The sequence below is a fragment of the Sparus aurata genome, chromosome 11, assembly GCF_900880675.1.
Source record: "Sparus aurata chromosome 11, fSpaAur1.1, whole genome shotgun sequence".
NCBI lineage: Eukaryota > Metazoa > Chordata > Actinopteri > Spariformes > Sparidae > Sparus > Sparus aurata.
Window position 1 is genome coordinate 18,142,187 of NC_044197.1, and position 144,179 is coordinate 18,286,365.

The 144,179-nt window shown below is 40.6% G+C and overlaps 4 protein-coding genes and 1 long non-coding RNA gene across 11 annotated transcripts; 2 read left to right on the forward strand and 3 right to left on the reverse strand.

The window, feature by feature from the left end:
• Positions 1–3,315: 3,315 nt before the first annotated feature.
• Positions 3,316–15,577, reverse strand: LOC115590953 (uncharacterized). Of its 2 annotated transcripts, XR_003985865.1 has the most exons (3): positions 15,287–15,577; positions 12,715–12,780; positions 3,316–3,649 (listed from the first exon to the last, which is right to left on the reverse strand). It is a non-coding gene; the product is annotated as an uncharacterized LOC115590953 (long non-coding RNA). The 2 variants fall into 2 exon arrangements; XR_003985864.1 differs by lacking the exon at positions 12,715–12,780 and having other exon boundaries at positions 15,287–15,573.
• Positions 15,578–29,432: 13,855 nt separating this feature from the next.
• Positions 29,433–40,030, reverse strand: cth (cystathionase (cystathionine gamma-lyase)). The gene is made up of 12 exons (XM_030433820.1): positions 39,726–40,030; positions 37,161–37,242; positions 36,784–36,879; positions 36,561–36,670; positions 36,144–36,278; positions 35,946–36,003; positions 35,229–35,306; positions 34,705–34,857; positions 34,100–34,221; positions 33,617–33,669; positions 32,998–33,136; positions 29,433–30,584 (listed from the first exon to the last, which is right to left on the reverse strand). Exons 1-12 carry the CDS (start codon positions 39,909–39,911, stop codon positions 30,570–30,572), a joined length of 1,227 nt encoding a protein of 408 aa, XP_030289680.1. The 5' UTR covers positions 39,912–40,030; the 3' UTR covers positions 29,433–30,569.
• A 2,662-nt stretch (positions 40,031–42,692) lies between these two features.
• On the forward strand, positions 42,693–70,914 carry LOC115591802 (ankyrin repeat domain-containing protein 13C). The gene is made up of 13 exons (XM_030434123.1): positions 42,693–43,377; positions 45,219–45,260; positions 51,633–51,737; positions 57,691–57,776; positions 59,468–59,513; positions 60,487–60,553; positions 61,788–61,932; positions 62,887–63,018; positions 63,750–63,911; positions 67,614–67,693; positions 68,103–68,201; positions 68,546–68,646; positions 68,828–70,914. The coding sequence occupies exons 1-13, from the start codon at positions 43,002–43,004 to the stop codon at positions 68,956–68,958; spliced, it is 1,572 nt and encodes a 523-aa protein (XP_030289983.1). The 5' UTR covers positions 42,693–43,001; the 3' UTR covers positions 68,959–70,914.
• Positions 70,915–72,070: 1,156 nt separating this feature from the next.
• Positions 72,071–80,341, reverse strand: LOC115591804 (serine/arginine-rich splicing factor 11). 6 transcript variants are annotated; one of them, XM_030434130.1, is made up of 13 exons: positions 79,680–79,945; positions 78,141–78,274; positions 75,387–75,506; positions 75,028–75,137; positions 74,679–74,768; positions 74,543–74,589; positions 74,315–74,448; positions 74,082–74,163; positions 73,850–73,981; positions 73,482–73,571; positions 73,261–73,332; positions 73,002–73,179; positions 72,071–72,874 (listed from the first exon to the last, which is right to left on the reverse strand). In XM_030434130.1, the coding sequence occupies exons 4-13, from the start codon at positions 75,109–75,111 to the stop codon at positions 72,668–72,670; spliced, it is 1,116 nt and encodes a 371-aa protein (XP_030289990.1). In that variant the 5' UTR covers positions 75,112–75,137; positions 75,387–75,506; positions 78,141–78,274; positions 79,680–79,945; the 3' UTR covers positions 72,071–72,667. The 6 variants fall into 6 exon arrangements, with proteins under 6 accessions (XP_030289990.1, XP_030289985.1, XP_030289984.1 ...); XM_030434125.1 differs by lacking the exons at positions 75,387–75,506; positions 79,680–79,945 and adding an exon at positions 79,976–80,341 and having other exon boundaries at positions 73,850–73,963; XM_030434124.1 differs by lacking the exons at positions 75,387–75,506; positions 79,680–79,945 and adding an exon at positions 79,976–80,341.
• Positions 80,342–82,593: 2,252 nt separating this feature from the next.
• xxylt1 (xyloside xylosyltransferase 1) lies at positions 82,594–113,127 on the forward strand. The gene is made up of 5 exons (XM_030434434.1): positions 82,594–83,069; positions 84,680–85,310; positions 91,552–91,699; positions 99,889–100,021; positions 109,768–113,127. Exons 2-5 carry the CDS (start codon positions 84,771–84,773, stop codon positions 110,162–110,164), a joined length of 1,218 nt encoding a protein of 405 aa, XP_030290294.1. The 5' UTR covers positions 82,594–83,069; positions 84,680–84,770; the 3' UTR covers positions 110,165–113,127.
• Positions 113,128–144,179: the final 31,052 nt, after the last annotated feature.

Here is a 144,179-nt window from a genome sequence, read left to right on the forward strand (position 1 = left end):
AATGATCATTGAATAGATGACATTGAATTTTGGTTTGACAGTCCGATGTGAAGTTGACCTTTTTGACTATCTATTAATCTGTGCCTCCTCCTAACGTAGACTTTGTTGACCTTAAAGTGTTGTCCTTGTCATTAAAGGTGGGATGACCTGGGAATAATCCACTATTTTACTCACTCATTCCTCCTGTAATTAAAAGGGAAATTTAAGTGCCTCAGACAGACTACTTAAATGGGTTTTCTTAATGGATTTCCAATATTCAATTAGATGCATTTGCCTTCCCTCACTTTAATTCACCTGAAATGGTTTTTTGGGAATTTATAAGTAAACTTTTCCTTCAGTGGTTTTCAGATATTTTTCAGTGTTTCTGTTCAGTTTCTTATTTCCAGATGCTCTGTAATCAGTCTTTTTATCTCGATGATTGTATAGTTATTTATAGAACTAGTTGTTTACAGCATCGGTCATTCATGTAGTTCATAAAACCTGAATTATACGGTTTAATTCTGCCAAAACACGACAATCAAGCTGTAGCTGAAGAGCCCTATTATGTGAAGATTACTGTTTTGTAGTAGTGAAATCAAGCAACACAGACTAAATCACACTGTCAAGAGCTGTTAGTACAGATTTAGTAGAGTGTGTGGCAGAGGTGATGCCTTGTCTTCTGTAGCACTGGAGTGGAGCTAATGGAGATGAGAAACTGGTATATAACTGTATATTTTGTATTTTTCATCCAGTAAGCTGAGTTTTTATCCATGCTAAAATGGTTTATTTCAGTTTAAACTCACCTCAGTTGATATAATGGAATCATTAGAAGACAAAAATGATTGTTTGATTGCACACTCCAATGGGCTGTGCTGAATAATTCATACTCTGAAGTTTTATTCACATTGTTGACAGAAAGCTTTGTATTTGATGACCGATGAATGACACCCAACAATAAACTATCATTCTTCAGAATTTCTCACAGTTATCTAAGGATCGATATAACCACAATAACAAATAACATTTGTTTTCCACTTTCATATTATTATGATACATTTCTAAAGTTTTTACAAAAAACTACATATACTGTATATTATTTATTTGCTTGGGGTTCAAGATTCCTGACAAATTTGATTGATGGTTGATGAATTTATTTTTTATCATTTGTATTCAAATTGAGGATTTTTCTATTTTTCTAGGTTGATAACCTCATATGATACGGCAAGAGGTATCCTCGGCTTCATTATAAAGCCTCAGTAGAAGCTTTGAATGTAAGAACAATCATATTCCCTCCTATCTCAATTCCTATTAGATCTATTGTCAATGCACAGTACAAGCACCAAACAAAGCAGTGACAGACACTGAAGCTCGACATACAGAAACACAAATTTCTTCAATTCCACTTCAGATTTAAAAATAGCACTGTACTGCCATCAGTGTTTGACTTATAACAGCAATGAGTAGTTTGCCTCAAAGATGTAATGTACCAAAATCTGTTAAACAAAAACATCTCCAACATTACCCCAACAGGCCTGTTCTAATCTTTTCTATTTTCCTTTTATACATCCCCTCCCTTGTCCTCTTTTTCCTGTTAACAAAAAATGTCACACTTTATCATCGCCACATCGTCAGTTCAATAGATATAAAAGTCACATATCAAAACCTTTATTTCCTTTTAGTTCAAGGATCTGATGCAGTGTCCTGATAAAAACAGAGGAAGTCAGGGAGCTTCTCACAGCTGAACGAAAATAATTGTGCGCCTCATAATTTTAGGTTGTGGCATTTTGAGCCTGGCGGAGATGCATTACTGCTGGGGAAAATTGATTAATCAACGGAGAGAATAATAAACCTTTACTGGCTTGCTCCTTCTTTTGTCTTGTTGCAGATGGAAGACTCAAGTGAAGTAGTGTTAATTTATTGTTTTCGCCTTATTTAAAGAGCTTCTATCCTTTGATGCACCACCAGTTCTCACCATATCTGCTGGAGCATGTGAAGCAATAATCAGGATACAGTGAGATACTTTTATAGTCCTGTGCTGCAGGTTTGTTGTTCCCCGTCTAAAGGAATATAAATGTACAGTAGATTTCCAGCCATTAACCAGTTTACAGTGATTGATGTAGTCAGGCCATACGGACAAAATATAGCATTCAGGACATGCAGCTCAAGGTTATATAGGCCAGGCTTTTGAAAGGATGCAGCTGCTGCTTAGCATGGTACTGTGAAATAAAGAGAGCAACCTGGCTCTGCTCGTGACTGGACTTCTAAACTTCAGTGTGTTTTTCTGTGTCCTCTGAAGGAATATTGCCTTTGTTGAAGGGTCTGAACAAGGAGTAAAGTCAAGAAAGTTTGTGAAAATAAAAGAAACAGAACAAAGTGTGGCCATCTCATCCAAATTTCACAGCCATATATTGTTTTATTTTCCTCTATCATAAAAGATTCACAGCTAGTCTACACCATGTCTCAGTGAAAGAACCCCTAATCCAATTACTCCCTCTGAATTTAAAGCTCTAAAGCACAGTTTGAATAGTGTCTGGACATCCCTGTGGGGCCCTTGGTGATCTGAAGGCTTGGAATCCATTAGCTAGATATTATAGTGAAATAGATGAGAATGCATTTTCAGACTGCAATAACTCTTTGAGGATGATAGCCAAATGGCACAGAGCCATTTTGTCTGCCACAGTCACCTTGAAGTCTTCCCTTATTTAAAACCATCAGGATGTGCCCTGATTATCAGTACATAAAACATAATTGTCGTGGGATGAGCTTGATGGACAGATGTAGGGCCAAGGAGAAATAACACATTATTTTGTTCCTCTTACCTGTCATGATTTCAACTAATGGCATAATTGGCTTCACACAGAGTATTTTTTAGTCTGGCCTGTAGATGTCTTGTAAAAGTTATTTTACTACTTTTTATCTTTTACTGTTACTTAATTGTTTTAGCTATGCCATACAATTTAACAAGTGTTCAGATTATATATCCTATGAATTTGTGACTTTTAATGATCCCTCAACTTTCCCTCAATGTATCTGTATTTGTACAAGCATTAGATGACTGCCGTGACATTCTGTAGCTTCATTCAGTGTCCCCAGAGGATGAATTGGTAAAAAGTTTGATCCCTGTTCTACAACCCTCAGTTGTACTTTGTTGGCGTACTTGAACAATACGCTAAGTTGAAGAAGAAAGTTAGCTAAGCTTAAGGAGCATTTTAACCAAAAACTCAGTATGGCTGATTTTATTGTCGACCTATTTTTTTTCAGCAGCTGCAACAACAATGAATAAGGCATCTGGTTCAGAGGCTGCTCAGAGGGTTCAAGAATTGAAGAGGGCTGGCAGGGGTTTTACCAAGAGCCTTTTTATTTTTGATTTACCACTTTTTCATGTCTGACAGACTATAAAAGGAAAGGAAAAAATTCTCCCGCTTCACTCGTCAGCAGGGGCGGCTGGCTGCGTAAATTCCTTTAATCCTTTCCCAAAGCAGGTGAGATACTCAGGAGAGAAATGGAGTAGAAAAGCTTCTGGTACAGCCCACCATGTTGTCAGGTCAATGGCCCTTTGAAAAGGCCAGGTGACTGAAGTTCCATGCAGCTTGTTATCTCTTCATGCTCAGTGAGCGCTGGTGGTCATTGAGTGAAGCCAAAGAGCCAAGAAGCTGTCAGCGAGGGTCAGCTGTGACACAAAACAGACACATAAGTCATTCCTGTGGTTCAGCTCCAAAGCAGCTTTTTAAGCCAGTGTCACACACTGGACACAGTGTTTAAAATCTGTTTCAGTGCAACATTACGGCAAATATCACTCATAACTGTTACAACATGTATGACTCTATAGGGGGAAGAAAGGATGATTACACAACTACCTAAGTTACAAAAGATATTGAAACAGGACTTCCTTGAAATAATTTGTACCATATTAATTGAAAGATATACAGAAACACAAATAGAAGGTAGGGGGCGTATCAAAGAACAAAACACCACAGAAGCTGAACTACTTAGAGAGAACAATTCAAGACTAGAATAAAACATTTAGAGCAAAGGAAACTTAATGACTCTGACTCAGCCCCCAAACACAGAGGAGGTCACTCACCTCTAATTTATTGTATTTGACTTAAATGAAACTGTGAAGCAAAAAGCAGTACCACAGTCTTACCCAGAGAACACAGGTGGGGCATGTTTGTATCATAACCACTTGGTACCTGGACATCTGTTTTCTCTCACAGCTAGTTCTCAGAAAGGAACATCACAAATAGACAGAAACAAGAGTAAAGTGTATTTGGTATAATTACACAAAGAGGGTAATTTCAAAGAACAGGCGGGTTCAGTTATTGTCCTGAAACTTTCAAGTAAACATGACTGCTTGAATGAACCAGGGTCAGGACCTTGGACAGCTCCCTCTTTGCTGACGGTAGCAGGATCAGATGCAAAGAAAAGATGAAAAAGAGATTCAGATTTTTCTAGAGGCATTTCGCGTGATCTGGACATAATTTTAGTTTCATACATTCTCTCTGAGATTGTTGCCTAATTTATGGCCAGATGGTTCTGTTACAATTGGTAGTAATAGTTGAACCCAGAAGCGGAAAACAAGGCAGGGAGTCGTGTAGCAAGGAAATGTATTGAAGCTTCACAGGGAGTATGCAGGTGTGAGGAGTGACAGGCTCTGGCCAGAGAATCCGCTGGAGAAGAAGAGGTGGAGAAGTAGCTCACAGTGGCGCTGGTGGAAAGCGTGGCGTGTGGAGCTCAGGGGAACTCAGGGAAAAGTTGTTAGCTGCAGAGGTGCTGAAAGCTGGGTAATTGGAAACGTAGCGGCTGGTAGAAGAAACAAGAGCGCTGAAGGCAAAAGAGTGAAAAGTATGTTAGAATCCACAGGGCAAAATACGAGAAAACAATCAAAGAGATTAGCACAAGCAGGGGCCATGCACCACAATGTACTGAAGAAATCAGCTGGCAGCATGTAGAGTGAAGACAAGGGCTTTTCAGCAACCTGCTTCAACAAGCACAGAAACAAAAACACCACAATAAATGGCGATTGTATGGACCCAGTAGTAACCTGAATATTGTCATTCAATTCATTATATTGTAACGACTTGGCATTACAGTTATGAGACTGCTATGTAACTTCGCATATCAATCATTTTTGTACATTGTACATTTTGGAGGATATTACAAGGTCTATTATGTGTCTCTCACTGTAGCAGTGATGCTGATAGATATTGTGTACAGTTAGTAAAGTACTAACTTCTTGCTCCAGGAAAGAACAAGGAGCAGCTCTGGCTTCTACCCTCATGAAGAAATGACTAGGCCTGCAGAGCTGTAAGATCCTACGGTATAAAGCATTGAACCGAGTGACGGTCACAAGTACGTCTAAAGTGGCTGAAGATCTCAGTTAGTTGTACTTTGTAAACCGTGTGTCCTGTTAAAACTACATGGCTGGCTGATGAACATGTTTTTCCCTGCAGTCCATGTTTCTGCTATATGACAATACAAAATCATTAGTTTTGTACCCAATTCAAGTTGGCGGGGCACTTAACCTGAAGTTAGCCAGCTCGGTTGGCAATCCAGGTATTTTCATAGCCAGGAAGACGAGCATCACTGGCTTCTAAACACACACTGAGCTGCTTTCATAGGAATGCACTGGGCTCTGCCTCCGACACCTTCCTTCTTTACATGCCGCCACTAGATGTTGGTAACACGGCATTGCTTCGTGCAGTGGAATTTAGCCTGTTTGACATTAACTTGTCGATGGTCATTCCTACCTGATTTACATCAGTGGGTTAGGATTAACAGTGATGACAACTACTCCCACTCCCTACACTATTTACATCCTCCAAGAGTCATAAATTGCATGTGTGTTTAACTGCCATTTAATTTTTTAAGTAACCATTAATTAGATTCTTTACTGTGCAGCTTTTGTTTATGTTCGTCAGCAGCTGTGATCGTTCACTGCAGATGTTTAACTTTAGCCGTGATTGACTTATTAATTCTCCGTGCCTCCCACAGACTTGCATAATAACTCTAATTAAGATAATTATACTGACAACATTTTCCTAGAACTCAAAGCTCAATTCGAGTCATTTCGAGACAATCACTTCAACACGTTGTTTGACATTTGAGTAGTTACCTTCTTGTCCGCCTCATCGGGTCACGCCTCGTGTTGCCACTTAACAGCACATTTTAGAAAGGATTATACATCAACAATAATTAAAAGAACAGTTATTACTAACATTCACTCACAGAATAAAACCTCTGAAAGAACAAATATCTTGTTGAATATTTAATGATCACAGTTGACGCTTAGACGGTATTATTATGCTGTAGTCTACTGAGTTGGACAATGTTATTAAAAAGTACAATTAGGCATCTTAAGTCAAACCTGAAGAACATCTTGGCAGCCAGTGTAGTTTAAATAAAATGCTGTGATAGCTAACTGTGCTTATTTTCTGGAGCCAGTAGGAGTTTTAGTGTATTGCTTTAAGAGCTCAATTCAAGAAGGCGGATGTTTGCCAACATGGGGGCTCGAACCCTGCTCCTCTTGTTGAAGGATTGTTAAATTACTTTCCTCCCCTCCCTGCTGTCACGGAGGAATGTTGGCAATTGTTCAAACAGTGAATTACTATACTGCACAGCTTCTGAGAGCAACTTGGAGCTTGCATGAAATGTGGAAAGGAAAAAATCTGAAATCTAATGCTGTCTGCATTTACTGTAAGAGCCTCAGCCACGAGGAGGAGAAACACGAGGACGTGCTGTCTAAATTGAAATGTAACGAGATAGGCCGATGTGTGTGACAGCGCAGATGGAGAGTGACAGGTCAGAGAAAACAGCTGTGTAAACATGATAACTCATCACTCTTTCAGAGGAACAAATGGTTTGTCATCATTTTGCTGAGAGCACCATTTTTGGTTCTAACCTTCATACAGCAGAGGAGGATGCTTGTTATTTAAAACATCCTAGTTCAATTCCCAGTGTAGTGCATCAGCTGTTCATAGGCTTCACAGTCGCTGGCTAATTTCCTGTTCAACTGGATTGCTGTTGAAGCTCCCTCCACCACCCTACCCTCCTCCTTATGTGGTGTTTTTGGCTTTGTTGAGTTAACTAAGATTTATGTTCATGTATGTTATTACAGGCTTTTATCTCAGATTCTTTGACAACTCCCCAAAACAAGAGTGCCTTTCTGCCAAACTGTAAAACAGTTTCCGTACACCAATTTCAATGTTTGTTTACGAAAACTTCCAGGTAAAAGACCCCTGCACCATGCACTAGTTTACACACAATATAATTATCTTTTCTCATGATTGTATATATATATATATATATATATATATATATATATATATATATATATATATATATTCAGCTACATCTAATCTCTATGTTAGAATTAAGTTGGGTGGAGCAATCCATTTTAATTCAGTGATGTGTAATCTTTCTCTTAGTAAACACTCAACATTATAACAAGGTTACATTCAAACAACCTGCCCCTTTTTTAGTTCCCTGACAGACACACTGATATCAGATGTGTCTGATATCTGAGGGGAGGAATAAAGAGAATATCTTTTGTAGGTATCAACAAAGGATCATGTAATCATTATTCTCCCATGAGACAACGTGTGCAGACCTTGTATCTCCTTTCTCAGAATAGCAGTTATTTATATTTAAACAGCTACAAACCAGTCAGAGCTGCCAAGAACACGTTGGCTTCGGTCTGACATAAATCTCCGCCTGAAGACGGTAAATGAGCAGAAGTTGTTTAGCAGAGAGGAAGTGTTACTCATTCACTTCTCAAGCCAGCATGGGGATAGAAATCATCAATCATCTGAAAGCTGACACACTACTGTGACCCTTGAGTACACATGTGGGACTGGACAAAAACGTTAAAACTTAACAGCTGTTCAATCTGTGTATTTCATTCTCAGTCACAGAAGAATTTTGATCTTTGTGGGTAGATGGTTCAATAAAGTAATCAAACAATTTTACTGCATAGATTTTATGAGTCCAAACCTTTCAGTGGACACAAAAATACCTGCATGCCGCTAATGCCCTGATGTCACAAAATGACAGGCTGCTTTCTAATTACCACACAGGGAGAGAAGTCATGGTTCACAGCCAGCAGCATCCTGGCTTAGACTCACTGCTTGTTAGCTAATCGGTTTGGGTAAGCAACTGAAAGAGAAGTACTCTGTCGTGCTGTGGTTTCTATGGAAATCCTCCCAGAGAATTATCTTCTATGCACACCCGTGGTGCTTCTGACAAAAACAGCTGCAACCCGCAGTTAATGCTATTTCCCCTCATTTGCAGCATGTTCTTTTTGTGATTACCCTGAATGGATCATTGTTGCTGAAAATGGATTCCTTATCTTCAGATCAAGCTGCAGCATCTGCAGCTCTTTCAGCAGTCTGGAAAAGTCTGTCAACAGGGAATGTTAGACAGTTTCAAGTTGGGGCTGATATTCCCCAGAGCAGGAAAATTACACAGTGAATGTTCCCTTTTTACTGCAGTAAGATAAGCACTATCGTTGTAGCGCCATTTACTGACATTCATCTACACAGTCACTCGATACTATCCTACAGTCAGCTTACCTGACTTGGGCTTTAATTGAGTATGTTTGTACTTTGTTGGACTTGAGCCCTGCGTAGCAACTCTGTTTGCCCTGGCAACAAATGTTATGAAGACGCTGTTCAGCCTGCGAGATGCTGAACGCTTTGCAGCTCATCCAAGCACACAGATGTGTGCTGGCTTTTCACATGGAGTTGGGATTTAATGGAGCAGCTACAGTGATAAATCAATAAAGGTTGGTATAGAAACTATGCAGCCAAGTTGTAATAAAAGGGCCGTTGCACATCAAAGTTAACCGCCGTGCTGAACAGAGGCCAAGCTTGGTTTTTGATTACAGCCGTTAGGTATAAGGCTGTTAGTGACTCATGTGTTTCAGTAAATCATAAACCAATTACATTAAAACAGACGGCCGGTTCGGTGCATGGAGGCCGTTGGCTTTGATTATTGTGTTACCATTTGTGGTGGACCGCTGTTGCTCCAGCCTCAACAATCTCATCATGTCAGAGCCTGTCACTGTAGTTGCATGAAAGCTAAGATCAATACTAAGCGAGTCTTTACTAAATAAATAAATAAGTAAATAAATAAATAAATAAATAAGAAACACTGTAATTACCCCTTGTACAATAGATTTTATATAATGGGGTTTTAATGGCATTTGAGAACAGACGACTTGACAATCAACCACGCAAAACAATTTCGAATTACACATTGTACACTCATAGAACCACAAAAAATCAAAAATGGACCGTAAAGAACCGTCTCTTCCCTGATTGTCTGTAGATGTCAACATTTGGAGGTATCACATTTTCTATCTCAGTTTACAGTGACTCAGTAAAAGGTCTCATGCTCCTGACCCGAGACCGGACTGAATTGCAATGAGGCTATACTGGACTGAATGGAAGCTAATTTGCTTAGCTTGCACATGCCAACTAGATAATTGCAGAATGTGCTGTATGATAAAAGGCTGCTTTGATTGGTGAATATGGATCGGATCACCTCCAATACAAGTGAAGTGTCCACGGGTGTGTTTGTGTACAGCTTCTCCAGGCTCACTGATGCATCTAGAATTCTGTTTAATACCATTAACAAAGCTGTTTATTCTCCATTCCTGCTCCCGATTATTCTCTCGGAGACTGTGATAAAGTCCTTTAATTTTCTACATTAATGATGTTTGGGACCTAGGGGCCACAAGGCCTGGCTTTCTGCAATTTAATTTCAATGCATTTGCATCATTAACTTCGTTTCCTGTTTCTTAGTTATCATCGCCACAAAACAACTGAAAGAGGTCAGGCCCTTCTGGACTTACATCAGACATCACAACGGACTTCACAGTGAAGAAATAAAACTAGAGTGATGACTTTTGCACGCCCCTCAAAAGTAAACCTGTTTCCACCTTTGTCTTCAATTCAGTTTATCACAATGACTTATTTCATGTAGAGAACATGGTTATATATGCAAATATACAATGTTACATTTCTCTCCATTTCGCCTGCACCCTTTTTTGTAAGGGCCATCTTTTCATCAGTGAAATTCTTCTTTAGGTAGCTTTTCTTCTTTTCTCTGTTTTATATCGCCACCTCTGACATGGTCGTCTTTGTCCCCATCACTTCTTAAAAGTATCATTTGTGAACATTTTTGAAAATAGCTTACACCAAGCAATGTTAACTGACGAATGAGAACAGACGCTTTGCTCTCCATCAGTGCTACAGTAACTGGCTGCTGAACTGTTATCACTGATTAGATAATAGATGTGATCAGCATATACTGGAATATCCACATCCATAATCCCACATATGCATACCATAATTAATCTATTGTGTCCATTACATTGCCTGAAATTGCAGATGCTGAAGTTAAAAAAGGTTGCCTCTGTTAGTTTTGCTTTACACTGTTACCTGTTCTTCCCCTCTTGCTGCTTACATTATACACATACCAGGTTCTTGCTTCCTTCTTTTAGATTACTTGCATTTCAAAAACATTTGATTGAGTTGTAAGGGGTTAACTCCATTGATTGTAGACATCAAAGTCTGCTAACAGTTCTTGAGGTAGTACTACATATTGTATGACGTTTGATGTTTCCTGGCTCCAGAGGGAGCTTTAATTACCTCGACAAATTACTAAGCACTTATGATAACAATCTCTCTGGTTCTAATGAAACGATCCTGGTCCTATTAAAAAAATTCATTGTGAGGATGACGCTGTTAGTGAAGAGTGACGGTTAAACAGTGTCAGCTCTGCTTCTGAGAAGTGTGAAACTGATTTCCCAAACAGCTGAGTGTTCCGTTCATCAGGCCATTTTGACAGTTTCACTCTTTGCCTTTAAGTTTGTGAACCTTCATTGGTTTCCTCTCTATGTTAACTGTATACTGTACTAACACAAAACCCCATGTCACAACGTTCACTAACTGCTTAGTTAAAGATGTGCTGGGCTCGAGCACATGCTGCAGATCCATAATCAATCCTGCCTCTAATGACTGTGAATGTTGTGGTGATTAGAGCTTTTTCCCCAGAAACAAAGCTGCACCCCCAGCATATGGAGTTACTGCAGCCCAGAGAAGCTTGAGCTCCTGTTTAAACAAATTAGCCAAAGGCAAAACCTTGAATATTTTACAGCTCGCTGCACAGACGTGTTCATAAAATCATCCATATCAATGTTCCTGAGCCTGAGCTGGTCTGCACTTTCTACCAGATGGCTACAATCAGTCAAAGCCACACCAGATGAATTTAGAGACTGTTTTATTGGCTTAACTGATGGGGATAATGGCTGTTTTTGCTTAGTAATAGGTCCCTGCTAATGCTGCAGTTATTTATAGAGGAAGGATTTCTATAAACTGGAAGTCTGTGAGCAAACATGTTTTTATACTGTTTCGCTTTTATTGATCTTAACAGTGTACATTACAGTTGCTTGAACAAACTGAGTAGATGGTGCGTTTACACTGGCTGTGGATCAGCTTTTCATTTCATTTGGCTTCAGGATGTTTTACAGCATGCTTTTGACATAAAGACAACCGCTGGCCGGAGAAGGCTTCAACATCTGCACGCATTTCTATTTTTACATAATTTGCACTTTTGAAAATTAACTGCACCAATCTTCAAAACCTGTGTAAATGTAGCATCAAAAATATTGGAGGAGATGCAGAATTTCTGATGCAGCATATCTTACTCATAATCTGATTCAAACAATCACTGACACTGTTTACCTTTCTTCACGGACATTGCAACCTGATGTATTTCACATTTAGGATCATGTTATGGCCTTTTGCTTGTTTGATTCCATTAAGGGTTAGTAGTGTAAATTAATAATTGATGATGAGCAAGTACTTGGCTGAAACAAATATAGTACAGATCAGATTAAGGATACCCAACCTGAACCCGTCAGGAGCCGATGGGACCCCGGCTGTGCCAGGTTTGGTAAAATGACATCCGGGTTCAAATTTGGTTCCATTATGTCAATTGACATGGTGCATTCAAGTTCTCTGACTGAAAATAAAGTGAATTAGTGATTTGAAGTGATAACTGATAATAAGTGATGGACCTACTTACTTTCAAGGCTTAAGTAGAGTTTGGAAGGGAAATGTGGCCCGAGTCCCACTCTGCTAGACAATGCATTCTTAAAGAGTATCATCAGAATGAAATGTGTCAATATTAGGCATGTGCATCTATCCCCTACATAAAGAGCCTTGATACAATTCAGGGTCGATACATTTTTAATAAGGAACGATTTGGTGCAATCCGATCCGCAATCCAGCTCTTACCATTTGTTTAATGTAGTCATTCATTTTTCCATTAGAAATTAAAATGAGCCATTTCCATAAAACTGGTGAGAGTCTTGCTTTGACCTTTGACCTTAAAAGAGATTGGAGACACTGTGCAGACTAAGCAGCCACGCTTCAGTCAACTGATTATTTATTTAAGATCGGGCCATCGACCGGTTCGTAGTACAGATTTAGATCGATCCAGGGCCTACACATTCATAACTTGCATCTTCAATGACAAAAGATGATTTTTTAAATGCATCATCTGTCAACATGCATGTAACAATGGTCAACATCAGCCTTGACACAAAAAATACTGTAGACGGTAGAGCATGTGTCAGTATGATGACTGATGGTGATAATGACTGCAACGCCTTCTTGTGCCTTCAGAGTCATCAGTTTTATGGTTCAGAGGTCACAGTGTCAGTGTTACCTGCGAGCAGAGGCTGACAGTACAACAGGTCATGGCTGACAGAAAGGAATTAATGGTAATGAGATCCTGCCAGAGAAAAACAGATAATTAGGTGTCATGTTATCCTTGTGAATAAGTGACTGGCTAATTGAGACGAGGAACATTGAAAGTAAAGTAGTAAGTAAAGCCTGCTCAGTCACAGCAATATGCAAAATGGAATCCAAACAGGAACCTTATTACACAAGACATTTATTTATTAAAGAATAGAGGGAATTACTTACTTTAATGCAACAAATTAATTACTTTATAAGCACTACTGAAGTCCAGCAATCAAATATCATATCAGCAGTTTCACCACTTCAGAAGCAAACAGATCTAAATTTCCATTAAACAAAATGTAGACACTTCTTTATCAATTTCTGATTGTTGGCTTCAGTTTGTCAAGGCCAATCAGCTAAATTTAGATGACTAAGCGACAAATCATGAGAGTAATGGCACTACTTTGTGTGTTTTTGTGCCAAAATATCGTTTTGTTCTAAAGTCGGGGACAATGACAGATGTGCTGATTGATTTTGTCACTGAGATTTTGCATCAGCAAAGATGGCGAAACAAATTTGCTGACTGATGGGTATCATTTACCCACTCACCGCACCGCTGGTCAATAAAAACACAAGACATGAGTATCTGAGTGTTCCAAAATAGTGATCTTAAAAGTGACTTTTATATTCTCAGAAATCATTGTTTTAAATTAAGACTGTGGAGATTTTTTATGACTAAAGCTTTTGTGAGATCATAAACTAGTTGAAGATAAATCTCACTGACTGACTGAATACAGAGAACAGTTATATTTATTTTTTAATTCGCAGAGTTAATTTTCAACCTAGCCAGCTTTAATGGATCTGATGTATTTGGCATGGAGCATAAGGACATCGTTAATCATCCCAACACTTTAATCTTTAGCTGAAAAGAGTTTCACTGACTTAAACATGAAAAATTTGATCTTCATAAGTGGATAATCATAAACAGAGTTTATGGTTTTTGGGCGATGATGTGTCTCCAGAGGATAACAGACTGGCGTTTCAGTTAAACAAACATTTCTAAAAGGCAAAGCTGCTTCGCCTGATGTAATCATGGAGTTAGACCTGAATAAACTGAGACAAACTACTGCAGAAAAGTCCATCCCAATTCTTGGCCATGGCTTTAATTGGAAGCTAAGTTAACTTGTGAAATGGCATCAGCATCAACCCTAAACCTGATCATCATGTGGTGGTGTTGGTGAGGATGTCTTCCTGAGGAGTAGGGACTGTTTTGCAGGTGCAGGTAATTGACCTGAAAGCACGTTGGTTAGCAGTTGGTTCGTGGATGAGTCAGACAAGAAGGAGTGGTACCTCATGGCTCACTTAATCTGTTTGTGTGAAAGTTCTCTAGACACCAGGAGGAGGCTATATTCTGTGATATTACCCTGCAATATGAGAGAATAGTCAAATATAATAGCTTAGAGCAGACCTATTCTGCTGACAGTCCATGGGCCAAATGCAGCCATGTAGCACCCTCATTTCAGCCCCTTGATCATTTTGTTAGTAGGCTTAATTAGTCCATTCATTAGTTATGTCTGCTGCTAAACACAAAAGAAAACTTTTCAGGAATCAAACTGGCAACCTTCTTCCATTATTAAAAGGTGCATTGTTTTTTTCTTTGAAAACTAGTAACATAACAAAAGTTGATATTGTTTTAGCACATGTAAATCCTGAGTTTTACAGATCAGACAGGAAATGTAAAAGTTCAGCCCCTTGGTACCTCACTTCTAAAACAGTATTGAACAGGCCTGGCTTAGAGGAAGAAATGGATGGAAAGGAGTAAAAGATCCATAATGCATTTTTCCGTTGATAGCTACAGTACGAAGCTTTATTGAAAAAGCTTTTCCTTTTTATTTGTTAGCTTTTATTCAGGGCTTCAGTTTGATTTAATGTATTCATTAAAACACACACCTGACTTCTCTAATTAAATTAGGAAACATTTGAGATATAAAAAGAAGAGTGAGATCTACTCTTGGGAATGTTCCCTGCTGCCACAACAGTATTTTTTTTTTTTTAATTAATGGGAATAACATTTAACAAGACTTTAAAGTGTGCCGCCACACTATTAGCTCTGTGAGACCATCTGTTTTGGTGTCTACCAACTCATGAGGGAATTATTTGGCTCTATATGGTGTCTATATCCACCAGTTAATCCTTAAAGGCTAACGCCACCAATTTTACCCATTTAAAGCGAAACTCTCGCGAAACTCTCGCAACTGAGGCTTTATTTGGGATTGAATATGAGTCAAACCTTCGTGTGAAAGCATAATTACGACGAAAGAGGCACTTTTAAGATTTACCGTAGTTTCGGTTTTGGGCACGTTAATTTTGAACGGGAGTGCATGGGGCAAGACATGCTAGCATCAAAATCGCTATTTTTAGAACACTAAAAAGGCTTGACACAACATGAAACTTTGCTCGTAGCATCACTAGGGTTTCTACTTATGAACAAGAGCATTGAGAACATTGTTTGTGTACACAGAATTTATGAAAAAGAAGGTTTTTGAACTACTCACGTTAGCTGCTTCACCTCCTGCCCGTCGCTGTCATGGCAGGCAAAACGTGTCGATCCCCGAGTGCGTCCTGACAGGCACATTTGAGGAGCGGTTCACCATTACTCTCCTGCCTGTCAGGGCGAGAGTTTCGCTTTAAGTGTGCTTCAGGTATTTGGGAGTACTACTGTGAACAAGTAGCATGAAGTACTGTTGTGGCTCCAGAGGAAGCTGCTTTTAATCTGATAATTTTCCTCCAGTGATGTCACTCAGTAGCTCATTTACATAGCGACTAGTGTATGCACCAAGCTCCAAGGTATATCTCGCTCAGCAGCTCAACAGAGACACAGCCAGTAACCAATTTCAACCCAGAGGATAAAAGAAAAACTAATATAGCAGGTGTAGAAATTAGACACGTGAGGCATGTTAACACAAGCATGTGAGAAAATATCATCATTCAGTTCACGCATGAACAGCAGCATAAATGGAACAGGTGGAACGGGGGCGTCTGCTGGTGCCCCGGGTACATTCAGCCTTTCAACTCAGGCCAAACCGTGAGTAATTGATTATCATAGGAGCTCCTTCAAACGGAAGCAAGAAACTCAAAGGGATGGTTCTGTTTTCTGATGTCTTTATGGCCTGCACATCATACTTCAGTATTTTTCATCACGAGTCAAATTCGAAGGCAACTCCAAATTAATCACCTCAGTGTCTTTGAAGTGCTGCTATATTCCCTGCACATCAAGTGCTCTTCAACATCCGCCTGTGAAACACCATAGCAGCTTGTAAAATGTCAGGCTATTAAATGTAGGAAATAATTGTCCATCAGATGCGCAAAGGGAATATAAATCAACAAATATTTGTAATTTTTCCATGAAAAACATACAAAGACAGACAATAGTTAAAATAATGCTCATATATACATACATTCACACATACTTATATGTGCACACACAGTTAGACACCCCTGGCTCACCTTTATTTCAAGTTGCAGATTACTGTAACCCAGTCCAGGTGTTGTTTTCACCCTGTCTGATGGGACAGGATTTTGTCCCCGCGATTACAACTGTGTAAGGTGCAGTCATGAAACCTTACAGGTGTGTACTGATTTTGAAAATGGTTGTGGTCTCATAATGATGAGGAATCATTGCTGAGTACTCGTGATTCAGAACATGAACATCAGCAGCAGCTGGTGTGATCTCACCATAAGATAGTCTCTATTAGATGTGTAAATGAGTAAACCTCGCATTAGATAATGCGAGGTTTACTCATTGCCACTGAAATATTAACAGACCATCAATAAAAAAAAGTCGACAGATCAATCAATACTGTAGATAATTATTAGTTGCAGCCATAATCAATTCCACATGCAACCAGCTCCAGCTTCCATTATACATATTATTACGTGTGGAGAAAATGGAAACTGTGGTGTGTTGTAATGTCAATCAATAAAACAGTACTGTAGTGACAAACCTGTGTTGATGCATGACTGATGTCACATTCGAGTCTGTGATTTGGAGATTGCTGTGATCGACATTTATAAATGTAAATAATGTGGACAAAATATTAGAAATACCTTCCAATAAAATACGAAAAACACCAGTGAAACAAAAATCAACTTTAAAAGTTACCATACAGTTGAGTCAACACACAAACAACTAAAGCTGTTTACACAACAACAACTTGTTCTGTTCAGGCCTGTTTTTATTCTCTCATTTATCATAAGCCCCATTCACACTGCCCTTTGAAGGCGAAATCATGTGCTACAACTCCACCTCGCCGTCTGTGTGAAAGTTACAGAGGTGGAGACGGGGGACAGTTTCCTTCCACCTGTGATCCGTCACTGGAGTTGTTAACACAGCCGCAGCAGAGGCGAGACGGCGTTTGTGTGACAGCGTGGGACAGGTGTGTGTCGGTCTGTCAACTAAACAAATCCTTCAATCATCAAATAAAAGAGAAATGTCCCATATTTCAACACACAAAGCAAAGTTACGAGACTAAACAAAAGTCATGTAATCGTGTCTTCAGCATATTATATGAGGAAAAAAATACAGCATCTGTAGGTGGAAAAGTGTCTCTCACCCCTTCTGTCCTACCGACTCCTTGTCACATTTCTGCCCGAAAAACAGCATCTGTGATATGATAAGGTGATGCAGTTTAGATCAAAAAACTAAACACGCTATTGTGTTGTTGTTGTTTTTGTCTCTGGCAACTTGTCTTGAAACAAATCACCACGACGGTCAGCCCTCCTGAGCAAGACTTCAGTGAACTTTCCACCAGAAAACAGTATCCTTCCTCGCGAGTGAGAGTTAGACAGGGTCGTCTGTTCACTGATGGCGATCATGTAATTATGTAATCTAGAGCAAAAAACATATCCATATGATATATAAACAATCACCGGATACATTTTTAGATTAACAAGTGGAAACTGGGGGAAAAACATTAAAACAAACACCACGCCTCCTTTGGTTCGGTACATCAAATGACACACTGGAGCAGCTTTACACCGGGCGAGCCTTCTTTGCGGCGATAATGCGAGTTTGTTTTTGCCCTCAAGCCATCTGCCTGCAAGCAAGAGCTGACTAACAGAGAATTTATTAGTTCAATTGATTCACCTTAAACATGTCGGGCCAGGCCATTTTTCTAGGAATATCAACATGCTTATTTACAGCCTGCAGTATGTTGTGTCGACTTGTGGCTCGTGAACTCTAAGAGCACTTGAACTTATTTCACCTGGAAAAGGTCTCAGAGTGAAACTTAAAGAGAACAAGTGGGTAGAGGGCCGAATATAAATCTGATTTATTGTGTATTTGGACTTAAAGCATTAGGCTTAGCTAAAGAGAGACCTTAACCAGAATTTACTACACAATTTGACTTAATGCACAATGTGTTTTATGAGCTATGACAATATAAAGGGTATTATTTTGACCTAAAAGAGAAAGGAAAAGGAAAAGGAAAAGCAGTACAAGTCTATAATTTATTGCACCCTTATACAGCAGTAGAACAACTTGTGAAACAAATCATCTACAAATATGCTTCCTCTGGCCCAGACTCTCCTCTCCGCTCCACTTATGCATGGTGCGGGAGAATAGGCAGCACTCTTAATGGCATAGTAAATTGGTGCTGTCAAGAATGTAAATTCAGTATAAATGGGGTGTGTCTTCTATCTTTGTAAAGTGGCTCTTTTTCATCATAATGTCCATCCAGTAAATAGCTTTTTGTGTAACTGAAATCGATCCAGATCTTAAAAGAGTCACCAGGTTAATGTTGAGAGAGCATTATGTTAAACGTTTGTCACTCGAAGAAAAGTCAGTCAGTCAGTAGGGAAAAGTCCAATTACGACTTATTATTGCAAACTACTGAGTTACTCACTCAGTTCTGTGTATGTAAACATGTTATAATCTCAAGCATCACTCTTAACTCTGTGTTTTTGTCTTGACTATTAATCTGAAAAAACATAATTTTGTTTTTGATCATCTCTTGGATTACTGAGGGAGTTTGCATAATAAGATCTGTTTCTGTGTTCATGGCTCTCTAGCGTTGCAGTATATTCATCTCTGCTGTTTATCATGATGCAAATCAGCCGATCACTGCCAACTGATTTTGTGTCCATCGACCTGAGGAGAAGGGAACCACATTAACATAATCGATTATGGCATGTGCGTTCATTATCTTTGGTAGGCTTTTTTTGCCTCAGTAGAAGTAGAACCCGCTTCTGAGCATTTTCATGCAGCCACACCCTTGCGCCACTGCAGATCTGTCCGTTTCAGTAAAGGCCCTTATAAATCAGATGTGCCCTATAGGTCCAAGTATTCAGCCTTATGTTGCTGATTCAATTCTCAGCAGCTCAAGCTAGAGTCTGCCAGCTCCACACCTCTGGCACAATTTCCCAAACTTCAAGTCAAATTTGAGTGGAAAGCACCAGAGGGCAAATTTGCACAACAGAACAACCCTATCACCCGACACTGGACTAATCCCGGAATGAAAACCCTTTTCGTCGAACGAGGCCACCATTTTCAAAGGTCTCTCTCCCTAAAATATTTGTGAAATCCAATCTCCTTCATCCTCACTCCATATCTCAGGGGGTGTGCAGGCTCACAGTAGAGAGAGCAGGCCCTTTAACACTGTTTTGGGCTGCAAAAAGTCCCAGAGAGTTTTAGACTGCCAAGCTGGAAAGTACACCTGTGTTTAAAGAACTACTTATTATAAATGATGCCATTTTCTATGTATGATCTCGAAGGGCAAACCCATCTCCATCGTGGATCTCTTTTTTTAAAGTTTTGTTTTGTAAAATAGTCAGTAGCAATCCATTCCCAAATGATACGCGTTCCCAATACAATAGCCGAAATAACCAATAAGAAACCATCACAGTATTGATGAATAATATACTGTTGTGTCATGGTGTGTGTGTGCTTCATAACTAGTAACAAGCACACACTGGGGCCCAATTCCCTGAAACAGTGTGACCTTTGATGAAATGAAATCAGTAGACCCGACAGAGCAGGCTTATGTTGTTTTTTTCACCTGATCTATGCGATGTGACAACAAAGGTGCATTAGAGGCAAAAGATCAAACATCGACAGATCGCTTCCTCTGAGCAGAGGGCCAGATTTATCCCTGTTTTCCACATACAGATATAACACATTCGGCCCCACATGCTGTATTTATCAGACACGTGGGGAGTCACAATTTGTGCAATTCTTTGAAAGGTGCAACTCTTACCTTATTGGAAATGCATGTTCATATATAACCTTTATTTTATCAGTTAATGTAATTGAGATTGAGATATTTTCTGCATCAGAGACCTCAGTTCAGCAGGTTTCAGGGAGAATCAATCAAAAATCAATAGGAGACATTAATTGGAGGTCGATGATGGATTCTATTGGATCTACTGTCGCAGTAAATCAAATGCTGAATATTATGCAGACAGCAGACCACCACTGTTTTCAAAATCCCCATCGCTCCATGAAGCAACAACCCCCAACCTACACGTTGATAGCATGAACGTAGACTTACTTGCTAACATTTTCTTTTGCAGGGATTTAGCCTTCTTTTGTTAATGCCAAGGCTCATCTCACCACGTCCAAACCTACTTTTCCCCCAACATCATTTTGCAGGGTGTAGCTTCACTGCATCCTAGGTTAAACACCACCCAAGACCATTGTGATTGGTTTAGGGAGATGCGAACAAGCCAGAGCGTTTTTCCCCCTTTACCAGAATTAGAGTTGGCACAGCCAGCGATGACACAGTGCTGTGCAGAGAGGTCTGGCTTTGGGAGACTAGTGTCCACACTTTTCAGTATTTGTCACTTGTGTTGATACGTTCTCACATGTCTGAGGTCTGGTTACTCTCTGACTTATGAAAGGTGTCTCCACATTGTATTGAGATCTGTTTTTCTTCTCAAACACTTCTGGATTCAGTTTGACTTCTGATTTAATTCTATTCTCTTTGATGTTTCCCCTGCCCGACTGCTACTCACTCAAACATGCAGCATATTGATTCACTTGGGCTTAAATCATGTTTATGCCTGTCTTTACACATATAAATGTTATGGAGTAGTAACCCATCAAAGGAGACTGTCGAGGACATAAGGCCATGATAAATCTGCAGCATCACTCACCAGCTGATGGAAATGCGACAGGCCTGAGACACAAACAGCAGGTTTGTGTCTGATGAGAATGAGCACACTTATCGTCTGCCAACAAAGACTTTTGATTGAATAAGAGCCACAATGTGTCTAAGCAAACGTCACTTAGATCCAATTTAAACTGTAATAGATTTGGAACATCACTGGTGAAGAAAATCAATAAAGAGAGACAGAAGATGAATTTTGAAATGTTGCTATAGCCAGAAAAAGCTAAATGACTTTGGCTTTGAGTCAGTTTCATTACTTTGCGAACAAAGTTAGATATTTTTAAGAACGCGCTCTGCTCATAATAGTTAAGGTCAAAAACAGCGTGTGTTTCAATCATTCAATGACATTTTTATTTCTCCTTTTTTTATATTAGTAAAGCTACACGAGGAACATTTATGGACTACAGCCCAACCAATAAATTAGATGGTATCAACTTACCGCAAATATATGTGTCTGTGTGTAAAACGTGAATCTGTGAAATGTCATAAAACAATTATTAGCCCTGGCCTTTTCACATTGAGGCCTTGAAAGTCAATCTCCTGTCTGAAAAATGTACAACTTTTAAAAGTCATCTGAAGCAGAAAGATCAATCAATAACTGCCCTCCACAGGCAGTACGGACTGATGTAGGAGCACAAATATCACGGTATCCAGTGGCCTGGAATACAAGTTAGTCACAGTCCAGTCAGAATAACATGTAGGGACACTGCTGATGGGTGACGAATTACTGGAAAAAAAAAAAACATTCAGCCACTTCTTTCATTCTTCATGAAAGCATCTGCATTCATTATGTTTGTTGGAGCATCTGTTCAAGTTTCATGCCCGGCAAGTGCTGCTGTGAACGTACCTGCTGAGTTGCAGGTGTTAAAGAAGGGAACATTACGACTCATTTCATTTCAATTATCACTTATAATTTCCTCCTGGGGTCCACATCAATATATTTACAGTCATGATACTTTCATCATAGTTAAACTGCACTGTGACATATTCAGTGTTATGAAAAAGATAAAGATTTATGACCGAAGATTTGTAATTACTCAACAGACTCAAACAGCGTCAGTTTATAAGTTTAATGGCTCTAATCATCACACACAGATTCAATAAAGTTTACATGATGCTTCCAGCAGGTATAAAGCAGAAAACAGCAGGGACAGTGATAAATGGCAGAGCAGCGTTTTTGAACAGCAGGAAGCACAACCACACATCACCTGCTTGTTTTTGAGATGCAGATGCTGTGACGGGCTGCCTCAGGAGGATGTCCATTAAAGTACTTGTGTGTCACACGCATCCTCATCCAAAAAATGAAAAGCTTCTGGGATTTTGTTTCTGCTCAGAAACTCAACAAATCACCTCTTCTGGGCATCATTATGTACTGGGTACTGTCAGAGGAAAGTTGTTGTGGCCCTGGCACAGACATGTTTACCTTGGCACATCAGAGAAATGTTGGAAACTGAATAATAACTCCTTTGATGAGCTTGTGCAGAAAGTACGAGGCCACCTGTCTTTGTTTTTGAGCTTGAGAAAACTAGAGAGAGCTGACTGCAAACCTATAAAAGTTTGTTCAATTAAACATACAAATGTTGAGTGAAACCTCCAAAATTGAGTTGTAGCTGTAACTGATTATTACACAGTTCAATATTTACTTTATATATAGAAAATATCATTGTACTTTCATGATTCTGGATTTTCATCAATGGGAATTCGACTGAAGAGACTTTCACATAGTGCTTCCTCTTCACATTTCCACTTATTCACACCCGAGAGAGACCTGATCCAGCAAAAGTCTCCTGTTATCCACTGAGCCAGTGATGGGGCGTTCAGTGCCTTGCTTAAAAGCACATTGACGGAAGTTGTGATGAGAAAAACGAGAAAAAGAGTGTTCTCATGCACCACATTTCTTTCTAGTTTCTGTTGTGTGAAATGCTCTCACCGAGAATACAGAGAAATTCTGAGTGTGGATCAAACCTGTCATATTGCAGTATATTTCTTATAGTTAACGATTTTATTGATTATATTTATATATATAATATTTGTATTTAGTTAGGTGCAAGATAAATCTACTTTTTAATCCAAAAAGTTAAAAAGTATTTTCTGAGCTCTTCTCCTGTCAGTAAAATTCTCGGATCAGAGCAGATTCTGATGTAACTTTGGGTGTTTATTCCTCCAGTCCAGAAGGTGTGGGTCTGCACCTGACTACTGCAGCCGGCTCCGAGCAGCTGCCGCCCGGCCCAGCCCTCCCCACACAAAGCTTGGTATATGTTTTGATTTTTAAAAAAAGAAAAGCTTGGCGGCAGACATGACAACAACCACAATCAGCTGCATACAGAGTGTAGCACACAAAAGTAGTGATAAAATAACAGAGTACAACAATGAAATGCCTGCATCCAGCAGGGAACTGACCTTTTATAGGGGGAAATATGTCATTAACTACATATTTCCATCATTTCACATACACTAACTATATTTAAACTATGTGTATTCATTGCCCATTTTCCAAGTAGTTTCAGCCTGATATGAGAATCTTCTTTTACAAAGCTCTAATTATGGTTTTGGCAAGACTGACCCATGTTTACCAAGTGTCTGTCCCTCACCACATGGAAATACCGCTACTGGCTCGTATTTATATGATTACCTAATACACTTAATATCTCAGTTTTTCTTTGTTATGACAAACAAAACCTAATGAAATGTTCATCCCTTTCCAAGAATGACTGTGTCCACAAGTTTAGAGAGTCACCCCGCGTTTGCAAACCGTCCCTGTTTAAAGACACTGAGCCGAGCTGTCGTCTGGTTTAACAAAACATTAATCACAATATTTGTGTTACTGGTCTCAGTATCTCGCTTTGAGTCATGACAGTTTGAATGACTGAGGATCCGACTCAGAGGGGGCGGGCTGCATTAACTCTTACTGTAGGTCGTAGGGTTGTTTTTTTTTTGTAATACTTACTGGATGATGAATTTAGAGCAGCAAAGACAAGGACTTCTGGGAAACAAAAGAAACATCAGGCTGAGATAGATCCACACTGAGAGAGAGGAATCTGCTGTCTATTCTCTCAACAACACAACACAGCTCAGGAGTGTGAATAATTCATACAATACCTCACCTCGACAGGGTCAGGAGCAGGAGAAATATTCCCTCCAGCTCAACCTGCCATCAAATCCATCTTCTCCATGTTAACACTGACACAATCATTTTCTTACTCGAGGACTTACTTGATGCTCCTCTAACCTGATGGACTCTTGTTGGGTCTCTAAGGGGAGGGTGCAGGAGGTAACACATGGCCTGCTGATGACTCCTTAGAAAAACTGGTTACATCCAATACATCTCAGCAGATGGAGGGTGATAATGAGAAACAAGAGGTAATTTTCTGCTTGATTTATTTCCACACATGTATACAGAAGGTAGCTTGTCATGCTGTGCTGGTACGGATTTTAGCCCCGAGTTAAGAACATGCACATGTATTGACCTTTGCGTGAGATTGGTGAGAGTTGCTGTACATACAGGAACATAAAGCATACAAGCAATACTGTATCTATGGAAACTATGTGTATGTTGCTACACAGGCAGCCGGGAACACAAAAAAGGAAATGTTTCTCTTCGCCTCTCGCTTTTTCTTTTGTTTTGTAAATTTATTTTTAATGGCTGTCGGTGGAAAATTGGCCACATTGGCTGATATTACTGTAATACATTTCTCTGAAAAACAGAATGTCGAGTGTATGGTCGGATGAGTGTGTGTGGTGCCTCCAAGTGGGGTTTTGTTTACTGTGTCCTTGGTGTGAATCCACTTCAACTATCCTCCTCTGACGTATTGAGTAGACATTTTCTGATACCGCTGTTCAGAACATACGCTGATGTCTTTGAAATGCAGGCGCCCATGTGAGCTTGTCTTTTTTTGTTGGTTCTTCCACTAAAATATTTATTCTCGGGCTGCAACTAATTCTTATTTTCATCGTCAATTAATGTGCAGATTATTTTCTCTGTTCAAATCCATTCCACAAATCGACCATGGAGGGACCGTAATTGGCCATTTTTCAGCATGGCTGGCCACGAACAGCCAATCGTTGTCAGAAATATACAATTGTGTGATGGTCAGATGAACACACACATTGAATTTTCCAACAAAAAAGCGTACAAAACTGTAAACTGTTTTAATAGTTCTGAGTTCAGAATTGGCAGGTCACACTCTTAAAGGACTCGGCCAGGGAAATTTTAATAGGTGCATCTCTCGTTTGAAAATGTCAGTCAGTATTTCCTAAAGAACAGAACAACGCCCTCAACAACCCAAAAATATTCGGTTTACTGTCATAGAGGAATAAAGAAGCCAGAAAAGATTAACAGTGAAGAAGCTGGAATTAGAGAATGTAGACTTATTCTAAAAAAATAACTCAAAATTTCACTGGTTGGAAACTAATCGAATATTCGATTAATCATTGTGTCACACTGTGCATCACAATCTTGTATGCATAGTACATAATACGTACAGTATGTGCTGTATTTAATAACTACATTTTAAGGTTTGCTCATCTTTGCTAAGCTTTGTGTCTGTTTTTGTATTCCTCTGTGTTAGTGTTAGGAACTGTTAGTGTATTGACCCCTGAAGCCAAACTTCATCTGTCTGTCATCCTACCTGCCCACTAACATTTACAAAGGAACAAGGCAACTTTGAGTGCTCTGCTGCTGCAGGTAATGCCAAAAATGTATGAACTCTGCACTCATTATGGATAGAAGTAGCCACTAAATGGTGCATTTGTAAGCACAATTTCATTATCCTTGCAGAACTGTCTCCTGCCAGCATCACTCATGACCTTTTAAATTCAAAGCCACTGAGCCAGTGCTGCTGATCAATATCTATTGTAACAAGGATGCAGATACTTTAAAGGCTCATGTCAGCAAAGCAGCTGCTCTGCCTTTATTTACACCTCTGCTCACAATGGTTTATTTTCAGTGTGTTTGTGTTGGAAGTTTGAACCATATCAGTTAAATGTTATCTTGAAGATGAAAAGCTGGCCCATTGCGACGGGAGTTTGACTGGAAGGTGAAGATGCGGTATTTCAACACAATACAGTAACACATCTGAAATTTACTGGAGAGGATGTGGACCTCACACATGTATTCTGGGATTTCCAAAAACTGCTCAATTTCTTTGGATCCTGCATTACTGATTCTGGGTATACCCCCTGAGAATATGACGGATAGAGGCATGATCTCCATATTGAGGATTTTGCTTTTAATACGCAAAAAGACAATAACAGATTCCTGGCTGAAGCTAGAGGCACCGAGAATAGTGCAATGGAAAGACAGGGTACAACATGTCTACATGATGGAAAGAATCACAGCCAGATCCCAGGTGAAAACAAACCGGCATCTGTGATGCAAGCAGTACCAGAATTATTGCAATCTCTTTTTTCTTTTCTTCTTTTTGGTCATTTTATTTTAGTGTTTCCATTTGTATTTGTGCTCTGGACAAACATATGTTCTTTCATCTTTTTTCTGTAATTTGTGCCTAAAGTGGGACTGTCTAACTGTATTGTCAGTACAAGGTTGATAGGAACTGTGAGAACTGTTGGCATTAGGGAATTACCCTTATTGTTATTTGATATGTGTTGTATGTTTTGCTGACCAAACGTGAAATAAAAAGTGAGTTCAAAAAGAAAAGAAAAGCTGGTGAGAGTCAGTATGTTTTTTTATTTAAGATTTGGTATTAATTCAGCCATTTGTTGGGTACATTTGATTAAACCTTTTGCCCTGAGCCATAGTGATTTTTCCTTTCCGGCCAGAACATGATTATATTTAATAGCAGTAGTGATGTGTTTCAGCAGATAACATCCGCCGTGAGTCAGATTACAAAGAAGCATTGGAAAATGTCCTAAAAAGGTCTGTTTTCAGGTGGCTGAGCCCTGTTGCGTGTATGTGTGAAAGTAAGTAACCACTTACAAGATCGACCCCTGCTGCTGTATTCTAGTTTTCCCAGAACAGCAAAATTGACATAATTTAAAATCAATACAGGACTAATTACGTTCTTTCCTTTTTTTTTAATGCAGAGTGGTTGAGAGAAGAATGGGATTGAAACCATTCAGATGTGTAATTGTCGTTTTCTGTCCATCTGACTGTGTTGAATGGAAGACCTAATTATAGATATGCTTTTAGCAAATTGTAGTAGTGATATTCTCTTTTTATAGGCTGTCAAATAATAAAAAGACTAGAAATCTGGGTTTTAAAATGCACTACCAAGAAGAGGACAATATGTTTTGCCACTGAGGAGTAAGCTTATGTCTTTTTTCACTGTCCTAGAAACCACGTCAAGTGTGAGATTAAACACTGTGTCTGTCTCCGTGTGCGAGCTGGCATGGCTGAGGTCCTGAGCTGCAGGACCATTTATAACGACCGAGGCGTGTTTGACGTGCTATAAAAATGAACATAAATGTTGGAGTCCATTACAACTAAGCTATATAACATGACACCATACATGAAGTGTCATACTCTGAAGGTCAGCTTACAGTGGAGTCATTTGTTGTGTGGTTCATTTGGTTGTCTCATTCAATCTGCTGCTATTTCAAGGGCTAATACATCAATTACGCTAACATTAAAATAAAGTCGTCTAAGTTAAAGGGCAATGTGCTCCGTTCAACACGTTTTGTCGTTGGTGACGCGGTGAAAACACAACCAGTTCTGCGCTGGGATCGTGAGCTGCAGCTACTTTCCTCGTAACTCTCCACAAGTCCTTGACACAGATGGGGCTTTATTCACCTACAATCAGGTTTATTTACCTTTTACTTTACACACAGTGATTTACAAGGAAAATAAAAGTCAGTCCACTCACTGACTGTCAAACATACTGTTGCTGTTAAACAGCAGGTCCATACTCCATGCACACAATCTGGTTAATGTGTGAGAGAGTTAATGGGTTCAGTGTTTATTCACCGTCTAATCAGGAATGAATCCAGACCTGCTCCCTGTGTTTGACCAGATACTGATTTACTTCACCAAACCAACGACTCCCACAATCTGAATAATTGTTCTGCATGTTACTTCACTTACATTTGATAAACCATTGTGCTGCCCTCTGTGTCCATTACAGTTTTGAGACAAGACATGGTTGGTCAAAGTTTACAGCCTGCCATGCTGTTGCGATAAAAGTGACAAAATGCGCGACCTTAGCTTCGACTGGAAAAAAATGAGGCCAAAGCCGACCAGCACATCTAAAGTTCACTGATAAATATGTTATATCGTGTTTATTTTTTACAAAACCTGAAATGTTGTGGTACTACATGGGGTTATGCCCTCGGCTACTCCTTGGCTGTGAGCAGTCTGCGCTGGTTGCCTGGCAAGAAATCATCCACGTGTAAATCCACAGCACTTAATTGTCCGCTGTTCATTTTAGTGTAAGGTACATGCAACACTGGCTTGAGGCGAAATGATAACTTCGAAGGAACATGTTACCGGTCCCCTACAGAACAGTACCTAGAGGCAGATCAACGGCCCACTCTTTATCTTTCGCCACATTCATCTCTTTGGCCAAAACAAATGAGCTGTTTGACACAATTTCTGGGATCTCAAGTCATTATTTCAAACTGCTGCCATATTTTCCTTCATGTCACTAACACAGATAGTGGTTCTCTGAGCTCTAAGCCTCTTATCTAACAATTTGCACACATTAACATCATCTCAGACTTCGGATGTGATGGAGTGCAGATGGCCTCTAGTGAATGCAAGTAGCTAGTTTATTTTATTTTCTTTAACGGTGATGCAACATGTTCGATTCAGGCATTAGGCGCCACAACGGCCGCTTCATGTTTATACTGAAGACTTCTGCCTCATACTTTGCTAAATAATGAGTGTTCTCACCAGTTAAACAACAGTGGATGGAAATTCATAGTCACATCTGTAAAAAAAAACAAAACCCACACAGCCACATCATAATCTCCCATGCGTCCCATTTATATCCTTGTCAAGAGACTTTTATTGATGTTAAAGACTCATCTGATGAGTTCTCCAAAAAAAGGCTCTGGCTGACAGATACGGAGAACCTGCACTGAATGATGATGTGTAACAACACACTCAGACTTCACCATATGAGTCAAGGCAGGGAGGGTTGAGAGCTGCATTTTAGACCCTTCAGTAGCACCTCTACTTTCAATGCATAGCTTCAATCCTGTTTCCAATTAGACCACCAGTGGAACGGGTTTCAGTCCTCTGAGGTGGTGTTTGGGGCTGCTAAGGCTTGAATTCAGAAGCTCCTCAGAAGTGTAAAACCCATTACATGGTCGTAGGTTACAAGAAATTAAAAGTTCCAGGGAAAGAAAATCTTCCAGAAAAGGAGAATGGAAACCTGAAGTCTCCCTGTGGAAATGTTATTGATGGCTCGGTCATTAGAACAGCAACTACCTCATTTGATCCATCAGCTAAAACCCCAGTGTGCAGGCCCTTCACTACCAGGGCTAAATTGGTTTTGGCAGATCGACTTGCTACGGTTACTGATGCTGAACTCGCGTTTGTACAGCGGGGCGGTTGAGAGGAAGTGAGAGACGCAGAGACTTATACTGCAAACTGATTTTAATGGATTTGTCGGTTACATAAATGACATTGATCTTGAGTGGTCTCTCCCGAATGAAGAGTGTGCTCGAGCAGCAATGTGATGTGTGACTACAGGAGGAGGAGGAAGAGGAGGAGGAGGAGGGGAGTGCCTGAGTGAAACACAATAAAAAAAAACAATGCTTCCCTAGGAGACATTTTGCTTTTGTCATCAACCCAAATGCTTTGACTCGAGTTCAAGACCACACATTAAATGTTATTCGGATGTTACTATGAAAGAAAAAAAAAAAAAACCTTGATCATTGCTGGGGAATGCTGCTCCAAATAAGGCATGAGTCCCAAACACTTGCTCGGTTACTGGCAAGTATCCTGATTAGTGTGAGGAAAATGAAACCTCCCCTCTTCTTTACATTTAATGAAGCATGACATCAAGTCTGAGCCAAACAAAACTGTTTTTTGTTGTGTTTTCTGTCACGTCCACACATTTCTAGCCATCATTTTTGAAGCGATTCTTAATATAAAAATTATTTGAATGGCAAAGCAGTAGAATGCAGTGAGAAGAAAATATGGCTGATTTTTGGACAGCAGGTGGCAGCATTAGCTTTCCTCTGTGAGTCTGTTAGTCAGAGTAATTAGAATGTATTAATACAAACTATATGAGTTAGAATAAGGAGCTTACAGCTGCAGATAAACTAAAAGGGGAAGTGATATAAAACTTTCCATTTGGAAACCGTTTTGTGCATCACAACTAGAATGCAGCCTGAAGTACACAGTTTTTTTTTTTCTTTTAAGCAAGATCAGACAGAAAATGTTTGGTGTTTTTCCTTCAGAAGCTCAAACAGTTCATATCAGCCTTGACTGAATAAAGTCTGAATTAAAACAAAAACACATACAAACATATAAACAAAGCAAAACCGGCAAAAGATAAATAAGTTTACAACCGATGTTATAGCAAAATAGGCATGAGAACGATTCTCGTGTGTTATTTATAGAAAGCATGTTTTTTTTTCTTAAAGTTGTTCCCTGATAGGTGAATCTCTTCCGTTTGTGCACTGAACAGAGGTATGTCGATCCGCGATGATTTAAGACTTTGGGTACCTCCGGGTCCTCATCTGCCCCGACGACGCTCCTGAGGACACTTCACTTCTTTGGATGCTTTTAACAGACAACAGGCAGAGAAAATTTGATGAGTGAAATCAATACTCATTCGGTCCACATCCAGGAAGCAGCAGACATGAAGCTACAGTTAATAACATGTTGGATGATGAGTGCAATAAAGGCGGGATGAAAAGCTGATGGACACAGAGCCCACTGCAGAAAACAGTTCAATAAAAAAAAAAAAAAAGGCACAGACCACACATTTTACAGCTACAGATGGTAAACTGCTCCAAACCACTCATAACTTCCAAATAATTAACCAAGAGCCCAGTGTGTGAGTCTACACTAACCCTGGGATGAAGACACTCGACTGGAAATTTAACTGCCTGCCCCAATCTGACCTGCTGTCCCAACCAATTAAACGCTTCAACCATCAAGAGGTGCCTCTTCCGGGGCCCACAGACAGTCATTAGAGATATTTGTCTCCATTTAATTTCCATTTGCTTCAGATGGGCAGCAGAGGGACTCAGAGACATTATCTGAACCCTGAGGAGAGGAGGTGCAGGCTGCAGTGCAGGTTTTAGGGAGCCGAAACGTCTCCTCTGATGGTACTGCAGTCAGTAGGTGGGAATTGGTGGCGAATCATCCGAACACTAGAGGCCAGTTAATAGAGTTATAATGTGTTAAAATCTCAACCAGCGTGGGTCTTCATGAGCCAGATTGAGCTGATGCACTCTAGCTTTTTCATTAGATTCTTTCCCCTCTCCATGATGAATATAAAAACACACATCCACAACCTGGAAAGAAAAACAATGATTCGATGAGGAGAATCTGTGTTTGATAAAAAACCTGTGCCGCTGTGCCAGGGCAGAGAGAAATGCAGAGGTGTGATAAAACCTCAGATGTCGACAGCAGCCGTATAAACAGAGAGAAAACGGGATAGATGTGCAGATGTCTGGATGAGAAGAGCCAGATCTGAGAGGCAGCGGTGCACAGAGGTGACGGAAAGTGAAGCTGAGCAATGAATTTTGAAAGAGAGCAGCAAGGATGATGTATTTCTGTAGGTTTACCCGCAAGTTAGTATCACCTTGGTTCCCTGTGGGATCTTTTTTAAATGATGATTTAAAATCACTCTGTGGCAAACAAAAGTTTAAGACACTTAGACTTTTGTTCAGCAGGACAATTCATTTTACCACCATAAATGTGTGGTGAAAATCTGATATCATGACTGTCCTACTTTTTACTACACGTCACTATAAATTGATCAGTCTTCATGTATGACGGGTAGAGAGCTAGAAAAGTTTGTAAAGACAAGTAGATGAGTCCGTGCTCGGCGTGATGCCGTTTAAAGTCCCAGACAACTTCTGTAGCCTTATTTAGCCACTTGTCAGCAACTCTCTTTTTAAAAAGACACGCAATCGTTTTATAATTCATATGTGGAGTATTTAATGAAGCTTTTAGTTTGTAGAACACAACATGAAAACCTCTTAAGCTTGTGCTGACCACAGACATCATTTCACCCATAAAAAAAAAAAAACACTGACTTCCTGATGAGGGAACCAGAACGGCAAAAATGCATTCATTCCTGCAGCATTCTATAGGGTAACACAATAGAGAGTGACCATATCAATAATGTAAACTCTCAGGGATTTGCTGAGCAAGTGCAAATGATGGAGTATCCCCCAGTGTAATGCACTGATAGGGTCTTACCCAAGACTGAAGCAGAGATACAGAAGCCTCACAGTGTGTGATGGATCTGCTCGTGCAGCCTGGGGATTGGGGTTTATGGGATGGGTGGATACGCCGCAGCCCGCTACAAAGAGCACAGCGCTGTGCAACCACTGCATACCTAACTCAATCCTGGTCTGCAATTCTTCCTGGCCTGGCTCTCCCCTAAATATTCCCAAGATAATTGCCACTTCTTGTCCAGGCCAGATTTGTCTTCATTCTGACAGACGGGGCCGCCTTCTGCACCAAGTATAAAGTTGGTTGTGTGCTCGGAACTGTGCTTTAGTAGTAAACAAGAAGCAGCTTGCTTTGGGTTTAGTTTCCTGGTTGTTGTGAATTAGCTCATCAACTCTATTTTTGATGAAGTTCATAAAAATATATTGTGAATGCACGTGTATTTTCGTTTTTTTGATATCAGGTTGTGACTAACTCGATATCCCACACCACTCTGAGATAAGATATAAACCAGTTAAACACACAGAGTCCTTGGTGCTTTTATTAATCATTAGCTTGTCACGCGTCTGCCATCTGGGTCCCCTTCACCTCGAACCTTTAAGTGTAAAGTGAGAGGTGTTGCCTTAGGCAGATGGTTGCGCATTAAATACAAACCGCTTTTTTGTGAGATTCTCCGTATGGCAGGGTTCAAATTCAGTGTCGACAACACTGACAGTTCCATGACCACAAACCTAGATGGCAGTGTTTGGCACACAAATAAAGGACGAGTGTTGTGGATGTTACTTACAGCAGCATCCAGCGCCTGCCCCAGGTCCTCAATGATGTCGGCCTCATCCTCCAGTCCCACGGAGAGTCGGATCAGTGTGTCGCTGATCCCCAGGACGCTCCTCTCTTTCTCTGGCACTGATGCATGAGTCATAATCGCCCTAAATTATGACAGAAGACGAAGCCACTCCGGTATGAGCCAAGCACAGAAAAACATCCTGCTGTTTCAATAAAGATTAGAGCAGAGGCATTGACTTCATAATGGAAATAAATAGTCTCAATTAAAATGTGAGTCTGATAGGGGGTTTGTTTTTTCCTTGACCTCTGCTGCCCCCTTGTGGTGCTATGTGTTACACTACATCTGAGATTACAGTGACTGAGGGTTTTGAGTGTAGTTGAATACCAAAACAATATATTTATAATAATCATTAGTAACTTGTAAAGTTATAGTTAATACAGTTATTCGACTTTTAACAATGACATACTTTGTTCATACTGGTTTATAAAGCATTTAATTGTTTAACAGTCAAATCACTATTCACTTATGTTCAATTAGCTGTCATTTTTCCATTTATATTCTTGGTTCTTATGAAGTGTTACCAAATACACTGTCAAGAGACTAATTCTGCAAGGATACTTACGGATGTTCTGCTAAACTTTCATAACCACCGAGACTCTCAGCTACTGCAAAAATCTGTGATAGGAACAAGACAGAGATCAGGAAGTGACACAAATAGCAGGACATGAATAATGTGTACACCACATTTAAATAGAAGGAGGAATTGAAAAATCAGCCCACGTAAAAAGAACAGACTAAAGCAGCCACTCAAAATGTGGGTTCATTTCTTTTGATTAGGATCATTTTCAAAAACGTACCAACAGTTAGCATGCAGAGGTCTGCCAGAATACAACATGGTGCTCTCGGGACAAATGGAGCAATTTAAAAACAATCTTTGAGAGTCTTTTATGTGCTCATAAAATTTAAACAGTGCATTCCTTAAACATTGCTGTGTAGTACTTTCATTCAGTTGTCCCCTCAGTCTAATGAAAAGCCCCTTCATAGTGACATTACCAACATTACCCACTAACAACCAACACAACATTTCAATTTACTGCCAAATTACTTTGAGGTTACTGAGGAAGGCGGAGGCGTGCTCGAGTTTCCCCTTGATGTAGAAGGTGATCATCCCCGGACATCCGGTGCACTGTCTCTTCATCACCTCATGCTGAGGGTGAGAGGGCAAGCCTAAGTCAAGTGAGAGAAATCATGAAAAAATAAAGTCAGGTGGTGATTACAGGATGTTTCCACTTCACTAAAGCAAGGACAGACTGAGTTGTGTCATTTCATGGACAGTGTGTAGGTTTGATGACACCAAAGTTGATTTAGAATAAAAGTGTGTGTAAGGTTTCCTTGCCCGGCCTGTTTGCATCTTTGGTTAAATGCTATTCAAATACCTGCAGATGTAGACCTACAGTGTGGCTGCATATGTCAACAGAGACAATGAGCATGAGTTAATGTGTTTAAGGAGAGGAGAAGGCCTCTCCTTAAACACATTTTGAAATGTTCTTCATCCACCAGGGAATTACTCGCAGGAACTTGTTTGTTTTGAAATGTGGCTGTGGGCCATAACAGGTCTATCTTAATAATAAGCTGGTATGATATGGAGGTGAATGATCAAGGTTATATAACAGTGGTTATGGTTGTATTGCTACACTGCTGATAGTTCACCTGGGAAGATGACTCGCTCCACTCTCGGATCAGCCTCCAGAAACTTGGCAGCAGCCATGCCGTTTTTGAAGTGCCGCTCCATCCTCAGGTGTAGCGTCTTCAGTCCGCGGTTGCACAGGTAGCAGTCAAAGGGGGAGGGTACACCGCCCAGGGCTGAACCGAGGCGAGAAAACAAAAAGGTCACAAAGCCGCCCAAAACCCAGATCGGGCAAACGCACCAACAAATACTTCTTCTGAGAAGGAACTTTGGCACCAGGAGCATGGTTTGGTTGTTTAATGAGTGAATGTAGGTCAGGTAGAAATAACCAGGCCACCAAATACTGGCAGAGTAAGAACACACGACAGTGGAGCTGTTGGCTTTCTGAGATGAGTGTCCTTAAATGTACTGGTTAAACTGGGGCTAACAAACATTTGGCCTCTCGGATAATGAATGACTCAATCGTCAAGATATTTGGTGTCTTTCTGTCAATGTTCATGCACTAGTCTACGGATTGGTAGACCTAAAGTTTTACTCGTCAACTCACCGTTTTGCAGAAACTTAAGTCGCTCGTGCAGATCTTCCCGGTTCACAGAGACCAGACCCATCACCACATCACTGTGACCTGTCAAATCAAAATGCAGGAATAAAAAGACAGGCTGATTAGTTTGATCTTATATTTAGCCTTTATTTGATGAGGTCATTCCTATTGAGATCACAGATCTCCTTTTTATGTGAGGGGCCTGGCCAAGGTGACAGCAACAAGGGGTAACAGCATTGAAATAACAGAGCATACTAAGACCAGATTCACTTTAAAAAAAATAATACACCATTAACACAAAATCTTTGATCGTGTGCAAATTTTAGAAAGTAAAATTTTTTATAATTTTTAAAATTAGGGCTTGTAATGTTAAGAATAAAGTCAAAATAAAACAGCACAGATTATTTATATTAGTAATGATTAGATTTGTAAGATTAAATAACATGAGCATGTTTCAGCTTTTCGTTTCTACAATTGCTGTTTTTCCTTGCACAATAAATGTTTGATTTAAATGCTGAGGCAGATCAAGCCCTGCTCTCAATGTCCTGAACCCCCTAATTATAACATGCTTGGTGAAAATTACAGACTACAGATCCTCAAAGTTCTTCATTTTCTTCACAAACAGTTCTTACCGGTGGTTTACCCTCCAGCACTCTCACGTGTTCTTGTAAACACTTCAATTACATCTTACTTTTGTAAAATGAGAAAATGTACACAACCTACCGTTCATGTATTTGGTGGCTGAATACATGCAGATGTCAGCTCCCAAAGCCAGGGGGCGCTAAGGAGCGAGAGTACAAGACAAACACAAGAGTTAATCAGTGACCAAGTTTCTACTCAAACGCGGGTTCGAGTGCAGGAAATGATTCAAGCGCCATTTCAAAATCTAAAGGGAGTGAAGTGCCCATCTGTTACTCTGACCTGGAAATAGGCAGACATGAAGGTATTGTCTACGACCACCACTATGTCTTTGTTCTGTTCGTGGACCAACTCAGAGCAGGCCCTGATGTCGACGACCTTCATAGTGGGGTTGGTGGGTGTCTCGATCCACACCAGCTACACCAAGAAAGAGATGTGGATATTTGATTACAACAGAGTAGAGGAGTGATATGGGAAAAGGTGTGGCAAACGACAGTCAACACACAATTTGCTGATTCACAATGACTGTTTCTAGTCTGCCAAAATGATGCATCTGATTATGCAACTATCTAGCATAACCAGCTCTGAAGCTGCAACTTTGAGAAGAATAAGTTACAGAATTAACAAATCTATTGGGATGGAGGCCACACAACACAACAGCACACAAGGAACACCTTATTCTTGGTATCCTTGACTCACTTTAGTGTTGGCCTTCAACGCAGCCTTCAGCTCCTCCAGTTTTGTACAGTCAGCAAAAGACACCTCAAGGCCAAGTTCCCTGGCAATTTTTTGGAAGTAGCGGTTTGTGCCTAGCAATTGAAAAGAGACACGTACTCACAAAGTGCCATTTTGTGCTAGTGAATAAAGTTGTTGAAATATTTTTTTTTCTACACAGTAGTCCAAGTTACAAATGGAGTCGTACCTCCATAAACATCATCCATGCAGACGATTCCATCGCCAGCCTTCAGCATGTGAGTGATGGTCACTGTAGCTGCCAGCCCAGAGGCGAGAGCGAGGCCTACAGGGGAAAAGCAGGGAAGTCACTGAGAGTGTTTTAGAAACTGAAGCTGCATTTTCGCATATCATTTATTCATTGATGATCTAATTTGTTAAATACAATGTCATTAATACGTCTACTGTCTCTCTAGAATATGCCTGCTGTGATTATCTGAGTGTCTGTTAAAACAGTCAAGTATTTTAATTTGTGCGATATGTAAGAGTCGACCACTGTCGAAGTCAACATATCACCAAAGTAACTGCCAACTGTAGCTGTCGTCGGCTGTGAGCAGTGTTACTTACAATACTTTGCTCCATCCAAAGCAGCCACAGCCTTCTCAAGACAGTTTCTTGTAGGGTTCCCACTCCGGCTGTATTCAAACCCCTACATCAAAGACATAGTTATAAGGCTTTTATGAGAATGTACTCTGTTCAAACAACAAGAAGCGGGTTGCCCCAAATAAAAGCGTGCATTAATACATTTGATGTTTTAGCCCCAGCTGCACTAGAGCACAAAATCTTCCTTGAGGGCATCATAACTTCTATATCACCTTAAAAACCCAACTGGATGGCAGCACACAGGGTTCAGCAACAAATCTGTACCTGCATCAGCTTGCCTCTCTCACAAAGAGCAACATGAGTGTCTTTTGTTTGATAATCTGTTAATAAGCATGTTTGTGCACGGGACTTAAAACTGTGAGAACCGGTCATACCACTGAAAACAACAAGTAAAAGGTGAGAGAAGAAGGCCATACTCAGTAACTTCAGACAGTGATTATATGAGCTCATTGTGTTTGCTGCAAGTGTGTACAGTCACACATTGTTTGGCTGTAAATATGAGATAGATCCACTAGTTTAAATGTAAAACAGTTTTTGGATCATATTGAAGTGTTAAGCAAATCAAACGGAGGTTCGTCAGTTTTCCGCACATGCAACATTAATACAAGCCATGTTTGTGTAAGTGAACACCGGAGACTGCTGCCTTTAGTCACACATGGAGCTCAAAGAGCCTTGAGTTTGGGTTTGTGTAGTCTGTCTGCAAACGTGACCATATGTAAATATACATTTCACAACTGAACCAGCAGCTGTTTTAAAAGGTGAAATATCTTAACAAACTTTATTCAAATTGCAATAGAGGCGTTATAAGCTAAGTAGGAATGTTGTGGGAGTTTTGGGTTGACGTACTAAGGATTTACAAGAAAAAAAAGGTCAAAAGAGGTCAGGAGATCAGCGTGAGTGCGATGGTGGGTTGGGGGATTTCTTTTTAGTCTGGTAATTTCATTGAGGATGCATTTTTAGCACTTAATGCTGCACATATGCCTCGAGGTTAGTCTTAAAACAGGGAAACATTAAAGACAATCATTCATTGTGCCTCGGTGACCTGGTCCACCAATCAGTATCACAATTTTATTGGGTGTCTGTGTGAGATTGTGGAAACATGGCAAGACCTGTGATCAGATCATTAACAGAGACAAATGACAGTTGTAAAAGTCAACCTTGCTCGGGGGAAAAACTGCCAACAGCCTTGTTTAAACTACAACTGGAATTTGATAATGATGTGTGGTGAAAAACTGAATATCTATCCCACACAGCGTGGTTGTAGTCTGGGTTCCTCGGTATGGCCTTGGGTGCATTTGCACAACAAGGGAGGTACAATTAAGTGCGCCAATTTCAAATTTGACTGATGACGCAGAGGAGCACCCACATAGGTGGTCATTAGTTTGATAGTTGGTACAGGCTTATGACACATGCACAGGTTACATTTATTACATACTGCCTGTACAGTCTTATATTGTACATATCTGTGAGTATTTGGGTCATTCCAAAACGTCTATTAAATTCAACGGGTCTTACAAAAACACTACAAAAACCCTTTTTAGTTACGAATTTTTGAAGTTCAACCCCTCAGGATTGAATTTCATAACTTTTGTGATTCTTTGTGTCTGTGTAAAGCCTCAACGATTGGCTTTTTTCTCTGAATTGGCTTGAAACAGACAGAGGGCGAAATAGTTAAAAATTCATAACTTTGCAGTGTCACATAAATGTAATCAAACTTTTAACTTTTAACATTTTTCCAAGAAATCCATTACATTCACTGGGAGTACTGGTACGGAATGACCCATTTGTATATACACTACTCAAAGCTAGTAAGGGATATTGGGGGCAATAAAAGTCTAATAAACGTGTCTCATTATTTGTGGGGACCATACATATTCATAAAACACATAATAAAAGTTTATATTTCAACGAAATAAACAGGTGAAGTCAAGTCAAGTCAAGTGAAACAATGAAATATCCCCGAATAATTTTGAATAGAACTCATCTGTGTCTTTCCAATGACAATACAATACAGGAGGACAATATACAGACCTCCATTAACCATTTATACGACCAGGTAATACTGTTCCGCACACATTTAAAATATGATCCTAGTTTCTGCGAGCAGGGATGCCCACTGTCACTGCATGTACTTCTTATGACCACGGAAATATTACATTTAGATCTGAAGGGGATCCAGAGGGACTTGTACTTTGAGATTCGCAAACAAAGACGTCGCTTCATGAAGATTACACAAGTTTACCATAGGTGGCTCCTTCTCTTCATGTTCTTCCGTTATGTCACTTCGCACATCTTTCCACAGAGCACCAGACTAGTTCACATGCATTATATGTTACATCAGATATCGTGACGGTTATCGTTCGCTATCTCCAAACAGAAACCCATCAGCTGAATATTGATCTGCAGCCCATTTTCTTCCTCGCGAATACACTAATATGATTATAACATAGTCTGACTGAGGCACGTGCTCACACTCAACCTCCTCACCCCCTGCTTTAAATAACCAAGGCACGCCGGGAGACTACTTACGGAGTGGTTTCCTGGTGCGTTCTGCTTGAACGTGGTGGACAGAGAAATCGGTGGCACCACAGCCATTGACTTCCACTGCTCCGGCTCCTGGCCGACGTGAATCGCCTCTGTGGCGAACGACTTAAAGGCCGTTTTGAAGCCGGCGAACACGTCGCTCTGCCCGTCTTGTTTGTGATTCTGCTCCATGACAGTGTGCGTCCGCCCCGACCGTGAACTTAACTGACCGGAGAATGAGTATGCATTACCTTTGTATGGTACAGGGGGAAAACCATTTAACGTAGCTGTGAGCTGCGCTCGTCCCCATCAGCCAATCAGCGCTCATCAACAAGCAGTGGAAGGCGCCGATTGGCGGTTGAGCAGGGGCGTCGAACCCACGTGATCCATGCACGTTGGATGCGTTCTGACTGCATGAACTGATGTAACGCTTCCTGTTGTTTGAGTCAGAGAGGCCACATTTTTATGTCATTTCCATGATTTTATTTACTAAATTTGCTTCACCAACTCATTGAAGCTAAATGTAAATGACATTTTTAGAGATAACTTGAGAACTGTGCAAAAAAAGAGTGCCCTATGAAATGTCACAGTCCAAAATCTGTCAAAATCTGAAAATAAGCAATATAAATAGAAGGAACAAAACAAACAAACTCTCTACAATGATCAGCCATAACTGTTGTAGTTGTTGTGGAATGACACAGTGACGTGTGCATTGTTGTTCCTGGTGGGGCACACAACAGGAGGTTCAGCTGTGTTTCCATCCTTGAGCCATAGGGGGAGGACGTGCCTCACTACAAGCCTGTGCTGCTTCACCCTGTTAAAACGTGGACAGGTAGATGCTCCAGCCAAAACGTAGGTGTCACTGAGTTCACCTGCATTGTGCAGTGGTAGAATGAGTGTTCAGATCCTTCACTGATGTAATAGTACTAATATCATGCTGTCAAAATATTCTGTTACAAGTAAAGGTAAAAGTATCGAAGTGTAATCAAGAAATTGAAGTACTCAGTGCAGAAAAATGCCTTCTGTAGATGTTGATATACAAACAATCATTAGATTTTCATTAGTCATGCATTAATGTAAGAGCAGCATAAGAAAATTCCTCTCCAGAAATAAGTTAAAACAATGAACAGAACCCTTTTTTTTGTTTGTAAAAAGTAAAAGAAAGAAAAATGCCAATCTGCACAAGATAAAAAACAGTGTCTGCAAACATCTTGAATTTATCTCACTGAAATGCTAATTTATAGATGATTTTATTTCTTATATTAAGTGAATGAGATGCTATTGCTATATTTTTTGACTTCATTCATCAATTAAACTTTTGGTTTGTAAAGATTCTGAAAATAGTGAGAAATGCCATCACAATTACCAAGAGCCCAAAGTGAAAACGTAACAATGTTTGTTTCATTCAACCAAAAGTCCAGAGTAATACAAGTATCTCAAATTTTTACTTATGTAAAGAGCAAATTTACTTAATTCCGGCCAACCATTGGCAATGGGTCAATAAAATACATTATAGAGCATTGTCCTTTAGTTATGATGGAAACAATTCAATGTGTATACAAAAATGTCAATTGAATTTTTCAATTTATCTGCAAACAAAGATTAATTCAAGCATTGCTGTGGATCTAGAGGTGTTTTATTACATAAAGAAGAACACAATTATCTTTATTTATCTTTTATGACTATACCCTGAAGTCAACCAGAAAACAGGGAATAATTATCCATCAGTGGGTCTGGGTCTGCTGCTGCTGGTGACATCTTTGATACATTTTTTAATCAATATGTAAATGTAACTTTTATTTGTCTTTCATTTATTCTGAAGAACTGATGAAGCCTCTTGGATGAGAGGTGAGACATCTTCAAAAAACTGAAACAAGTCCAGTTGCCTAGGATACAGCACCTAGATTTACTACGACCTGGATGACTGAGAACCTTCATCAACATGACAGTATGTTGATTATCAGGTGCAATATATATAACTTATTTTTTACTACCTTCATTATCACAGCCAATTTTACACTCAATGTCTCTTTCAATTTTCTCTTGCACTTAATTTGTCTTGCTTCTGTTTTTATAGCATGAGGCACTGTTTTTCCAAATAACTCCCAAAACACTTTTATATATTTCAGGTTCAGGTCTTTATTGTCCCTCAAGGAGAAATTTGATTTACAGTTGAGGGCAAGAAATGACACAAAGACAGCATAAAGAGGACATGGGACATTAATCACAGTAACAGCAAACAACCAACCAAAAGATTAAAAGTAAAAGTATCAAACCGTTGAATTAGTAGCCATAGTAAAGTGCTGCTAGTAAAGCGCTGCTAAGCAGTGCAATCAAGGTTTAGTACAAATTAAGTGCATTTTGTATATTTCACTAATATTTAATAATCTGTATTGTCTGTGTGTGACCCTGACTTGAGGAACCCACTGGTTGTTACCGTTTTTCCATTATACTTTACATTTTTATAGCAATCTCTGGCATAACAATTTCCTTTGAGATCAAATAAATTGTATCTGATCAATAGACTGTGTAGAAACAGTCAATGGTGGATTAATGTTCAGATCCTGTATTTAAGTATAAGTATGCAATATCATAATGTAAATGCACTTAAAGTAAAAGTCCTGCAATCCAAATTATATTCATGGAAAAATAAGAAAGTAACATTAAATGAAAGTTAAAGTACCTGTTATGCAGAATGGCTGCTGCCAGTTTTGCACTGAGCTAATTTGAGCTATTTAACTAGTTTTCTTCAGGGTTTGGTGGACTATCCCGTCAATGTAACGAATACTAAATGTTTAAATAGTATGTCAACTCGTGACCAGAAAACCTGTGAAATATAAAAGTTCCTCGACCTTGTACTTATGTACAGTACTTGAGTAAATATACTCAGTTACTTTCCACCGCTGCGTGCTGTATAGAAGTACTGGCCAGTGACCGTTAGTAACCCCTCCTGAACTCTCGCGATGCTACGAGGCGGAAGACATCAGCCGAATCTTCCGTACTAGTCAACTGGAGCCGCTTATGTTGTGCTGCAACCAACGGGAGCTTTGGGCGACAGGAGGAGAGCGAACTGTTTGTTTTCATAGTGAACCGGTGAACAGAAAAGTGTACTTTGTTCAAACGGTTGTTTTTACCTGCCCGGTGGAGAAGTAAGTGTTTTTCATGTTGTGCAATTCACAGTGTTTGCTTGAAGACTTCCAACTGGCGAATCGCATCAGTTCGCCCGGAGGGTCATCGTCAGCGACGACACCCTCTGCTCCGTCAGCGTCGACTGTTTAGAAAATGACCGGAGAGAAGATCCGCTCCCTGCGCAAGGACCACAGGCCGAGCAAGGACGAGGATTTACTGGAGCCGGACGAGGAGGCTGCTACTGGGACGTTCACCGCCTCCAAGACGAACAACAAGAGCAGAGCGAGTAAAATCTTCAGCAATCACAAGTTAATCAAGTCTTCATCCACACAGCAGCAGAACCAGCAGTCGCAGATTAATGCGAACACCAACACACTGTCAACATCGGATGTCATCGATGACAATAACAAGAACCCCATTATCAGAACCGGGCAGGACTTTCCGGTGCATGAATGTGTGTTTAAAGGAGATGTTCGACGCTTGTCTTCGCTCATACGGACGCAGAATATCGCCCAGAAAGACGTCCATGGTGAGTCTGATAACTGCCTTATCTCCTAAAGGCAGGATCCCCCCCAAAAGCCATCATGATCCACCGATGATCTGGGTGTCCATTGCAGCTTAGTTTTAGTTAGCCAATAGGCCATCAGTCTCCAGCAGCACTGGAAGTAGGCGAGGCTTTCCCTACTAAAGCTTGTGCAGCAGATCGCTAATATGAGGAATAGTTTGATTCCACAACCCTAAGGTTTCTGTAATTCCAGTGTTTTCAAGTTAACAGAACACAAACGAATCTGTTGGAATGTCCAGATTAGCCCTATGTCGTTAAGTCAATGTATTTGTGGATTCTTTACAAGACTTTGGGTGGCTGAAAGGACCTATTCTGTGTGGCAAAGTCTGCTCAGATAACACCACAGTCTCCTAAAGAAACAATCCCTGATCTAGCAAAACGTTAAGATTGGTTGGTCCAGCTCACGCGCCGAGACAAAAGATGGCGTGCAGTCCTGCTCAGTGTCAGCACAGGAATGTGGTTTGTCCTCAAACCAAAGCTCTGGTATGGTGTAACCACAGCAAGGTGTCAGACAGGGCACTTGCCTCTGGTTTTGTTTTGGAACAGAATCCTGTATTGTTCAGAGGGTTTTGCCTGTCTTTTTGAGGGTCAGTATGGCTCAGTGGCAGCAGTCTGTGTGTTTACTCACACATTGGTTTTGCTTTCACTTGGATACAGGCTGGCGGTCACATAATGTCATTAGAATCAGTTATTGTGTTTACATTTTAATTGGCAGTCAGAGGAATACAACAACAAAAATAAAGCTTTCTGATTAATTCTATTCTTCCCATTGGCCTAACATGAGCAGTATGGCCTACAGCTAATTGTTATAGTGGTTTCTCAATTTGTGCACCAGTAGTTCTATCAAGTCATTCAAATGATATTGGTATAATGTTCCAGTTTTTTTTTCAGTTGTCTAGTGTAATTGGGCTCATTATTGATTAATGAGATAGTTATACAATCCCAAGACAATAATTGGTGTTAAATTAAATTAAAATTTCAACAGGGAAATGCATTAAGCCCTCAGAAGCTGGAACCATTTACATTTAGTAGTTCTTGTCTAATGAATCGATAATTTCTTATTCAAAAATGATGACTAGTATCATCACTTAGAGACCGATATCTCCAAACTTCAGCAGAAAAACAACCCTTTTCTGCACCATGTACAGTGTTTGAGCCGGTTAAGAATTCAGTGTCTTACCCAAGGACACTTGACTGTTTGGTCAAAGACCTACGATATCTTGGCATGCGCAGAAGATCACTGTATTTGTGCCACTGCCCTACCTATAACGTTTATTATTACACATTCAGAGGGACTGCTAGCTGCTTGATCTCCAGCTTGTATTTTCACTTACACCAGGGTTTTCTACAGGGTGGGTCCTCTTTACTTTGGGTGCTTGTCCACTGCTCTTCCCCTGGAAGATAAGCCTGCAGGAGCTGACTGGGCAGTTTGTCTTCCTCTTGAGGGATTTTCCACTGCTTATGAGGCACAATTTCACTATGCTGGGAAGAAAACCTGTGCTTCTCCGCACCTGACTCAAATGTTATTTTACCAGTCAGTGTTTACTGTTAACAAGCCATGTCCCTGTCAGTTAAATGCAGATTATTTCGGGGGCTTCAGTAGGTTAATAGACTATCTATACTACTATAGATCGCTTGTCATGGTCGAAGAACACACAATAGGCATGTAGTTAGCTTATCACCAGGAATTAAGTGGATTCTGCCTCCCAGTTTAAACATTTAATTCACCCAGAGTGTGAACTCTCACCTCTAACTGTGAATATCAGAGGCTGCCAATAAATTCTGCTTTTTCCCTCCCCCTATAGGAAACACACCGCTGCATCTCGCTGTTATGATGGGGCACAAAGGTGAGTCTAAGGAAGCGCTAGTCCATGTGGTTCATGGTTGTCTCTCTCTGTATGTCTCTGTGGCTTTCTAAATGAATGCTCTCTGCGGGTTTGTATGTCTTCTGTTTGTGTTTGTGTTTATTTGTGTGTGTTTCCGTTTATTTTCCTGTCTTTGTGTGTGTTCATTTGTCTGGCTAAGCACCACCAGACATTTGTCACAGATCACCACACAAATCCCAGACGGCAAGATGCTCATGCATGAATGAAGAGGTTCTGTTTATGGATTTTTGCCTGGTGAAAGCAAATTTAGCAAGGAGACTATTTTCCTCCTTTCTCACGGATGTCTTTTCTTCAATTTAATACATATGTGAGTTGTTTCAATCAAAAAGTGTGCCAAGTCGCGTATTCACACCCTAGAAGGACATCGAGAACAAATAAAAGCAGTTTGGTGTGTAAGATGAATGTCAAGGCTCTGCACAAACCTTTTACATGATTTTGTTTTTAGCCAAATTGCACCAACCAGACTGAAAGCATGTGCATAAAACATTAATGCACTGCACCCCTGTGAGTGGATGCTTACATTGAATTTCACAGGCAGGCTTCAGAACATGCTACTGAAAAATTAATCCCCCTTTTTTCCAGCACACACTTGCAGTGAACAGCTCAGATAGAGTCACTCGTACTGCACATTCCCATTTGTTTAGTGTCCGTCATTTGAGCATGGGTTTCAATTGATTTCACATTTGCAAAGTTCAATTCCTGACGCTGGCGTGAAACCCCTGCCACTGACTATTGGTATTGGAGTGCTGGAGTGAGGTGGCGGATGGGACACTATGGAACTGATTGTGCTAATGAGGTTGCCTATCTCTTGCCTGGGCTGCTAGCCCGTCCTCCGGGGATGCTCTGGCCAGACAGGCTAAAGGAATTAGATCATAGAGTAGTCTGGGTGTGGCTGCTGGTCTGATGGGATGGATAGGACAAGGCTTTCTTTGTGTATGGCTGTCTGTGTGTGTTTATGATTGACCTGACTAGTAATAGGAGTATTGCTCATCTGTAGTTCCTTAAATTTTAGATTTTGTTATAGCAGAGGTCCAAAAATTCCTTGTAGTTGAAGAAGATAGACTGTATTTGTCACTAATAGCCAAATTGGAGCTTGATACAGTCCTGATTTGTGCCAGTTGCCATTGTAAACTAATGAAATAGTGAGAAGGAGAACTGTTTTTATATGTACATAAATACAGATGCAAGGCTAAATTAACATTTGTCCAGAAAGAAACAAAACAATTCAATTCAATTCAATTCAGTTCAATTCAATTTAATTCAAAGGGGCTTTATGGGCATGAAAGTTTGAACAACAATATTGCCAAAGCATCTTGTCGAAACATTCAGACATTAACAATAACTTAACATAAACAATAACTCAACATCAAGTCTCTCAAGATTTACATTAATTTATATTTACACTTACTCTCTCTATACTAGACCAACTAGGCACAGCACATGAAGGCATATTACTTTGTCCACACTTATTATTCCCGTAATGGAAAAATGTATTGTGCTGTTTTTGCCAGTGTTATGCAGACTCTTTTTCTTTCAGAGTTGCCAAAGGTTTTCAGGGGAAATGTTAACAGCTGCTACAGCAGCAAGAAAACATTTTAATCATTGATTAATCTTCCAGCTATTTTTTCCCGTTATTCTCGGATTATAAAATGTGTACTATACTGACAAATACCTATTATACTTTTCAAAGTCCAAGCTCATATCTTCAAATGTTGTTGTTTTTGTCTGACCAGCATTCCACAGCTCAAATCCATAAGGCTTAACATGGAATAAAACAAGCTAAAACAGTATGTTTTTGGAGAAACACGGTTTAGTTATCAAAGTTCAGTCACACAATGTGGAAAAAAAATCATATTGTGATTATTTTGACGGATATTACAGTGACACAATGATTCACAATTACAGGGAATAATCTTTTTTTGCATCACAATATTAATCTTCACTGTAAAAAAAAAAAGGTTAAGATCATGATGACGAAAAACGTACAAAAAAAAGACCAAGATTGCTAGGTCAAGGCATCTCTGCAGCACTAAAGTTCTTCATCACAATGCTGCTTTGTCACACAATTAAATGCCTTAATCAGAAAATCCCATCTTCTGCGATTTGGATATTAAAATTGGCCATATTGTGATTTTGATCACCTAATTGATGAATCAATCAAATGGTTCAGCTATTAAAACATAGGAAAAGCAAACAGGCAAGAAACGTGAATGTGTGTGTGTGTGTAAATATTATAAATCCTGAACACATTCTCTGGAAATTGAAACTAGAAGTACACTAATTACTGTATTCACTCCCGGTTTCAGAGGAGGACAGTTTTCTCCAGAAGCCCGTTTCGTCAAAGGACAGAACATGTTTGCCAGTAGTTGTGTTATCTGTTCCCATGGTCACAGATATAAAATCATATTTCAGAGACAGTAGATATCAAACAAGTGGGTGTTTATAGCCAATGTGCCAGTCTGGCAAGGTTTGCCTTCCTCTGAAACAGCACATCAGGCAACTTTTATCTGATTGTCGCCAAAGGGGGGGGGGAGTAGTTCAATTGAAAGAGGAGATTAGAATCCCACTATGTAGATTAACAACCTAACAAACCAGGTGACGTGAAAGAGCATCATTTTTTTCCCCCAGAGATGGTGACAATGTGTTCCTTTAACTCCTGTTTGATTTGGTGTGCTGAGTATGTGATCAATGGCGAGGAAGTGAGCAAAAAAGCCAATTTATAGATGCACTCATCCTCAATGAGACGGGGTGCTGATGGTGGGGGTTTTAACAGCCCACAGAGCCTCTTAACAAGTGCCCCATCTGTAGCCAGTGCACGTAGTGAAGCATTAGATTAGTACTTTATTTTCTCCATCCCGCTCTGCCTCCCTCATTCCTCTGTTAGAGTTGTGACTCGGGCAGGACCTCCATACAGCTGCTGCACATGCAATCAACCCAGAGACCCACAGGGAGACGTCCTTTTGTCAGTACTTTCATGACCGCGTATTGGATTGAATTGAACGGTACACACCGAGGCTAACGCATTATAGGCTAGTTGCTAATGTGTCCAGGCAGCTCTTTTTGAAATTAATGACCTGCAGTGTTTTGATTATTCGTTCCCAGCTTACTACAAGGAAATCAGAAAGAAATGCATCATTTCTGTTTACCAAATTTGTATGACATTATATCATCACTGAATTGTATTTGTTAATTGTATAGACCTTGAACACATATTTTAAAGCACATAAAGCAGATAGTAGAGATGGTCAGACAAGATAGTAACTCAAATTGCCGTGAGTTAATCCAGTCCACTCCGTGTACCTGAAAGCCTGAAGCCAAACCAGAAGCTAACCTGCAAGTTTGCCGCTGAGGACGCATGGCTCTTCTCTCCATAATCATGTAACGTATATCCGCTAAATGTTGTCTTTATTATTACACAATCATTGGATTTAGCAGGGTGATGTATAGGTCAGAGGCCTACGGGAATGCGAGGCTTACGTCAGAAAGCGAGCGCCGTCTGTGTCTTCTCGACAACCTCTGTGATCAGCTGCTCAGTCCAGGCACACATCGGACTAATGCATGAACACAGAGGCTGGCCTTTCTGTTCGCTGATGTAAAGCTCTTTTTGAGGCACTCTGCAGTTACATCCTTCCTCTCTGGTGCCAGCACAGCTCCTTTATTATATTAAATCATGCAATATGGCCAATATTAGTCAATCTTTCTGAAGCGGTCAGCATTTGGATGCAGATCACGTCGAGCAACGTTTTTTTTTTTATTATAAGAAAGCACAATGACTTCCCATTGGCCTTTCTTTATTCATTTTTATTTTTCTCTGCTTTGCTTCCACCTTAAAGAAAGCTGTGCATTAGAGACATGGTGTTGCCTTTTAATTGCTTTTGTGAAGAGTATAGCCTAAATGCCTTGGGTGCTGTCACAACAGACCTTTTTATTCCTCCTGCCACTATTCCCTTGGGGTGGCCACATTTCTCTTTGTTGTGTGGATAATATGTTTAATTAGGTAGAGTTTCAAAATGTGTTCCTCTCTGTCATAAAGAATGTATGAGACCCTGGCCTCTCTCTCATTAATAAAACATAGTGAGTACGTGGATCAGATGGGTGATGTGGTATATTAAACTATGTGACAATGCAGCTATGTGTTACCTCTGCTTCTGGGCACCGGGTTTGCTCTGTGACTCCGCCCACTTCAGGCAGGTTTTTTTTTTAATAGCTTTTCATACTGATGTTTAACAGAAACAAGTCTGAACATGAAGGCAGAAACCGGTTTGCTTTTGTTCAAATGGCTAATTGCGTTGACTCAAAGGATTCCAATGAAAGAGGCTATACTGAGAACTTCTATGAAGGTTTTACCAGCCTGAATGAACGTTGAAAATAAAAACTCAACTAAAGTTTCGGTCCATCGCGTGAAAGCCCGGCAAAACCACTCGGCAGGAGCCCGTTAGCAGTCAGCCTCTGCTTTGCATTCGAGTGGTTTGTTGCTCACAGGATTGTGACCACTCCGGCCCCAGTGCTGGGACAGAGCTGCACAGACGCCAACATGATAATGAATGATGTCACGACCAAACTGACAGCTGAGCTGGAACAACGGGCTTCATTTTTTGGCGAGCTGTAGTTAGTTGACAGGCTTCCCAGAGAGTGAAGGGATTTTGTGCTGCACTTACTGCTGATCTGGCCATAGAAAGGGGATGAGGCTCTTTGGCTTTTTCCCCCATTGTTGGAATACAAGCAGAACACAGAGGATGAAACCGCACAGTTATTAGAGGATGTCTATATGCAAAGTTTCACAGTTTCTTCCTGTGAATCCTCATTTTAGAGCAGTATGGACTAAAGTACGATGCTTTCTGAGTCTTGTGTAACTGTAGGCCCCATATGTCACTTTTGGTAATGGGTCAGCTGTCATCTCAATCCTACACCCAATCTGGCCCTCTATAAAACCCGGATTATCTTTATATGGTTGAGATGAAGCTACGGCAAACATCTTTAGATTGAATAACCCGTGTTTATAGCGGTCAGTCAACATTCGTATTAAATTTACTGCAAAGTTGGCGGATAGGTTTGTGATAGAAGTGCAATGAAATTAAACAGAAGCCACATGCAGCACTATTTGTGCAGGAGAAGAAAACAAAGTACAGCCAGTTAAATTGTCCACAGTGTTGGCATGGAGTAAAAATTAGTTTATTAGGTTTTTATTTGTCTGTTTGATTTCTTTTCTCTGTATCGTAACATTTTGTCCAGTGTGGCAGATGTGTGGCATCAAAACATCAGGAAGACACACGGTGAAGAGCTTATTCACCCCTTACCATTTGTCCTTTAATAAAAGGTCAATTTTGCTAAATAGCACGTCGAATCTTCTGTCCATCTGTTCCTCTGTGTATATTTTTGTCACTCTTATTAGCAGAAACCAAATTACTTCTTTCTTGTTCAGTCTTTTGCTTTCGACGTTTCCATTCAGTCTTGTTTTCCTCCGGTCAAAAGTAATGGGGCTGCATTTATCATTTTATCAACTCTCTTTTTCTGCTCGTATGAAGTGTGCATCCTTTTTAAACAGAAAGCAGCATTCAGGATTTCAATGTGGACAGAGAAAAGGGGCACTTTAGATGTTGCTTCACTGGTTATCCATTTGTTGCAGATGCACCTTTTACAGGCGTTCTGTTCTTTTTTTTAAAGAAAAAAAATGTTGACTGCATAACTCCAAATGAGCCTGCGTGCAGCCCCTTTATCCCTGTGCTTATTCAAAAAAAACCTGGAGTGAAGACTACAGACAAACGGACCTTTGTTAAGGGTGCACATACTGTTCCTGAGTTGTGTTTGAATGGTATATATTTATGGAAAGCTGTTCCCCTTTCCTCTCTTGGGCTGTGTCTTTTGTGTGCATATATTACATATATATACATTTATCTTTTATTTTGCAGGATGACCTTATGATTTACGATTACTTATTTTATTCTTTGATAGTTTTTCACAACAAAAAAATCTGTGACGCAACAGAAGTTATTATTTTAAAGTTTAAAAAAATATTTTGATGACCATCGGGATAATATTGTGAATCACATTAATACTGGACAGGATAATTCTGACATGACATTGTGTGACAAAATGTGAGTACAAGGAATTTGACTTTTCATTGCCCTAACAGACATACAGGTACAACATTTGAAAAATAGAGTTAAGAATAAAGGACTGTAATGTACACAAGTATGTGAAGAAACAGAGTATGAAAATAAATCACCAGTGACCAACATCATACAAATAGTGCACAGAAATTAATACTGAATGATTACACGCACATGGAGTGGAATTAGATAAAGTTGTTCCATCTTCCCTTCCTTCTTACAGAGTGTGCCCACCTGCTGCTGGCCCACAATGCACCAGTAAAGGTGAAGAACGCTCAGGGATGGAGCCCCCTCGCCGAAGCCATCAGCTACGGAGACAGACAAATGAGTGAGTATCTTTGGCTGACTTAAGTGGCCGTTTGAAGCTCCAGCACCACTGCTACATACAGAGATGTGGGTCAGTCAGCTTATTTACTGGGCCTTCACATGAGAAAACGGAGACGGAGGAGAGAGAAGGTGCATTCAACAGATGTATATCAACAGTTGCTTCTGCACATTCTTCCACGCTGCTGCCTCCAAGTGAGGTCACGACGCCGGCCTGCCCCCTTTGTCCCCCAGAGAGAGGGGACATTCCTCAAGGCCCTCTGGCTTTTGTGCTGCAATGAAAGGCAATTCAATAGATGTTTCGCTCTCTCCTCATAGGACGATTGTGATCAAGCCCCTGCCTCGCCCATTTTCTGCCCACAGCTCATAGTCAAAGTTTGATTTGAAATGCTTTTAATGCATTTTAAGAATTATATTTTCACAGCAGATTTAAATCTCTAACTGTTACTTGTATAAAAACATTACTGACATGTAAGTGAAACCATTCATAGGTACTGGGTGCACCTTTTACAGTTTATTTTATCACTCATGAATATTCAAATTTTGATAATGAGCATTTCCCAGAATTTACCTTTGACCTTTGTTAGGCTGTTGTTGATATCTCAAACTCCATTTTTACCCTAGAGGTACATTTTGTTCACAATCTATTAAAAGCTCCTGATGTGTTGGTGAAGGGAACAGGAACACTTGAGGTTTGGCTCTGTGTGGTGGGGCAGTGGTGAGATAAAAAAACTGAATCGCAACACTTTTATACTGCTAGAAAACCACACCCAGGCTGAGATGGAGCCAGTGTTGTGAGCTGACATTGACATATCACAGGCATGTGGGGTTTTTCTAAAAAAAAAAGTGATTCTTCCAGGGTTTTCTAAGACATTTGCAAACCAGAATCCGTGAAGCTAGCAGGCAAAACAGCGTTACATTTTTCTCAAACATGTGAAGTCCCTCAGAACGATGGATGTTGGAGTTATTAGTGCAGCCACTTGGCACCAACACTCAGCAATCATACAGGGGAGCAGCTTAGAGTGTCTCCATTGACTGCATCCTCTAATTAACTCCCTAACGCCCCTCACAGTACCAGGTTTACAAGTGTGTCTATTGACTGAAGCTTCTTATGAACTCTGCAACACCATTTTTCTTCGTCTTTCTTTTTGCCTTATTGGAAAAACTTGCTGTTTTGCAGTCTCTATTCACCACTGCTCTTACATTTTAAGTGCAGTGAGTGGTGAGTGTGTGAATGTTGTTTGAAGACAACAACTCTGACTGACATGCAGAAGATGAGGCAGGTGGAGGGGAAAACTGTTGTGCCGTTAAAGTAATTCACAGCTCTTGATAACAAAAAAATGATTTAATCTAAAGGATTTCTTTGAAGTAAAAAGTGTAAGCGTTGAAGTTTTACTGTTACCCTACATTGTTTAAGCACAGTGCTGACTGTCAGCCAAATGTTCTCTTTTCACAAAGCAGAAGTCGTTCTTTTCATTGTAAAAGCAGCTTTGGTTCTGGATACTGTGAGGCACAGGTGCACCAGGTGTGGAACCAAATTAAAAGGGATTTAAAGGCCTTTACAGGGCTCCAGGGTGTGACTGCTTTGGTCACACTGGCACCAAAGAAATATTTCATTGACCACACTGGTGCTCCTGAAATTTAGCAGGTCTGACTAAGAAAAAATGTAGCATATGAAAATATTTTACATTGATATACATTATCCTATTTATATATTTTTTCGGTTTATTTTGTCAGCCTATTACTTTATGTCCATCTAACTTATTTTCAGTCCAAGTGCAAGTCCAAGGCATGTACTACTCCCACATTCAGTGTTTGTGAACTAAAGACATTTTAAGACATCGCATCATTTAAACATAGTTTATTATTTTCTCTCTCTTTTTTGGCATGAAAAATGCTGCACTGCTGTTCAACCTGTCCTTGGTCATCAGATGCCTAATCTGCAGTGTTTCCTCTGGCAAAGTTTTGTCATGGCGACAAGTGGGAGGAAACAGAGAGGCACACTAGGGATCGCAATTTCGTGTTGCATTTGCTGTGATTTATATTAGGAAAAACTGCACCATGGTTTACAGACATTGACCTAATGTTTTAAATGGTGTTGTATTATTGGGTGCACCTAAATTATGCACTGGTGCACCTAAATGAAAAATTTATGTTCATCAGTTTTAAAGGTTAAAGCTTTGGAGCCCTGCTTTATGTGATGTTGTTCTGCAAAGGCTTTAATTCACCAGGACTGTTTGCTTCTCCTGGATCCGCGCCAGAGAAGTTTATGGGCCAGAGCTTAGTGGCCAAGCCTGAATCTGTCTGCTGATTCAGGAGATCGCTAGACAGGGAGAGGCTCGACCTGCTGGCAAACAGGTACAGTAGGTCAGTCTGCTAATCAGCTGGCAAGAGTGGACTGCACCTTCTGTTGCGCTGAAGTAAAACTGTTTGTTTTTATAACCCTCTTTGTGCTCTTTCATGTCATTCCAAAGAACAGCCTCTGTTGCGACAGCTGAGTCTGCACACTGTAAAACTGACACATTTGGCCTTCAGTGCATAAAGGTTTACCTGGCTGCCATGGTGACAGTAAAGGAGAAAGGTGCTGAGGGAAACTGTGACTGTTTTTCCTATTCAGGGCAATAAATGTTGAGTCCTTTACAGACTCAGCTGAGCAGAGCCCTGCCCAGCAGTTATTCAGTACAAGCTGAGTCAGCGTCAGTCAGGAGTCTGTGAGGGAAGTACAGACTGAGGAGCTTTGATTGTTTGATTTACAGTAGGGCAAATGTCCTCGCCCAGAAAGTGCTGAAAACAACACAACAAAGACATAACATTTTTATCCAGTTATAGTGGTCTGCAGATTTCCATAGGAATTGTCGGATAAACAATTTCTTGAATGAGATTAAATTCAAGAAACATCCAAACTCTGCACTCCTGCTGAGTTGTTTTTTAGAGTCACATTTGTGTCTAATTTGCACTGATGTTGACCCACATCTGTTGTGATTTGATGTCACCTGATTTTTCTCACTTCTGGTTTTTCATTTGAAGAAAGAGGCAAAATGTAGCTCAGAAATAGATGTTGTCATGTGTTTTGTTCAATAAGAGCTATTTCTGTCCACAGTTGCTTTCCACTCACACAGCCGTAATTTCAGTTTAAGGAGCTTGTTTTAAGGCTGCCACATTCAGTTTGGTGTTTATAAGACGGGAAACGGCTCACTTGCTGTCATTGTTTTAATGCTTTATTTCAAATTAAAAGGCACATTGGACCTTACATTTAATTTGATTAAATTTTGGTCTTTGGTCTGTTATTCTGTTTATCGCATGACTATCGAAAAGTTAAAACTCTGGTTTTGTAAGTATTGTAAGGTCAGAGGAAAGTGTGGCAGTGACACCATTTTCTAAATTCAATTTTCGTATTTATTTCCCCTGAAGAGCAGTGTGGTTAGGCCAGGTAAGATGTTACTCTGTAGGAAATCATCATCACCACCATTGGCCAAGGTCTGATTTTCACCATTTCCAGTCAATTAAGCCAAATTGGTAAGAAAATAGACAATATTTTCAAATGTGTACTATATTGTAAAACAGGAGCCTAGCCTGTACTGGAGTCCTCTACATTTATAGTATTTGACCTTCTATGCTCTAATACTTAATAGGTTTCATAGCAAAGTGAAGTCAAATTTCCATTCCATTTAAAACATACTTAAACAATTTTGAAAAATGAACAAGGTATTGAACACAATAACTAGTTAGATAAAAGATGAGAATCAAACAATAAATCATTCATACTTTTTGAAAGCTGCTTGTGATTGAATTTTTTATCAAACAGTAAGAGCTCTCTTTCCTCAATCTTTTAATGTGGCAGTTTTGAGCCTTTTTAGATGTCTTGTAAAATTAATTGACAACGCCTCTGTAAGTTTAGATATTTTAAAGTATATTCAGACCAACTGTTTGCTGCCCCTGCCTGCCTCCTCAGCTTTATTCCACTCTGCAGCGTACCTGTGTCAATACCGACTGTTCTCACACTCCCGGGGACCGGCCAGCAGGACTCGTCCAGTTAGATCCAAGGCCTAATTGTTAAGTAGTGGCAGTTTGTGGTGATGTGAATGCAAACTTGTCCTGACTCTGTCTCTTTTCATTAATGCGCAGAGGTGAAATTACTGAGATCACTCGCCTAATTAATGCCAGGAAAGTGCCCTAATAGGTATCTGGGTGAATTAGGGCCAGCACGGAGAGTCAGTTTGGGTTAGCGTTAAAGCGGTCAGCCCGTGTTGGCTGGGTGGTCTGTGTGGGCAGATGGTGAGTTTGTAGTCCTTTCCTTGTCCTGCTGAGAGGCGGCTGGGATCAGGAGGAGCCCCATCGAGAGCTTGTCCACACTCATTAGGCAGCCAGGCCACAGAGACACCCTCGTCCTGGTCTTGTGTCTGTACTACTTGTTTTACTGTTGAGCCCTCCTAAATGCCAGTAAGACGATATGAACAACAACATGTGTGTTTGATGTGTGTTGTTTAGTTATGCTAATGATAGTATCATATGCCCAAAGTCCTGTTAAAATCTAGGTCAGTCAACTGTTATTACTGCTTCCATTAGTTCATAAGTGGCACAAACATGTTGTCATCTACTCCCCTCCTGGCTTCATCCAAGCACCACAGTTAGGTCAGTGAACAGCTGATGCTCCAGCTCCTCTTAAAAACAGCAAATAGACGCTCGCTAGTCGGGCGTGGATCCTTTTTCCTCAAGCCCCCTTTCTTTTCGCATAAACAAGCGCGTCTCCTGCAGTCTACAGGCTAAAGAGCTGTGAATGCTCCTTCATCGGACCCGTCATGCTTAAAAGTCTCCTGTGAGTGCGTCTCTCCCCCAGGTCATTAAGGAGGTTAAAGGCGCAGTTCGTTAGCAGGCAGCTCCATATCTGCCAGGCTCGGCCCCTTTGAACTTCCTGGAACGTTTTGATCCCTGCAGGCGGCGTGCAGGGATTGGTGCAGTGCTGTTGAGAGTGTCCCATCTGGCTCCAGGAAGTCAGCATAGTTTATCTGTGAAGCAAAAGTCATCGTTATTGTGAACTGTGTGATCTTTGCCCTCGGCGTGTCTCCTTTTTGATGGGATTTGCATAGTGAGTCTGTTTCTAAGGCAGCGGTGGTGAGTTACGGTACATTCATATGGCAGTTGTGCTGTACCAGCCTTTTATACAATATACAAATAAATCCTACAGTGACACAGGATTACCTTTTGTCATGTTGTAGGGGAAAAAAGTCTGAACGATCACATTGCATTCACTTTTACAATCAATTTTGGCACCTTTCGTATTTGTTTTTGTCTGATGTAAAATTCCAAAATGACATCCTTTAATACCTTAAAATGTATTGTCCATAACCTAAAAGTGTTCAGGTTATTGTCAATGAGGGGTAAAGAAACCATAAGATATTCACATTTAAGTGACTCTTGACTTGTGTTTTTCTTTATTATTAGATTATTATAAAAACAGTTGGCCTGTGATAGCTAATAAGCTCTGCCTCTGTTTGTTTCAGTCACATTTTTGACTTTTCAGGTAGATGAGGGGGCTTTACTCAGAGGGCAGACACTCTCAAAAAAAGCTCCAGATGGAAGAGAAGCTGAGAAAAAGTTCAGTGTTTCCAAAAGGCCCACTTCAAAAGATGTATTTTTCCTTGGCCAATTCATCACGATTAGGGAGAAAATTGCTCAGATGCCACGTAGAGAAGTTTTGCCAAAAACAAGACCAACATGGTGTGAAATTAGTATTTGGTGAAGTGAATAATTTTTTTTTCTTCTTGGAGAAAGTTTAGCGGTGGGATCAGATTCAGCAAAGCAAGAGGTTATTTGGGAAAAATTCACAGCCGTTGTGGGCATGAGACATTCCTCTAATAAAGTTGAAGATTTTTATGTGTGGAAAAAGTGACCTTATTACTGATGCTTTTGGTCCGACTGATGCTTCGCTTCATCTCTCGTTCTTTTGTGTGTTTCAGTCACGGCACTGCTGAGAAAGCTGAAGCAACAGTCCAGAGAGACTGTGGAGGACAAGAGGCCCAAGCTGCTGAAAGCCCTGAAAGAAGTGAGCAGTCCTCTCTCTGATAGTGCTGCACCTGATTTCTTGATGCCTTTTCTCATCAGATCTTTTAACATCTCTTTTTAATCTCTTCCTTTTTTTTTTGATTACCCATCCCTTCAATCATTCAATAAAGTTGTAATTATACAGCACCTTTCAAACAGATCAAAATGCTTTCTAAAGTGCTGTATAAATGTCCTCTAAAAAAAAACTGAAATTGTTGATTAATCTTCCAATCATGTGCACGATTAACTGAGGAAAACATAATGCTTCCGGCCAAAGTTGTTGCAGTTGCAGAGGCATAAAGATTTCAGTTTTTCCATCTGTATGTCCCAGTTATATGAAGACTACCTTAAGGGAATTTCTTCAGATGTCCACTTGGACTCAAGGATAAACTGATTAGATTTTGATGGCCAAAAGTCAGAGGTCAAGGTTACTATGATCTCACAAAACACATTTTTCATTCATAACTCAGAGTGTGAATCATCATGATATGACACACGTTTGATAGGATGAAATGATGAGGCATCCCTAGTTAGCAGCTAGTTTTCTTTCATTTAACTGAGCGACTAAACAAGTGATTGATGCAGCTCTACCACAAATACACAAACATCCCTTTCAGTCATCAGGGAAGTTTGTCATTCACAAATAACTGTCATCGCAACATAAGCAAAGCCTGGAGAAGGACTAACATTATCAACTAGTCAGTCGAAGACCTGTTATGTATGGCTAAATTGCACGTCACGGTGTTTTTGTGGCGGCCTGGTATGGCATCACATGCATACACACACACACACACTCTGTGAACATGTAACTGCTAACAGACGTGCTGTACAGAGCCACAGTTATCCTTCAGGGTTTGTTGTGGCCGTCGGCCTGACATGATGTCACACTTACACGCATTCAGACGTACAGACCAATAAAGAATAACTAAACGGAGCCTTTCTGTATTGTTGAACATTAAGTTATGGAGGCCAAACTTGTGGGCGTCATCATCTGACTATTTTAGCTTCCAGGTCAGCTGTGAAGCAGCGCCACCCCCACAAGAGAGCAACTGAGCAGATGTACAAGTACAAGACCAAAAGAGGCCAACTATGTAAAACCCTGCGTTTCAACTTAATTTAAAGAGGTCACCACAGTATTGGCAGTATAGGCCAGATTTTGTGTAATTTATGTCTGCACGAGTTGGTTTACACTCAACCCAGCCTGCAGTTGAGGTGACAGGATGTGATCCCTTCCTGGATGATGTGGCAGAGAGGAGATTTTTCTGCATCATCATCTCTCAGATTATATAGCTCTGGGAAATGATGACCTCCTCCCAGCTTGACATCATCGCTAAATGCCAGATTGAGACCACCAGTGGTCATGAGATCAGAATGAGTACCTCAAAAGACAATTAGGCTGTATTGAGTTGTGTCAGTCAGGCGTGATTTATTCTGGATGGGGACATAAAGGCTCATGTTTACTCTTGTCCTGGTAACTGGAAGGTATTGGTTCAGCATTTTGATTTCTGTTCTGCAAAGATACCTTGTTTATTGTTTTGTAAAATTGGTTTCTCATTTTTCACTGTTTTTGTTGCACACACATGTGAAAGCCACAAACAAATATTCAGCCTGTGTGTGTCATGAATGAACCCTCCATCTCGTCCGTTCATGTAGTTTTACTTGTGATTGAGATTTCTTTGTCTTCTTTTGCAGCTCGGAGACTTTTACTTGGAGCTTCACTGGGACTTCCAAAGTTGGGGTGAGTCAAGCTACTGTCTTACAGCAGTGAGGTTGACAGAAAACATCATCGTTCGCAGACATTTTCCACTCTGGAATTTAACCCTGTACTACAGAACATGTGATGAAATCTGTCAGTTTTAGCGTTTATCTGTGCCATAATGGACTTTGACTGTTGATGTGGCTACAGGCTGAAACTCACTCCTCTTGCTGAACTGACCTCCTGACTGACATCCTCTAACGTCAGTGTCCCTCCCCATATGACTATGTCAGGAATATCTGCTGATGCAAGAGGCAGCATATGTCCTCCAGTTGCGCTGAATTCACACATATTTTCACCTTGTAAACAGTTTCAGAATACAGATGTAGTCTCCTGTATGACAGTAGTAAATGTTTCTGCTGCTGTAGCAGCTTCTGCTTAGTCTGCACAAGTCTGGCCCCAGAGTGTGTGAGCCAGGGCTGATTCTGTGTACTCGCTGTATCTTTGTGAATTATTGACATGGTGGGAAAGATTACGTAATGGATGCATGATAGTAACTGAATGTTAACTGGTTGCATAACAGTGTGTTTGCAAATTGTAATTGTGTAAAAGTGGATACTTTGATGAAGCGACAGTCAGCTAAAATAAATCTGTAGTTTTTAGAGAGCTAAAGATTTTTGTGCTCTGGTTTGAACCGACACCACCTCATGGACCTCAGGCGTGTTTAGCCTACATGTTGGGTTCTGCTGAGTCGGAGGAGTCACTTTTCAGTCCTTCACAGAACTATTTTGGACTGTTGAAATAGCTCTTGAGATATGTGCAACGATAGAAAAGCAAAGGAAGTTTGTTGCTTTCTGTTACTCAACCTGACTGAGTTATTAAATATTTAGCTGCAGAACTACATGTTGTATAGCGCTCTATCCTAAGGCTTTGAATATATGCTGGTCTTCATTATTAAGTGTGCTTTTCTAAATTTAGCCTTCACATGTCCTCACCGTATCTTTTCATGTTGCAGTGCCTTTGCTCTCCAGAATCCTGCCTTCAGATGCGTGTAAGATCTACAAGCAGGGCCTCAACATCAGGCAAGTCCTGTCAACAACTGTAATGCCTAGAAGTAAAATGTGTGATGTTTAAATACAAAGAAAGGCAACAAGAACTTACTGAATTAAACTCGAATTCCTTTTTTTCATGGAGGCACGTAGTTACTTTCAACGCTCACTAATTCATCCGTCATCTTGTGCCACACAGAACAGCTTCTCCTCTTTCTCCCCTTTATCTTTCCCCCTCATTTTCTCCTCTCTTCAACCTAGTTTGGTTAACTAGAGTGTGAAATCAGTGCCTGGCAGTGAGAGGAAACAGAACGGCGGTGCTTCTCTGCGCAGATCTTTTTACTTCTGTGTTTCAATTTAAATCCGAGCCTCAGAGAAGAAGCTACAGTTGTGTGTAATGTGCCTCCCTTTTAGCTCGCTTTCAAAAGGGCGTCAGCAGAAATTCGTCACACTCTGACGCTCACTGACACACAGTCACAACAATGAATCTGCATCGGGAATACACTTTGCTGTGTTTCTTGGCCTGGAGGGCAAAACGTTAGCACCAGGCAGCCGTGAGTTCAGCTCACACACATGGGGCACACATACTTTTGTTCCGGTGTGCTTTTCTCCAACACGTAAACAGATGCAGCTATATTTGGGCATCATAACATATCAGTGAAATCTATCTGAAGAATGAACTCCGTGCATTAAAGTGTGTGTTTGTGTGTTCCTGTAAGAGAAATCCTTGATGAGGAGCCTGTCATTATTCTGTGAAACTGCTCCTGGCTGCCTCATTTGGTAGTCAAAATGCCCTCTTATTATCCTGGAGTAGCAGGGAGAGAAAGAGAGAGAGGGAGAAAGTGAAAGAGAATAACTGTCACAGCAGGTTCATTGAAATTCTAGTGCTACAGTGTGTCACGGCTGTCATACTTACCCACAGCACCTACCACTTTGTGTCTGGTCTTTGCAGCAGATCACATATTCCCTTTGCTGTCATGGCTCATTCCCGGACAACCCAAAGACTCTTAAAAATTGTTGCTGGTCTCCCATGGCAATGATTACCATACACATTGTCTCTAAACTTTTCCGAGCAGACACGTGACATCCACCACAGTTTTTATTTTTTTCTGTCGAAACAGTTTTGTGTTTGCTTGTGTCATGCATGTGGCCAAGTTAAACTCAGCTCTTTTCCTGCCATCCTCTGTTTCCTTTCCCTGTGTTTGGCTGTCTTCTCCTTTTTATCCGTCTGAAGTTCCCACGCTGAACTCACTGTCTGTATTTATAGATTGGACACTACACTGATAGACTTCACAGACATGAAGTGTCAGCGCGGCGACCTCAGTTTCATCTTCAACGGCAACGCCATCCCCTCCGAGTCTTTTGTCGTGCTGGACAACGAACAGAAGGTCTACCAGCGGATACACCATGAGGTGTGTGAGACACATGCTGATAAATGACTGAGAGACTAAAGCCTCACATGTGCCCCCTGAAGTTTGTAAAGTTCATTACAACCCCACATTTAATTCAGAGCTGTAGCTGACTGAATTATTTTCATCATCAGCTAAACTGACATTGTTTTCAGTTCATCTTTTCTATTTGGTAAACGAAAGCAGAGAAAAGCAGTTTGAGAGGATAGAGCTGACAATGTTTGTTATTTTTGATGATCGGAATAGTTTGTTTCCTGTCAAAGAAATAGTTTTAGCTTTACTGCATTACTGAACTGTTCGTTGAAAAGAACAACATTGAGGCCGTTCACATTTGGTAGCAACAATCATCCTGAGTGATCCGATCACAAGTGTTTATCTCATCAGTTCTCATCTGGCAATAACATGTGTCTCGACATGGGTCTCATTTGATCATTTGTGATTGGATCTTACTTCTTTGCTCTTTATTCAAAGGAACACGTACATCACTGGAACAAATTGATAAGATATTTTTTTTATTTTTTTGTCAGGAAGCCTGGGACTTTCTCACCTGTTGTCAAAGAAGTAGCCTGTATTAGATACCGTTAACTGTATTTGCAAGATTTGACATGTTTACTGTCAACAAACTGTTTTCCTCTGTCATAAATTTCGTGTGGAGGTAAGAGGCGCTTTAGATAAGCAGATTCAGCAAACACACACCTTTTACAAGAAAAAAAGAGCGAAGGATTCAATCTGAAATGCGTCCTCAATGCCTCTTGTACTAAGACCTGTCCACTTCTGATCAGATCACACAGGACGCATGTTCATACCCGTTCTGAACGACCTAATACTGCAATTTTGCTATCCTCAAAGCTTCCTCTCTGCTGTCATGTTTTTCGAACAGCTTGTCATCATTGTTATCATCCCTCCAGCCTGTGTTGATCCCCTTTGTAGTTTCCTAACACTGTGCTGTTTGTCCAGGAGTCAGAGATGGAGACGGAGGAGGAAGTGGACATTCTTATGAGCAGCGACGTGTACTCGGCCACGCTCTCCACAAAGTCCATCACCTTCTCCAGGGCGCAGACCGGCTGGCTGTTCAGAGAAGACAAGACAGTGGGTGTTGTAGTTATTATCATGACATTATTTCTCCCAGCTTTTCCATAGTCAGCTGTGGGTCACAAGGGTTCACCTGGCCGTGGAATTTTCCCCCAGACAGAGAGTTTGGAATTTGAGGAATTCTCTGGGGGAGGCAGGAAATGGAAGGCAAACAATACACAAGGACACAGATGTATATCAGAATGTAGTTTTTTGAGCAACATAACTTCAGTTGCAATATATGTTGGTTTTCAGCCGGTCAAAGGGTATCCAGACGTTTGAACCCTTTACACCTTGTCTGACCTGAAAAAACAGCTTGGTCAAACCAAAGGGATTCTATATTTTAAAGTCCTCAAAATTGCTCTGTAATGAGAAACTCCAAAAGAGAAAGAGATGGATCCCTTTACTCTCCATTTTTACTTTTATTTTACTGTACAAAGAATGATACAATCAAGTATCACAGATAAACAAACTGTAGTTTGACAGACATAGATGGAGGTCATGGAAGTAATACAGAACTCAAGGGAGCATCAGTGAGGGAACCACTGTAACAGCTGACAGGCTCAGAGGTATAAAAAAGTTGTAATAAAAGAACCCAGACAGGACAGGGAGCATGAAGGGCAGTGAAGGAGTTGTGTGGGTATTACTTTCTGTCTTCTTGCTCTTCTGTCTTTTTGTCATGTGTTTAAAAAGGGAAATTGGTGACTGAGCAGGGGGTGCACTTAGCTAACTGTTTGTTCTGCCTCCAGGAGCGCGTGGGAAACTTTCTGGCAGATTTCTACTCCGTGAACGGCCTGGTGCTCGAGTCCAGGAAGAGACGGGAGCATCTGAGTGAGGAGGACATCTTGAGGAACAAAGCCATCATGGAGAGCCTGAGCAAAGGAGGGAATCTCATAGAGCAGAACTTTGAGGTGAGTCATGCAATGGAATAAGGCTGATTCAGCAGTGTGATGGGAGGAGGCAGAGACTCCAGATTACAGCCCCCGCCATCATCACCCATGATGTGAGAACTGGGGTTGTGAGGCCACATTGAGCATCACATCACAAACATCCTGTCATAGTGGGTGCTTGAAACGTGCGCGTTGATACAATTACTTTACATTAAAAATCCCCCTCAAAAGGAAATTGTGAGTCTTTACCGATGCCTACAGTCCTGCTGTTTAAATGACTCTACTCTGTACTTCAAGGCAGTGTACAGTGTCAACTGGTCAGGTTACTGTAAATTTAAGGATGTCCTCCCCTTTTCATTCTAGAAGTTAAAGGAACTGAACTCACTTATTTTTTCACTTTGTGCTTCCAGAGTATATGAAGAAGATAAAGAGGCAAATATGACAGATGACAAGAAATGTCAGTGGCTGTTTATCAGAAGCATGCTTGAAACATTTACAGACAGAGTAAACAAAGGATGGATGGATTCTTTTCTTTGTATCTATTGTTGCATGTCTGTGGTTTGAGCTTAGTTCAGTAAATCAATGAAAATGAGACGCGCAGAGGAGGAAAAGGAGACTTTAGATGGGTTAGACGTGTTTTAGAACGTTACAGCCATAACACTATCAACAGGTCATTTTTCTCTCTTTTTCAATGGTAGCTCACTCACTCGCAGCTTCCTCTTTCCCCTTTCTCTCTCTCACTCACTTCACGCTCTCGCGCACATTGAGATATCTGAGATACAGGTTTGACGCCTTTATTGTGTCACATCTACGTCCCTCAGTTTATTTTATTACAGGTGATGAATACAATTCACCGAGCAATAAAATCCCACAGGGAAGGGCTGGGCAGTATGGCCTTACAGGAACATTGGAATATTTGTTGGCTGTATTGCGATATCTAGATGTTTAGAAATCTCCTCATAACCTCCTCCTATATGCTAGGACTGTGTGATAAGATCAAATATTAAAACATATTTTACCTAATACCTTGATATTGAAATTTCATCAATATTGTAGGGATGATTATTGGTACTTCAACACGTGTTTACACAGATATGATAAATCATCTTCAGTAATGTGAATATAATGAGTAAGTGGATAAAAAACGTATTAGAACATGTAGAAAAACCTGGTAAGTTCAAAAAATGACGTCCCTTTACTGTAATGCAGCCTTTAACACCAGAAAAAGACAACACTTATGCCATAACACAATTAAACAATATCCAAAATCTCCCTGGTCAATGTTTACAGTGACAGTCATCCTCCTGGATCTTTGTCTTCAAAAAGAAACGTGTTCACAGTTTAAAACAGAAAGGATGGCTAATAGAGTGCAGCTGTACATGTCGGTGCGAAGATGCACATGAACAGCTGCTTTGTGACTCATCTCAACTTCCCTGAAAATGAGAACCAGTTGGAGCACTGCGCTGTCGATAAACATCCTGTTTACTTACACCTGCAGCGTAACCACCAGTCCAGTCCTGAATCTGTCCTGTCCCGCTGGAACCTTGGGGTAGGACCCGAGTCTCAAACAAAATAAACCTCACAGTTCTCACTGCTGCATCCGTACAAAGATAAATCCTGTGGAAACAGCATGGACTTCCGGCCAGACTCTGTCCATCAACTTTGCATGGTTTATTGAAAAATTCCTGTCTGACTCCACGCTGTTGTGTCTTTGATGTTTTATTTGCTTCAAACATGAAAACAGACTCAAGCGTAGCCCCTTATCTCACCCCCCTCCTCATCCACTATGCATGGGTTTGTGTCTCAGCACTGCCACCTAGTGGGAAATGCTCTGAAGCTGCATCTTGTTCACAGGGATGACTACCACCCTTCATCCCTTCACTCCAGTATGTTCTAGAGTTTGCTTAGCAAGCCCTTGTCTAAGCACTGAGCATAAAGCCGGTCACACAGTGAAGACAATGCCTCTCAATACTCAATGGATGCCTTTTAACTGCTCGGTTGTTTTCTGTCCACTCCCCCGCGTTCAGTGCTGGGCTTTGTTTCATCACAGTGTCCTCTGTTGTGCATCAGTCTATTTACACTCTTAGAATCAGTGCCCACTCATATTTAAAGTGTAAAAGCAGTGTTGTGTGTGAGCTGTGCGAGTTGGTGCCGACGTGGAAATAGTCTCTACTTCCAGCCCAGCGGAAAATGATCCTTGGGGGTGGGCGAGAGTGAAAATAAGCAGCTGCTGTGACGTAGCTGTGTTTACCACAGCGAGGGAGAGCAGGTCAGCCCGCGCCTGTGGACACAGAGAAGCCAGGGGGGCTTTCAAACAGGGCTCGACACTATTGATCACATGGATGAAGGCTAAAACCCCTGGTGCCATGGAATGACTGAGGGGCAGGACCGGCATACCAGCAGATCAGGGCCTCCGCAGGCTGTGTGTACACTGTCCTCATCACAACAACACAGCAGAGCTGTGTGAGAGAGCGGGCACTTCACCACACTGCTGCCCATCATAAAAACACCAAAACATTTCTGTGACGGCTGCAGCGTTAAATTTTCAGTTCTGTTCACACTACAAACAGCTGACTCTGGGTACAGTCAGGTGTCTCATCATCAACACAAATTCTCCACATTATTCTGCCCTAGTTGTCTTATATAACTACGGCTTACACAGGAATGGTCAGCTGGTTTGAATTGATTCCTTTTTTTGCCCCTTGAACTTTGGCAAGAACAGTGAGTTCATTTTCAGAGAAAGAGGAGATTTGAGGAGAAACAGGAAGGAGCTCATCCCAGTTCTAATTCAGGGTCGGCGAGAGCAGATCTTAAAATACAATGTCACTGAAGGAGAACTCAGAGTTTATTCACAAAGGCAGAGGGAGATCCTTCGCCTCCTCAGGAAACTTTGACAATTTGATATGAGGAGGGAACTGCTCCTTGGTTTTTAGAAAAAAGTTTATTTTCTGCTGCTTTGCTGGTCGGCAAAGTCACGGCAGATAATACATATAATCAGAACGTCAGCTCTGATGTTAGCCTGAGCCTGAAAGCACTACGGAGGAATCTGATTTCAGCTTCATATGGTTTTGCATTATAAAGGCCTCTCTTGGTAGAAAACAATAGTTTCTCCAGCAGTCACATTTGTGAACAAGCGGAAGTCCTTTGGCTTAGAGATCCACCCATGATAGATTATGAGATTGAAACTGATTCTCCTGATGATATTATGTGGGTTATTTTCTCTGCACACTGTAGGGTTGACTATATTCATTGTACATGTTCTTTCTGTTCATCTGTTTGTTAGTCCTTTACGCTAGGAGATGTTTTCAAAATGCAACTCAGTAGTGAAAAAAGTACTTAAAAAATAAATGGTGAATATTGTTCATCCTCAATCAACAAGGCAAACATCCACCTGGAGTTGTGAATTAAACAGACTATCTGTGAGGCCCAGGAGGCCAGAGGTTACTGTAGTTTAGTAATGCACCGGGGCCCTCTAGTGGCTTGTGCTGGGATTTAATTTGTCTGTGGGAGTACCTAAAGAAGGGCAAGATGAACATAATGAGTCAAACTGTTCCTAAAAGAACTCATTCTAAAGTAGTAAAAGGATATGAAAGGTTTTCTTGGCAGCTCACAGATTCTGAGATAATCATTTTGTCACTTTGGACCCTTTGTTTCTATGTGTATTTAATTGTGTGACTCTGCAGAAGTTCAGCATGAGATCTGACTTTTCCTTCTGCCCTTTAGCCGGCGAGGAGGCAATCTCTAACCCCCCCATCACCGAACACTATATCCTGGGAAGAATACATCACAGCTGACAACGGAAAGTAGGTGTCTGAAAAAAACAAAGGCTTCATTCTAAGGATTTTACTGGGAATACAGACCATTAAGGAAACATAATGTTGCTGTAATTCATACATGGATTTGTCAGTTAAATTTGTGATTGCCCCTTTTCTTATGGAACCATTATTTTAGTTACTCTCTACTATAGTTAGAAACGAATTGCAATTCCATGGTCTTCTTCCTCACATGCAAATATCCGAGTTTGAATGACACAGAATGTTTTACCCGCATGTTGCAGAATATGAATGAGAGAAAGCACAGCAAGTTACTTCCATAACAATAACTGAATTTCAAAACTATGACGCATATGGCAGATTTCTGCATAATAACAGGCTGCAAGCCTTCATCATGAGATGACATCCTGACAGACTGTTGTTTCTCCCTTCTCTTCAGAGCACCTCATCTGGGAAGAGAGCTGGTCTGCAAAGAGAGCAAGAAAAACTTCAAAGCCACGATAGCCATGAGTCAAGACTTTCCTCTGGGCATCGAGTCGTGAGTCTTCCCTTTAACTTGGCATCTTAATTTAAAGCAGGCAGCCAAAACTCCCTCCTACTCTTTCTTCCTGGCATGTGCACAGTGGCGATAAAACGGGAAGTTACTGATTTTGCAAATGATAGGAACTGGATAGGATAGGACTGTTGGAATTATTTATTTTCATTACATTTATTAAGAACTCTGGCTTTGTTTTTGTCTTTCTGTATTTACATACACTGTGAGTTCATACAAATATTTTTTTTTATCTGTAACCTTATCTTTATGTATTTCAGCCACAAGTGTTATCTGTCAGTCGTTTTCTCGTCTGTAAACATCTGTTGTTCTTTTGTCTTCTCTTTCAGATTGTTGAATGTTCTGGAGGTGATTGCACCCTTCAAGCACTTTAATAAACTCAGGGAGTTTGTTCAGATGAAGCTCCCCCCTGGCTTTCCTGTCAAACTTGGTAAGCAGAGTCAAAAGAATTATACAGAGTAAATATTAGCAAACTGAAGGATGTGTTAATTGAAGGCTGAAGGCTTTTTTTTCTCCTGTTCAGCAATGAAGAAAGAAAAAAAAAATTGTTCAAGCACGCCTGTTAGATGTCTAAAAACTTAATTTGTCATTCTGCTCATGTCTCTCTACAGACATCCCTGTCTTTCCGACCATAACAGCCACCGTGACTTTTCAGGAGTTTCGTTACGACGAGTTCGATGAGTCCATTTTCACCATTCCTAATGAATATAAAGAAGACCCCAGCCGCTTCCCTGATCTTTAACTTCTCAGCTGGAGCAGGAGACACAACTGCAACAAGGCGACACAGTGCTAAAAGACAAACTTTTTGAATAACAAAAGGAAAAATTGAGGGAAAAAATATCGGTAATCTTTTTTGACAATTTGTGGATTCTATTGAACATCCCGCCCCCGAATACAGATGGCAACAAGACGTGGTTGACATGACGGGACTAAAACGGCGCCGTTAAGAGGTGAAAGAGGCCACAGTGGCACTTTTCCTCATGTTAGTAAAGTGTTTTGAAGCGTAGTGTTGCAGGTTCTTACTTTCACCTTCAGATTGAATCCAGCAGCCAAAGCAGGAAGTAACTTGAAGCTGAGAGTGTGAAACTCTCATCAGTGAAGGCCAGTGAAGTTCAAACAGGTGACAGGAGAGCAGGTGAGTTACTGTAAACGGGGTATAAGTAGAAGACAGACAACCAGTTCAGTTGATGCTATGTATGTAAGTATGTAAGTAATGTTTATAAAGGGAATGTTTTTAACTGACTTGTAGTAAAGCACTGATATTACTAAGTTACACATTTGGGAGGAATTCCGCCAAAAAAAATACTTTTTAGGTCCTTTTTCCTGCTTAAATCAACCGATAATGATGTGCTTTTTTTGTACACTCATTTCTTTAACATGGTCACATTTAGACATTTCTCCCAAAGATGTAAACACTGCTAACAAAACATTCAATTTTAAAATGTTAAATGAAGTGGCTTCTTTCGTAGGTTAAAAACCTAAAAATCAGTTTTTTGCTGAATTCTCCCTAACTCTGCACATTGTAAAAATATGTGTGTGTGTGTGTGTGTGTGCGTGTGTGTGTGTGCGTGTGTGTGTAACATTGATTTTCATGGGCATGGAGTAGCATCACTGAACTTTTGGGCACTATTTAGATCCACTACAGCCACTCACCATTCAGCAGAGTTTATACACACTCATCTTAATTCCTGCATTTGAAATTGCAATTTTTATGGTACCACAGAGTTTTCTCTTTGTTTGTGGCAGCAGAGGGAGCTCTGATGTCTAAGCCTTTTGTTTCTAACTACACCTTTGTAAACTATGTAACTAACTATAAGATCCTGCTAAAAGAAGAAAACTGGAGATTGTAAAGGAAGTAGATATTAGGGAATGAATGAATGATGATGAATTATGCCATTTTTACACATAACGAAGACCAGGCTTTTCCCCTGCACAGTATGTAAATACAGGTTTGTCTTTTATGTTCTTTTACTTATTCTTTGTGCCGATGAGTTTAAGATGTCCTCTGCAAGAGGAAGCGTTGTGTGTTTTTTCTTTAGCATCTTCATGAGTTAATTCGGGAGTTAATTAGTTTGTAACATGGTGGCAGTTGCTATTTTTGTACATACTTGTAATGTTTTAAACAAAGAAAATGAATCTCTTAATTCTCCTGTCATTATTTCACTATATGTAATGAACCTCCTCCAGATGTGTGGAACAATCAATCACTTCCACAGGGTGAAAAGCACAAAGCACTGAGGTTCCTCTGGGAATGTCTTCTGTACAAGCCCATGAGGCGTTCACTGGACGCTGGGAAAGTTCATTTCGTAAAGGGGGGGATATGGTTCATGAGCTTTAAATCATGTTGTTGTGCTCATGTTTGTTAACTTGCAATCTCCTGGAGTTTAAAAATGAAGGTGTGCTAGACGGAGACGGAGGTTCAAACTGTTGTAAGAACAATTTGCTTATTTACGTCCATACAAGTACACTTTTAAACCAAATACGATTTATTTTTCACATAATTATGGGCGAGTGCAGCGACAGACTGTGCCTCCTCACCAACACTACACTTTATTTCATGCTCCTTCCTTTCTTCAGCTGCTTCCATTTTCCATGTTTTATGTAGGAAGTTCATCATTCATCTAAATGTCCGTTGTATAAGTCTGCGACACTATTTTCATAATAAATGTACTCGAATAAAAACGTCACATATCTAACAGTTTGGCTCCATGTTCTTTCACGCTCATGACTCTGGAAACCTTCAAACGGTAGCGTTCGACTTTTTGAGAAATGTGCTCACTCGCTTCTTGCAGAGATTAACATTGTAATATCTGTCCATTATGGAGCTACAGCTGACTGTCATAATTTATGTTTTTTGTTACTCGAGCCTGGTTGCTGTTGTAACTGCCGTTGGTAAAATACATAGTTTGTATCGAGAATAAAAACTACAGTTAACCGCCGGCTAGCTAAACTAGCTCTCTCCAACATTAACAAAGACATTTACATTACGTTTAAAGCTGACTATTTAACCTGTTATATCGCTTGTTTATCTGTAAAAAAAAGTAAAACCATGAATGTGTAAAACCGACAAGTTCACTGTTTTAACTGTTAAAGCAGAGGCTTATGTGTTCAGTGGCTGCTAGGCAACCAGCAAAGACTCCCGGAAGTTGTTGGCGGAAGCGATCGATCATGATAAAATGCTACTTAAAATGTGACTTCTTACCACACTGTCTGGGAAAGCGAACAGTCTTCACAGCTCGATGATTTTATCACAAGCACGCGCATTTTTACTTTTAACTATTACTCCATTTAACCAAAGTTTAATTGTCAACATACGCCGTCATTAATTTGGATGTTTTTCATTTTCTCACAGTTAAACCCTTTTACCTGTTTACTCACAAGAATTTACATGAAGGTGGCATATTTTACACACGATTATCTTCTTAATCGCAGTAATACAGTGTAGCAGCATGAGCCTAAACAACTGAGGTAGATGGGGAGTATCAAAGTCTATGGAAGCCCTGAGATCCCAAATTGTTTAGAATGGACCTTATCCACACATTTTAAATAAAAGAATAACTCTTCTCTCTAGGCGTCATGGAGGCGCATTGGTAAGCCTATCCCCCCTGTAAGCTAGAAGGTACCGGGTAAGACACCCTCCCAGGGCACTCTGTCTTTCTCCCCACAATCCAGACATATGTATTGTGGTTTAGGGTAAGTGGAAATCAGAAAGACAAGCTAATCGATTACTCTAAAAGTGCTGTAAGCAGCTGCCAGGTGACCAGCTAACCAGTTACCTGCAGAAAGGGACTAACCGTGATGGTACTTATCAAAATGTCAAACAATTCAAAGTTTAATTTCAATGACACTTCAAGTTGACAGTTTGACCCAATTTTATTAGTTTCCTTTGGAAAACCTATTGCAGACAAAGTATTTCATTGCAACAACACATTTCAATCTACAGTGTACACTTACAAAGGGGTGTAAATAGATAGGTCAGCTGAAACATGACTGGGTGCATTACAATTAAAGCAAAAAATGGCTCAGCAACCAAAAAATGACATGAGGTTGTTGCCAAGTGGTGACTATAGGTCTGACTTGGGGAAGGACTCGATCCTGACTTGTAAAATATTTACATGCACAGCATTTCAGTGGAAAATGCTGTGCATTCTACTGTCAGGAAGTTTTAACACAAAAGGCAACAAAAGAAAAATCAACAGGATCTTAAAAAAGTACAGTAATGACAATTTAAAACCAGGTCTCATGTTATTCAGGTTTTAGTTTTGTTTTCTCATCTTTACAAAAAACGAATTGACTGCTTTCCTTCTACACCCGGTCACCTCCGCAATGCTTCTACAGTTAAGACAACAAATCTTTTTTACTTTAAGTGATCAGGCACGGACACGTTGTGGCCTATATTAAAAATATAAAAGAGGAGAGTGGAAAGATAACACGGTCGGTTTGGGATGTTCTTAGTCGCTCATCTCCATGTCTTCCTGATGGTGATCATCTCCGTTCAGCTTGGACTTTTTGGGAATTTGGCCCTCAGATCTCTCCATCTCCTCCTGGCCTTTGGGGGATGACGCAGAGTCGGAGTCGCTCTTCCTCTCATCTTCATCCTCCTCGCCTTCTTTTTCACTGTCATAGCCTTGCTCCTCTTCGTCGTAATCCCGCGTCACCTGTCAAGACAATTTGTTTGTTACAAAAGAGTTTAGAGGCTGTCCATGTTTTCGCATTAGCTCAATGATCTCACAAAAATCACAAGGTTGTATCAACCTCACAGAAAAATCAAGCTCCAAGACACACCTTAACGTCTCCTTTCTCACTATCAGACTTGCGGTCTCGATCTCTTTCCTTGTCTTTGCTCTTTTTCTTCTTACTGGTTGAGCGTTCCCTTTCATCCCTGCTGCGGTCCCTGTCCTCCCTCCTTTCTCTGTCCCGGTCCTTCTCACGCTCCTTGTCCTTCTTTTTCTCTTTCTTGTGACTGAATATGACAAAAATAGTTTTTAAGTTGTTGTCGTAAGAAATATGAATTAACCTATGTAAAATGCACATGACAACTCACCGTCTAGGCGATGGAGACCTGGACAGCCTCCTCTTTGGGGACCGAGATGCACTTCGGCTTCGTCTGTGCCTCCTGGGACATAAAGGTAGAGATGTGTTTTTTTTTTTTTAAATGACTGATTTGCTGTTGCAAATACAGCAGAGCCTCAACATTATCTGAAAGAAGATGCAGCTGTTGTGACCACCATATTTCACCATTAAACTGTGCTCAAATCTACTCACCGACTTATGCTTCGAGACCTCCTGGCACTGCTGTAGCTCTTGGGAGGCGTCTTTGACCTTTTCTTAGACTTTTCCTCCTTCCTCCTGTCCCTGATCAAGACAAGCAAGATCACCAATGTTAGCCAACAGCAGTACAGTGCAGGAAACTGGGGAAGCTTTGCTGAGCAGGGCATCTGAGTCAAAGTAGAGCTTTTCAGCATCATTGTTATAAAACTGGATGTACGAGAAGATCTTTCAAGTTTTTGCAAAATATTGTGTTCATTAGAAAGAGCCACATCACTTCATTGCCAGGAACATGTGGTCAAGAATAAAATACAAAAATAAAAAATAGCTATTTTGGTCCCCAGGACAATGAGCGAGTTACTGACCTAGATCTACTACGGCGGCTTCTATCCCGGGAGTGAGACCTCCTCCTCCGTGGACTCTTGGACCTCCTCCTACTCCTTGAATGGGACCTTCGGCGAGACCTGCTCTTCGAACGTCTGCCAAAAGTAGCATGTCTTAAAATCATAACAAGTTATTACCAGAGAATAAATACAGACCAAAGCTCACATCATATATTGCTGATTCAGACTGAACTTCTCATGAACACATCTTTACCTGTGTCTTGAGCGAGAGCTGGATCGCCTGCGCCGTGACCTGGAGCGGGAGCGGGAATGTTTGCGTTTGTCGTCTTTCTTATCTGCAAAAAAATGATGACAAAAGGTAGATATTTACTACCAGGTTGGAGACTTATTGTTCACAAATATTCCACAGCAAACTGAAAGCTGAATCAAAAACAGAACACCAGCGTTTTCACTCATCATAAAATACAATAAAAACGGAGCACTCACTTCCAGGTTCAATAGCTGCAGAAATGAGAGACTGAGCCTCTCGGACTCTCTTCATGGCCTCTTCTATCTCCTTATTTGAAGCATCAGTCTTAAGCCCTGGATTCAAGTTCAGTCCGGCCGCTAATGGATTCAATCTGAAAGAGCCATCAATTATTTAGACCTTTCTCAAAAAGAATATTTAAAATCATTGGACCGCAGAGTTTGAAGAGTGCATATAATATTTCTTACTTGGGGTCCATGGACTGCATGAGCTTCAGAAAGTCTGCAGAGAGAGCCTGAAAAAGATACAAGAAGGATGTCATCATAAACAAAACTTTATGTTTCAGTGTGCGGTAACTAAGAAGGTGACTGACTGAGTTCTCACCTGTGGGTTCATGTTGGGTCCCGGCATTCCCATAGCAGCCATTTGCTCCATGTTGGGAGCTCCAAGACCTCCAAATGGCGTCCCTCCCATCTAAGATAACAGACACAGATACACATGAACTCATTTAACAAATCTTTTCATTTGGCAGCTAGCTGAAGGAACCCAGCACTGATTACTGTGCCGTTTACATCATTGGTGCCAAAGACGCCATTAAAATGAAACTCTAGTTATTTAGACAGTATTGACAGTATTAACACTACTAACAACAACACCATATTTACTTATGGCTGTGAACACATGCAAGACTTGCAAAGATTACAAATATTATGTAAGCTTTAAAAAAACTCACCGATGCTAGAGGATTGGGTGTTGGGAGAAGGCCTCCTCCAGGCATCATTCCTGCCACGGCATTGGCTGGAGCGAGCAGCGACATAGCTTTAGATTCATCAGGAATGACTCCTGGAGAAAAACAGCAACATTTCAGTCCATGCTCCAAGCAAACATCGATAAACACTCAGACAAGACTTGCAGACAAGCCACCTCAGTCTAACTACTCTGTAGTCAAAAAATAATAAAAAAATCCACTGTTTGTCTTGTCTGTAAATCTTGATCCCTCACTTTTTTGTGAAAGTATGATTGTAGGATTAGCAGCTATGAGTTTAAAAGTCACAATACACACTGTGGTCAACACTGCCAAGATTTTATCACCTGTACTTGTTTTTTAAGTCATGAACCAAACGTAAGCAAGCACAGCCAGTTGTCCCGTGGGATGTGCTCTCAACTTTCATTAGATGTTTTATGAACAAGCGACTCGCGCCGGCTGCTTCGCTATAAAGCACACAAAAACATTGAGATACAGAAAACAAAGTTCATGATTTGGTTGTAGACACAAGGGTACATTTCAACATCACTTACCATTACCAATACAAAAACAGAAAAGGTACAGTCATATTACCTTTTCTGGGCTTTTGCTGGTGGTACTACGTACAATCCCACCACAAAAAGAAACTTACTTGGCAACCAGATAACGTGCCGCTTACAAGCTACAGTATTGCTATGTTTTAGCCAACAGTTTGTCACTAAAAACACTAAACAATGTCAAAGATAAACTGCACTAAACAGTCAAATGCTATAGCCAGCAAATCTGTGATAAAATCGTGAAAACTGTGCCCAAAGCTGAAGAAAAAACCAAACAGTAAAATCAAAGGGAAAATCTTATGGAGATGATCGTCCATGTTGTGCAATCTGAAAACAGGCTATGTTTCTTTAAATCTGACACTTTACATTTTAAAAAGGGGGGAGAGAGAGAGGGGGAGAGAGAGAAAGGGAGAGAGAGAGAGAGAGAGAGAGAGAGAGACATACACACATGCGCGCGCACACACACACACACACACACAACAGAAAGGACACTTGAGAAACGGGATAAGGCTGCAGAAGACAAAACTGTTGGTGGCATTTTCAGCAGGGCCTGGTATATAGGGCTGGCTGAACCAGGAAAAAGAACTGTAAAACACAACAACAAAAGAAACACCACTGTTAAACGTGAGAGTCACTCAACTCTTTCAGAGTCATGTGTGGAGAGGGTCAATAAAAAAAAAAAAAAGCATTTTACTGCAACATCAAGCAGAGGCTTAAACTACGTTTATCTCTTGAGTGTTAGTGATAATTTGGAAACAATGCACAGTGTAAAATGACACAAGGCTTTGGCGCATGAAGCAAGTAAATGCCAAAGGCAGTTTGTGTGCTCATCATGATTAATGATCAAATTATGTGCTAATTAATTTCCACCACATCTGATGACAGTAACTGTGTAGATGATGGTACACACCGTCACAGTCTATTCTAGCATGCACAGCTGATTAGTTCATCTATCCTGCATGCTTTGTGCTTGGTGTAGGGATGTCCCGAACATTTTCTCCCCGTCTCAGCCACATAATATGAGGTCTCTGCCATCACCAAGTCCTTCCCCACTATTTGTATTTTCTCTTAAAATGTTAGCCTCATCAGGCCAACATTACATTTGATAAGGCAGTCCTGCTTGGATGCATTTGTTGACCCACTCCGAAGTATACCCATGTCTGTGTTTTCACTTATTTGGCTGATTAGACCTGCTGTGCTTGACTGACATCTCCCTCACTCTTTTGCCAAGTTTTGTTGCACCTGTTAGACCCACCACTGTCCCACCCGACTTGCATCTAATCAGCCAGTAACCAAAAACCATCAGTGGACAAAGGAGTGTCAGTGTGGATCTGTTATGGCAGCAAATCAACTACATGTAAGCTACACAGTGTAAATATTTTAAGGTACAGCATGTAGGATTTAGGAACATCTATTGACATAAATGATTAAATTATGAGTTCATTGGTGTATTATCACCTGAAACTAGTGTTCATTCCCTAAGATGGAACCTTTTATAACTACAAGTATCTTCCACGGAGTCCGCCATGTTTTGGCTGAACCCAGCAGGCACAAAAACTAAACACTGCCTCTAGAGAGCTTTTTGCCTTTTTCATGTTTTTAGTGGCACGGAAGAGGGGGGTGAGGTGAGGGCTATTTTGTTGGTTACAATACGCAACCTCACCACGATGCCATTAAATCCTACACACTGCGCCTTAAAAGGGTACATTTTCTGCAGATCTTTTAGCAGTATACAACACCTCCAAAAAGTGCCATTTAATCTGCATGTTGTCAGTGCAGATGTCATTAACTGAAACTGAATTGTTTGACGTTTATTGGTTCAAGCACAGTGAGACATTCTGACATCTGGTGAAACCAGAGTGCAAAGGTGAAAATATAAACAGTGGATCAGAACTGGTTCCAGCTTCAAGTCCACACCAATCAGCCTCTATAATCTGCTCGGGGCATCCCCAATTTGGTGCATACCTTCTATTCGACATACATTTTATTCAAAAAATCTTAAAATCTTTTTGAACATGTGAGGAATCAAGATGGCCTGCACCCTCTCCCCCACCCCCTCATTTTGCTTAAGAGTTGTGTGGCCAATTTTCTTTCTTTTTTTTCTTCTTCTTTTTTTTTAAAGAAAAGATGCCTTGAACATAGAGAAAAAAATAATGAGTTAATATTTTACTGCAGAACAAGAGAGAGAAGGGGGCTTGCGAGTCTGGTGCCATTATTTTTTCTAATCTCCTGATGGCAGCAGAGGACCACTTTCAGCCAGCAAGGAAGGGGCTCTCTGCAAATGACTTGTCCACTATGAAAACCACAACACAAATAACAGAGAGAGAAGTTTACAGCTAGATTGTAAGACATGGACACAAATGTACATTTCCCTTTCTGATACCTAGAAATGCCAAGCACAGGAAAGCTTAGCTAATTTTGCTTGGTCAGAAAAAACTCACAATGGCTCAGATAGTGTTTGCAATTCTAGATAAACCTACACACATTGTGATGCATGTTCAGAAATAGCCGTGTGAGTGATACAAGAATAAATGAGACACCCACCTTCAGCAAAAGGAACCACGATCAAGGCTCTGTCCACGAAGACGGTGTTCGTCAGGTGTTGGGAAACGCCCACCGATTCAGACTCAAGGAACTTTACAAAACAGACACGTGAAGTCACAGGCAAGGGAGAGTCACTGGAAAAAAATACAGATATGTTGTGCAAAGAATACAAACAAGGACAGCCAACATGCCTTCTTCAAACTGAGTTTTGTGTCCCCAGGGACAGCTAAACTAATAATGGATTAAGGGCTATACAATCTTGTCCTCTGCTGAGACCAACAAGGTGTCTTATTAGACATATTGTGTTGTCACAACTTGCATCGACAATCTGTTGAAGAGCAAATATCACAGTCAAATCACTTTATGTATATTCCCACTGGTTGCCTGCGAGAAACTAAGACTGAATTAAGTTCTTGTTACAGTCCTCGACACGTCCTACCTGCTGAGATGCCAGGGGTTACTCAATAGAGGGGGATACAAAGGAGAGAGTAATCATTTCCTACTATAGTGAGTGTGTTGCAGCCATTAAGTAACACCCCAAGTAGGATGAGGGCATTGACAACAGGAAGTCACTGACAACACAAACATTCAATTAAACTTGGGATATTGGGATATTTAAATGTTTCCCCTGTTTTGTTATACATCTGATTTTTAAAATATTTTTTGTCCCGAAGTATGAGACGCATTTCATTTGACTTTAATTTTCATGCACATGCATATATGAATCCATATCCCAATATCCCTAACTAATTGGGGGAAAAAAAGTAGAGTCATTTGTTTTTCCAATTGGTAGAAATAAGCATTTACACCTAGGACAGCAGTGGTTTATTTACATTACTAATTCATCTAACAATTACTTTTCAAATTAAACCATTTTTAAGTCTACAAGACCTCAGAAAAATGCACAGATGATTTAACTTAAAATCGTGTTAAACAGAAGGGCAAAAGAGCTTTAACAGGCTTATAGCTACCATTTTTCAATTCTGTAATTACCCTAACTGAAAAGTTGACTGCTTTTTTTACATTCAGTTGTCAAAGAAGAATATTTGGCACTTTGTTCAGTTACCTATTATCAGCGATTTTTCTGTCAGAATGTCATTCAACAAACCAATTTAAAAATGGGCTACTTTGGCTCTGATGCAGCATCCTCTCAAACATTTTCCCACCCACAAAAATATCGGACTGCCATCAAATCAGAGTTAGCAGCCTCTATAAAATCTGAATGTAGTTGCTGATTATTTTGACAGAGTTTAATTTTAGCTGCAATATCGGTCCCAAATATCAGTTTTCAGTCTCTTGATTTCTAATAATTGGTATCGACCCTGAAAAAGCCACATCTGTCGACCCCCATTACTTCTATCTGAAGAATTACCACCTTGTTTTCTTACATTTAGAGGCCAAACAATGACCCGTATCAAATACACGTAATACACACAGCACAAGGCAACAACCCCCAATCTTTAGTTCCTAGCAGTTTTCTTGATAACGTTAACAGACTTAATCAATTAAAAGATCGCCGAAGCTGCTGCGATTAATTACCTGCCCACATGTCCGTCGGCTAACAGCTTGGGTTTATTGTACCATGGTTTTAAATGTGTACTAAACGCCTACCATAAACACACAGCAGGCGAATAATCAATAACATTCTACGTCCCTCACGCCAGAACGTCACCGCTGAGGGGAGTGACAGACCTCTGCTGCTGCATTCACTGAAGGCGCGGGCAAACGTTATTAGCATTAGCATGCCGTGCAGTGAGGCCTACTCAACACTAACAGGCCTCAATAAGAACCGGCGAGAGAAAACGGGTTACCCACTAAAAGTTCACAATACTCACTCAGGTGGGAACAGTTTGAGCTCCTCTATGTTTCCGAGGAATCCGAAGAGAGTCCTCATTTGTTCGGATGTTGTGCTCGGGGACACATTTGTCACCTGAATGACGTGCGTGTTGGAATTCATTTTCGCGAGTGCTAATCAAGCTAGCTAGCTTTACGCTAGCAACGTGCCTGAATAAAACAAAAAAAGACGAGCTGGGTAACGTTTACGACCGAAAGAACATCAAGCGAACACAAAAGCTAGCATTGTTAGCTTAGGCGGAAGGTGTTCGACATTTGCTGCGGACGAGAACACAACGGCCGCGAGCGGAGAGCAACAATGCCGCTGCCCAAAATGTCGTGAGGCAGGGATGCTGCGTTCACGTGCAGTTTTGAAGCACGTACTTCTGAAATTTAGCCGCGCAAATATGGAGGATCACAAGTGATGCGGAAATAGTAATAAAGCATTTAACTAATTGCACAATAAATACAGGCATTAATATATGTATAACTGCTGGTGTAGAAACACACTGACTATTTGACACGTCTCTGCAACTCCACCTGTCCTTTGGTTGAGTTGTTAACATGTTTTCCAAAGAATGATATTAGACATCAGAACTTTGACATACAGAAATATTTGTTTTATTCTTAAATGCTGAGTAAGTGTACACATGTAATTCAAACTGTAGAATATTAACCTCTGGCAAAGAAAAAGATCTACAAGGGCTCGTTCACCCAAAATACAATTTATGTTATCAGCCAATTACAGTAAACTTAAATATGAGAAAGTAAGATGAACACTATGGTTATGAATGCACTGAGAGTTGTAAAGTTGAGAGATCTTTGTTTTATTGTTGTGATGTGTTGTTTTTGTTTATAATCCTGTGGACATGTTTGTGTTTGTATTTTCCTGGGTGAGACCAGAGACAATATTCCTGCTCCGACTAGACAATAAAGTTATTCTATTCTTATACTTTATTCTAAATGAACTACGACAAAGAACAGACCAGAAACAAGGAAATCTATGATAAGATTACATTAATTTACTGCCAAGTTTCAGACATTTCTGAATCGTTTTCTGTATATACACTGCTCAAAAAAATTAAAGGAACGTTTTTTTATTGGGTATGGCATGAGGTTAATTGAACCTGTCTGATAATGATCTGGTCGGATAAGTTGCAGAGGGCATTGTTTATCAGTTTCAGCTGTATTGGTGTTGATGGAATTAACAACAGGGGCACTAGAGTGCCAACAATGAGAAAACCCCCATGTGGTTCTGCATGTGGAGGTCATTTCAAGTTTCTCCCTCTTGATCTTTTTTGGCTGGTTTTCCACTAGTGCTGGTTTTGGCCAGAGTCATTATCACATTATCACCCAGCACAATCTCCAGATCATGGAGGAGATTTCAGGAGACAGGATGTTACTCTAGGAGAGCTGGACAGGGCTGTAGAAGGTCCTCAACCCATCAGCAGGACCGATATCTGCTCCTTTGTGCAAGGAGGAACAGGTTGAGCACTGCCCGTGCCCTACAGGATGACCTCCAGCAGGCCACTGGTGTGAATGTCTCTGCCCAAACAATCAGAAACAGACTTCATGAGGGTGACCTGAGGGCACGACGTCCTGTAGTGGGCTCTGTGCTCACCGCCCAGCACCGTGGAGCTCGATTGGCATTTGCTAGAGAACATCAGAATTGTTAAGTCCGCCACTGGTGCCCTGTACTTTTCACAGATGAGAGCAGGTTCACCCTGAGCACCTGTGATGGACGTGAAAGAGTCTGGAGAGGACAAGGAGAACACTATGCTGCCTGCAACATCGTTCGGCATGACAGGTTTGGTGGTGAGTCAGTGGTGGTCTGGGAAGGCATATCCATGGAGGGACGCACAGACCTCTACTGGCTAGAAAATGTCAGTCTGACTGCCATTAGGTATCGGGATAAAATCCTTGAACCCACTGTCAGACCCTACGCTGGTGCAGTAGGTCCTGGGTTCGTCCTGATGTACGACAATGCCCGGCCTCATGTAGCAAGAGTATGCAGGCAGTACCTGGAGGATGAAGGAATAGATACAGTTGAATGGCCCTCACGATCACCTGACTTAAACACGATAGAACACCTCTGGGACTTTACGTTTCTGTCCATCAGGCGCTGCCAGGTTACTCCTCAGTCTTTACAGGAGCTAAGGGAAGCCCTTACACAGATCTGGGAGGACATCCCACAAGACACCATCCACCGTCTCATTAGGAGCATGCCACGACGTTGTCAAGCATGCATACAAGCACGTGGGGGCTATTGAGAAGATATTGAGAAGCATTTTGAGTTGCAGAAATTAAATTTTGGCAAAATGGACTAGCCTGCCACATCATTATGTCACTTTGATCTTCGGGGTGTCTATACAATTAAGCCCTCTGTAGGCTGAAAACTTTTATTTCCATTAAAAGATGTGGCATCCTTTTGTTCCTAAGACATTGCCCTCTCCATATCTGTATAGATATCTAGCATAATTTTTTTTCACATTGAGATGTGTTTTCAAAGTGTTCCTTTAATCTTTTTGTGCAGTGTGTATTCATATATTTATATATATATATATATATATATAAATCGAACTGCCAATTGTCCAACTGTACAAGAAGGCAGCATGGGTCGGAATACGGCTGACATCACAGTGGGTGTGGCTAAGGTTGCGTCACAGTATTTTGTTGCTAGCTAGCGGTTTTCTGCAAAGAGGGTTTTTTGGCATTTTTTCTTCTCGAAATCAAAAAGCCGTGCACATGCAGTCATAAATAAGAGAGGTCAAACAGCTCTGCTGTGTGCTCCGGCTCAACAAACAGCAGCGGAGTACAACTCAACGACACACGTCTCGGCGCAAAGTCGTCGCTTGCTAACTTAGCATCCTCGTTTGCAGCTTGCCATGTCAACAGGTTGCTCCGATGTTTCTCATGCAGAGATTTCAGTTGTAGAGAATTCAAGCAGCGTTAACAGTGTCGGTACATTTCAGTGTGACGTTTGCCAGCGTACTGTTGCATGAAGTGGAGGATTTACTGACGTGAACAACTCAGGGCAGCTTAATCCCCCGAGCAAGCTGTCAAGATGCAACTGCAGAGATCGACAACATGAGACGGGCAAGTTCCTTATTCTGGAAATGAATGATGTTATATGTGCAAGATTGCAATGGGATTTTAGACACAACAAGCGTCAGTGTTTAGGGCTCGACATTGTCATGAAATGTATGAAATCACTGCCTGCAGAGCTCTAGGAAATCCTTATTAAAGGCAATATAATATATGTAGAGGGAGACCAAGTGTTACTGGCCAGTACTACATAAAACATCTAAGGAGCACGTGTTTGTTGTTGTCAGACTGCTGATAACTAATTTAAAATTGTGCTTCTTTGGTTTTGGTGCAATATCCTCTCACCCCCCAATAACACCATCTGATTTGTAACACGCCACAATTAATAGCCTGTAAACACGGATCACTCTGATTGTGCAAAGTGCCTAGTAACTAAATGTATCGGATAAATGTGGTGGAGAGGAAGTATGAGTTTCATTTTTACTGCAAATGAATATCGGGCCCAGTTATCGGTTTTCAGTCTCCTTGATTTGTACTAATCCCTGACCAAGCCATATTGGTCAACCCACATGTGCACACACACGTTAAATAGCGATGACAAATCAGTTGGCAACAATGACGACATAGATGGTCTCAGTGAAACAGAGGTTGCTCCAAAAATATTTCTATAACACCCATCAAAATATATCACATTAGATTATTTTCATTTTTTAAAATCTAGGCTGGAAGGTGTTACCATTGAACATTATCATTCAGATTAAACGTCATTCGTCCACTATGTCCAAATACAACCTACACACAATTTAACATAGCTACAATGCAAATGAAACAGTATGGACGATTAATATGCTATGTATTAAAATAACAAACAAAAAAACAATATAGCATTGCGAGAAGTGAGGTTTGCAACCCTGATTTTTGTTAGCAAACTAATGACAAGAAATCAACATTGTTCCAATCAAAAACATCCCAGAATCAGTATAATGCAGTTATTGTTTGGAGCCAGGGAACCAGGTTTAATTTAACTATGTTAAATTGTTCTGTTTCATTCAAACAAAAACTTTAATTTTAACTTAAATTTTGCAAGACAACTACCAGATTTATTCACTCATTCATTCTATGTCCTTCTGTCAATATTCTGTTTTCCCCTTCTTCCTCCCCTGAGTGTCAGAGTGTTTCTGTTTGGAGCCGTTTGTGTGATGTTATTCATTTCAGCAAATAATTCTGAAGAGCAGATTTATTGCAGCACTAACAAGCAGACTCAACAGGATGCCGCTGCTACATAACAAAAAAAATGTTGACCAAACACGACCAGCAGTGTCGCTGCGTTACCATGGCTATGCACTTGAGTGTTTTTGAAGTGAGGGTGTTGACTGAACACTACACTAACACAGTCACACATTGTGTGGCCCTACATGGCCGGCCCTGTTACCCACAATTAAAACAAGATAGATTAAACTGGCTTTAGTTTTTGATTTTAATCAACGTTATAGAGGGATCCCTGGGATGTCAGACCAAAACAAGCATTTATGGGGATCATTAAAAAACAAAACACAAAAAAAACTATCCGACATATTTTTTGATAAAATTCACTTGCTAAGAAAAACCTGGAGTTGTTTTTTAAGTGGACCATGTCTAAATGAGTGTCCTTTCTCTTACAGGAAAATGCTGGACCAAAAATAACTAGAAAGACACCCAATGGTGAATATTTTCCAATGTTGACCCCCATTCTCATGACACCAGCAGGGAGATATGGGCATCCTCAGACTGGTAGCCAGAATCATGGGTAGGATCAGTACTTTCAGGTCCTATCAGTTTGTGCTTCTCCTGGCTGCTGCACTCGCTGTTGTAGCCTTTTACTACTTTGGCTCAGAGCGGCAGAACTTCTCCAGCACCACAAAGAGGATCAAGCAGAGCCAGGCCAGCCACAACACCAACAGGAATGATGCAGACCTGACCGTGGACACTGGGCTCTCACAGCCCGCTGGATCTGAGGAGCAAGGAGGAGAAGAGCAGCGCAATGTGGGCGGAGAAAGCGAGGGGTTTGGGTCCAAGACAGGGGACGGTGACGACGGTGTCCGTCGCTACCACGCACTCATGATGTTCACCAAGGTGGACAAGAGCCGCAGCCTGCAGGACAAGTTCAGGGTGGCCATGTTGTCTATGGTTAAACACGGACGTTTCCTGGAAAGAGAGGTGTTGGTGCTACATTTTGTGAGCGACCCAGCCAGCAAAGACGTGGGAGAGAGGATGCTGCAGGAGTTTCTCCTTGATGCAACGTTTAGATATGAGGTAGGCAGTCTGTACCCTGTTTGCACATGTGTTGTCACTGTACCATAGCTCGGTTATGTAGAGGCCTCCTCTATGTGATACACTGTAGGTGCTGTTTGAAGTTGAAACTCATGGGGGCAGTGTTGGTCTTCCGTATCAGTTCCTCACAAACGGGGATACCCTCCCTTACTTTGTCCTCGCTGCCAAAACAGAGAATTGTGTCCCCACTTAGTTGCTCTTTCTGTTGAATGCAGTGTCCTGCACCGTCTTTCCTCCTTTGTATCTACACAGACCACAAGATCATAAACGTGTTTACAAATTACTTATCCCTTTCCAAATCCCCATAACCATTCCTCTCAGGAATGTCTCATCATCGACAACATCTGCTGTGGATGTTGCAGCTCTGTATTAGCTCAGGCTGATCCCATGCCTGCTTGGGATTGGTTGGAGGTTAGCTCAGCTTGGCATCTTTGGCAGGTTTTTGAGCCTGTTGGTCGGATTGCTTCGTGTTCATTTCACTCCCTGAACTCCCCGTAAGATCAAAGTCTTGGTAGAGCACAGGTGAAGTGTGTAATATAAAATACTGTCCAAGTTTACTGTTCAGGTCTGACATGTGGTGGTGGTGCTGTGAGACACCAATATGAAATAGATCAGCTGTGTTACCAGGGTGTTCAAGGCAATCAGACAAAATTGGCACGCAGAGATGGTCCCTCCTTCCACCCTTTCTTGTAACAAATGATTGAGTCAATGCTAGTAGTTGCTCTGTGTGTAACTGTTCAAGAAAGCCAAGATACACACTTGTAGGACATTTGTTTGGGTAGAACAAAGTATTGGCAGTACTTATTAGAGCCTGATGACAAATCTGTGAGGTCATTATTGGCTTTTTGCAGATTAAGCTGTACTGATGTGTATCTCAGTTGACAAGTATCTAGGCCCTGTATTCAATTAATAGATGTTTTAAATTGATAAACACTGTATCATCATCAAAAGTCCAGAGGGCCGGTCTATCTGTACTGCTACACTGAAGTGTCTGTTACTCACCAGCTTACATATGCGCTGATGCCAATGTATCTGTGATAAGCTGATAGTTGCTGAAAATATCACTGTTGAAGTATCAGTCAGGCCCTACTTGATACATTGTGGCCCAGGGATGGATTGTACCAACAGGCTGCACACACAGTGTTATTTTCATGGCACCATTCCAGACCAGCTGCTTTTACACATCAGTGGTTGAGATAATGAATCGTGGAATTTCATGTTCTGCCACCACTGACACAAGTGCAGCCACTGTGTCCCCACTGTCTCCGCAAACAGGCACAGAAGTCCTGCCAAAGCTACAGATGGGATGGGGACTCCCGAGGGGCTGACGGAGATGGTGCACAGAGCATGCTGACATCCTTATCTGTTCATCATGAGCCTCATTTCTTTTAATTATTCATCTTAGAGGGGGAATGAGACAGCAGTTACGCAAGATTTTTTTTAGCCTCCATCACTTCTCTGCGCTGGTAAAATTCAGTGACCCACTTGACATTCGCAACAAACAGCCACCAGAGTCGGACCGCCCAGAGGCTGTGCATCTTACCGCTGACCAGCATTAACACAGCAACACACAACAGCTTTCTGCACTTATTGCTCGATGAAATGTTTTCATTCATGTTTCAGTGTCATTTTAGGAGTGCTATAACACCTGAAGTACATTGCCAAGCTCCAGTAAATACAAAAACAACAGTACATGAAAGAGATAGAATCATGTTGTTTAACGATGGCCTTTGAGGGCTTTAGGAGCATGTATGTGGTTCCACAACCACACGTTTCCCTTCTCCTCTAAAGTGAATGTCCTTGCTAAAAGGCACTCTTTGGCGAGCAGCTGTTCTGAATGTATTCTGTAAACTTTTATCTCGTCCCTGTGCCCTTGAATATATTGGAGGGTTTTTATTTAAAAACCTGCCCACACAAATGCAGTAAATGTTGTTAATAGTGAAACCTCAAAATAAAAGGACGCTGTTGTTTGAAGGTTTTGTGCACAAACGGCTTACCCTGGTAGTATTTGTCAGTCTGTATTGGAGCGTAGTTGGGTTTAAGCGAATCAGATTCTCATCCTTTGTCCAGTACAAGTTATGGTTCTCAGGCAAGTCAAAAAAGGACATTTTGCTCAGCACTATTTCAACAAACAGTTCAATGACTGCCAAACATGTCCAGCCGCTGAAGTCAAGTATGTGCAGCTGGTTTTATATGAGGACTAATAATATCACTTCGACAAATACAGTGAATGCCAAAAGCATCAGAAATATGGATAACAGAACATTATTCATATTAGGACTGGAGAAACAATGTTGTGTGGCTACTTGGCACTTGTCAATTTGTCCAAAAATGTGTGATCTTTGAAAAGTTTTTGTTGAAGGAGAACAATGTGAGCTCTTGCACATTTAAATGTTAAGCAGGAGCCTCTACAGAAGATATAATGTTCTTCAAACAATATCAGAAGCTGCGTGGTCAGTCCATCTTTAAGGCCTTAGAAATACTCTCACAGAAGCCTCCCTGTGTCTGTCTTTATCATAGTTATGACGTTACTTGCTGTTGGCTGTGTTTTTCTTTTCTTTTTTAAACTGATCTGAAGAGACACAGTAAGGGTCTTTTGTAAGTATTTCATCAACACATCAATTGTTGAGTAAATTACACTCTGTGTTAGAAGTGTCTAAAGCTAATTTCTAAAGATCCTGTTACATTATTGACTGTGAGCAGCAGGGGAAGTAATAAAGTTACGGTTCAGCTGCTGAGTTCTTACTGTCAATTGTTAATGAAAACATTACAAAACAGTTTATCAAATATACAAGAACCTTCCAGAAATACACACACAATATAAAAGGTGCATCAGGTTTGTCTGTCTCCAACTGATTTTCATTATGTTGAAAATGAGTCGCCCCATGTTGTGTTCAAGGGACAGTCCCCCCACAAAACCAAATCACATATTTGTACTACTACCTGTAGTGATATTTATCCATCCAGATTGTTTTAGTGTTGCCGATTTTTGGAGATGTCATCTGCAGAGACGTCTTTCTTCTCTTAAATGTAATGTAAGAAGATGGCACTCAGCTTGTGCTGCTCAAGATGATGCACATCACTTGTTGTGAGCAATTTCATTGAGTAGCTATTTTCTTTCGTATCACAGTGAGGATGAAGTGTGCATCTGCTCATCGACGACATGCTAGCTAACTGAGCCAAGTAAGCTAGTTAACGTTACAGCTCAGCACAGAAGGACACCGTTAATGTTTACGTCCCACTCCTTCATGAGATGATGCAGGTTTCCTTCTTCGTGGCTATGTAGGTGTAGTTTGCTAGAATGTAAATAGCTGAAATTAAGTTGTTGAGATATCTGTATGGTCAATATCTCCAAAACTCTAACACAGAACAATCTAGATGGATAAATAGCACTACAAGTAAAAGGAAAAACGTCAATGCACCCTTTCATATGAAACGGTGATCGTGGATCCTAATATCATTTCAACCACAGTAATTTATTTTGGATGACTAAGGGAAATCTAATAAATGTGAAAAACCGAACTGCAGTGAGTTAACATTATTTATCAGGCCTTTAGGAATAAAAGTTTGTGCTAAACGGGCTTGTATTTCTACAGTGCTTTTCCAGTCTCCTGACTGCTCAAAGTGCTTTACAACACTTGTCACATTCACACACCGATGGTAAAGGCTGCCTTGCAAGGTGACAACTGCTCATCAGGAAGCAATATGGGGTCCAATATCTTGCTTAAGTATTTAGGATACTTTGAAATGTGGCTGAGGGAGCTGCAGCCACCCACAGCAGTGATTTATGTGCAATTACATCACATTACAGACAGAAGTCCAGGACAGCGCTAATTTCCACAGATGACAAGGGTTTACCTTAACCTGTCAGCGATCATTAAATGATCTTTGCCTATTGTGGCACAAGGGTCTGATTTTAATATGACAGCCATATTGTCCAGGTTTATCTGAAACTTGTAATGTCCAAATGTACTGATGCCAGACTTAACCATGCCAGATTCTCCTCACGATGCACTGTTTTGTCCTAAACCAACACATTTATCTTTCCTGCTGAGGAAAGTGTTATTAATAACCATTGCTTCATATATTTAAAGTAAAGTCCTCTTCCAGTAATCTGTATAGATGTCTCCTGTACATGATCAGAGCATAAATGGCTGCCTCACAGCTGTCGAGGGATTTTAAGCTCAGAGGAGAAACACTGAGAGGTTGGAAACTTGGACAGAACAAGGCGGTGTTTAATGGATACCGGCTTGGAGATCAGCGTGACTGTGTCTGTTCATCATATGAAGCACCATTTATAGTCAAAGTCAAGACACTGCTTCTCTTTACTAATTGTGGACAGTTAAAGGTTTGTTTTAGAGGTTATGTGAGGCTGTTGTAGACTGTAGACTTGATATCCATGTTTATTGTCAAAGCTGTTTTAATTGTGAACTACACAGTCCTTCCCTGTGTGTACAGCTTGTCAGTTTGTTCGGATTTTAAAGGCCACACGAAAAGTAGGTACATTTTAAAGTCATTGACGTTAGTGTTTCATTGAGTGAACATTGCTGTCCGGAAACGCTCCGTTATGAAGTTAGAAATGTCTGTGAGTCATTCAGATTGAAATATTGTAAATTAATTTCAAACTGTGACACATTATAGTGACTAAGACTTGCTCAGTGTGAGTTTGAGTGTCTGAGACACTAACTGCAGCTACAAGCAGTAAAAGGCTGATCAATGCTGGCGCATTCAAATATTCAGATACTTTTGGCTGAACACCGTAATATGATGTAGATGTAATTCAGTTTAATGTAGTCATGTTTTGGGAAAGAATATTTGTGCTTAAAATGATGATTACCCATAGGGAAGGTTGTTGTAGAGGTTGATTTGAGGTGTTCACTGCCTCTCAGAACTAAACCAGTCTAAACAAACAGAAACAAAGGGTTACATTTATAGTGATTATCACTAAGAAATTGTAAATGTATCGTTATTTTTTTTCAGTTAAAGGGATATTCTGGTGTAGGTTTAATCCATGGTCTAACACACCATGAAACTGTGTTAGACTCCCTCTCAAGCAATCAAGTTAGCAGACTGCTAATTTACGGAGTTTTATCAACCTCAGAAACGACCGCACGACAACAATACACTGCAGTAAACGGATCCAAATATAAACCGCCACCAAAAAGCCACAAATAATGCTCAGAACAGCACCAAACTTCAGCAACAGTACAAATAGGGTCTCAGCACATAGTCCGGGGCATTAAAACTCCACTAGCTTAGCTGGATTTCTACTGAAAAGCAGACAAAATTTACCACTCTTGCGCAGCAGCTTCCTGTTGACGGGAAGTCCCGACGACTCGATTACCGAGTGCAGTAGAGTTCCGCGGCTCATGGATGAAAATGTATGATTATGACTCCATGGAAAAGCAATCAAAGTTCATATGGGTCTTACCTGCCAGTTTATAACAGTTATTATCGAGATTGGACAGGGAAAAGAACGGAATTGAGCATTTCTAATTGCACTTGGTAATCGTCCGTCGGGACTTTCCCGACCCGGAAGCTGATGGAGGAGAGTTGAAATCTGTTTTTAGCTTCCCAATAGAAATCCAGCTAAGCTAGCGGAGGTTAGAGACCCCAGACTATGTGCTGAGACCCTATTTGTACTGTTGCTGAAGTTTGGTGCTGTTCTGAGCATTATTTGTGGCTTTTTGGTGGCGGTTTATATTTGGATCAATTTACTGCAGTGTATTGTTGTTGTGCGGTCGTTTCTGAGGTTGATAGAACTCCGTAATTTAGCGGTCTGCTAACTTGATCTCTTGAGAGGGAGTCTAACACAGTTTCACGGTGTGTTAGACCATGGATTAAACTTACACCGGAATATCCCTTTAACAAACAATGATATGTATGTAAACCATTTAATAGGCAATATTATAAGATTTATTAACAACATAGTTGCTTATATAATAAACTACTGATTAATAAATTGTTTCTAAAGCATTTAATTGTTAACAGTGAAATAACTATAAAATAAAGTTTAATAACTGTGAATGTACCATTTATGAATGATGGCTATTAGAAAGCGTTACAATACGGAGCCATTAAGATGATGGAAACACACATTTAAGCCATGTTACAATTAGATGAAATGTTATCTTTAGTAGGTATATATACTATATGTCCAAGCTCTTCTGCAGTTTGAACATATTGTGCTAATGTGACACCACCGTGTTGATCTGCCTTGCAGGTGTTGTTCCATGACGTGGTGGCTCTAACACAGAAGCTGTTCCCCATCGTGGAGGCCATGCAGAAGCACTTCAGCGCTGGCTCTGGGGCGTACTACAGTGACGCCATCTTCTTCCTGTCTGTTGCCATGCATCACATAATGCCTGAAGGTAAGAAAAGCAGACATTGTCAGAATATTCAATCAGATGAAAAAGATTAAGCTTTAGATTTAGAGTTGAGTCACCTCTAGAAAGCCTAACGATGACCTTTAACAGTTGTCTCTGTCTCACTGCAAATTTTTATCACTGCTGCATATTTTCTGTTCTAATCCTGGTGGTAACTATCCATGCAGACAGTTTTGGTTTATTTGCAGAGGTTCTGAGTGTTGAATGGAATTTCATTTGTGGAGCTCTACACTTAAAACATTAAAGAACAACATTTACAGCAAAATGTCTTTCTAGAAACAATGCTTCATAAATGGCAAGTAGATGTAAGGATGCAAATTCTTTGTATTGTTGTCCTAACAATCAAATATTCGCTAAGTGTATGAAATATAATGGCCGTTTTTTTCTTTAAAAAAATACACCAGGTTCCCTGCCGTGTTGCCAACTGTTTTCTAATTAATTTAGCTAACACTAGCCCTGAAAATTGCTAAAAGGTGTCAGTTTAAGCCATTTAAAAAGGTTTGTAAAGAGCTCTATAGCCAAATAATCACAAACCTTCTACAGGGACCCCTTGTTTTTTGATTCAAGAAAATCTACTAAGGGAGGGAGATAAACAAATGAACTATTTAAATGTTACAAGCTGCAGAACACTGTAATTTTAGAAAAAGAGTGATGGAAACGCTCAAAAAACTACAACATACAAGCTCCATCACAAAAAGGTTTCAGTCACCAATGTGGTTGTTAGTTGCTAAGAGGGTCTGAAAAGTTGGTCAATCTAGCAACAAAGTCAGCAAGTTGGCATCACCGATTTCTTGTATGATGAACTAAATAACACAAAATAAGGCATTTAGTTTAATTGTGGAGCTCCCATCTGTCAGGGGCCCAACAACAACAGAAAATGAGATTATTAAGTAGATGACATGGCTTTAGGGGTGTTGTACAGACATTGTTGATGTAAACAAACCTTTAACAGTAAACATTAAAAATAGGGATGTTCCGATCCGATCTGCACGATAGGGATCAGGGCCGATATGGGCATTTTTCCACTGATAGGGGATCGACATTTTTGAATGTGTACCCAAGGCCGATTTGCTGTTTTGTTTCTGTTTTTTTACATCAGAGCACAATTTGTGGCAGAACTCAGACGTGCACATAACGTTACTCTGGCAAACCTGTGTATAAAATGTCTGCAGTGTGGAAATAACTTAAAGTAGAAAGCGAAGGCCTGGCACGCAGGTAGTCAAGTGGTTAGAGCCCATGCCACGAACGAATCCGGCCGGAGGACCTGTACTGCATGTCACACACCCCATCTCTCTCCCCTTACCGATCTATCCACTGTCAAATAAAGGTGTCTATGCCTCCAAAAAAAAAAAAGAGCGACCAGGCCGTCCAACAGCGACGTGCAACATCTGCAATGCGACCGTTTCGCGAGGGGTAACAAAAGAGCTGCATTTAATACTACAAATTTGTTACAATGAAATATTACAGAGAAGTTAATCAAATTAATCGCTCTGGATACCCAGCTAATCTAGAGGTAGAGGATCAGGGTTTGCTTCGTCGTCTGGAGTTTTTGAATCCTTGTTATGCCCTACCATCTCGGCATTACATTACATTTATTCCACTTTTGAGTTACAATGTGCCGGTATGCGCACTAGTTTCCGGGGTCTCATACAGCAGAGCATGTTAAACAGGCAATTAAGGAGATGCTGAAGGCGTGTGAAATAGACAAGCAATTCATCCAAGTCATTTTACATGACAACTTAAGGAATACAGGGTTTCCTCTACATGTAATTGACTGTGGCGCACCGCCACGGCAAAATAAAAGCCGCCACACCTTAAAAATTCTGCCATAAATAACTCTAGTGTTAGAGAAAGGAAATATTTTACCGTCATCTTCACCGCAGTATTTGACGTTAACTAGCATGTTGGATATTTAGCTTGATAATTAGTTAGAGGATTAAAATGGTCACTTAGAGCGGAGTCCTGCACGGGTCTTATTTTGCAAACCCGCCCAAACCCGCCATACTTATAACCGCATCCGACCCGTTTTCCGACAGTAGCACAAATTACATTCGTACCCGAGCCAACCCGGTATAAATTGATACCGACGTCCGAAGGAAAATTGGACGGACGCTATTTTTAAAAGTGAAAGTAAGCCAGCGTGGGGAATGGGAGTTCTGGGAGTGCGCAAGCATGCATTAATGAGCTCATATGAAATATAAATGCTTATCATTTGTGTCGCTAATAATGACTAGTGATAAGTGACGCCTTGAAAATGGCAATCGTAAAACCCGACCCGCCTCTTCAGGCGTCCGACCCGATCCGCATCTGTGTCCGACACAGTACATTATTTTTCACCCGTGCAGGACTCTGACTTGGATAACTCCTCTCTTAAAACAAATAATAAAAATATTTCTTTACAACATGAACCTTCATTCCAAGCCCATGCAGGGGAGTTCATGATGGCTGTGTGAGAGCATTCCCTAAATTCCCTAAGTAGCCTATGACATAAGTAAAAATATTACATTATGATGACCCAAACTGTACCCCCCCAGCGCCACAGTCTCAGAAAATACTGGAGGAAACACTGGAATATGAAAAAGCAATGGATGATATGGAGGTACCAGGCGTGTGCTGCATCTCGCACACTCTGGCAGCTGGCTGTTAACGAAGGTCTGCTGTCACAAATATTAGTTAAGGCTAAGTATCGGATCGGGACTCGGTATCAGCATTTACTAAGTATTAAAGGACTCTGATCAGGATCGGGGTAAAAAAAAAACCTGATCGGGACATCCCTAATCAAAAACTTAGATTTGATTGGTGTTCTGTGAGTATTTTTCTGTGTATTGAAATGAAATCGTGAAACTTACACCAGGTTGCAAAAACTGTATTTTAAAATGGGTTATTAGAGCTACCATTCAAATTTCAAGTCAAGAATTCTGCCTTAAAGTTTTTATGTCTCTATCTATGCTACATCTTTTCTGTAGGTTGCATTAAAGTTAGCATTTGGGCCTTTATTCTGTGGCAGAGTAGTTTTTAAATTCACTCAGATGCTCACTCCTCTGTCATGGCGCTGGTGGTGCACAGCTGGAAAAGGCAGTGTGGACATATATCTAACAGACACGTGGCAAGCTGCCGAGCCCCCGTAGAGTGAGGAGGAAAGGATGTGCTGTGTCGCTGTTGCCCACATTAGAGCCCCCTGTGTCGGTGCTGACCGATGACGGCGACCTCCTCTGGTGTTCACTTCTGTAGACGTGCCACTCCACAAATGCTCCACAAATCCAAACCATTGGGCTTTGGGGCATAAATATAAAACCTGAAGCGTACGTCTTACAGACAGCAGGGATGCGTCCCATTGGACATTTTTAAGGCTGTACCACATGGTGCACAGCAGGTATGATTGACACACTGTAGATCATCACGTTTCTTGTTTTTAAAAATATAAGCAGGAAGCTTTTACCAAAGAGAGAAGCTGTCTGTCTACATTTGAAGGATTGACAACATCTGTAATCAAATTCAGGTTTTCTTTAAAGTCTTCTTTCGCACATGAAAGTACACTGTTTGTATTACTCAAGAAAATGTATTAATTAGTTTGCAGAAGAAGAAAATCGTGAAATGCAAAACATATATTGTATGATAAATTCACATTCATGATTCTTTCACCGTCAGTCCCTTGTGTGAAGTGGAGGTGTGCGTCTGATGTTGTCTCACGCGGTGTCCATTGATTTACCACGTGAGCCCCCGTCTGCTCCGTGTTTCCAAGTGGTCACACATTTCTATTTAAGGAACCCTTTTATCTATAAAGGACAAATTGTGGTCATCTTAACAGGGAGAGTGAGGGGCTCCATCCATCTTTGATTTAACAATTTCTCTGATACTCTCGCAGCACACACAAGCACATCGTTTGTAATTAATGACACAGGGAAACAAAACTGACAGCCACAAATATAAATAGCAGCTTTAAGTGGGAGGGTTGAACATTTAACATCCAGTAACTTGTGAAGAGGGAGATGTGATTTCAGCAGGTTTAAATTGGCTTTCAGAAGAAGAAATCGTCTGCACTTCGGGTTCAGTGTTGAGGCAGGGCTACACAACCCGATTATGAAAGTGTTTGCTCAATATAAATGAGAATTGAAAATGTTTACGGCTGATGTACTTTATTTTTAACAGACTTATGGAGTTTATACTCATAAACTGACATTTCTGTCAAACAGCAGAGCCAATTATGTACTCAGCTAAATTTATTTATAATAAGCTACAGAGATGAGGGCATGAAATGGATATTTCTTGTACAATACCACCAGAAAGCCTTGCTCATAATAACGGCAACAGTCTCTCTATACTTCAAAATGAGATTGATCATAAAGCTCTATTTATGTATTCTGCTTTAACAGAAAGAGCTTTCAGTGTCAGCCTTTTATAGGAAATTGAGAAAAACTGTCATCTAATACAGATCCACTAGATGGATGAGACTAAGATGGTCTGAGAGAAAAGTTTATTAGAGACAAGTTTCAACCATAGTTCATTATGTAGTGTATGATACCAATTGAACCTGATTCAGCCTTTACTTTCATAGACAGTTGACACAAAATATGCACCAAAGCTCATATTCATATAACAGTTTACAGGACTGTTGTGACTCAGGGTAATCATCTGATTCTGGCTATCATGTAGCCAAAGTAGAATGAATCGCAGAGGGAAAGAATGAAAAAAAAGACGCCTCACACTGATCTGAGCTCTCTGAATCATAAAGAGATTTTTCTGTGGCTGTGAGATATGACGACACTTAAGTCGACCATGAGTGAGTGGATTCTGTTTTATTCAGTCCGTCTGCAAGGAAGCTAACGGCAGCTAGCCCACTCTGCAGATATCAGACTGAGTCTAGTCAACACGAACAGCACAGATGAATTAGTAAGCAGACTTTAAGTTTCTGCGCTGTCTGTGCTTGAAGTAAAAACTAAAGTGGATGTGCTGAAGCATCATGTACTGTGACAGTTTTTATATTGTATTTTTTGAAACACTATTTGAAACACACCAAGTGGACCTGGAAAGAATATATACTGCTCATGTTTCAACTGAAAGGGTCCTTTTCTAACCAGGAGATGTGTTGACAATTGAGCCTATAATATGCTCTTTCAGATGTAGCTAATTTTTATTTATCCAGTCTACATTTGCAAACATCCAAATATGTGATATACTGTTTATGTGACCAGGTTTAAAGAGTACTTCATGTGAAAAGCGTAACACTGCATCCCGCTAACAGACCATGATGAAAGCAGGTGATAGACTTATGGCTTAAAAATAGGATTCTATTTTCACGTCAGCTGTCCTTGGAGGATGAGAAATAGCTCGATGGAAACCTGTAATTAATGACAAGGTTCCTATGAAACACTGTTTTTGTTCTCGAAGAGGTGTTCCATGTTTTGCAGCCCCTCTAGAGGTCTCAACATGCTGGGGCTTGAGTGTTTCCTACAACCACGACGTCAGTTTCCCCTCTTAGGCAGAAGTGACACTCTTAATGTGTCAAATGCTTTGCCAAGTGAGAAGGATGTTACCTGTAGGCACGACAATTAATTTTTATCTATTGATTAAACCCTGATCCGAGGTTTGTTTGTGTTGTACGGCAACATAACGAGGTTTAAAAAATTTCTTAAGTGATCTCCTTAAGTAGAATCAGGATGTTTTCCAGTGAATCTTGGCAAAAGCATTAAATAGTGAGCCTTATATAAAGGGTTGTAAATGCTTACCTCAAGACTGATATTAGGGCTTAATAAGGTTGACCTACTTTCTTCTCTGAAAATGTGATGTTATACAACAGTATCTGTTGTTTTGTTGCTGTGGCTGTGTTGAGCACCGCCTGATCTGACCAGAGCCTGAGGCAAACTCATAACAACATTATTCCTGCAATAAATTGACACCCACGCACCTGGTCAAGATTTAATTTTACCTCCTTTATTTCTACTTATCCATTTCGTTTCGCAGGCGTTGAAAAAAAGTAGTTTATATTTGACCACAGGGGTAAAGTCTTCCTCACACAACATATCTTTAGGGGATGATTTACATACATTTTATTTAGTCACACAGTTTGTTCCAATGTCTGCTTTTCAATTCATCTGTTCATCTAAACATGTTTCATTTTGTTATTCTTCATTCTTGAGAAACCTAGAGTTCAGCAGAGGTCCGCCATCATTTACCATCATTGTCTGAGTTTCCTTAAGGCTGCTGGGAGGAGACGGAGAGTGAATTTAGGTGAACAACAGTTTTAAGGGCCTCTGTGTAACAATTCATTGTAGTTTAAATGTGCTAATCACTTTTTTATTGGCCAAATGTGAGTGGATTGTAATGTGATGTGAAAATTGAGACCCATCCCGTCTCTCTTGGTCGCCTATTCAAGCGGGTTGACGACTTGTTGAAGTTGTTGAATCCCACTGACTTCATGCATGTTCTCGATTGCCGTGGTAATAATGCAGTGGTGAAAACAGAACATTTATTATATATGGTACCAAAACTCAAACTAAGCCCCACCACACCTGTAATGCAAAACTAGAAAAAGCAGCAAAAGTGACTTGTAATAGGTTTAATTCACATTTGTATAGAAATCAGAATCATACTATGCTGTGAGAAAACCCCGACCCACAAAGAGCTACTTTTACCTTCACAGGACTTTGTGTTTAGTCATTGATCTTACATCAAACCCACCACATCACAATGTTGTAACAACTTACGGCCCTCTTCCTGTAATACTCCCACCAGTTGAGCCCCATCAGTACAAACAAACAGCGCCGACCCGACCACTCACAGATTAGTCTTCCGAGCCCCTCTGTGTTGCCACAGCACATGAAGGCATTGTGGTGGCAGCTTCCTTGTTTGGAGAGCACAGAAAACAGGTCGCTGCCGTGTTGCTGAGTCTTCTTTTTCCATTGCTTGTTTAAACAGACAACTATGCTAGCTAAGCCATGATCCACTCATTGTTTTTAATAGTCACAGTTTTGACTTTGTAGAGGCCAAAATTGTCTGTTGTTCTTTAGTTTTACATTGTGAGGAAATGTTTGGCTTGGCAAAACTCAGTTTGACAAGGCACGTCAGCCCAGCATGGCAGGGAGATGCATTTCCACTTAAAAGGGGGTCCATGCTTGAAGGTGTGTTTTTAACTGGTGACGCGCTCATCTTGAGCAGCAGTCAAATGGGCAAATACTCTTTCTCACTGTACTCACTGTAACGCAACATTGATGTACATTATGAAACCACTGTAGATAAACAGTACACCAAAATGATGGGACAGTAGCATCTACATTAGAGCATTAAATGTATGTGTCATATGCTGCGGTGAAGATGAAATTCAATTACTCAGCCTTGTTTACACAGGAGGTGTAGGTGATTATGTTTATTTTTCAGTCACTTTAATTTCCTCCTCATAAATGTGTCTTGGTGTATACTTGTCCTGGTGTGAAGGACCCAAACATACCTGATATTTATTCATTTAAAAGGAACAATGTATGATAATAAACATGAATGTTGTCATGATTTGATATGTTGCATCAGAGGTAGCCTGAGACTAGTTTTCATCTGCAGTCCCCTGGAATCATGTTGAATTGGACTATGATTCAGACCCAGCAGCTAATTAATTTTAAGTACCCTATTCTATTAAGTCCTTCAGCACCTGTTGTTATTCCACAGCTGCTGTCAAACTAACCTTTTAACTTTGCCAATAATTTTTTATTGCACTCGAACTGAACAGCGTCCACTTTGACAGTATGTCTTAAGCTGACGAGTGTTTTCATCGGCCCAATAATCGTGTTGTGCCCCCAGCACACCATTCCTGAGTCAATCCCATCCATTCATCACCATGCCAACCTGCAAAACATAGGAAGCTGAAACAATGAACAGATGAGGGCCTGAATATCCTGGATACAGCTGTTACGGTTCATCCACAAATAAGATGATGTTAATCATTTACTAGTTGTACGCACTCACCTGCCCAAATGTGCTTTTATATAGTCAAGCGCAACATTTCTCCTGACAATTTCATACTATTTCATTTTTTTTACACCACTGCACATCATCATCAAGTGTCTTCTCTTATTTCCTCTACCTGTATATTCCTGGAAGGACATGGTTTCTCTTAACAATTCTAGTAGTTTACACCTGCGTACAATAATCTCAGATGCATTTCTAAAGTTGTGCTCTTCTTTCAGGTCTGACGCGCATTGTGCAACTTGACCTGGATCTGAAATACAGGACCAACATCAGGGACCTTTTCCAAGAATTTGACCGGTTTTCTCCAGGAGCCGTGATAGGCATCACCAGAGAGATGCAGCCAGTCTACAGGTAGGCAGTGCTGATCGCTTGTCGTTTGACCGACTGACCCGATGAAGCATTAATTCAGGCTATTTACAAGGCGACATTAGGATGTTGTTATTTCATCGTCCTTCTGATCCACTACTTAATGCACTCAGATCACAGAGAAATCTCGTCGTTTCAGGTTCGTATTGATGTGGTTCACGGTTATTTTTATTTGCATTACTCGCACCAGTAGATGCAATTGAATATTTTCTTCTCGTTTGGTCTGAACAAAGCTTAAGAGTATCCTTTCTGTTTCCCTTATATCTCTTTCTCAGTAATGGGTTAATAGCCACCGCACTGATCTCACTCACTCTTGTTGACCCCAGATGGAGTAGAATTTTTACAGGCCTCACTTACACATTCACAGTTTCTTAGTGAGAAAGAACATCAGAAGTCTCTCACACAGACTCAGATTCACAAGAACTTCAGTAGTGTCACCAGTCTGTCGTCAACCAACTACAAGCCAAAATCAGGGCATCATACCAAAAACATTTAGTTGCCTTTGGGATGATCAGTGTAATGATTGTCAGTCCAGGCTTTTGATGATAAATTCAAGTCTCCAATTTATCAGCACTCAAAGTGAAATACCCAAAAGTGTGGAGAATTAAAAAATATGTTTCAATGATAGTGAATTCTAAAATTAATACTGGGATAAGAATAGGGATATAAATGTAAATCAAATTCTCTTCAAATACTAAGTCGTAGTACAGTAGTATGACAGTCATGCTCTGTCACACTTGAATCACCTTGGTTTAGTTTGCACATTTTCAGGCAGAATTTATTTGATGTGAAAAATATAATGTAACCAAAATCAGGGCCTCTGATCATTTACGGTGTGCGGAAGAGTTGCTGATAGACGTGATGCAGCCATCTGGGCCAGAGCCAGGCCCTGCAAGGGAGTGATCCATGAAAGCGGCTGTAAAATCACAGTTGCAAGATGCAAGTGCAGCACTGACCGTGTGATATGTTTTCACAAATAAGCTATTTTAAGTCCTCCGTGCCAGATAAATAATTGAGGATTTGGCAGAAGAGAGATGGCTCTTGTCAGGAAATGTTTTGCTCTCATCCTGTGATTCAGATGTGTCTCCTGTCTCTTTGCCAGACCTGTCTGGAGTAAATAAACAACCTGTTCATCCTCAAAAGCAAAAAGTACACCATTACACACACAAGCCTCTCGAGCTGGTATTATTTTATTGGGAATTTAACATCAAACAAGTAAACTGATCGAATCCATTTTGACTTAAGGTTACAGCACCGTTGTCTAATCCTCAGCATGGCATCTTATGGTTTTTAGTCCTCGCAAAGGTCGTAAATCATTGAAGATCATTGCGCGCACGTAAACAAGGGTCTAAGACTTTCAAAGTCTTTGTTCCTCAGCTGATTTTTCCGTCCCTCTTCCAAGAGAATAAAACAATCATGCCTCGTCCGTTTAGACTACTTCACTGTTTTCCACCCAGGCATGGCATCAAAACAGGACGTCACTGTGTGTGTATGTGTGTCTGTGTCTGTGTAATGGGGGGGTAGTGAGACTAGATGAGTGAAGGTCAGGTGGGAGGTTTCATAAAGCAGCTGCTCACTCTAATAAACATACAGGCAGGTGGTTTCCCCTGGGCTTGTAAAGATGGTGTGTGAATGAAACACTGAATCAGAACATTTTGATTTAAGTTTTAATACATAATAAGATAACTCATCATTCTGTTGGTTTTTTAGTTGAAACTTTTACTGATAAGCATTTTTATCTTTCAGTATTCTAATGAAATTAGCTTTTGACTGCAGTTTTCACTGCATGTAATATTGATGGTTATGGTGCAAAATAATTCTTACTCCTTTCTGACGTTTTAAGCAAATTCACATCTTATGACTTCCTTATGACCAGGGATCTTTTGGCTCCAGCCAAAAGGGTTTTTTTGTTTTTAACAATGGCTAACGATGTTAACATTTTTGTCCTGCTGATGTTGCCTGTTATGTAGTAAAGATGTCCCGAGTCGATCCTAAATACGACAAGCAGATACTCATTTTTAGCCGAGACTGACTGTCACTTTTTAAATGACAACCGTTGCCAGCAGCCGATCACATCAGCTGTTGCAAATTAACTCTGCGAGTAACTCAATAATGGGACACAATTAAACTGTCTGTCGCCGGGTCTGTGTTCTCTATGCCGCCAATGTCTGCACTCAAAGATTGTTTATGCGGGAAGAAGCTCCACCTGATACCTCTTCTCTCTAGATTTAAGAGTCACATTCTCCCAGTTAATCTTTCTTAAACATAGCTCATCATTTAAGCCTATCAAATTTATATTTTTTAACCAGGGCCTCCAGTATTTGGATCAGTGAGCTTGTGAAAAATAAGTGCTACTTTTAACAAATTTAATCAATATTTAGGTAAATATAAGATCAGATCAAACCCAGTACTAAAGGATTCAGATTGGGACATCCCAATTTTTTCCTGATATGTTGGATAATATGGTTATTAGGGTGTACAAAGTTGTGAAATGTCATCAGTGGAAAGTATTTGTACAATCATGTGACTCAGTCTGCATTACTGTAAATGTTGTAATGTGATGCCAGAGTGCTGCATGAGAATTTTCAGAATTAGAGTTTTCCTGTCAGGCCCCAGTTGGCACCAGCATCTCACAACAGATCTGTATCTCTGCCCCACCGCCCCCCACTATGCGGCCTCAATGAGTTACTAACCCTGGGAAACCCCTGTTAACGTTGTTCCTGTGGGCCTGGACGCACTCCTTTAAATCACATCGTGCCGCTGGGCATGCACCGATGCACTGGCTGAAAAAACGCACAGACTGTCACCAGTAGTCTTTGTCTCTGTGGACCAGTATGGATGTCTATATATTTCTCTACAGAAGCCACAGTGTAACGAAGGACAACTCGTTCTATCAGAAAATTTGAGTTTGAGGTTCAGAGTGCCGAATCACATCTTCAAACCAGCAATAGATTAAATTTTTTCTTCACTTTCCTCGAAAGGACATTTAGAACAACTTGGCTATAAAGGTTGAGTGCATCTTTAGTGTTTTGTGATTTGTTGGAATTCATTTCAATCTGAGGGGTCTGGTCATGTCAAGTGTGATCAGTGCAAAATCAGTGTAGTTTGTACACTACCAGTAAAAAGTTTGGACACACCTTCTCATTTAATGGTTTTTCTTTATTTTCATGACTATTTACATTGTAGATTTTCACTGAAGGCATCAAAACTATTAATGAACACATTGAATTATGTAGCAAACAAAAAAAGTGTGAAATAACTCTAAATGTTTCATATTTTAGATTCCTCAAAGTAGCCACCAGTCACCTCTGCTGCTAAGGATAAGTTCATCTGAGTCACCAGCCTCAGAAATCGCAAGTCAACAGCACCTCAGATTAGAGCCCAGATGAATGTCACACAGAGTTCTAGTAGCAGACACCTCTCTAAATCATCTGTTCAGAGGAGACTGCGCAAATCAGGCCTTTATGGTCAAATAGCTGCTAAAAGTAGCAAGGAAGTTTTGCCTTACTCGAATCGAGGGAACCCGCCGTGTCTTTGTGCGATGCAGAAAAGTTGAACGGATGGTCTCTACATGCATGGTTCCCACCGTGAAGCATGGAGGAGGGGGTGTGATGGTGTGGGGGTGCTTTCCTGGTGACAATGTCTGGGATTTATTCAAAGTTAAAGGCACACTAAACCAGCATGGCTACCACAGCATCCTGCAGCGACATGCCATCCTATCCGGTTTGCGTTTAGTTGGACCATCATTTATTTTTCAATGGGACAATGACCCCAAGCACACCTCCAGGCTGTGTAAAGGCTATTTGACCAGGAAGGAGAGTGATGGAGTGCTGCGCCAGATGACCTGGCCTCAGTTTAGTTTAGTCACCTGACCTAAACCCAATCGAGATGGTTTGGGATGAGATGAACCACAGAGTGAAGGCAAAAGGGCCAACAAGTGCTCAGCATCTCTGGGGACTCATTAAAGACTGTTGGAAAACCATTTCAGGTGACTACCTCATGAAGCTCATTGAGAGAATGCCAAGAGTGTGCAAAGCAGTAATCAAATCAAAGGATGGCTATTTTGAAGAATCTAAAATATAAAACATGTTTTAAGTTATTTCATACTTTTTTGTTAACTACATAATTCCATATGTTTTCATTCAGTTTTGATGCCTTCAGTGAGAATCTACAATGTAAATGGTCATGAAAATAAAGAAAAACCATTAAATGAGAAGGTGTGTCCAAACTTTTAACTGGTAGTGTATGTGTAGTATCAACAGGTGGGTTGAGCATCATCAACATTACTGGCCTAAATATGGTTTTGGCAAACTTCACTTTAACATGCTAGATGTTTTTAAAAAAAAAATATGCTTGGAAATTAGATACATTCCAGGCGACAAAAAACAAGATGAAACCCTTTCCCAGTATTAAAAATCGCCAAATCAAACCAGCAAGTAAATCATTGATCATATGCGTTAAATTTCTAGGTGAACCAGAATGTCATGAAAAGTATGCGAGAGTTATTCATGGACTAACACTATCTAGACAAAACATTACATATAATCAGAGTTGTATTTTATTCAGAGTTATACGAGAGTGCTGGAATTTACTAATATACCATCATGGTTACACTCTCAGTATATGAAGTCTCTTCTTTAAGGGTGAATCCAGCCAGAGTGAATATTTGAGAAACAAATCATCTGCCAGCTTTGTTAGCCCAATGAGCTGGCTTGTTAGCCATTAGCTCATGTCCAATGTACGTTGTAATAGTTTAATATTGAAACTGGATATTGGCGATGCATTGTGTGAATCCTCTCCACTGGAGTGTTATCCTGTGCTAAGCGAAGAAGGCTCTCAGCTCCTACTCTGTTGTGGTGCTAATGGACAGAGCATTATGCAGGAGAATGCATCCTCCCACCAGCTGCATTCAGAGCACATCCTGCCACTGAAAAGTTCATTATTGGAAAAAATGCCCCGCGTCGTTTCCCTGCAGCTGCATTTGTAATGTTTTAAACCCCCAAGAGACAAGACCCACTTACACAAGTGTCACAGTCAAAGCTCCAAACACAACGAGAGACATTAGTGAGAAGCAAGTATTGAGTCTCTGTTGTGTGATACAACCCACGTATTCAAAGTTTTGGCTGTTATCAACTGTTGAATATGAAGTAACTTTGCAATGGTTTAGTATGTTAGTGTTTTACAGTCCTTTTGCTGTGAGCTGTGTCACGCTCTCACTCTTAAACAGCCTGATCAAAATAGGAAAGTCCACTGATGTTCCGCCTCGCCTTTTCAGTATTAGGCGTAAAATCATGGAAAGGGGGAACATTGTTATCACGCCTTTTGAGATTATTAGAGCCGAATCAAAAGTGTGTGTTACAGGAAGTCTTCGCTGTGGCAGTGGTGCAGGATCTCTGTGTTAAAAGGGCCACTTGTCTTTGTTCTAACCGAAAGGAGGTTCACCAAGTAGCAGACATAATGTTCTTGAGAAGATTGGACCACCATCATCCTCTAACTACACAAGCAGGAGGTGTTCAAGGCTAGAATTCCTGAGGTATGCAATCAATTAAGTGCTTTAGACTTGTTATGATTGTGTAATCTTTTTTTTTTTTTTTTTTTTTTTTATATCTGCAGCACCTTCTTTATCTTTCTAAACAACTCCGTGATGAACAGGGCCAGACTTTTCATGTGTGTAGACTCCCCTCACCGTCAGTGAGAGTGCTCTATGCTGTTTCCAGAGGGCAGGCTGTCTTCTTGTCCTGAACAAAATGGAGGACACGTTTGGATGGGACAGCAACACACAGTGTCCCCTTCACCTGCTAGTGCTTTTCAATCGAACGTGTCTGAGAGACAGAGAGGCTTAAATGAAAGGCTGGCAGTGAAAATTGGAGACAGGAGATGATGTAGGTTTGAACTGGCAGAGCAGATGAAGAGGCACTTGCAGGAGATTTGATCGAAGAGGTTATAGGTCTAGTGTGATTGAGTCTGGTTTGATTGTACTGCTATGAGCGTACAAAAGAAAACTGACCAGTTTCACTGAGTACTGAAGCAAGAGAAACTTCAAGAATAAACATTACTGATGGGCAAAAGATGCTGTTGATATTGAAGTTATCCCATGTGTTTTATATTGGCATTAGAGTTATTGTGTAATGTTGCTGAAACTTTTTCTGTGCTTCGAAATGAGAACGAAAATAAGTTATTTGATGTGAGAGATGGTGGATGGTTGTAGTTAAGTTAGCATTTGTGCATCAGTTCCTCTGTAAATAGTTCCTGATGTTATTTATGTAAGAACTCAATTTGTAATATTTTGTCACAAATGTGTTGTCGCTAGTGTCCTAAAGTGAGAGCATGATTTAAAGAAAATTAGTCTTTATCTGATTCAATGCAAGGTCAAACATGTTGTTCATATTGTCACCTATTGTCAGCCATCTGTAAATGTTAATTACTGTTTATGATATCTGACTCGAGGCCAGTTTTACAATGCCATGTGGATTAAAATATTTCATGTTACACTTTCATTGTGTCCGTACAAACACAAATGAGCAGATCCTCTACAAGAATACAATAGTTTAAAGTTTGGAGAAATCATAGCATATTTTCTAGCTCAGTCCAGCAATAACAAAATCAGCCCATCAGCACCATCTCAGTGTAAAAGCATCTCGTCACCATTGTAAGAGAAGCTCTGTTCATGTCTATTTTTCAACTGGGATCAGCAACTTCCTGTTAGTCTTCGCTGGTGTTGCCAGAGACCCAGTTATATGCCTTGGTCATGATTCTTTAAAAAACGATTTGAAGGGGTCCGTACCAAAAAGGTTTGCTCATTTTATGTGTTAAAAAATACAGAGCCCAGCAGATAAAGTGTTTGGCTGATATCATCTGTGGATATATATGGCTGTCTCGAGTCATAGAGAGAGTGAGAGAGTGAGAGAGTGAGAGTGAGAGTGAGAGAGAAAAACTGTCAATTATAAATTGGTATCATAAAAATCAGTTTTTCACTCCACGGTTTTATTACTGAAATATTTGTTTTTAACATCTTTACTCAAACTTCACTAAACTTTCTTGTCGTCGCGAGCAGCAACAAAGAAATCAAATGTGAATGATTAGGTTTATTGAAATCCTTACTGCAGGATTGTTGGTTGAAATTATATTATATTTTAATATATGTTAATTAACAAAAAGTAATTTGTATTTTTTAACCACAAACACCGATGTGTGCCGATGTTACAGTCAGCTTGACTGTGTGCTCTGTCCTACCACCAGTGTGCTGCCAGTCACATATTTTGAGATAATGCAGCCTGTTACACTGTGTACATTTTTATGTCAAAACAGCAGAATGAAAAAGTCTGTGTAAATGTTCCCTCACCAGCTGTGCTCACCCTGAATGTGTCTCGAGTCACGTAGACCCCAGTGTACGTCTTTAAAATGATAAGAGCTCCTTGGGGGCAACAAGTCCCTAGACACCAAACCAACAGACTGTAAGACTGAAAGAACAAGCTACAGCTGCTGAATATAGGTCAGCAATAATATCAAAGCCTGATTCAGAGAATATGCTGCTCCCTCTAGATCTGGTCAAGCGGCACAAAGAGAGAGAGGAGTCGCCGCTACAATAAGAAGCACAATTATGCTGCACTAATTTCACATGTGTTTTTATCACCAATTTATGAATGTGAATTGAAGGGGGATTTTATATTTTTTGACTAGATTAACTGTGCTGTTTTCTAAATGTCCCCAGGTATTTTCACCATTAATATTTAATCTACTGTAGGTCTCTTTGGGCTTGGCCAGTACTAAAAATATTCACAATTCTGGGAGAGTGAGTGTGTGTACATGAAAAGGGTTTATTCCCATTCATCCTTGTGCTTTGTAGGAATGAAACATCATTGCATCGACTAAAAGGACAACTCTCCTTCTGACAAGTGTAGCTCATGTACTTTGGACATCTGGTCCCAGTTTAGAAATATTTTACAGAGATCTTCCACATATTCTATTATTAATTTTGTTGCCTCATCTCTTTGCAATTCGTTATTTCAGAAGAGGGCAAAGGTGGTGGACAAATCCAATAAGTACCAGATTAATAAACTGTACATTATTCCTTGAGGCTACAAGTCAGGATGGAAATACATGAACCTCTTCATGCTGGACTGTTGCTGGCACACACGCTAGTCAAGTGTGCCAAAAATAGTGACCCTGTATTTCACTCTGCATTACATAATATAAAGGAAGTGCTATCTATTAGACTAGGCTCGAACCTTCCTTGCCAATGTAAACTTTGGAAATAATGTAAGAATAATAATCCAGGAAAGGGTCTTAGTTCTGGGCATACAAATGCTCTTGAATGAAGCTCTGTGTGTCATTCAGCTGCTTCAGTGTTGGTGTGTTGGCAGAACAGGTTGCTGAGTTGGCACCAGCCTCTGGCACTCTGACATGCTCTGACACTCCTGGACCAGCTCTCTTCCTGTTTTTGGCCGCAGTGCTTGTTTGTTCAGCAAACGGGGACTGAAACAGGGTTGACCCTCACTTTTCTAACAGCCCAAACATGCATATAAGTGAGACATTTCACCATTGGTGTTCAAGTTCCAGACTGTTTAGAGGGAGGAGCTCTCATTTAGAAAGTTACTCTTTTTAATCACCAACACAAGAAGTTATTGTGTTTAACAGGCAGCTGTCTAACATATATATATTTATTGTTTAACCATGTGATTAAGTCTATAAAATATTCATGCCATGTGCTCTCAATCTACTGGTGTCCGGTAGTTGTCCAGTGACACCATGATGGGGCAAAGCAAAATTAATTCACGTCTCCTTGAAGAAATGCAGTTGGAAGTGTTGTGAGGTCTTTTTGACAAGCTGCTGTGGCAGGTGATCTGACCTGAAAGTTAGTAAGCTACCTAGCTCAATTGCTAACCACACTTTGGGCGTGCAGTTTATTCAAAGCAGAAACAGACAACCAAAAAAATTCTAGTGTTTGAGAATGAGGTATTGCTGTTAGCAGCATGGCTACCGCTAGCAGCCTCGCTACTCTCCAGAGAAAGAAAGAAACAACCATAAGAATTACAATTTGACCTGGAATTCAAGATCTCAATACAAGGTGTAACAAGTAGGTAGGTTTTGTTACTTACTGATCTAGCAGAAGGAAGGACAGTCAAGAGACCTGCTGTTAAGGGAAAACACAAGGGGGTAACATTACAGGTAGATATTCCATGGAATGATTAGCCTGTCCATTTACTCTTGTTTTACCTTGGTTTCACTTTGCCTCCTACATCAGTGGGGGTTTTTTCTTCCTTTTGCAGCATAGAGTTTCCTCTGCTATTCCAGTGTTCCACGGTAACCTGGGGATAGTGACGGAGGGAAACAATGCCTCTCTCTATTTTGGTTGCATAATGGCAGATGCACTTCTGTTGTGCCGTAACTCATCCTTTGTTTTTCCAGGGAACATTGGGCCTGTAATCACTTTTTACTTCAGAATGATAAGTAGTAGCAAAAAAGTTGTCTGTTGCCTGTTTAGGAGACTAACTTGTACCTTGGATGTTGTTTTACGACTCAAAGCAAACCATGGCTGTGACGGCTTCTTAGATTTTGGACCCTCACATGTGAAAGTTTAGCTCCATCACAAACCCCCACACGTTTGTTTTTGCCTCCGCCTTTGAATCCAATGATCATGACCGTTCCACCGCAATAAATTGATTGTGGTCTGAAAATCATAAATGCTGGTGATACCAGGACCCTTACAACCTCTCGCCTTCTTCCCTCAGACACACCTTCTGGCAGTATCGCAAGGAGAACCCTCAGACCAGAGTTGGTGAACCTCCTCCCGACGGCCTCCCAGGCTTCAACAGCGGCGTGATGTTATTAGACCTCGGTGCTATGAGGGCCTCAGCCCTCTACAACCAACTGTTGGAGCCCGGCAATGTGGCCAAACTAGCAGACCAGTATCGCTTCAGGGGCCACCTGGGCGACCAGGACTTCTTCACCATGATCGGCATGGAGCATCCTGAACTGTTTTATTCCCTCACCTGTGGCTGGAACCGGCAGCTGTGCACCTGGTGGAGGGACCATGGATATGGAGACGTGTTTCAGCTGTATTATCGTTGTGGTGGGCCAGTCTATATCTACCATGGGAACTGTAACTCCCCCATACCAGATGACTGATGCTGGAACTGAAAAGAAGTCTGACATCTACAGTTTAGTAAAAGGGAAATATTACTCCTGCTTTTTGGGTAGGAGGATTGTGACTTTTAAGGCAGTTTCCATTCTTGACCACTGTGTTGCCATGGTAGTCAGAGACTCTGCCCCCTGCTGGCCAAGGGGCATCTGAAGGGACCACTTACCCTTGTTGCTACAAATGTGGTGCTCATCTGTGTCATTTTAGAGTCAATTTTGGCATTCAAGCCAAATAGCAGCTTTTCTTACAGCTAGGGCTGCAACTAATAAATATTGTTAATGTTGATTTATCTGTTGATTAGTTGATTGGTTTGGTCTATCAAATGGTTGATCAGGATTTACCATTACCCAATATGACGTTCTCAAATGTTTAATTTTGAACACAACCAAAAGATATTCATTTCACTTTCATAGAAGAGTAAAGAAGCCGAAGAAGCTGGAATCAAAGAATTTTGCCTTTTTTTTCCCTTAGAAAATGTATCAAACCAATTCATCTATAATCTAAATAGTTGGTGATTAATTAATTGTTAACAACTGTTCGATCATTGGAACAGCTGTACTTACAGAAATGCAAGAAGCTTCAACAGTGTGGGAATGTTTCTTCAGGTACTGAGATGATTAAAAGAAGGAAGCTTCGAGTTGACTGTAGAAATACGCTGCTCAAATCACCATGAAATCGCACTGTATCATCGGGTGCCTAATGTCAGTGTGAATGCGGCCAAATGCATCGTACATTGTCAGTGTTTAGTAATTTGTCTTGTCATGACCTTCTTTATTAATAACTTTCAATAAATTCTGGTATCATGTTGAGGAGAATCTACAGGACAACTATCCTTCACACAGAGTGGCTGTATATTTGAGTTGAGGATTCACAAGGAATTCATAATGCTAACAAATGTTACCTGCAATGAATAAAGGGTCAGCAAATGTGGTAATTGGCATCTAAAGAAAAAAGTCTTGTACCTTTTTTTTTTTGCACCGCCTTGTCTTTGTGCAACACTCTACCAGGTGAGGGCTAATCTGGTGCTGTTTAGTTCACCTCTGTTGCTTATAGAAGAGCTGGAGGGGTTTGCTTTAACACCAGCGGACTCCTCTTGGCGCAGCCACGTGCAACACACTGCCACAGTTCCTTTCAAATGCATCTTTCTGCAGGTTGAAAGACAGGATAAAGAAAACCACGTCAGAGGGTGGGGAAGGCTTTAGAAAGTTGACAGTTAACAATTCGGCACTGATGTCGATTGTTCGTGCCCTGCATTCACAGTTTATCTAAGGCCAAACGCACACACTCAGACATAGCAAATGAAGGAACGTGACTGCAGACACTGACCCACTTTTTGAGTTTTCTTGCTGTGCTCAGTGAACTGGCACTCGGATTCAAAGAAAATGTCAACACTCAATATTCATCAGTCAGGAAATTGTCTGAGGTGATGCACACTTTAACAAACGCACAAACAGTGAGAGCGAGAGTAAGGCGGCTGGATACTGGGCACCATCACAGAGGACAAAGGAAAGGCTACTGAAGACATTTGAGAATAAACATTACGCCAAATCAATACACTTCCCTTGACCTCACCCTGAAGCTGATCAATATTTTTATCCGGCTCTTTCAGAACAGCATATTCAGTCTCTATGGCTCTAAAACACATTGTTAGCCAGAAAATGTAATGTTGAAACAGGCTGAATATTGGAAAATAACATCTATTCTCACTTCCTGGTTCCAGCCTCAAAAGGTTTATTATGAAGGGTTTTCTTGACTGGTGTTTATGACTATTATTATAACGTGCTGCAGGGATGTTGAAAATGATTTGGATTTGGATTATTGCAAAAAAATAAGCTCTCTGCCAAACACAAGTTAATGATTCTTAGGCGTTAATTTAGCAAAATGGTCTTCACCATTAAGGATTATTAATTTGTAATGCAAACCATTTTTGCGGTGTAAATGCAATTGACAGAAGTAAAATGATAACGTAAGGCTGTAAACAAACTATATTTTAGCTAATGCTGCATTCACATGCTCCTCAGATGATCCCATTTCCCCAGTTGGGATGTCGTCCCTCCGACTTCACTTTGCTCACGTGCGTCACGTTGAAATGTGTGAGCAACATGGATTTGTCGCTCAGCGTTTAAACAACACAGTGATAGATGTCTCCAGTATTTTGGTGACAAGGAAGAGCAAATGAAGTGATACAATGACCATAAAAAAACGTGACTTTGGTAAAAGTGTCTTACCATCAAGCCAATGTTTACTTTCGTCTGCCATGTTTTAGTGTCACGATGTCAACTTGGCAACTTACACACACAATTTTCTAAGACTTTCGGAGTTGTTCGAACTTTAGACTTTTATTTTATTTAACCCCTTTATTGTAAGTGTACCACTTCACTTTCTTTACATCCCTTGCATACTGGCATTTTTGACAGGAAAATGCTTTGAAATTATAAGGAAGTTATTGATCAAGATAAAGTATTATTTTTAGTGTTCTTTTTACCACTTTCAAACACTCCTGTGTCTCACATCGGTCGCTAAAGATAGCTGGAGATTACAGATGATGTTTAATGAGAGTTACCTTTTTTAACTTTGGGAAAAAAAAACACTTCCCAGTTTGCTGCTTCAGTGTGAGCAGAGTAAATGGCTGTTGTGTATCAGCAAATTGAATGTGCAATTATAATTTTAAAGGGCTAAAAAGATGTTTGCAAATATGTGTTCAATAAATCCAGTATATTAGAAACTCTTACAGGTTTAAAACCTGCTCTTTTCATTGTTAAAGTTGGAGTTGACAAGTGTCTTTCGGTGACATGACATAATCAAATGCAAAGGAAGCTTTACATGAAGCCAAGTATCTTCTTTTTAAATGAAAGATTGTTCAAAGATTGTTCAAACTTGGTGACCTTTCGAAGATGATGAAAGTTTCTGTCGCACAAATACAATAAACTTCCCATTATGTTCATCTCTACTTCTTTTTGTTTGTGTTCAGCTGTACTAAATAAATTATATCATCATTTTCCTATTTTTTTTATTGTTTATTTAAACTAAGACACCTTGTTTCAGGTGTAAGAACGACTCACATTAGGGAGAAAGCATTAACAACACTCCCATCCTCATGATCAAGAGGGTGCTTTTAGTCACTTAAGGGTTAGAACAGGGTGATGAAAACAAATGTATGTTAATGGTGTGCACTCGCATGTATCACTCGACAAACCTCTGCCTGTGTTCTTGTTTGTCAGCTACGAGCTAGAAGTGACCCATTTCTGTCACTCAAACCTGCCAACACAGGCGGCTAACGCTCTGTAGGCAGAAAAACACCATTAGTCTGCCCTGACCCCTGAATGTACGGACATCAAAATAACCCAATTAAAACCTGTAACTAAAACTTTTCTCCAGTTGAGATCTGCTGGAGTAGAGTGATATTTTTGTTTATGATCTTGCTCTGGTTGGTTCACATGTCCTTGGAACATTAACATTAGTTTTATCGATTTGATACAGTGATCCAAGGTCTTCTTGCACAACAGCTTCTGTAAGTTAGACGGACAATTAGATGACAAAGATATGCAAGACACAATGTACTGTGTGCATTTCTAGCCTCTGACAGAGTTTTATTTGACAACGTTGAATGGGTAAAATGGCACAGGAAATATGGAAAGCTTTTTATTAGTTTTTTTTAGCCATCAAATTGTGCACATGCAAAAGCCCAAATTTCCACTCTCACTATTATCCATGATGGCGCAGATATTTAGGCCTTCAGCTGTTTTTCAGCTGTTTTCATCCCATTTTGCAAAAGTGGCTTTTTACACTTAGTAGTCCCAGTGCCTGGCCTTGTATTACTGCCCCTCCATTGTATTATATTAGGTTGGAAATAATAACCCTGGGCTACGCAGCTTTGCTGTGCTTCTTAAAATCCCTCACCCGGATTCATCGGCAGACACTTTGAGCACATTTACCTTGAGGGCGAGCGGCGGAAACAGCAGGCTGCTATAGACAACAGCTCAATCTAGAGCTCAGTGAGACTCTGAGTGTTTTCTGTACAGCTCTGTTTCCTACAGATCGACAGCGGAGGGAAGACAAACGATCTGCAGAATCTGTTGCTGCTCTGACTGCTCGTCATAGATGGATCACTCAATTAGCACCGAATTGAATGCCGACAGAAATATCACACCATGCACACAAAGTTAAGGGAATCTGGACATGTGAAGGAGCCAGTGCATGTTTGTAGGGCAACAAATCAAAAGCTGTTTTTTCTGTGTGAGGTGCCTCTCCCAGTGAGAAGCTGGAAATTCATTTCACCATATATTTATGCAATTTTCCATTCATTTGTCTTGTCTTAACATATTCCAACTCTTTTATACCTTGGTAGACAACTTTCTTCTTGTTGTTGGCTGTGGCTGTTGAGATGAAGAATGTACCCAGTCTAATCAAGGCCTTCAAAAAAGTGTCAAGTCTAAATGTTACTTACCATTTGGAAAAAAAAGATTACAATGACAGATATGATATCGAAAATACATTTAGCTAATGTCAATTTTGATTAGCACTACTAACATTTGTCACCATCTCTTATTTTTTTAAATTTGATTTGATGTAGGGGCAGTAAGCTCCTACAGCTCTGGCTCACTGTCACCAGAGAAGAAGTTAATCCTGTATCATGCACATTTTTAGGGCAGGTTTATATTACCACAGAACCAAAGTCTCCTAATGACACCCACACATTCAAACTATGTTTCATATTGGCAGTGAGAGATGTGTTGTTGCTGCTGCATGTGTGGCCACTTGAAAAAACGACTTGGAGAAGCACGTTTTGTGTAAAAACAGCGTGGTGAGCATGTGGAGCAGAGATCCGTGGGTATCATCTGTAATTAATGGAAGGAGCAGTGGAACTCCGCATCTCGCACTGAAACTCTGAAAGGCAGCAGCCAAGTCTGTTTAAAGACGATCGTTCCAGTTTGACGTAGATGAATACTTTCACGCCTGTTTCAAACCATCTTTCCTCTCTGGCCAAGATGTGTACAAGGTGTTGGACAACAATGTACACGTGTACACAAAAGAATCCATCTATGTCAAACTGGAACGACCGTCTTTGAACAGAGGTGGTGGCCTATGACACTACTTATCACCCACCCACAGTGCAGTTCTGAGTTCCCTCCCCGACAGTTTAACAAGCACCTGGGCTCACGTAGCCCTAGCAACCCACATGAAGGCTGATTGGGTCAATGAATCATAAGTGGCCCCAAAGGACACTCCCACACAGAGTTTAAAAACCTGCAACTCTTCTCCAGTTAGTTAGAACTGATGAAGTCTCTTGGATGAGAGGTGAAACGTCTTCAAGGAGGTGAAACAAGTCCAGTTGCCTACACTTAGAATTATCATGACCTGAACAACATTTAATATCTCAACTGCTGGCTTATGTTGAAAACTGCTGTGACAGAAAAGGTAAAGTAATTGTAATTCCTCAGACTTTGCTGACGGTCAATCCAAAAAACAAACCAAAAAAATTAGACCATTTAAAATCCCCGTATATATTGCTGTCTCTGCGTCTGAAACACATTTACAAGAGCCCTGCATTGTGGGGGGAAACAGCTTTCAACCTGTATGTGTGTGTTCATCTGACACAGTGCTCCACTAGACAAAATGTAGGCCAGTGTCTCCCTCTTCTCTCTCTCTGTCTCTCTCCTCTCCCGCCGCTACCCATTCCCCCAGACAGCGGGCAGTCTGCCCAATAACAGGCTGAACATTGCGAGACCTTCATCCGTCTGTACACATCGATTGTTCCGCCCTCCACTCTCCGCTCTCATACTGACTACAGTTATTTTGGAACTGATAATAAGCAGAAGGACGTTTTGAGAAATATTCTCGGTTGCTGCAGGGTCAGATTAAGAGAGCGATCATTTATGTGTATTCAGTACAGTGAGGTGGAGGTTCATGGTTGACGCTTCAACCTCAAGGCCACCACAGCTCTTCCTATCAAGCTATTTATTGAGACACCAGCACCAAAAGAAGTCCTGAGTGACGCCTGGGGCTAACAGCTCTGCACACATTCATAATGCTTAATGAAAGATAAAGTAATTATTTGATTTGGGAGATGACAAGCTCACTTTCTAATATTCATTTTTGAAGGAGTTGGAAGGCTTTTCTCTTCTTTTTTAAAACTTTGCAATGAAGGCTAGCTGTTTTCCCCATGCTTCCAGTCAAGACCTGTCAAGACCTGTCTCTATACTGGTTAAAAAAAAATCTCATGGCATTTTTCGAAAGGGAAATTAATAATCCTTAATTTATAAAGAGTACAACATATTTTTTTTCTTCAATTTGTGTTGCATATGAACAAGGGAGCTTTCAGACTCAAATTTTCGGCCACTTTTTAACAATTGTTAAAGATACAATAACATTTCTGCGTCAAAATGTCACAAAATAGCTGGACGGTTGTTATATATTTTGTTGAGTTATTGAATGAATTAATATTTTCATTTAAGGTAACTGTGCGTTTCATTTGGTCGACTGTTGCTATGACTGCCGGGGTTAACATCAGATCATCTGTCAGAGAGTGAGGAAGGCAATCAACATTACTAAACAAGTATAAAGCTATAATACATTACGACGTTACTTTTCTGTTTGAGTGAGGTCACACAGAGCATCATCGTGATGGCTCTTGTTCAACAATGAAGAAAACAGCAGCACTACATCATCAAACTACCTCTTTACTCAGGGGCCCCTAGCGGCAAGAGAAACAGACTGTGCATTTAGCTCACATGTTTGTTTCGAGGTTGTTCGATTTATATTTATTGCGTGTCTAAAAAGCACACAAACACTACATGACAGTTCCAGGCTGTGTAGAAGGCACCACAGACGTGAATGCTGATTAACAAAAACACACATTTTTCAATGTCAGACTGTAGCTTGCAAAACGGCCTTGGATTACCAGCATCTAACAATTGCTTCATGACAGCACAATGATAGTAAACCTACGTTGTCTCTGGCATGTTCATTTAAATTAATTGCACGTGCTTGACTCAGCTGTGCCCGGATGCCCCGCTGCTGTTCACCAATTCTGACTCAGCCTCTCCTCACATGGAATATGGATTTAAGTCTTTCATGCAGGTACTGCCACAAAATGTGCTAAACTCTGATTATTTCCGACACCTCTCAGTCTCACTACAATGAACAGCCTCAAGGTGAGTGTCAGCAGTGACAAACAAACAATGAGCACTGCTGCTCATTCTCAATCTCAATCTCTCTCATGCCTGTGAATCCAAAAAGTAAAAATTGCTCGAAATCATGTGTGATTCAACGAGGGCTCCTTAAAAAGGTGGGGAAATTTTGACTTTGTGTGACCGGTGAGCATGTCCCTACACCACCACAGTTCAATATTGATTTAAAATATAAAAGAATAAAACAGTTGTTTAAGAGCAGGTAAAAGGGACAGTTGACTGTATGCAAATGTTCTGTTGCTGCTGTCAAGATGTCGTCTTGTCTCTCTTCTCAGTTCTGTTTTTAGTCATGCTCTGATCTTCACTCCCAAAGTTCTGCATCTGCATCACAAGACACAAATTAAAATGTGCTCGCACACATCACCGCCATCTGTGATCTTCACAGATTGCTCTGGTTTTCCACCTCTCGGTCTCAGAACAGCTGTAACTTATAAACAAGAGGGAAGATTATGATGACAGCAGAGGGTCATTTTGTGAATCACCGACAGTGATGTGGCACAGCTTGAAATTGGGCCACTGACTGTCAACATCATTTCTGCGGCACATTAGTTTTAGTATATATAATAGCAGGCCTGAATCATGAGTGTGATTTTACAATTTATCTCATACACGCCTCTGTCCAAGTGGCAACAGTTGAATAACCTGAAATCTGTAGATGGACTACATTACAAACAGGAAAGAAAATTATGAAACAACATATGTAGAACCCTGGAAAGACTATGTGACTGAAAAGACCGATAAGTTAAGGGCCTGAAGAAGACTGAAGAGCTTCTTTTATTTCCACGCATTCTCTTTCACACTAAATAATTTTTCTATAATGGATTTCTCTGCTCTAACTTGTTTAACACCCTCTGGTCTACAGCGAAGGTAAATTTCTTGGATAAACAGCTTGAAAAATATACCTATTGTCTTTGTTGTTGAGATTTGGATGAGAAGATTCCTGCCTACGGACAAAAACATTAAGCGGTTTTTGTGTTAGACCACATCTTGTCATTGTTACATTTTAATGTTTTAACAGATTAAACAAAGTTAGGGATTTTTTTTTAAAGCTTTAGTTGATTTTATTTCACCATTTTCTAAACTTTTAAGCCATGCTTATAAGGTTATAGGCTTAAATTGGACAGATATGAATATATTGATTTTCTCATCTAGGCCTTGGCAAGAAAGCAAGTAAGTGTATTATTCCCTCAAGAGACGCAGGTTTATCAGCCAACCTCGAACAAAAAAAAATAAAAAATATAGAGTTCAATAAGGACTTGCTTACATTGAATTTCTAAATTGGAAAAAGCGGACAAAAAAGCAGATGAGCGGTTGAAAGTTGTCAAAAAGCTCGATCTAATAGGTTGATATTTTTTAATACAAATTCTAATCTTACATTTCTGTGAATTTTCCACTTTTGCATGACATTATTCTCCCTCTTTTGACTGTTTAACAGAACTGAGGAAATTAAGAAAATGAAATAGTACTCTCCGTGCACAATGATAACAGCTCATGTAAGTACATTATGTAAGAAATACATTTTCACAGGCTACTGAAAGTGAAAATAAGGTTTTCAAATTTTCAACACAGTGTGATGTGATTGTATACGCGTACAGTTAAGGCACAGCAACGGGAAGTACAATCCGTTGAGACATGTAAGTCCATGGTAATCATGCACTGTATGTGCTGGTTTCACCAGGTGAATGACTGAGATAGATAACATGAGATCAGGTGAACACATAAGATGGATTTGGGAGGTGCGTCACAAACAGCAGGGAACACGGCGCCTCACAATGAGCTGACAGTGAGATATATGAACAGACCGTCTCAAGAGCCACACCTAGACATAATACAGACATTTTATTCACAAGATATGGAATCACAATGCCTTCTGGGAGGATGCAAACTGTGAACACTGGCCGAGAGTCTGACCCACATAATATATGGCTCCATCTACCAGAAATTAGGTCTCTGTGTCACCCTACTTCAAAGTCCAGGGGGAGAAATGTCCACGTTAACGTCTAATCTTGTATTCAGCTGCAGAATCCGATTTAAAATATGAGGTGGTGAGCTATTCTTACGATGGGGTGAGTTTTGATTGAAGTTGTGCCAAATGCAGTGGAGCTGAATCATTAAATCTGCCTCATGTGCAAAAGGAGATATCACAAGAAAGAAGTTAAATTGATGTTAGTTTCTTTTGTGATTTGGCAAAATCTTCATTACAGTTGATCGGCTTTCATCTGGTTTTGAACACAACTTTGTATAATTTTTGACATCATTTAATTCCAGCACAAGAGTAAACAGTTTCCCTCTGAGTTTATCAGTGATTCACAAGCTGTTGCATTAGATGAAACACGTCCTCTCACTGTTTACAACCCTGATTCCCCAAAAGTTCACATGCTGTAAAACATAAACAGAATGTGATGATGTTCAGATCCCTTTTGACATATTCAATTAAAACCGTTCAAGACAACTATTTGTAGATCTTTGTAAATATATGCTGACAATCTACCGTAAATCCATTTTGCCAGGCTTGAAGCTCGTTACTAACCTTGTTACTTAATACACCTGGGTTGAACCATTCAGCATCCTTTTAGGAACCACTGGCAGCTGTGGCTGTGGTTTAAATATGTCAACCACAGAGAGAAGCGAATGTTCATTATACAACAAGTAGTTCCGACCAAGGAATCTGATTGGTCAACAAGACATTTAGACCGTGCTCAAATCAGCATGACAGCACGCCTGACTCATTACTCAAAATATTACTCCACCAAGTCTGTGGCAATAGTGTATCCATCTCCATGGCAACATCAGAGCTGGAGCAAAAAAAATAAAAAGTACGGCTTGAAATTCAAACTTTCTGCCGTAAAATATGCAGAGGAAAAGTCGGGAGAAGCAGCCGCTAGACGTTTCTCTGTCGACCCCAAGAGAGTGAGAGATTGGCGATAAAATAAAACGGAGCTGTCCGAGGAGGACAGCAACAGGGCCAGGCAGGAAGAAGGCTAGCGAGGAGCCTGAGATAAACATGCGGGAATTAGTTATCAGCAAACGGGCACGCCAAGAGAGAGTGTCCCACAAAATTATCAGGGCGATGGAGAAACAAATGTACGCCACCGTGAGTGACAGCAGAGATGAGGAGTTATCTGTGAGTGCTGATCGGCTGAATCGTTTCCTCCGCCGCAACAACTTCACTTGCAGAAGACTACTATTGCCCCGCAGGATGGCAGATAATTCACAGAGAAGCTGGAGAAGTTTGTGACATTTTCATCCTGGATTTTTGAGAGGAAGGAATTACGCCTGTCCCAAATTGCCGCCTGGTCCCAAATAAACGCCTGGTCTGTTAAGTGATTGAAACAAATAAATGCCCAGGCTATTATTTATTTTCCCTTCAGTGTGAGGGACACTATTGTGACCGCGGTGAAAACGTTTTATAAAAAATATAAAAGAAAAAAAAAAACAACATCTTTGTTATAACTTGGGCGATAAAAATAAGCATTTTCTGTTTATCTGTGCAGTATTGATTTAGTTTGGGAAATTCAGAGACCGCGATAAGCTTCAGCTTCACTCTTCTGGGACTAGAACATCCTTTCTGTTGCTAGGTTGTTACTAAGGGTTGGATTATTTGCTGGAGTGGTAAACTACGTTCCATTACACATATGAGTCTACTGACGTGACTGATTTTGTTTCAGTTATCAGTCAGACTCCATGTGTGTCCATGGAAACGCGACGCACACTCGCAAAAACCTTTAAAATTTGAGAGCAAATTGTCCATCAACATGGATATATTTTGATTATACAATTTATTTTTGTTGGTATTAGTTGTATAATCGCAATATTACCCTCGAGGGTGTGCTTTAACGTCATTTGAGCACTTCACTGCTGCTTGCGGACTGCATCACTGTCGTGCTCAAATGACGTTAAAGCACACCCTCTCGGGTAATATTGCTTAATTTGAAAACAGCTATGGCAGCTTCTCAAGAGGTTAGCATAGGTGCTATAGCATCATGTATATGTACATTTCTAAGAAAGACCCTTAAGAAGTTTTTTCGCAGTTTCTAGCAGTGTCTTTTCAGATTGTTCCGTGTAACGAACCATCTGGTGCATCAGGTTAGAAAACTTGTGGAATGATCCAAAAAACATGTTTGGAACATTCCACAGGTTAACAGATTCATTGGTAACAGGTGATAGGATTGTGATTGGGTATAAAAGAGGCATCGTTAGTATGGCTCAGTTGTTCACAAGAAAGGACAGGGGGGGTTCACCATTTTTATCAGACACACTTCCTTATAAAAGGATATTACTACATGGGCTCAGGAACATTTTGTAAAACAGTCGTCGGTGAACACAGTTCTTTTGCTTTTCTTTTTTTCAAATTATTGCATTTTCGTTTTTTTCATGCTTTACACAGCATCAGAACTTTCTTGGAATCAGGGTTGAGGAAGAAATAAAAATGCTTGCTTTTCGGTAGCTCTCACACATGCCACTGATGGTCATTGATTAGCTGACCTAGTTCTTCCACTAGACGTCCACTGGACGTGACTCAGCAGAAAACAAATCTCCCTCTCTGTCGGGTTTATTGAAGATTGATCAGGTTAAAAGAAAATCCCTGACCAAAGAATCAAATGAGATTATAGCAATCAAACTGGGTCATCTTCTCTCCCGTAAAATCAATATCTTTGATTATGAGTCACTATAGGGACTTTGCTGAAGGAGATATCTGGCCTGGAAAATGGCCAAAATCATCGGTTAGGTGAACTTGCTTGGTGTTGAACCTCATACCGATGTCACAGGCTACTTAGCTGATGAACATGCTGTTTCAAGACGGACATGACCTTTATGGATCTAAAAAGATATCAAGGCGGGAATGACCCAGATTTCTAAGATGTTTTTAAGACTCAGCAGTGAGTCCAGCTTGACCATGTAAGCAATTATTTTTCGGTCGTATGTCACGTTTATCCACAGTGTGCATGCTGAGAAACGTGTTGTGTGTGTTTTAATGTAATGCTAAAGAACACCACCTTACGAAACATTTTGAATGTGTGTGTACTGATGCAATTACACTGTGACTACCCATCTGTGTTTCTCATAACACATACATAATGGAGCTATGACATACACGCACAGTCTGCCACTCATCATCCATACACACAAAGGCATGTGCATAAATGCATGCACCCAAATAGCTCCTCTCTTACACAAGCTGATAAGAGAGATGGAGTCTAAAAGGTAAAAGCAGGGAAAAAGGTCTTAATAATGAAGCCCTATGTCGGCCCACTCTGCTGCCTGTGAGTCAGGCGAGATATAAGTCCCAAACGTCATAAGTAGGTCAGTGTGCTCTAGTGCACGCAACAGGCTAGCAGCAGAGAATCTCCATCGGTGATTAACAGCCACTCAGATCATGCCGCAGCATATGTTACGAGGGTGACACACTTCATGTAACAGGTTGCAGGTACGGAGGTCGCACTCAGGAGACCTTCTGATAGTTTGTCTGTTCAGGAAATGTGTTTTCTGCCACATTAAAAACTTGAAAATTCATTACCAGCCTGCCTGCAGGATGGAGTAATAAACAAATAGAGACTGTCGGGCAACCAGAAGCCTCCTGACGAGCGAGCAGCTGCCCTACTGAAGGCACTGAGCTCCCATCAGGTCATGCAGTGCTGTTCTGTAATTGACCGCTGACCTCTCACTTCTATGTGGAGAAGGGCAAGAAGAAAAAAAGAAAATAGACCACCAAGAATCAATAACACTAACAGGGAAAATACATCAGGGTCCGTTTCAATTGAACCAAACAGGTTAGGTGTGAAAGCGTCCTTTTAGTTAAGACTGAAATTGAGCAAAGGGAGATGATTTAGACTAAGGCTTGTCTAACATGTCCAAAAATGTCCATTGTGTACTTGATGATTCCCGTCTTACTTTCTATCCTCTTTCTAAGATGTTTGTCCATCCAGATGCTTTATTTTCTGGATTTGTGTTGAGAATGAAAATCTCATGGGGCTGCAAGCATGACTATAGGAACTTTCATTCTCGTTCGGACACAGAGTGAATATCAATTGCTCCATGAATCTATTATCAATTCCAAGACGAGATGCTTGATACAAATACCCAGCATTACCATGGCAACAAGCGCACTGTAACTTCCCAACAGGCCCAGTCTCTATTGTGGGGAGCATCATTACGAACCACCGTCAAATGAATGCATGCCCCGCAGGCAGTCTGTGCGTCCATGGCTCTGTCCTCATTCCTTGGCCCAGATGGCCGAGGTCCACACCCTGTGTCCCTGCCAAAGCAGAGGTGGTGATTTACTGGCATATATGACAGAGACGTCAGGGGCTACTTAACTGGTGAACATGCTTTTTCAAGACTGACATCACTGACAAAAGGTTGTGTCTCAATCACAATGTCCTCATGTGGAAAGAGATGCACCTTTTGTCTGTTCTGATCCGATTCCAGAGCTCATTTTTCTTGAATATTAGTATGATAATGATTTTTGTTGGTGGTGGTGTTATTATGTATAGGTTTACTTGAGGCAGTAGTCAACCACACAGCCATACTCGCCATACAGGAACTCCATTTATCGCTCTTTATCAGTTATATGCCTCTTTTTCAGTGCAGCCAATGCAACATCACCCTAAACAAAAAAAAAACAAGCCATTCATATTCATGCGTTTCATGTGACGTCACACATGAGTCACAGCGCCATCTTGAAGACCGTCCAAGGACCGGAGCTACGGTAGTCTAATGTAAACAATGCTGTCTATCTGCTGTGCTGTAGGCTGTTATAACAGCAAGTAAAACAAAGATGGACACATATTTTATAACATTCCCAAGAACACAGAAAGGAGACAGAAGTGGATAGCTGCAGGCTGTGCAATGATCATTTTATTTCGGGTAAGTTCGTTGACTCTGAACTGATGTTAGTTAGCCTAGGTAGCAGAAGTGGGGCGTTTATTTGTTTCAACCACCTAACAGACCAGGCGGCAATTTGGGACAGGCGTTTAATTCCTTCCTCACAAAAATCCGGGATGAAAATGTCACAAACTTCGCCAGCTTCTCGGTGAATTCTCTGGCATCCTTCTGCAAGTGATGTGGCGGAGGAAACTCCTCATCTCTGCTGTCACTCACAGTGGCGTACATTTGTTACGCCATCGCCCTGATCATTTTGCGGGACACTCTCTCTTGGCGTGCCCGTTTGCTGAAAACTCATTCCCACATGTTTATCTCAGGCTCCTCGCTAGCCTTCTTCCTCCCTCCAGCAGGCAGCCTGGCCCTGTTGCTGTCCTCCTCGGACAGACGCTGAAGCTCAGCTTGATTTTTTCGCCAATCTCTTACTTTCTTGGGGTCGACAGAGAAATATCTAGCGGCTGCTTCTCCCGAGTTTTCCTCTGCATATTTTACGACAGAAAGTTTGAATTTCAAGTCGTACTTTTAATTTTTTTGCTGCACTGGAGCTGGTGCTCCCTGATGTATGGCGACGGGTTGTGTACAAGGTCAATGAAACTATCGCCAAAACAAATATTTGGCAAATGTTGTGCGGACAAAAGCGGGGTTAGTAATCCATGTGGATCCAATCCTAAAATACTTGTTTTTGTAACATAGCGCTGCTCTTCCTCCGTGGAGAGATGAGTTTTACTAGCCATTTCCCCTCGAACCAGTTGAAGGCGCTAACAGTACACTCTATCGTACGGTCCTTAATGGTCCTAAAGATGGCGGCCAGAACGAAAAAGTCACGTGACTGAAACCCATGAATAGTGATTTGGACATCAGTTACCACGGCAATGGTAGGAACTTTGAATCACATGATGCATTTGTGTCTGTCCTAATTAAAACAGTTCAAAAAATAAAAAAAATGTATTCTAAGCAATTTAGTTGAACTGTGGGTTGGGTGGGCTTCATGTACGCAAGAAGGTGTAAGAGTGGAAACTGCTGCGGCAACTCATTTAAGGTTTGAGGAATTGGAACAAAGCAATTGCACAGCCACACATTATTAACTATCAGTAAGGAGATTTCAATATAAGTAGAAAAGAAATGCGAGAATTTCAAAGAGTGCGATGGGAAATTGACAGCTCCAACATACATTAATAAAAGAGTGGCAATAACGGATCATTGCTAAGTGAATGGCACCAGTATTAGCAACTAATATGGATACTAGCACTGCTCACGCCCAACTCTGACATATTGTATTCTGGATATCATCATGGAAAATGTGACACTTGATCTGTGACAGAGTGGTCCATGATGATGCTAACTGTTTCTGACACAAGAGAAAAAGACAAAAATAAACCATGCTGGTGTCAACCAAACCCGGTAATACGTCCTGTCACCAAAATAACATTTCTGTATACCATCAGTTATCTGGACATGGATGACTACACAAGAAAAACAATATCAACAAACTGCAGGAATAACAAGCCACATAAAAACCAATTTGCTGCACACATACCTGACACTTTAAATGCATGTCTATGGAAAAGCACACCTACATAAATCTTAGCTGATGTTTAACAAAGGTTAACATTGGGTGTCAAGGCATTGTAGTCTTTTAATGATAAAGTTCAAGCATTGGGACCCACCGAAATGGTGAATGATGAGACCGACTGTGGACATTCCATCCACTTTCACTCAACCTTCAGCCCCACATGCAGACAGTAATAACTGACCTAGAGCCACACAAGCCCTGCTCATTCATCAGCTCAGTTTGAAAGGCAAATTTTCTGAGGTCAGGGGAGCCGCCGTTTGCATGTCATCCATGAACAGTATGGGAAATTGTTGCCCCTTTTTTCTTTTTGTACTCAACAGAAAGCCAGTGCACTTAGAGCAAAGGGTCAGTCGAGTATACTATGGCACTCTGAACACCCACTCTCAAGATTAAGTATTAAGCAGAGTGCTTGCATGTGCAGTAGGAACACATGCATGCTCAGTGAAAGTATTGTTTTTAGAGTACTTTTCTCAGCTTAAGAAGCCACATGAATCATCATACACTTTGTGACATACTATGACTTTCTTGAGTTGGAAAATGATCCTCCTAATAGACACACGTCACGTGTGATTTATGGCACAACTCAAATGGGATTTAAAAATTGTAAGTGTCTCGCCATTATCTGCCACACATATTTTTTTCGGAAATAGCGTCTTAAGGTGGTCCCCTGGAAGTGGACTTCACCTCTCTGTGTGACTGTCATGATCCTGTCATTGTGTTCATTGTATGTGTGGTTTCTGTGTTCTTGTTGTGTCTCCAGCCTTTTTCATGTGGTTTGTTCTCCCCCCTGTGTTCTTGTGCTCCTCGTCAGCCTAATTCTTCCTCCACACCTGTCGTGTATCTGTTTAGTTAGCCCAGCCAGGTGGTTACCTGAGTTCTTCCCAAGTCTGCATTCCCCCAACACCTGCACTTTATCTCTTTTCTTAGCAGCCCATCAGCCCCTTCCCTGTTTCTAGTGTTTTTCCATTCATAATCCTCACATGTGTTTCTCCACCTGCACCTCATCCCCTTGTTAGTTTAATTTGTATTCGAATCCAGTCTTTAGTTCAGTCATTGTTGAGTCATCTGTTGTGTTCCTGCTGTTCTGTTTCCCTAATACTACCTTGTGTTTGCCTGTCCCTTGTATTACCGTGACGACAGGAATGAAGCATTGGCAGTGTTAGTCAGTTTTTGAATTTAAAGCTGTATAATATATTCCTTTGGGCCAACTGTACACTAAGTCCATTATTCCTTTTCTCTCTAGTTTCGTTCATCACTGACTGAGGAAAAAATATCTGGCTCTTTAGCTGCTAAATGCTCCACTGTGTTTGGCAGCTAATTGCTACCTGTGCCTGTCTGCAGGTGGTGTACAGTGGGATTATTTGAGTTTCTTTGCTAAAATGAACTACCTGCTGTAGATGGAAATTAGGTTGATAAGTTTGCAAGCGAGAAAACCAAAACAATACGGTTGACAGACTTTTTTCCTTATTCTCAGTGGCTTCATCAGTACAAGTGATCACTTCCACATCCCACGTAGCTTCATTTTCTCTGCTGTTCTCTTTTTTTCCTCTGTCTCAAATGTTACCGGCCCTGCATTAAATTACCGATGACTAAGTGCTTGTGCCATATCCAGTGACCTCAATAATATGCTGCTAATGGGCAGCAAGGACACTCACTAGCATACAAATGAAAACCAAAACTTGCTTCCATTGCTATCTCTCGCATTTACATCACTCAGACACGGAGAGATATGACGCATTTGCATTAAGTATGGCAAAGCATTTGAGTTGGATATGTTCTCAGCTGATCCGCACCAATGGACTCATTTAGCGGTCACACTGAAATCAACCTACATTCAATCAAGTCTGTCACTATGGAGCCCTACATCCTACATATATATCCTGAAATGTCTGTTGTATCATAACAGTATATAAAAGGTATATTTTCTGCTACATTCACACAAACAGCTACGTGTTTTCATGCACATGCACACACACAGAAAACATACACCTGAATGTTGCTCTCCCGTGGACAGTGTTTTATTCAAATCTATGCTCGTGTGGAAGATATCAAGACAAACAGCCACCTGACGAGAAAACAATTTGTCCTGAATATATCCCGCTCAGCCTGGACTGTATTATTATCTTTTTCCCTTCTGGTCCATGGAGTGAAACTTTTGCCTCACTCACGCCGATGTATGAATCTGAAACATTTTCAGATAAAGGCTGACAACAAAACATTCGTTTTTTTTTTCCTTTTTTTTTTCAAAACACTCGACCTTTATGAAGAAAGACTATTAACGAGTGTTAGAGATGGAACAGAAAAGGCCACTAACGACTTCAAAGCCGTGAATGACGCAGAGAGAAAAAAGAGAGGGGGGGGGGCAGATGTGTGCAGGTGAGCAGCTGACTGATTAAAATCTCTAATGGTGACAATGATGAGCAGATGCAAACAGAAACATGTTGTGCAAGGAACATACACACACACACACACACACACACACACACACACACACACACACACACACACTCATACAAGTGGACACAGCCAGATTTAAAAGCCACTGAATAAATTAATTCCTTCTGGCGGGCAGAGGGGCTTTCTGTTGACATGGCAGGCAAAGTGTCTGGCCTCCATGAGTTTGACCCTCATTCTGTATCAAAACAATACACAGGTGCTCCTACTGTCCCAATCTCACTCCTCTTTCTCTCTTTGTGTTGGTTTTCTTTTATCACAGATGAGCCTGCTTTGTGGAGAGAGGGATGACTAATGAAAATGAGTCCTCTCCCACAGGTGAAGGTACTTCAGAAAGCAGCTGGGTCACCCGAGAAGATACTGACACGGGCGTAAACGTTCAGCTATTCCATCCATGGTGCGTTCTGCTCAGGGAATATTTTGTTCCACGTCAGAATAAAAGGTTTGATTAAATTATAATCATCAGAGGTGGCGGCTCAGTGTAGTGCTTGTTCAACCTTAACTTCAATATGAATAGCAGGGCCCTAGACAACACTATCTGTCTGAACAGTTTGAATACACCCAAAGAGGCTTTATTGTAACTTGCTTTGACACAGATGACCTTGGTGCAAATGAGGAATCCAGACCGCACGCTGTTAAAGCAACAGTGTCCCTGTGTTTGTCTTCTAAACAGCTGCCCAGGTTTTGTCTCCTGATCTTTCATTGGTCTGCTAGTATGTGTATGCCTGTGTATTAGTGTGTGTCTCAGAACCCTAATATGAATGTAACCTGACATGCACGTGTCGTCACATTTCTTTACACACAGCACAGGCTTGCTTTATGCCTGCGGTCACGTTCCAGCTGTCTGTTCGTCATCACCTGCTTTTTTTTCCGTCAGCATTTACCACTAATGTGTATGTGTATCATAATGACACATACTGATGGTGATGTAAAATAATACCGGAGGAGAACTGTAGCTGGCAGACTGCTGAACAACCATTACGTCCGTTCTCCATCAAAAAAACAGTAATGGGTTGATTTAATCAGCTTTGCAAATACATCCGGTTTTATAGTTAGCCTGGTAAGGTTCAGTCCCTGGACAGAAGAAGAGCTGATTCAATAATTCTTACACTGTGGTCCATTTATCTTTATTGTGCTTCAGTAATAAGATTAAGAGCAGAACAACCATGAAACTGGGCTCCTATCACACGCTTCACTCCAGAAACTGAATGACAAAAACATGAATCCCGATGAATAATTATGAGCTTTATGTAGTCCTGAAAGTCAGCCGCTTGGCTTCCCTATGAAATGTGTGGTGCCAGAAGTGATTGGTGATGTAGGGCATAGCGTAGGCGTGGCTATTAGATCAGGCTATCAAGTGAAGCTGAGGAGCTGACTGCTGACACCAGGGCTAAAAAAATCAGCACAAGCAAAATGCTGGTAAGATATGCAAATGATTCACTCATCAGCCAGAAACACGTTGGTATTCAAACGAGTGGTTTTCAAAATTTGAACTAGTCATTAGTCTGGTGGATATAAAAGTTAATTTCCCACCCTGACTAACACGCCAGCCAGCCAGGACATTTCTAGGGCTACTCGGTAGATCTCCAAGATTATCTCAATTTCAGGTAATTTGATTACTCAAAGAGTAAAACAACGAACTATTTTAGCTTGCAAGCTAGCTGTTAGTTTGCTGTCAAACATCAACATTAATAGCTTGGTTTCTGACAGGACAACAAGTTCACACACTTTATTCGAACAACATATTTGTACCGTCAGATTTTTTTTTCTATTTGTCTGCAAACGGTGTCACTTTTGTGGTGAAGTTCACACAAAGGAGGTTAAATAACAGTGGGTCGTGCAGCACAACTAACAAGCTACAATAGCTTCCTTCATTTAGTATTTTCTGGCTCTACATTCCCTTGATTAAAGGCCACCAGGCTGGTTTGCTGGGTGCTATAAACATCTGCATGGATTTGTGCTGCTGACAAATCCATTGATTGTTGCAATTTAATTTGAGCACTTGATTGACACTGAGACTTCCCTAATGCATATTTAACACTTTCACCAAATAAAATATGGCTATTGACAGCTGTTCTACTTGCTCTCTCTTCTTTGATTTTCTAGAAATCTTCAAATCTGTCAACATCATTCGATAAAACACTGGATTATAAAACATGTTTTTCTGTGTTCTTTGCAGCATTCAGGGTTAATAAACACATCTATTGACCGTGAAGACATTAGCAGCTGTCAGCGGCACTGAATTGAAAGGTGTGGGTGGAGATGGAGGATACTGAAAATATATTCTCGCTCGTTCTGTCTTTCTTTGTGTCTCATGTTCTGTCTGTGCCTCGCTGTCTCTGTTGCTGATGTTCAGCTCTCATCTGAAAATAAAAAAACATCCATCTGTACTTGTCCAGTCAACTTACAACCCAGTTCTATGACTGTGAGAGTACTTGCTCTTGCTGTATTTTGCATTTAAACACACATTTTTGTGAACTCAGCTTTATGCATACATGTGATAAATAAATTATCTTAAGAAACTTAAATAACCAATCTCTCTATTTTAATTCAGCAGGATCTGCTTTTTTTAGCTAGCAATATAACATAGCCCACACATACATGTTATCACATAATCCAATCAGTGTCTTTTTTAAAGGAAATTAATAATAAAAAACAAGACTGTGAGTTAGTGAAGTGTTTAGGAATAAGGAATAGGTTTTAGGCTAAGTAAGAATTTTTCATACTTAACCTAAAACCTTCCCCTCTACATCAATTCTTGCATTCTCTAAACTGTTTACTCTTCCAGTTGAGGGAAGCCGGGGTCTTTCCCAGCGTACACTTGGAAAGAGGCATTAGACATCCAGGTCGACCGGTCCATCACATGGATGACACAAATACATTCACACTCACACCTACAATATGGACAGTTTAAACTCCACATATACAGCAGTCAGTGTAAAATAAGGGACGTCTGCTGATGATCATATAATCTGACTTTGTGAAAGTCTTTGATGCCTGAAAACACATTAAAACGAGATCTCACAGGAATAGCAGTACAGCCACCCGGCCCCCGTCCCACCCCCGTGGCAGAGCCACTTCCTCCGTCTGCCCCAGAGAGGCTGCCAGTTCAGCCCTGGCACAACTCCCCGCCAGCAGCCTGGACCACCCACTCCTGTCTGTGTGACTTCTGCTGGTGTGACACAGGCCACAGCAACTTTGATTTATGATAACTGGTATAACTGGTTATACACAGTGTACCTCCATATGTGTTAGTATACACACCCCTGCACACACACACACACACACACACACACACACACACACGCACACACACACACACACACACATAGACACAACATTCACAAAGTCATGTGTCCATGAGTTGAAAAGCAAACTAGACAGCACTCCCTCAATTCTTGGCTCATCATCTAAGCTCACTGGATTCTTTATGGTTGTAGTCAGAGATTAGCTCCAGGTTAAAACAACTGCAACGCGGTTGGTAATTGACGTGTGGCAGATTATACACACTGTGTTAGTGTTGTCAAGTTCATGCCTTTATGTACACTCCTTTTTGTACACACTCATATACATGATTTTATGTAAACACTTTCCTCATTTGATTAGGAGTCAAAGACTCTTGGCTGTAATCCAGGAAGGAGACGCGAGAGGACAAAGTAATTTCTACGAAGAAATCTCAGACATCTCTGTTTAGCACACCCTGGATATGAATGCACGTCTGCCCTGAATAGCACACACAAAATGCACAGCTGCTCTCCAAACCGACAGTTCTACAAATGCTAACGCCTGCATGCATGCACACACGCACGCACACATGCTCATCCTACAGCATGTCTCCTTTCACACAGAGGCTACAGTTAATGGGGTGATGGTGTTTGGCTCTTCTTGGAACTGCTAATGGATGCTGCTGTGCCTTCAGCTAATTGTGTTATGTAACTTTGGTCATGCCCCATTATTTATGGCCATCGCCGCAGGGGAGTTTGATTTATCAATGCCAGTTTGATTGCAGCTGCGCTCATTCAAGTTCTTGCCGGCTCTGTGTTTGAAGGAGCAAGAGCAAAATGCTTGTTAATGTCTGTATTATCATTTGTCATCTCATGTGTACTTGTACACAAAGTTCTCTTTGCTCATTGTGGTCTGGCGAGGCTGAATGGCGATTTGCTACACAGATCCTGTGGGCTGCCTTTGGGGGGCACTGCTGTTCTCTGAGGCCAGTAATTCAAAACAGGAGCAGGTCCATGCAGAGCACCATGTAATGTGTCTCTGTATCAACTGTTGCTTCATACTAACATACTAAGGACTAGATAGAGTGCAGGTTATGTGGACGGAACATCAAGCTTTGCAGGTATGAGAATTGTGCAACACAAAAGTGGTTGGAAAAGGTTTCTCCATGTTTTTCTGGGCCTTGTCACCATTAGCAATGATTCAGGGTGATATTCCTACTGGTAGAATAGCACCTTTGTTTCTTATGTGTCTAAAAACAATGCTTTTGTTGGTGCTTTTGACATTGTGCAAAACGTGGTGCAAAGCCCACCAAGTCCAATGATTTAATTTTACACATATAGATACATACGTAGGTTTCAGAGGGCGTAAGTGTAGCTAAGCGAACCAGAATGACTGATATGATAACGTAGAGTAGGGCTGCCCAATAAATCGAATTTTCATCGTCATCGCGATATGAACATGTGCAATAACACACATCGCAAAAGACCGCCTGACACGCAATGAATAAGAAAAATCATTTTGCTTACATGCGCCATGCATGCACCTTGAGCACGCCAACATTTAGCAGATGAAGCCCCAGCTAGCCGTTAGCTACCCTGACAAAATTAATTGGCATCAGTTTGGTGGTGATTGCCAGGTTATGATGGCTGAGGGAGGAGAGAAAAGCGATGAAGACCTTGTGGTGAAAAGAAACAGCACTTCTGCTATATAGACTTATTTTGGATTCAGGAGAGACGACGTGTTACAAACACAGGTACTGTGTAAAACATGCCGAGCAGTTGTTGCAACTTCTAGAGGAAACGCAACCAACCTCCATCACCACCTGCAATACAACCATAAAGACCTACACGAACAATTCAAAACTAACGTTAGCCATCATTAACTGTATAGTTAATAATATGCAAACTTCAATATTTGTCTATTTATTGCAAGTTATATCGTCATCGCAATATTGAACAGTGTTATCGCAGAATCGCATGAATGCAAGGAATGCTAATTATTAGCAAGAGATACATTTTTTGCATATTTAGCTATCTGCATCTAAATAATCAGTCAGAGCCCTGACCTTTATTAAGGCAGTAGAAGAACTTTAAGATAAGTCTCAATGCTGCACAACACTCGTGAACAATTTGGAATCAGCACTTTAGAATATATAGAAAGCCCACAGTGATTGGCCTTTCACACAGTATTGAGGCATTACTATAACTAAATGTATGAATTTGTATTTTATACAAAGTGTTTGTTAGGAACAGCTGACCTACTGCACGACAGCTAATTGCACGGTTACACCCCGTGATCCCCGAGCAATCCAAGGCCATGCATAATTTAAAGAGAATTGAATTTCCATTAAATATATGACGGCATTCTCTCTCTCTTTTTTCACTTTTTCTCTATCCCTTTTTCCACCTCTCTTTTGATTAACCTTGCCATCCCTCCTCCACCACTCTTTTGCAATAGCCCACCCCCCTCATATGGTTCATTTAATCATCCGTTTACCTTTCTTTGGCCCTCTGCTCTTTTATCTGTCTCTGACGCTCTGCCCTCTGAAGTTGTATCCCTCATTCCTAACACACTGACATACATTTCTGAATTGATGACCTACATTCACAACTCTGGGCTTCCATCATTCACACTGTAGCAACCCTCCCTCTTTCCACCCCTCCTTTGTGTCTCTCCGTCACCCTCTCTCATCTTCTTTCCCTCTCACAAGCTGATGCTAATATTCAGTCATACATTTGTTTTCATCTGTAGCTGCCTCATTATTTGCCTGCCATATTGTTTTTTATCCGCCCTGCCTCATGCTTCTGTGTGTGAGAGTGCAAGTGTATCCGTCCATCCATCCATTGTCTAACCGCTTGTCCTTTGTCGGAGGACCGTGGCACAGGGGCTTCTGACATTGGGCAGGAGGCAGAGTACACCTCACACTGAAGAGAAAAACCGAGTGCACATGCACAGTGTGTATTACTGTGTATGCTTTGGTTTGGAACAACATGAGTAAAGATATTTTGAGAGGTGGAAAAGGTCTAATTTAGTCCTACAGTGGGCATTTATCTGTTGAATTAGACTGATCGAAATTAAGATTGTTTTTCCTCACACTCTTGTCAAAATAGTGGGGAAAATGTAATAATTTACTAGATGATGTCGAGGAGATTCTTTACATCTCAGATTACAGACAAACCCCACTATCCACTAGTGGCCTCATGTAAAAAATAAGCCATAAAAGGTGTCCTCTTTGATTCCCTTATGATAGATAAAACCTTATGAAGTGCCCTCTAGGGTCCCTTCCTCTGGAGAAAACGTGATGCAGAGCCATTAAGGCTGTCTCACATGCTCCTCCTCTAAATCAGGGATGCCTAAAGTGAAGCTAGTTGGCCAAAGTACTCTGTTTCATCCTGTGAGGTAAAATGCTATTAAGAAATATTTAGGATCCCTAATTATAGATTTGTTTTTTATGGACTGAGCATGGCAGAAGGAGCTAAGTCAGTTAAGTGGGTACTCGTACCATTTTGCCTCTAAACAAGGCAATGCTATAATAGGTGTTTGCTTTTGGCCGGTAGCCCACCACAAAGTTACAAGTTTGGCACTCCAAAGGAAAAGGTCCCTGAGTGTTTTTATTACAGGGGCCTAGTATGTAGTTATACTTTAAATCTGAATCATATGCTAAAATAATTTTTCAGTCTTAAACATGGTTAGTAACTGTTTAAAGACTTTCTGTGATTTGTCCCTTCTTATTTTGATATATTGTGTTTGCATATGAAACGTAACAATAGATGCAACATAATTATTCCAAGTACAGTCAAATCGTGTTGTTGGTGTGCTTCCAACATGAGTTCTGTCTTGTGATACCTATGTGGGTGCAGAGTGTGAATGGATGTATTCATGTATCGTATGTGGTGTAATGTGCCGTGAAAATTAACATAAAGGAACTTAGGTTAGGAGTTCATGCTGAAGGGGGTTGGTGAAGCATCTTCAGTGTAAAAGTGTTTTGATCTTGGGTTGACTTATGACAAACAACAATGGTTGAATTATATAAGAAGTGTATGTGTATCATGAGATGGAGATGGTTGGAACAGTGTTTTGAGGGGGATCATATGTATTCTTATGACTGTTACCAATTGAATGTATTGTTCCTAATTATCATAAAGGCTGAGGAAAGACTGCTTCTCCTCAGTCAACATCTATGCTCTGCTGGTGTGTGACTAAATCAGAATCAGAATCAGAATACTTTATTGATCCCCGGGGGGAAATTGTTTTTGTTACAGGCGCTCCGTGCAGAAGAGGAAATAGAAATACAGCGTGAATGGAAACAAGAGATAAAGATAAAGATATAAATAAAATATTAAGTAGACAATAATAAAATAAAATACAATAACATAATAAAGTAAACAATAAAATAAAATGTTAAAGAATAAAGTAGACAGTCTGGAAATATATACAATGAAATATACAGTGAGATAACATATACACACTATGCAGAGAAGTAATTATATTTTAAATTACAGTTTTGCTTTTTCTTTGTTTTTGTTTGTCCTGTGTTTTCGTTTTTGTTTTTTTGTTTTTTTTGTTGTTGTTTTTTATGTAAACGTCTTATCATCAGAGGGAGGAGTTGTACAGTTTGATGGCTACAGGCAGGAATGACTTCCTGTGGCGCTCAGTGGTGCATCTAGGAGCAATCAGTCTCTGGCTGAAGGTGCTCCTCTGTTCGACCAGAGCATTGTGGAGAGGGTGAGAGCCATACTGCAGTATCGCCCGCACCTTCGACAGCATCCTCCTGTCTGACACTGCAGTCAAAGCGTCCAGCTCCACCCCCACAACGTCACTGGCCTTTCTGATCAGTTTATTGAGTCTGTTGGCATTGGCTACTCTCAGTCTGCTGCCCCAGCACACAACAGCAAACATTATAGCACTGGCCACCACAGACTCAAAACATCCTTAGCATCCTCCGGCAGATGTTAAAGGAGCGGAGCCTCCTCAGAAAATAGAATAAATAAAATAAAATAAAATAAACAGAAAATAAATAAAGAACGTCTAGAGGTTTGTGTCCGAGCTTGGTGGTTGACCAATTCTCACGACAGTTTCCCACTTCTTGCTGGTGCTCTTTTTAGTTTTTTAACTCTCAGAAGCCCAAGTCTGCCACAGGCAACCAGAGCAAGAGATGAAAAAAACACTGGCACAACCACAGTAATAATCCAACAGGCTCTCCTTAGATTTTCACTTGTTCATGCCAGCTTCATGGTATAAAAGTGAATACCCAGCAAAATGCATTACACGCAGTATATAAGCAAACAGAATTCTGAATGTGTTGTCCTGTCATTCAATACACTCCTGGATACAATAAAACAGCAACATGATTCACTCTTTACTAAATCTACACTATAATACCTTTAAATTATGAAACTGATGAAAAATCTGTCAAAAACAAATCTGTGTGGCAAGTGTCCCTTGTGCACACAATGGTCATGAATTAAGGCTTCGATGGCAAAAAAAAAAAAAAAGGCAAAAAAATATAGCAACAAATGTCTGAATGAAGCCGTAAAGAACATGAATATAAAAGTCATCTCCGTCTGAATGACACAGAGCCAACACTTCAACAGATAGATGAACGAATACATCTCTGAAAAACCCACTGCGCAAAGACACGTCGAAACGACGTCTTTATAGGGTCACTTCTGCACATCCAATCTCGGTCCCGTGAAGGTGCAGACTGTGACGCCAGATGACGTCTTTTTTCCAACGTCTTCCAAACGTCCAGTATTGACGTTCCCAGGAACTCCGGATTAGGGCTTATTCTAGTGCAAATGAGGTCGTCATTGACGTCTTTTCGACGTTAAATTTAAACTCATTTTAGACAGTTCTCGTAGGCCTATTGTTTCTAGGCTCTGTGCATAACTGCGATGCCATTTCAGAAGGTGGCAAAGCACCTCCGCTTTCAACGTCGGAGTTGAGCCGAAGATGATTTGAATGCCACTCGACTGCGAGACAGCAGAACTGGACAACTTGGACCGGGAACTAGTGACAAAGGCTTACAGGAGTGTGTGATGGCGTGACTTCGCTGGAGACTTTTAGAAGCTAACTGGTGTTTTTCCGATTTTGTGTGTGACACCAGCGCTTTTACACCGTGTGCCAAAGTTGAGGGTCCTTTGGCAGGATGCACACTGCGCCTCAAATTCATTATTTTATGGCTTTTAACCAACTGAATTCTGGATGTTCAAGCCAACACTTGTTAAATTTTAACTTTCCCATAGTTGTAGCAGATTCCGCAGTTGAAGTCTTTCCGGAACTGGTGAAGTGTGCAGCGATGAATTCTGACTGGGCTGTTGGCAAAATGCCACTTTACATTCCTGGATACTTCAGACAAGTACAACACACGGAGCTGACTGTGAATCTCACCAACACATTTCCCGGAAACAAAAACAAAAAAACAGAAAAGGCGATGACGGAAGCTGTAAATGAACGTACATATTTAAGACCTAACTAAATGTAATTTAAGACCTAAAAAGTCCCAAAAAGTCACCCAGTCCAAGGTTCAAATGTTTAACTGCATATTGATGTCCAAGTGGGGTCATAGTTAGATGTCTAAATAGTGGACCTAGTTTGCACGTCATTTAGAAGTACAGAATTGGTCTTGGACCGACGGACGCAATATAGACATGATCTGCACGTCCATAAGATGTCTAATGTTTAGTAGGAACGCTTGATAAATGAAATTCTTTCCATCTCGCCTCTAAACATATTTCTACTCTATAGCTTATAACTATTAATTTGTAGTGGATTTATCCTATCTAGACAGATCCTCAACAGCTGGTGTACAGTGGAAATACCTTTTCAAAAATAGCATTCATCATCACAGTCGAGGTGGCTTCATACTGACAACTCACGTGTGAGTCTGCAGGAGAGCAAATTAATGATATGTTGGTGAAGATGTTCAGTTGACTCCCTGATGATGCAAAATCGACATACAGTTGTGGCGAAACGTTTGCAAACACCTGTATAGAACATGTACGTATATAATGGCACTTAAAATCAGTCAAATCATTCATCAAGTTTGGTTAACCTATACATTTATTATAAGGACTTCTGAAAATGTGACCAAATCTGCTGGGTCAAAAATATACATATAATAACCTGAACGAAGATAAGTGTCTGAGGAAATGTATTAGAGACTGTAAAGAAGTTCTTGTTGCCCCGCTCATGCTCATTTTTTTCGAATAACAAAGCGTCACTCAGTCCTCACTCACAGGACTGGCAGCCACCCTGACTGAAAGCCTGTAAACGTGATGCTCGTAATCAATGAAAAAGGACCGCCATCGTCACATGCGCTGCACACATGCACTGAACGTGATAAGAAACAAGAGGCAGAAAATAGATTTTTATCGTCCTTCCACGTCCACCTGTTTGTTCCTCCTGATTCCTGACTGCAGCTTCTTCTTAACAGCAGTTTATTGTGATGTTTACAAGTACTCCTGTGCTGTTTGTCTCTTTCCCGACTCTGAATCTGTCTTTCTTTAATCTCCTTCCCTCTGTTTATGTCTTTTCATTTCATCTCTTGTTCCTTAATATTTCTCACCCTCCCTCTCTCTCTCTTTTTATCGTCTCCTAATTTCCTTGCTTTGTCTTTATATCTTAACTTGCCATCTCTATATCTTGAATCTCTGTATTTTTTTGTTCCCCTCTATCATTGTGTGTCTCTGTGGGCACTGGGTGGCTGCTGACTGTTGCCTCTGTGCAGCAGGTGATCAATCCGTCCTCTATTTCCTGCACACAAGGCACTGGGGTGCCACAGCAGGCGGCCATGACACGTGCTTGTGCCCTCCCCCTCTGATGCATGCGCTCAGAGATGTTCAAACCCCAGTCTCTACTGCTGAGCTGTACGTGCATCTTTAACACTGTGCCATCCATTAGTTGGATTGCAATCTTATCTTATCATACTTTTTCATCCTATTCATGCAGTACTCTTTGGTTCTGCATTTGAGACTGTAAAACATGTTACCAACCCAGACAGCAGACTGCTTATAATTCAACCTCTTTTCTAATACACATTCAACCATTGTAATAGCTAATAACTGAAGAAGAAAAAGGAGCCTAAGAATGAGACACAAAAATCGATTATCTTTCTTCAGAGTTGCTGGGAGAGTTAACATAATGTTGCCTTAATTGTCCACCTTTCTGCATGCACACTAGCTTTTTTGGTTTCTCGCTGCTTTCGTTTTGTCTCTACCAACAACTTATTGGCTTTCTTTGGCTGCAGTACGTTTTTTAAAGTCGCCCAAAAAACACATGTCGCGACTGACATCACAACAACCAGGTTCACCTACAGAACAAAGTTTAGTTTTAGTTTAGTTTATTAGTTTATTATATCGAAGACAATCCCAGTTAATTAACTGCATCAACAACAGTAAAAAGGGGCAGCTTTAGCCAACATGGCTAATATCCTGCTGTAGTCCCCGGCCAGATGACAATAGGCACCCTAAAAAACAAAACAAAAAAACAAAAACAATATTGTATGATAAGTCCGTACAGAATGAAGGCATATGTAGGCCCACATTAAACGGGAGAGGTCGCATCACAATCAGCGCGTCCACTAGTTAATCGATCGCATATGACGTTGTTCTCTCTAAAAAAGACAATATTTCTCTTGATTATTTTTTGAAGTCTCCACAAAAAGCACTTCGTAGATGCTAGGACTGGGTGACAAAAATCAAATATCACAATATTTTTCACCAAAGTTCTGGGAAATAATAGTCACTGCTACAATATTGTAGAAATGTGAGTAAAATGCTTATTGAGTATTTGAACGAGTTCAACAGTCTGATAAGTTTAGAACATTACATCGCTTTACATTAATGCAACACTTGGGCCATATCACAACATAAAAATATTGTAAATCTAAGATGATATCTAGTCACATATCATGATCAAAATATAATAATAATAATATCAATATATTGCCCAGCCCTTCTAAATATTCATACTAAGCATCTCAAACTTCCCAATAAATCCAACAAATACACTTATTGTCATTTCTGTTTTCTTTTTGTTTTTTATACACAATCAAGCCTTGATTATAAAACCTTGGAAACAGCTTCTGTGGAGCCAGATGGCCGCTGTAATACAATCTCACATGATTTTTTTTAATTTATTGTTTTTTGTGATTGCTTTCTCAAAAGTTTATTTTTTTCCACACAGGCTTTGTCCTCCATAGGCCCACCCACTCACTCCTGCGACACAGCGCACTGAAAGTTGTGTGTACCAGTAAAGCCAATCATGAAAAGCTCCCCAACAAAGCTTTTTATGTGGTGTTTTCAGCCATTACTCTGCTGTTCTGCTCCTCATTAGCCACAGCAGCTCCGCCATTTTTTGCTGATACACATTTAACTCGTCCGGTCGCGGTGATGCTTGCTTCTAACCTGTCTGGATTCTAACCTGTCGATAATGTTTATCTTGGCTCGTCTTTATCACAGTGATGCCAAATTTCATGAATAAAGTAATCACCTGAAGTGAAATGGTCAAATGACTATGAGCATCTCATGTGTCACTAAAGAATGAGCCTAAAAAACTAGATCGGGTCAGGGGGCGGCCACTCAGTGCAGTTATTCGATCGCCTCTGTCTGTGAGGCGGATGACAGAATGCAAAATATAAAAAGAATATGTATCACAGCTCGGCTGTCACTCACAGTTTTATTGGAGTGCTGTTGAATTTTACACCACTTTATCACCTTCTCTTGTCTCCTGAGGTGATCTCTTCTCATAGCAGTGAGACAATATTCAGTGTTTTCTGCTGTCTGGGTGAGAGGCTAAAAATATACTTGTGCAAACAGGCTGAATTCATTACTGATCCAGCACATCTCCTGTCCACTATCCTTCACTCTGCTATGACCATCAGCTTCCTGCATGTACTGGCATCTGTCTTCTGTGTACTGTGAAATACAGATATAATCAGGACACGACAAGCTGCCTACCATTGGCCACAAAACTAATTTGTCTGCATATTTTTACACACACTTTAAATCTGAAACAACAATTATCCATCTTGATGTGTACTTCTATATATAGAAGTGTCTTCTAATACAATGCAGTCTAGTTTATATTAGGGTTGATACGATCCATTTGCATGAAGTTAACATTCTGCATGTTAATTTAGCTAAAAGAGGATTTCCGTCAAATGAATGTTTTATTTCTTTTTGTTTTCTTATCTTTTTAATGGTCATGTGGATGACATGCATGTATTTTCAGCATGCAAATAAATTAGAGTATCAAGAATTACCGTCTCATAATGGAAGGACAGAAAAGAGTTCACCACCATTACATCTGCCAACCTGGCTATTCTCAGTTTGACTTTGCAGGGCAGCCAATCACAAATGGGCTAGTGACGCAAGAATCAATGCCAGCAAAGTGGCTCCACGTGTCTCGACTCAACTCGGCACAGTAAAAATGGTAATGGAAAAGAAAATCGTCTCGATTTGACTTGAAGCGCAAAAGGTGCTAGTGGAAAAATGGCATGAATCTAATATAACCTTGCAACCAGTTTTATACAACCATGCGTTTTCTCCCAAATACTCCGAAAGTTTTGTGTCTTTCCGTTGTGCCAATTACTCCAGATTGATATTTTGCCATCAACCAGCTGACCTACAGACCCAAACAGACAGCCCATCTGTCTTGCGCCTACCATCACTGAGCTGCTTCCAGTGAAAAGTCTGCTGGCAGACTTTCAGTGCTGAACCACCGTAGAAGAGAGACCTCTACATCAACATCAATGCCAAGAGTTCGCTGTGAGGGGGCTCTATCCACCGCATCCTGTGCTTTGGTTCTGACCGAGTTCTCAACCCCGGACCACATTTCACATCTAAAAGTAGGCTGAGCCATCCTCTCGAACTGCTCATGACTAGGATGGTGTCAAAATAATATTATATTAAAAAATAGAAATTGTTGATTTGATTTTCTTCTTCTGAGGTTGTACCCCTTAAAATAAGTGCAAAATCACTGAGATTCCACTAAACAATAATGCATTTAATTTGTTAAGCTACAAGTAGAGGAAAAATCTGCCTGCCACTAGGCAAATTAATGTAAAATGCCATAGACTTAAACTAATAAAGCCGATGAGCAAAAAAACAATTGTCATATCGATTGCAGGCCCCTTAATTGAATCGAAATTGAAATAGTACCGTGGCAGACTTTGTGACATTGGGAAAGTTCTCACCGTTGGCCAAACAATCTTATTTACATAATATCATATGGATGAAACTGGTGATTCACAAGATTCACACACATTTACATTTATCTTTACCGTTGACCTGTGCATGCATGTAGTCCAGACCTCAACTCTGCAGCTTGTTACAGCCATTAGAGGCCACCATTGTCGTATTAAATTCAACTCTCTCTCTCTCTCTCTCTCTCTCTCTCTCTCTATCTATCTATCTATCTATCTATCTATCTATCTATCTATCTATCTATCTATCTATCTATCTATATATCTCTCTCTCTCTCTCTCTCTATATATATATATATATATATATAAATATATATAGATATATACATATGTATTTATATATATATTAAACCTCCCCTCTTGAGCCTAGCCTCGGCCTATGAACTGCATCATGTCAGCAGAAAAAGATCAGAGAAAGCGGAAATAGAACAAAAAAAAGAGAGAGATGCAAAGTGGGAGATAAAGATAGAGTGATCTCACTTTAAGTGCTGAAGTTCTAGAATCCAGGATTACAGCAGGAGCTTTGCCAAAGATTTAATTTCAGTCTTTTAATGGAGTGAGAGGGGGGATAGGGAGAGGAGAGAGATAGAGGGAGAGAGAAAGTAAGACAGGGACGGCCTATCTTTTCACATCTCCACACACTGTTCAGCTGACACTGATCATTGCGGTGATAGAGATGAGGAAACACTTTGTACTCTCTCCTGCAATTTCTTATTTTTCAGGTCAGGCAGTGTAAAGCGACACCAGAGGTATTATTTGGGAAATTTAAGGAGTTGATATGACAACCAGGTCATGGTGGAGGAGGTTTGCATCTTAGTCAATTTACTCAAAGTAGCAAAGCAAGAAAATTACATAATTGTACTTTAAAGATGTAATTGTTACAATTTGGTATTGGAAGCCAGAGTATAGAAGACCCGCTCTTTTGAGCTGGTGCTTATGAGGAGATGGGCTGCAGGCACCTATCCTTACAACTTCCGGTGAATCCCCAGATGATGTGTCAGAAAGTGAGCAGGGAAGACATGAATAACATTTTAAAAAATGACCTTGTCCATTCACGTCAGATCAATTTTCATCAGCAATCATGGTTGTTGAACAAAGAAGCCAACAGCTCCCATTCCCAGGTCAGATGAGATGAATGACCCCTCCAGCGGTCTGCCCCAGGGTTGTGCCCAGAAAACCTCTATAGCTGAGCCCAGCCACCCTATGGAGGAATCTCTGTTTGGCCACTTGTATCCATCCCTTAGTCACTTCCCATAGCTCATGACTAACAGGTAAATCGAACGCCTCGCTCCCTCTTCACCACAATGCTTCTGCGCAACACCTGCAGTAGTGCTGCCGCTGCACCAGACCACCTGTTCATCTCATCTCAGCTCATGCTCCATTTTCCCATCACTCACGAACAGGACCCCAATATTGTCAAACTCGTTTGCTTGGATGAAGAACTCCGACTTGGGGTTGCTAACCTTCATCCC

Bases quoted from the DNA above. Each gene is read 5' to 3' on its own strand.
- cth (XM_030433820.1), bottom strand. From the start codon at position 39,911: ATGGAGCAGAATCACAAACAAGACGGGCAGAGCGACGTGTTCGCCGGC. The intron at 36,671-36,783 runs GTACGACTCCAT...TTCAATTGCTAG, and splicing joins CATGGATGATGTTTATGGAG to GCACAAACCGCTACTTCCAA. The intron at 33,670-34,099 runs GTAATTTGGCAG...TTCCTATCACAG, and splicing joins CCTTCCTCAGTAACCTCAAA to ATTTTTGCAGTAGCTGAGAG.
- LOC115591802 (XM_030434123.1), top strand. From the start codon at position 43,002: ATGACCGGAGAGAAGATCCGCTCCCTGCGCAAGGACCACAGGCCGAGC. The intron at 61,933-62,886 runs GTGTGTGAGACA...CTGTTTGTCCAG, and splicing joins ACCAGCGGATACACCATGAG to GAGTCAGAGATGGAGACGGA. The intron at 68,647-68,827 runs GTAAGCAGAGTC...GTCTCTCTACAG, and splicing joins TGGCTTTCCTGTCAAACTTG to ACATCCCTGTCTTTCCGACC.
- LOC115591804 (XM_030434124.1), bottom strand. From the start codon at position 80,097: ATGAATTCCAACACGCACGTCATTCAGGTGACAAATGTGTCCCCGAGC. The intron at 75,138-78,140 runs GTGGGTGTCTCA...GTTTTTCTCCAG, and splicing joins CGTGGTTCCTTTTGCTGAAG to GAGTCATTCCTGATGAATCT. The intron at 74,164-74,314 runs GTGAGTGCTCCG...ATTTTTTTGCAG, and splicing joins TGCAGCTATTGAACCTGGAA to ATAAGAAAGACGACAAACGC.
- xxylt1 (XM_030434434.1), top strand. From the start codon at position 84,771: ATGGGCATCCTCAGACTGGTAGCCAGAATCATGGGTAGGATCAGTACT. The intron at 85,311-91,551 runs GTAGGCAGTCTG...TCTGCCTTGCAG, and splicing joins ATGCAACGTTTAGATATGAG to GTGTTGTTCCATGACGTGGT. The intron at 100,022-109,767 runs GTAGGCAGTGCT...TTCTTCCCTCAG, and splicing joins GAGATGCAGCCAGTCTACAG to ACACACCTTCTGGCAGTATC.